The sequence below is a fragment of the Sander lucioperca genome, chromosome 1 (genome assembly GCF_008315115.2).
Source record: "Sander lucioperca isolate FBNREF2018 chromosome 1, SLUC_FBN_1.2, whole genome shotgun sequence".
NCBI classification, from domain to species: Eukaryota; Metazoa; Chordata; class Actinopteri; order Perciformes; family Percidae; genus Sander; species Sander lucioperca.
In genome coordinates, this window is record NC_050173.1 from 43,172,772 (window position 1) to 43,316,950 (window position 144,179).

A 144,179-nucleotide genomic window follows, 5' to 3' on the forward strand; every position below is an offset into this window, starting at 1 on the left:
ACGAACCTTCAAATCAACATCCTTTCATGTTTTGATTGATGTTTCATCATCTTCAGTTTTAATTAGCCTATGTATTATTCTGCAACATGTTCATGTAAATATATGGCAATATGTGTCACTATCCAATTATGCCCAGCTGGTCGAAGGCACAGCAGTGACCACTTTGGCATAAAAACATTTGTGAAAATAAACAAAATACATAATTTGCTAATTAGGCTAATTCTTCTTATGACACATTCAACATGTCATTGTTGACTCACTGATTGCAAAATGAATAATAAACAGTTCATAATATTAATAATCTCTGTGCTCATGGCATAACATATTTGCATTACTATTTTGGAGGGGTTTATGAAGAGAAGAGGCAGAGAACAGGTCATTCCCCTCTGGACTCTAATGCAAATACTTGGTTGTTTTTTTTCCAGCTTTCCATCAGCATGATTCTGCTTTAAACAGGCCCTTGTCCTGAGGTATAAACAGTTTTGTGGGAAAAAAATGAATTAAAAAAATTACATTCTTTACTGTTACTGTGGAGTTAAAATGAGTTTTGTAATTATACAACAGTGACACCTGTGGTTCAGCGGGGGTACTGCATGTAGAGTGGCCTGCATTTACTCCAATGTTTTACAACATCTTTCTTTCACTCCCTAATTATTAAATGACATTTTTCAAAAATAAACCCAGTCTTTCAAAAGAAAGTCTGCCTCCACTCAAAAATTGTGCGTCGCAATATAGTTACTTCACTTGGATGTTTGACCTGCACTGTGCAGAATGATGGATGTGCAGAGTTTGTCACTAGAGGGCTGTTTGTTTTCACATCCATCTGTTGAGGAGGAAAGTTTCTTTTCCCTTAAATCTGAGTTTAAGACATGACAAGCAGGATTTTGTGACATTGCAACTAGTTTGGAAGTCAATAATGGTCCCGTTTGCAACATCCACAAGTGTGAAAATTTGAAACACTGAGAATGGACTTTACAGTGAAGTAGGAGCCATCTTGTGTCCAGTAGTTGAACTTTCAAAATAAAAAAACTAATCAGCATATTCATAGATTCTGGATGTTTCAATGAGGGAGTGGGAGTTAATGTAATTTTAAAACTTTTTTTTGCGTGCAAAACCATATCAGACAAAAATATTCAAATAATGTTTTTATATGTCTTAAAACCAATCCAGTCTCATGGCAGTTTGTGAAATGGTCACGTTATTTAATCTATTGATTCATGTACACGGACACGTTTATCTCGTTTATTTCGTGGTGGCCAGCACGTTTTTTAAACTAATGTATTTCAATGGGAAGCATCTTTCGTGATCACAGCACGACTACGCAGCCCAGTCTCACGACAGTTCGTGAAATGGTCACATTATTGAATCTATTGATTTGTGTACTGAACACGTTAATGTCTATCCGAGCAGCAGCGGACCGAACCAATTAGCGTCAACTACAGGCAGAGTTTAGGTGTGTATGACAGCCGTGACTGTTCATTTAAAACAACAATGGCAAACGTGATAGACAGATCAGTTCATCCATTTACCTGCCAGGTATTTTTTTTAAAGTGCCTTCCCTTTCCCAAACAGTTTACAATGACGGCTTCTCAGAAGGTTCTGTGTTACCAACCATCTGGTACGTCAGATTAGAACATATTTACCTGCACTGTAAAAGATCACGCAGGTGAGAAATTTGTGCAAACAAGAGAAAAGGAGTGGTGGCAGAAATGCTAGTTCCTAGCTTACAGTAGTTTCTCTGGTTGCTAGAATAGATCCTGGAACTATTTGGTCGAAAACAGGTATTATTGAGTTTGGCTGCTGATGTCAGGCAGTAAGTCCTGGCTCATAGTCGGCATTTCGTTCATCGTTCGTAAGGTGTTGGATAGGGTTGAAGTCAGGGCTCAGTCAAGTTGACCCACACTAAACTAGGAAAACCAGACATGCAACAGACAGGGGTGTTCACAGACCTTTGGCCATAGTCATCTGCCTCAACTGTCAGATGTTAGATCAGCTTCATTAGTGAGTTAGCTGTGGCTCTAAAGTGCCAGGATGGGTTAACCATTCCATCTCATGTCATCATCGCGCCCTTTTCCCTTCTGACTCACTCCAGTGAGAAAATACTGAAATACCTCCTGTCTTTTCGTCAAAAGATTTGTATTCTGTAATTCTACATTTCAACATGGCTGCAATATTTGGCCCTCCACCCCAAAATGAATGACTGTTTGGCATATGCTGGTGCAAACGATATCTCATACAACGCCTATGTAACGTACCCAAGAGTAAGTTTATTGATTGATATTTATTTCCTTGCGCTGAGATTTTCTCAGCGTGAGCAGATGAGGGAGATGGAAACTGGGAGAAGGCGAGCACGCTAGGAAACAGCAGGTCCTCACATTAGACTCTGCAACAAGGGGTCGCTGGGAAAACTGCTGCAGAAAACTAGGACGACAATTTAAAACCCAGAAGCACGTTAAACAAATACAGACATGCAATAGACCCACTGTCAGCATTAATGCTTGGCCGTTCACACACTTGTTATTAGAAAAGAAGGCAGTGTTGTTTTGCTGGCTCTCACTTCCCCAAGGCATACAATAACCTTTTTGTAGCTCTATTCAACTAAACTACCGTTGCCTGGGACTGAAACCACAGACTTGCTTGTAAAAAAAAAAATAAAAAAAATAAAGACCAATTTACCCTCCTCTTCCACGACCCTTGAGGGATGAGACAGGACTGACCCTGAAAGCTGCATGCCACAAAATGAAAAGACGATTAGCATCTCATTATCTGTCCTCATATTTAATTTAACTCAAGTTTAAACCTGATTGTCCTTTGCATCAGTTCATTCAGGTTAGAGCCCATTTCCGTGCACTTCACAGAAGACAGAGCATGGTGCATGAATGGCTGCTTTGGATTACTGCAGCCCTTCATCTTCTCATTGACTCCTGCATTTGATCTTTATGGCCGAGCTTTGACTTTACAATATGCTGATAGATGTTATGAGAGTAGGCACTGTATACTTGCGCTGAGCTTTTTTAGAGTGGAGGAAACAGCCTTTGATGGTCTGAACTAATCTTATTGAGGGGATTTCAAATTTCTATCTGCCATCTGTCTGCCTGGTCCACGTTCGGTTATCATCTGAGCCAGGGATACTTTCATTTCACTTTTATTGTAACATCTTCATGAACTTGTTTTTAATGCAGCTTTCTGCACAGCCTCAGAAAAGTAATTTCCCAGACTCAAATAACTCACAACAAAACTACCCAGTTGGTGCATGATTGATTTACAAGCACCGACTCTAAACTGAAAGCACCATTATTTTTATGTAAATATCCAACGATTTTGCCTTTATTTATAGGACAGATTAAGTCAGGAAATTGGGAGAGAGAGGGGGATGACATGCAGCAAAGGGCCGCAGGTCGGAACTGAACCTGCGGCCGCTGCGACAAGGACTGAGCCTCTGTACATGGGGCGCACGCTCAACCAGGTGAGCTAACCATGCCCCATTTATTGAAGAATTGATAGTTTGATCCTTGGCTGTTCTTGAACCCCCAAAATTGCTCCTTATGTGTATGGAAGCATGGCATGTGCCAAAAGAAGGTAGAGGTAAGATACAAACTGTGTCCTTAACAGCAGTAACATTTTGTCTAAAAAGAGGTTGACTCATCAATCTCAGATCTGTCTCTTTGGTTTCCTTAAATTTGATGATATACACCAAAAAAAAGTGTTCCGTGAATGCACTTAATGAGCTAATTTATTTAAAAAAAAGGTGAGATCAATTGGATGTGCAGAACAACATTTATTGTGGTTAGCAACAGAGAAAGACTTTGGAAATTAGATAGGCGATAGGGCATTCTGTGTGCATAGTTGACATGTCAGCCATAAGGTGGCATAAAGGGAAAGCTCACAGAGTGCGCAGAAGAGAAATGGTACTCTACATCCTCGGAAGAGCATGAATCTGCTCAGTAAACCTCGCTATAATCTTTCCATTCTATTTTGTTATACCACCACCACATATTGTCACAATGTCTGCCTCCATTGTATGTATTCCTGCTCATTCTGCCTCTCCGTCCCTCTCTTCAGCCATTTCCACTTTCCCAGGCCCCTTTAGTGTTATCCTTTACCTGTCCACCAGATGCCTTCAGACCTTTCTCCTTTGATTCCAGATCCTGCCACTCCCATCTGCCGTGCAACACCTAATTACCCTCACCCGAGCTCCAGCACCCATCGCTGCACCTCATTCCCTCATCAGCCACTCACTACCAGCCCAGATGCATTGTGCCTCTGCCAGATTGTCTAGTGTGTTCCGTCTAGCTTTCCAGCCTGCTGTCTCTTTCTGCCAGTTTGACCTTCTGCCTGATTGTTTGGACTTTGCATTCCTGTTTTGGACTGCCTCGCTGGTTGTAACCCTTGCCTGCCTCATAGTTCTGTAAGCCTTTGCACCTTACATATTAGGAACTAACTAGTCTCGCATTGCCAGACCTATCTCCACAGCGCTGCAGAGGAGGGTCTGGCTAGTCCTCACACCATTCCTGGATTGGAGTAAAATGTTCTCTGGTTTATTGGCATTGACATTAACCCTCTCTTCCCTTCAACCTTGAAACCAAACCTTTTTTTTCGAAGTTTTTGACGCCTTTATTTCACAGTTTGTTTTTGCTTTTTCCAATGTTTTAAATTTTTTAATTTTTTCTTCTACACATTTTCAGCGCTTATTTCTACGTCCCATATTTTCTGATTTTCTGAAACTAAAATTTAAAACGAGTCAATGTGACCTGAAGTCAACACAAGGGTTAAAGCAATCACAAATGTCTTGGGTGGCGTTAAGCGCCAGATGCAGCAACGGTGCCTCTGCAAAATAGCCTCGGGAAGGAACTTGTTTTGGTGGAACGTGTGCATGTAGGAAGGTGAGCTCTGGAATTAAAATGGCTGTCGAGTGTGTGATGAGAATTTTACTCAAAAAAAAGATAGATAGATAAGATAAGAGATAGAATTTGATTGCCGGTTCTAGCTCAGAGGGTGTTTCCCAAATCGACCGGAGTTTGGAATGCCAACACAAAGAAAGCGGAAGGTGAGAAACATCCGGCGGGAAATGAGGGACATCCGGCAGAACCTCCGGACGGGCACAGGAACTATCCCGTAAATGAAACATGGTCGATATAGACTAGGAAATAAATAATTGAACTGCAGTATCTCCGCCTCTGACATTTTGAACTGACTATGATGCCAGCCGAACGGTCACAAGTGTCACCAAATGTATTAAGTCTTTTGTCCTCTGAGAACTATGAATATAATTAATACCAGACTTAATAGCAATCTGGCCAGTAGTTGTCCAGATGTTGTGCTCTGGACCAAAATGTTAATGGATGACAGACTGACCCACCCCATTTCACTACTGTATCTTTAAGTCTGTGCTCAAACAGGGAAGAGAGCTTACGGTTCTAAAAAAGATATAAAATGTATGTCACAAAGTGGCAACAGATTAGAATGGTGACACAAAGGAAAATGAGAGAGAAATAGCACTTTTATGAATCCTTCTTGACAGGTATTTGATGCTTAGCAGACAAGGCTAAGATCAATGCCAATCCAAACAATCTGAGTAAAAGCTAATTTTACTCAGAAGTTAAGTTGTCTTAACTTTCATTTTGCTACTGTATTTGCATGTGTTTTCAATGGCGGTGCAGGCCATCGGATCAACATCTCTTCCATGTCAAATGAGTGCTTGGATCAATGTCAGCAAGTGGAACCATCAGTCAGCAAAAGGGAATTAACTCAAACATAACAACTTGGTATTTATATCAAAAGCATCCTGAGAGCTCCTGGCTTAGCCGGTGTAATCAGGTTAGCGAAACGTCTCCTGCAGGGGAAGTAATCTACTTTGATGCTCTGTCTGCTACCAAACATTGAATCTGTGTCAGGCTGAGCAGCTACCAACCAGTCCAGCCTACTCTGTAATTCAATTACATGAGTTGACTCATGTCCTCAACGTCCAGGCAGCCAACAGCCTGATTACGGAAGCCACAAATTGTCAAATACCAAACCTGAATAAACATGTATGTCTCTCAAAACCAGGAGGGTTGTAATTATGCTCCCTAATACTATTTCACAGGACAGCAGTTCACTTCCCAGATCCTCTATGTAGACATTCAAACAGTTCTTCCTACTGCAATTAGACTTTTCAATGAACTCATTTGACCTGGACCAAACCTTATCCCACAAGACATTTATCATAAATATGTTTCTAGAAATGATCAATGCAATTCCACATGATTATGTCTTTTCCCACATTGTGGTCAATGAACGTGTAGTACAATTAATGCTCACATGCAAGCACTTAATTCAGACCTGTGTATTTAGTCTTTTGTGGGAAAGTAATTAAATATAGTACTACGGCAGGATTATTATGTGCTTTAGTTCTACATCCTTATGGCTTTCTTTTTATTCTTTATGAAAGTTAAACTGTGATTTGAACACTGCTAGACAAGTTTGAAAGACTAAATATGAATCCATATTTTTAATGTGTAAAATAATAAAAACCAATGTTCTTCCAGCAGAAATAGATAATACAAAAATGTTTTTTTTACTAAAATATTTACATAATGGATAGACAGATTTGCATGACTAGACACATTTTAAAAAGTGACTGTTTTAGTGTCACTTCACACAGCTCAATAAAGTTCAAATAGTTAAAAACATGTATACATTGCATTTAGAATGGACGGTGAGGGGGAAGGTGCAACAAGCTGTCACCAGAATGTCCAACTTTCCAGTTACAGTAATACAAAATGAAAATAAAGTAGGCTAAGTTAAATTTTGTGACCATTAATTTGTCCAAATACTGTATTTGACCAATATATCATTTTGTATTTGTTATTGTTATTATACCATCCCAACCCTGAATGTTGCATGCGTATAACTGTGTCATATTTTAAATTGTATACTTAAGGTTGTGCCAAAGAAAGTTGGATGAATAAGCTTTTATATTTTGAATTTTGTTGAACATTTAATCACTGGTTTTCATGGAAAAGTACATTTACACGAAAACGGCTGTCATTTCATGTCTGCCTGCAATGTTCAAGTTGAGAATATGATGCCTGTGCAGAAAAAACAATGATACTCCCCTTCCATTTTATAATTTGCAGAGTGATACTCTGTGTTGTACTTACCAAACAAGATTGTTCGTGTTGATGTGTGTGTTGCAAAATTATGATTGGATAGATTGGTGACATGGTTCATCTCACCTTTCAGCAGGAAGAACTAATACATTGATGAGTATAATTTTACATAAAAAAAAATTCTACCAGAATGATCATACTCTTAATCAGTACACAGTTTACATACACGGTTGAAAAGTGCCTAAAGACAAAAAAAAACTACTACTAGAATTACTACACACAGCACCAAAGTTATGTTTCCTGCTCTTTTGAAAGCTTTACTGAAATATATTTTAGTTGGAGGTACCATCATTTGGCCACTAGATGGAGCTACTTACCCACACATATGAAGTTTCCTGCAACTTCCATTATATGCAAACATCTCACTGGCTATTATGACTTGGAGTGACTGGAGCTGAGCTAAGCTTAATTGGACACCTAATTATAATTGAGAAATATATATTCTACCAGAATTTGGCTCCAAAATGACAATCTACAATGGACATTATATGAATCAGCCAAGAAAGTGAGACAATTATATCTAAATAAAGGGTTGTTTCCACAGAAAATTATAGCACAAATAATTATGCTCATCGACATACTCATATTTGTACGGCATTTTAAGGGTATCATTATTAAAGCCTACTCCTAATAACATGCCAAACAAAACTTTGTGGTACTCGAATGTGATTTTAAAGCAACTTTTCATAAGCGTAGTATTTTACCCCTACTGTTTTAAAATATTTATTCAGAGCATGAATTCTAACATTGGATCTGTATGTTTTCTGATAACTTTCGTATTCTGGGCTCATTAGGACCGTTTTAACGCACATTAATCGGTTAGTGGCGTAGTTCAGAGCGCTCGGGGCATCGTTACCTGTCTTATTTGATTGACATCCTCTTCCCCAAGCGGAGACAACGGGCTGCGCTGCACAATGGTGGGGGAACGGCGGTGGGAGGGCGGGCAGGAGCACCGCTATCCAATGGGATCAGTGATGGGAGGGAGTTTTGTCGAACTCCAGCTTTGTCCTAACTTACTGGGACTCCTGAGCACAATATGACTGAAGCGCCTGCACCGTTATTCCACGGGACGGTGCGTAGGCTCAGCCGCCTGCTCGCACTTCAACACCGCTCACTTGCGCTCTAACTTTGGATAAACTTTTTCCCCCCCCCCACACCTCTCCAAGGAGCCAGGCAGTTTTGTTTTGTGTTTGTCTTTCTCAAGGGATTGTCAGATTCCGTTTTGAAATGTTTTTTTTATTTTATGCGGAGTTGAATTGAAACTTCCCCTGATCTGTAGGAATCATTCTCTCCATTCAAGAGGATTGGGTTTGCATTGATACGCAGCGCTGCGCATGATAAAAAAAAAAAAAAACACTTCTGGAGTACTTTTGGGACACTGAATAACTGTTGAAACTGGAAAGAGTTGCTGCTGGGGTTTTCTCTGCACATTTTGCTGGAATACAATGCTTTAAGTGACTCGAGCGACCTCAGTAAAGTTGATGCATCATAGGCATGGACTCTGTCTGAGAAAGGTGGACTGGCTAACTGACCATGGCGCTCACAGGTAGGGGCTTAGGCCGGTTTAATTTGATTTTACTCATGTTGTGGACTCTGTCCCCGTACTCAGCATCCAGCCAAGTCCGTCAAGAGTTCCAGGTCCTGGAAGAGCAGCCCATCGGCACCTACGTGGGCACGATAGAGACCAAGCCCAGCTTCACGTACCGCTTCAGCGAGAACCACAAACTTTTTGCAATTAACGGCACCACTGGAGTCATTTACACCTCCACGGTGATTGACAGAGAAGTTTTGCAAAGCGATGTCATCAACGTCGTGGTGCTATCCAGCCAACCCACCTACCCCACTGAGGTCAGGATAGTAGTTTTGGATATTAACGATAACTCCCCGGTGTTTCCAGACACGTCAATTGTCGTGTCTTTTAAGGAGGATGCCAGCAGCGGCAGGCAAGTGATCCTGGACACTGCTACAGACTCGGACATTGGAAGTAACGGAGTTGATCACACCACGTACAGAATAGTGAAAGGCAACGAGCAGAGAAAATTCCGCTTGGATATTACAGTCAATCCTAGTGGAGAGGGGGCATTCTTGCACCTCGTTTCAACTGGAGGCTTGGACAGGGAAGTTACTCCCTTCTACCAGCTCCTGGTTGAAGTGGAGGACAAAGGAGAGCCGAAAAAGTTTGGCTACCTGCAAGTAAACGTCACTATCCAAGACATAAATGACAACCCCCCTGTTTTTGATCAAGATCAATATCAAACCAGTGTGTTTGAGGATGCAGCAGTAGGTTCTAGTATTCTGCAGATTACAGCGTCAGATCAGGATGAGGGAGCCAATGCTGAAATCAGGTACTTCTTAGATGAAGGAACACCTTTCCAAATTGACCCCAAAGCAGGTACTATTATTATAAAAGAGGGTTTGGATTACGAGAGTAAGAAAGAGTACTCCCTGACTATTCATGCAGTAGACAACGGGGTGCCCTCTCTGTCAGGCAGAACAGAAGCCACAATCAAACTTTTAGATGTGAATGATAATGACCCAGTAGTGAAGTTTAGGTATTTTCCCACAACTTCTAAATTTGCGTCTGTCGATGAAAATGCACAGATTGGCACAGTTGTGGCTTTACTCACCGTTTCAGATTCAGACTCCCCCACAGCTAATGGTAACATATCTGTTTCAATCTTAGGAGGCAACGAGCAGAGACACTTTGAAGTGCACACGTCTCCTGTGCCTAATTTAAGTCTGATCAAAGTGGCCAGTGTGTTGGACAGAGAGAGAATTTCCTCTTACAACCTGACTGTGTCTGTGTCAGACAATGGCAAGCCTATGGCTAGGTCCTCCTTTGCCAGTCTGGTTATTTTTGTGAATGATATCAATGATCACCCGCCCATATTCCAGGAAACTCTGTACAGAGTAGATATCAGTGAAGACATACCAAAAGGCAGCTACATTAAAGGGGTTTCTGCAACAGATGGGGACTCTGGGCAGAATGCCAACCTGCGCTACTCCCTGGTGTCTGGAAACGCTTTGGGCTGGTTCTCCATCAGTGAAAACAGTGGTCTGGTTACCAGCGCCGCTTTGCTGGATAGGGAAATAGCATCTGAAATAGTGCTTAACATTAGTGCCAAAGACCAGGGGCTGCAGCCCAAGATTTCTTACACTAAACTGATAGTCAACATCACTGATGTGAATGACCAAGTGCCCACATTTACACAGAGCACATACCATGTGTCCCTGGTGGAGCATGCTCCTGCCGGCACTGAGCTGGTGGTGCTGTCTGCCTCAGATGACGACGTCGGGGCCAATGGAACTATCAGGTTCTCATTTGATGCAGAGACTCCAGACAGTGTCCAGGAGCTGTTTCGCCTGGATGCCGTGTCAGGGCGATTAAGCACAGCCGTGGAGCTAGACAGGGAGGATCAGGCCTCATACTTACTCCACATCCAAGCAGCAGATGCAGGCATCCCTCCTTTGCACTCTGTAGGAAAAGTCAACATCACTCTGAGGGATATCAATGACAATAGGCCAGTTTTCTACCCTGTGCAGTATTTTGCCAATGTGAAAGAGAACGAGCCCTCGGGTGCTTATGTAACCACCGTTTCAGCCACAGACCCCGATTTGGGTCGAAATGGCACGCTCAAATATATAATTACAGCTGGAGATGCTTCCAAATTCCTCATTAATAGCATCACAGGGAAAGTAACCACGATTGTGCCCCTGGATAGAGAAGAGAAAACTGCTTACCAGCTGCAGGTGACAGCAGCAGATGGTAGCGGCCTGCGCTCACACACCCAGGCCATAGTGACTGTAACTGTCATAGACACACAGGATAACCCACCAGTCTTTAGCCAGAAAGTGTACAGTTTTGTCATGTTTGAAAATGTGGGCATTGGGACAGTTATAGGGACTGTGTCAGCCACCACTGTAGATTTGAACACAAACATTTCATATCTAATCACCTCAGGAGACCAGAGGGGGCTTTTTGCTGTGAACAGTGCAGGTCAGATCACAGCATCGAGCCAGATAGACAGAGAGGAGCAGGGTTTCTATCAGCTGAAAGTTGTAGCCAGAGCTGGGGAGATCACAGGAGAGGCCTTTGTTAACATCACTGTGAAGGACTTAAATGATAATGCCCCTAATTTTATTCACGCTGTGGAGCATGTGAGTGCAGTGGAAAACTGGAGCACAGGCCATGTCATATTCCAAGCCAAAGCTTCAGATCCTGATGAAGGCACAAATGGCATGGTGGTTTACAGCCTCAAACAAAACCCCAAAGGCCTATTTCATATTCATGAAAAGCACGGCCTCATCACGCTGACCGGGCCGCTGGAGGTCACCACAAGCTCTTACGACATCGAGGTCATCGCATCAGACATGGGGGTCCCCCAGCACACCTCCAGCCTCATCCTCATCGTCAGTGTTTATGACGTCAATGACAACTCGCCAGTGTTTGACCAGCTTTCGTATGAGGTCATCATCCTGGAGTCTGAGCCTGTCAACAGTCGCTTTTTCAAAGTGGAGGCCACCGACAAAGACTCTGGTCTTAATGGGGAGATTATGTATGACATCGCTGGTGGCAACACAGGTGATGTGTTTGGCATTTTTCCAGACGGGCAGTTGTACATCAAAGCAGAGCTGGACCGGGAGATACAGGACAGATATAACTTAGTGGTTATAGCCAAAGACCGTGCTGTGGAGCCGCTTAGTGCCACTGTCAATGTCAGTGTGATTCTAGATGACGTAAACGATAACCGTCCCCTCTTTAACAGCACCAATTATGTGTTTCATTTTGAGGAAGAGCAGAAGAGGGGGTCGCTAGTTGGGCATGTTTTTGCCGAGGATAAGGACTTCGGTCCAAACAGTGAGGTCAGATATACATTTGAGACTCCACACTCCAACTTTGAGCTAAACGCCATCACAGGGGAGTTGACCAGCACGCTGCAGTTTGATCGCGAGTCTCTCATGAGACAAAGAGGCGCCGCCGTGTTCAGCTTTGTGGTCGTCTCGTCGGACCAGGGTCTCCCCAAGCCCCTCAGAGACCAGGCCAAAGTGCAAGTTTACATTCAAGACATCAACGACAACCTGCCTAAGTTCACCAAAGACATTTACCAGGCCTCCATCTCAGAGTCCGCTCAAAACATGACACAACTGCTGCGGGTCTCCGCCTCCGATGTGGATGAGAACAAAAACGGACTGGTTCATTATCACATCTCTGAGGGTAACGAGGAAGGACAGTTCACTATTGATAGCAGCTCTGGACAGGTTACTTTAGTAGGAAAGCTGGACTATGAATCTACATCCTCCTATTCATTGAAAATCATAGCTGTTGATGCTGGAACTGTGCCCCTGTCCTCCTCCTGTATGCTTAGTATTAGCATCCTGGATGAGAATGACAACTCCCCCTCCTTCCCTAAATCCTCACTGTCTGTGGACGTCCTGGAGAACATGAGGGTAGGGGAGCTGGTGGCCTCAGTGACCGCCACTGATGCAGATTCTGGTCAGAACGCAGACATAACGTATAGCATCACAGCCACAAACAACCACGGCACGTTCAGCATCAGCCCTAACACCGGCAGCATCTTTTTGGTTAAAAAGATGGACTTTGAAACTCAGTCATTTTACAAGCTCAACATCACCGCAAAGGACAATGGCAAACCACCCCGCTCTTCATCCATACCTGTGGTCATTCATGTCAGGGATTTTAATGACAATCCTCCAATATTTACGCCTGGTGATATTTTCAAATCCATTCCAGAAAATCTCCCTCTCTCAGCTTCAGTCATGACAATCACAGCTCATGACACAGATGCAGACATAAATGGGGAGCTGGAGTACTCCATTGTTCAACAGATTCCCCGGGGAGGCCACTTCAGCATTGACTCAAGCACCGGGCTCATATACACCAACAAGGAAATTGACAGGGAGTTTTCAAATCTGTTCGAGCTGACTATCAAAGCCACTGACCAGGCAGTTCCAGTTGAATCCCGCCGCTTTGCCCTGAAAAATGTCACAATATGGGTCACAGACCTGAATGATAATGTTCCCACTTTTATGTCCCAGAATGCCCTTGTGGCTGAGCCCAACATTGTCATCGGCTCCATCCTGACAACAGTGTTGGCCTTTGACCCCGATGAGGGGGCAAATGGAGAAGTAGAGTACGAGCTTGTAGAAGGGGACTCTGACACTTTCATCATGGACAGGTACAGCGGAGACATTCGTCTGGCCTCCCAGCTGGTACAGTCCCGACTCATGTACACCCTTACAGTTTCAGCCACGGACCATGGCACCAGCCGCAAGACCTCCAGAACTGAGCTGACTATCATCCTCCAAGGGATGGATGGGCCTGTTTTCTCCCAGCCGAAATACATCACTATCCTCAAAGAGGGCCAGCCGCCAGGCACCAACGTCATCTCCCTGGATGCCTCAAGCCCGCGGGGCTCAGCGACCAAAGTGGAGTATTTCATCGTGGCAGTTCGCAGTGGTGGAAAAGCAGTAGGACGCCTTTTCACCATCGGCCGCTACACTGGAGTGATACAGACGGCCGCGGAGCTGGACCGAGAACAAGGCTCTGACCTCTACCTGGTGGATGTGTATGCCATCGAGACAGACGCCAGCCAGCCCAGAACACAGCGTGCTGAGGTTAGTACACTGCTGACGTTTCTATTCTCTACAGGTACTGGAAAGCCACTGTATATGCCTTATATTGCTATATTGGTCTATTTGATCTTTTTGGCAGGGAGAGAGCATGAACTCAGCCACTGGCATTTGTTATAGACATTTGGATGGAATAAGTGTAATGAGATCAAGTTTTGAACTGGAAAAAAATGGGGAGTGGGACTGTCCAAGTCGCACATAAAACAGAGCCACCTATTGCATTTGTGTGCTCATTAATTAAATTCCTTTTTTACGCATGGCTCTGCATTATATTAAATCATAATTTTCTTGGACATAAGTAAGAAGGCCTTGTTCTTTGGCACGATAACTTTATTGTTCCTTTTTTCCAAAATCATACTGGCCATAACAATTCATCTTGAATGTGTCTCCTCTAATATGTGAGCAGTCTTGGAAAGGGAAATTAACGTTGCATGTCTTCTGCACAAGCTCCTCTCCTGCTCTCATGGACTGAAATATTCTTATCAGCGGATATGAACTGCACAAATCAAAAAACTTTTTAATTTCCCCACTGTAGACATAAATCATTCAGGCCTGCTGTTTCAGGTTCAAGGCCCATGATGGTTTCCCCAGTGTCTAAAGTAGACAGGTAAAGGAGAGTAATTCATAAGGTCTTCCAGTGCAGGTATGCATCATCAGAGCCAGTATTACTTTGAGCCCTTGAGCCTGCGGCTGTTATGGCACTGAGGTGGTCTTGGTGTACCTTTTTATACCACCAGGAACTGCTCCACAGGCAATAAGCGACCATTAAAATTGGGTGACCTCTTAAGACTCTGTGAAAAGACGCTGAGGGCAGAGAGAGTGAAACTTAAGCTGTCCACTGAGTTTGCATTATGCGATGCACCTTTTTTAGGCTTTCCCTAAAGAAATAGAGAGTTAAATTCTCTTAAGTGTAATGCGGGAACTCTAAACCTAGTTTTGGGTGGCTAAGTCCTCCCCGCTAGTCAAATGAAAAACAAATGTGACTATATATGTTTTGGAAATTTAAACCAGGGCTTGAAATGCCATGTTATTACAGGCTTGATGACACACACAATGCATATCCATTTGACTTGTCAGAGCAAAAACAAAAAGGTGTAAGCTTTTTCTCCTCTTAGAAGTGGGTTTTGTGTTACCGCATTTCAAAAAATGCCTGATGTGAGATGATTGAAGAGTTTAAGATTAGCGGGATGTCTTTGACAGTTGTTATTGATGCCTCTTCAACCACTGCAAATATTGAGAGTGAAATCTAATACAGCAATCAGTTATTTGGAGACAAACTCGCACGTTATTGAAATCAAGGATTACTTGGCAAAATCGTGTTTAAGTTAACTTAAAGGTTTGCTCGGGCCAAATGGGAATATCAAATGTTCTCTCACTTTGCCTGCAGCGAAGATGGCAATCTGCTTTCCTGCACACTCTACTGTCGGCCTAATGAGAGAATTTAGTACTCCATTCCCAAACCTTAAACTCTAGATTGGTTTCATGCTAAGCTTGAACTTTCTCACCCCTTGGAAAGATGACTTTACCATACCACCTGGCTGAGTAGTCCGTCTCTCCAGTTTGAGAAGCGTGAGATCTAATAACTTGGAGGAATTCAAATGACCTTGCACATTTGGAAATGTGGACCAGTTTTGTGCTGAAAGTCAACAGGCAGTCGTCTTCATGACTATATTTTAAATAACACAAATGGTCATATTCATAGTACTTGTACGTCCTCTGTCAATGGGGATCTCAAAGGATTGTGTGGTACAATAGTGTAAACCTTCAGCCTTAGAATAATGTTTTTCCAATGCAGTGTTTATACACCAAATACCCGGTAGCAACTGGGGGATTATTTTCCACCCCTGGGGTTGTGACCCTTTCACATTCTCCATTTCCCATTCTCCCCATTGATTGGATGCATGAGGGAAAGTTGGCATTTTTTTTTCTTCTTCTATGCACCATGTGTGATGTTTTGGATACACGCGAACAAAGAGAATTTGGCTGGACATGTGTTATCGACGGTTGTGATCTTAAACAGCTCAGGACCCTGCTGGGCCTGCAGTGAAAAGAGGGGAGAGAGGGGATTGTGTTTTTTTTTTTTTTTTTACCTGACCTTCTTGGCATCTTAGAATGTTTCATTGTCAGTGAGTGTTGATTATATCTGTCATTACAGGACTGTGTGTGGCTTTTATCTCACATCTGGGTCATCTATGATGTGCAATGGGCATTTCTTTTAGCCAATTAGCGGTCGTGCAATGCTTTTCCAGAAATGTAGATGATCATATTTGGTTATTCTACTTCAGCAGCCTCTGTGGTGTCAGTTTGGAATGTCATACAAATGACCTCATTTCCTAGAAATCTTTGTGTTTCTTCCTCTTAATAGCTGATGCAGATAAATATGCTGCTGAAAAAAAAACAATCTCTTGGCAGCAGATTCATCTATTGTTGGGGAATCCAAATTCCATTCACAGTATTCAGGAGGATGTTTTTTTTTTTTTAAATATATTTCACTCCAAGTTTTGATTCATCGCATCCTGTGATGTCCTCGTTTAGAGGTGAAGAGAAGCATTTCCCCCCATAACTCATACGGAGTAAATCCACACTGAATCACCTTAGGCACACTTCCGTCCATGAGCTGAAACTTCTAAGTATCGGTTCCACTTTTGGCCACAACTTAATCAGTGATGTGACAGTAGGTGTTTACTATCAGATGTTGAGGACAAAACACCTGCACGTCATTGACTGGGGTCTGAGCAGAAGTGCGATGTGCTTGAAAGCTATTAGCCAATTAGAGAGGTTCATATGTTGAATATTCCAAGAAGAATGATCTTTAGTTGCAGATGATACTAGAAAAGCAAGGGAACAATGCAAAGGTTAAAGCCAAAAGGCATAGCAGCAAGTCTTAAAAGAATACACCACAACAACAAAAAACTAGGGCTGTCAATCGATTAAAAAATGTAATGTAATTAATTACATACTCTGTGATTAATTAATTGAAATTAATCGCATACATAATTAACAGTACCTGAACCGATACTTTTTAAGAAAGTAAAAAAGAAAAGAAAAAAAAGGGTACTAAACAACAGTTGGTGACATTAAAGAACGGCTTGTTTATTGCTAAGGCCATATGGTCAAAATTAAATGATTTAATAATAATGTATAACAATAACAATAACTTATTTCACTAGAAATACCAGATTGTTACATGCCGGTGTTGAATCCTCTACAGTAAAACACAGTCAAACTTTACACCGTTTAGCGTTAGCTGTCAGCATTTTAACCGTGTTTAATCCAGCTACTAGCTAGAGGTAGGCTAACGTTAGCTGCTGTCGAGTATAGTGTTAACTAGCTAGCGGTAGGCTAACGTTAGCTGCTGTTGAGTATAGTGTTAACTTGCGTCACGTGCAGCGGTGTTTGTGTTGCCTGTACCGTCTGTTTCAGAGCACCAGAGAGAAGTGCAGACATATCAGTGGCACCAGATTTCGGTAGCCAGGGTTGGCAGGAAGAAGATTTTTACAAGTAAATGTTCCAATTAATGATCCAGGCAGCACATTCTCGTCTCCCTCCTTCATTTTACAGTCCAATGGTGGCTAGAACGGCTCCGGGTCAAACGTCAATATGGAATGCATTAATCGGCGTTATTTTTTTTAACGCGTTATTTTTTCTCAGATTAATTAATCGAAATGAACTCGTTATTTTGACAGCCCTACAAAAAAACAATTCATTCATTTAACACAACACTTCACCACCAACCTGTAGGCTTAAAATATGACTCTGAAAAGTTTGTGGCTTGGCAGATGATGGGTAGTTAAATGGTGATTCTGTTTTCATGGCAAACAAAAAGAACCAATATGCCCTTTATCTTCTCAAAAGTAGGCTCAGTTTGTTTTCCAAAATATCTAGTTGTGACTTTTATTTTACTAGTCTGGTCTTTTGGGATCTGAATAGCAGCATAGGTTTCTGGTGTTTTCAGCTGTTTACATTTGTCATTTGTGACCAACAAACGTGAATGTAATTGCTGCAAATCTTTTAGAGCCACCTTTCAAAACCTGTTTCCTACTCAAAAAGATAGGTTTTTGGTGGAGTATTCCTTTTAAAAAGAAATACAACCATGGTATAAAAAAAGAGATTAGTTTTTTTTTGCATTGCCACCACGACTATCTCTGTTTCTTTACCTCTGTACTCTTCCCTTCAGCTGCCACCTCACATTCAATCCCTCCAGCTCCTATAGACCCCGTCTACTACAACTGTTTTCTTAAACTCACTGTTATTCAAAATGAAGTGCTGTTTTTTAGGAGAGGCCCTCAAGTGCCACATCAGTCCTTACCCCCTCCTCTTAAAGTCATTGTTCCCCCTTGAAAGTAAACACAGTCGGAGTGTTCAACAGGCCTTCCTTTGTTTTGCCTTCGCAGATAAAGTGTTGCACAGCCCCGGCTGCAGATCGGGAGGCTTTTGTTATTTTTTTGTCTGTGCCAGCGTCTTGCCATGGCAGATTTAGGAGTGTGTATGGATGCCCCTGTCAGCCAGCTTTCCTCCCCTCTCCTCAACAGTGAGGGACGCACGGTAGAGCTGTTTGGAGTTGTGAGATTGAAGAAAGAAAAGGGCTTGGGAGGGTTCTGGACATGTCAGACGGTGTTATTGGGAGTTGTGGGAATGAAGGAAAAGGAGGGGTGGAGGGAAAACCTTTTAAGGAAGGGTCCTGGAAGGGCCAGACACAGGCACCGTTGCAAGGAATCATGGGAAGAAAGAGGCAAGGTTAATGCTGCTGATCATGTCCTAAGCATGTGGGAGCAAGAGATCTCCCTGTCCAGAGCTTTTGGACATCACAGTCAGGGAATGATCGTTACAATGGCAGATACAGACTTGAGTGTTGCTGTGTGTTGCTATGAAAGCTCTGTTATATTCATCCTTCTCTTTGTTAAGTTGTATATCTTTGTGTCTTTGCAACTCTTTTGTGTCGGCCTGCCTGCTTTGTGTCTCCGGGAACCTGTTTGGGTCTCTCTCTGTGTTGTGGATCAGTCTGATTCATAAATCCCACTGGCAACCAACTTGAAAGTTTGCTATTCTTTCTGTCTCTCTTTCATTCCCTCTTTTGCTTTCTCTGTGTTTTGGTGATCCCGAACCTCCTCCAACATGAAGTGAAATATGATTAGGACATCGGAGGCGGTATTAAGGTTGTAGAGAAGATGGAGGATGAGATAAAACCTGTGAAGCCAGCCAGGTAAACGAGGCAGGGAGGTTAAGGTCATGTACTGTACAGCTGGACAAGATGATATGGATGCTGCTTTTTGTGTGTGTATTTGTATCTCTGCGTGAGAGTATTATTAAAAACTGAAATATTGATGACTACAGTTTCCGGAGAAAGGTCGAACAGTGATACTGATAGCCCCCCCTAAGCGGAGCATTTAGTGTTCTTTGTCGAAGCAAACCGAACAGAAAAAAATACAGTTTTGATTACATTCAAATCATACACAAGCTTAGCATTAAAATTTCATGATCCTCAGAAGGGACATTTTACAACAACTGGAAGACGAATGATGCAGAACAAACTGCCTCCTTGTGTATTGTAATTCATGGTCTAATTGTGAATTTTCGAGTGTGTCTCAGTGGGTGTGCACATGTGCTTGAGAAAGGGTGGATACAGTCCAGTCCGGCTGTAACCAAGGTAATAATTCATGCATTAATCCGTCTGGACACGCCTTTTTGAAATGGTCATTGTGGAGGTGAGCATCTGCTCAGCCCTCCTGGTAGGTGGTCGCTCCGGGTGAACCTGTGGGTGAGCCGGTGCCGAGGAGTGCACGTTGTCCCAGAGTGCCTGTCTGTTTTTTACGAGACAATCGCCATAAAAGTTGGATAAACATTCGCTCATGCATAGATGTGTGCAAGCAAATGCTGCCAAAAACACACACACACACACACACACACACACACACACACACACACACACACACACACACACACACACTCTCACACACACACACACACACACACACACACACACACACACACACACACACACACACTCACACACTCACACACACACACACACACACACACACACACACACACTCACACACACACACACACACACACACACACACACACACACACACACACACACTGACCACAACTTCAGACTCTTTCTCAAGTGCAGGAAAACGTTAAATGGTAGCCACAGTCAAAATAATTCACTTTCATTTAGATTATTATGATTATGTTATTGTCAAATTAGATCATTGGGATACTTTGTGACTGCTATTCTGCAGATTCAAACTGAGCCCCATGATGCCAGCGGTTTATGTCCTCCTTTTATTACATGAGACTGTTTGTTAGTGTTTGTCTTGTTCCATTTATTTTGTGGCACAGTGTAACTTTGTTTGGAAAAGTGTAAAGCAGTTACGGCTGCTCTCCAGCACATTTGACCACTTCAGATGAACATTAAAGTGACTGTGCTTTTTTGTTTTTCTACAGAGCTCTTATAACTTTAAGTCTCTAAAGTTTTAACTGTAGTTGTATAACAAGCCGTCTCACATTTCACCATGTCTTGACTTTTTTTTTTTTTCTTCTCATCAGAAAGCAGCGACTGGCACAGCTCACTACACATTTGTCAAACTCGGGGCTGAGAGGTCAGGAGCAGGGTCATATTGTTCTTCTGTGCCATGTTCTTTAAAGTTAAGCCAAGTGTCAGGTTCGTAATGAAAGAGCAAAACTAACTTTTTTTTGGCCACAAGCCACAAAGGCTGTTAAATCCCACAATTCGCCAGTCAGTTTCGGTACATTGACGAACCAGGCAGGTTTTCGGAAGAGATTCAGATCTTTGTACATGGCTGGTTACCTGCTCAAGTGACTGAGGAGTGAAATTCATTATCCATGGCAAAGTCTCTCGCCAACATGAAGTCACATTATTGTGTTGCTTGCTTGTTTGTCATGTTGAGCATTTGTTTTAACCTGCTTAAGATTCAAAATGTTCAAGTTTAAGACTGTATCGTGCGTGATTAGAAATATGGTATACACATACATGATGCCTTTAATAAACCGGTAGAGAAGGAAGAGGAGTCTCTCATGACCTAGGTCGGGCTGGATATTGTTAGAAATGTGTCAATACTACTGCCAGTTTGATGCCTGCTTTTCGATACGGATACTAAAATGTTTTATATTTATAAATACTTTTTTTATGATATTATTTAAAAATTAAACTTTTTTCAGATACCTTAGATCGGTGACGCCCAACCTTTTTGTCTTCTGACCCTTTTAAAATTAAGAAAGGTCTGCTTGTGACCAGTTGAACTTCAAAGCAATTGACAATAATCTAAAAAAAGAAAAAGATTAGATGAAAATCTGAAACATTAAACATAATTCGGGGTAACAGAAATAGGGTTTCTTTCTTGTTCAAACTCATCTAGTGACCACTCAAATTTGCCTTGTGACATCTTGTCGGGAGACCAAAAGTAAATGCTGCCTATAAACAAGTAGTTATAGGACGTTGCTTTATGAAATATTTTAAAAATGTTAAAATTTGGTTTAAATCAGGAACTAAAAAATCTAACCCTAACCCACAATTCTGTATCTGACCAGGCACTGAATCCCAGCTGTTGGTACTTGGCATTTTGATGCTGCTATGGACACATTTCTGTCCATGTTCAATACACAGGCCTAGATCAGGGGTCATTAAAAATCTAAATATTGTTAAGTCTAGTAAAAGTAAACTCAAGTGAAAGTATACAAAATTACCTTTGAGATTTCAATCACATTGTCTTGACTTTGTAGCACTCATTGTCTTCTGTGGCAAACTGAATTGTCCTGGAGTGGTAACTCCACCCTGCTGCTACTCTAAACAGGTTAAAACAAAAATTATTTACACTCTCTATTTTTAAACTCGGTTTGCCGCTAAATTATGTTTATAAAGGGAATGTGCATGTATATTAAAAGAAATGTCTTTCAGCTCTGCGGTTGACTGTCCACAGACGGTTTTTTATTTTTTTTTGCCCCTTTTCTGCCTCATGCAAAGTCAATGCCTTGGGTTAGAATAATAAATGAATGTGGCCAGAGCTGGGCATGCTCCGCAGAGTTTTGCATCATCAGGTTTATTTTCACATCAGAGATACATTTCTCTTGTTCTGTGACTTTGATTGTCATGCCTCATTTGGGAAGGGTCATTCCTCTGTCTTAGGCACACATGCTCGGACCAAATGTGCGACTGAAATAGTATTAATCTCCGCTTGGAATGCCTTTCTCCTTTGGTACGCAGAATCAGGCGTGATCAAAAGGGAACCGATAACCGTTTTGTACAGAGAGGGAGGGAGTTCAGACAGGTCCATCAGAAGCTGTGATCTAAAGTTTCCGAGCTTTGTAGTCACTCAACTGCAGCAAGGTTGATTGGGAGTAGTTGAAGTGGGAATGATCAGGTATAGCTATGATTTGGGTTGTACATTTTCCCTGAGCAAGAGCTACACAGGGAAATTAATATTTGCCTGAGTATGACTACATCTCAGAGATTTCTTCATCACTTTCTCTGCACTGCTTTGACTATGAAGGGACCATAAAATATGCCCAAGTCTTTCCAGCTTTGAAAAAAAAAAAAAGAAACTAATGTTCCACTACTTTCACTTGTAAAACGAAGGGAGGTAGAGAGAACGAGGGAGAGTGGAGGGTTGATTTTGGCAGATACTCTCTGCGGTAATAATGGATCCCAGCTACAGAATGATTTGTTCTTACACGTGACTTACCGAGCTCGCTAGCATCAACAAACACTCAAACACATCCACATGCAGAAACGCACACAGCAAATTTCCATTGTTTTCAGAGCTCGAACTTCACTGTGCTGCCTCGTTGACCTGTCTCTCTCTCTCTCTCTCTCTCTCTCTCTCTCTCTCTCTCTCTCTCTCTCTCTCTCTCTCTCTGCTTTCTGTCTTATAAAAAGATAAAAAAAGAGCACGCTCCTGCTCTTTTGCACATCTCACTTCCCGCTGGCCGTCCATCAACGGCACCTCCAAAGTGACATTTAGTGCGGTCACCTCCTTCACAGATCGTCCCACCTCCAGGGACATCAAACGAGAAGGCACATAGGATGTGCGCTTCTGCATTGGATGCACTCTTCTAATGTGCACACGCACGCACACACACACACACATATATACACACACACACACACACACACACACACACACACACACACACACACGCGCACACACACCTCATCTCCACAGCTTGCGGTAAGACAAGCGACCACAGGCAGGAAGGGGTATCTCCCACAGCCCGGACGGATAATTTAGGACCTAGATGGGAGATGGAGAGAGGAAAAAGGGGGAGAGAAGGTGGGGGAAGCAAGGGAGGGAGGGCTGGAGTAGGGCTTTAGTGTCAGAGGCGGGAGACAAGCAAAGATAGATTGGCACCAGAGAGCGAGAGCCCGTGTTATTGTTATCTCCCCTCTTATTTTATGAGTTTTCCATCAGGAGATCCACCGTAGCTCCTGCTCTGTGTGCAGCACACACTCTTACTTTATTAAGAGGTTATGACCATACTGTGATTTAGCATTTGTACAGCGCCTTAAGTTTGATGTTTTCTTGTTGTGTTGTTGTGATTGCAACTTTTCAAGCTTTCCAAATCTTTTTTCCTCACTTGCTCTGCTGTGCAGGTCTTAACTCAAAAAAATAAGCCAAGCCACAGTCGATTTGCAGCTGTTTTCAATTTTGGAATTGCAATATTTCAGCTTTCAAACTATCCCCTGTGTGACTTATACAGCACTCAATTTCTATGCAAGTTGTTAGATTTTGTGAATCATTTAAGAGTGTCAGTCGTAATTCTGTGCACGCCCTTCATTTGAAAGCTTGTTGGCCTTGGCTCGGACAATGAAAATCCATTGACCTATCTAATGTGATCCAATGGAGTTTTCCCCTCATTAAAGCTGTTCTGTTCCTTTTTGAAAACAAAATCAAATCTGTTATACCCTTCTTTTGTAAAGAGGTAGGTATAGTAAATGTGTAGTGTTATTTAACTCTAAAGCCCCATCAACCCAGCGGTGGGCAATTAATTCCAAAGTCATGCTGGGCCACTGAACATTGTTCAAAACCACAGAACTTTATTTTAAATTCCAGTGAAGGTTTTAGTTTCCAAAAAATGCCAAATACACAAGGCTAATCACCTTGGACATTCTCATGTATTGCAATAATGCAGCCATAAAAAGTGTTGGGTTTAAAGAAGTTTTACAGAGTATACGTGATGCTGTCTAAAAGCTACTTAAGGGGGAAAATGAAAAAGAAAACATCAGGTTAAAGGGTCAGTTCACCTAAATAAAAAAAACCCTCTTGTGGTATCTATACATGCAGTTGGTTTTGGCGTTATATGCCCAGGTTTTGAAACATCCGCCTCTGAGACTTCTGTATCCAATTCTACTTTAAGGGAGGCAGATATTTCCAAAACTGGCCAAATGCCAAATCTGCATTATAAGATATTATAAGTGGAAAGTTTGTGGGGTTTTTTGTCCTTTGGTTGAACTGACCCATTATATTTTTATTGAACTGACAGGTGTGTCTGTGCAGCGTTGTTGATTTACAAAACCTCCTCAACACACAGACTTCCCTGCTCGTTGAATTGCGTGTACACATCATCCTCCCATGGGTCCTTTTGCAGAAAGCCTGTGGTTGTTGGAGCACGTAGCCCAGTGGAACGTCTCGGGAAAATAGCTTGTGGTGACCAAGACAATAACTGCAGAGCATGAGCCTCACTCTGGAGGATTATTATCTCATTCAAAGAGATTCTTGGATCAGAGTTGGCTAGATGCTGGCGCGGCTGCTCTGTATTTCCAAAGCAATAATCCTAAAGCATCTTCTTTTTTTTCACTGAAATATCATAGAGCACACTGGATGCAAGCTTTGCATTCAAAGATTTCCATCTTGCATGGTATACTGTCAGACTCTGCATGGCAGGGAGCAAGGGTTGGCCCTGGATAGCAAACAAAACACTGTGTTTACACAAATTTCGAACAACTGATCTGCTGTCAGAAACAGAGAGCAGAAACAACTCCTGGCTTGAAATAGCTAGCCATTTTGGTGAATGTGGCCTTCCTCTCCCCTCTCCAGTTGGGCCTGTTTAATTGAAAGCAGCTGGTAAGGGTTCTGGGCAGCGATGTGCGCATCCAGTCAACATGTCTCAGGCTCTCACTCACAATTGGGGTACCTGAGCTGCCCTCCCTGGCTCTGTTTTTATTAAAGTTGGTGATATCTCAAGCTGCAAACGAAAGGAAAGTGTGACTCTTTTGAGCTCTGAGCTGGAGCTCTGGTTTAGATTACATTCGTTGACAGTGTGCTATTTTTACTCTTTTTATGTCTTCTCTTTTTTGCCCACTCTGTGATTTTCCTATGCAAATGGATGAAGTGGCCTTATTTCACCAGGCTCTATTGTGTGTGGATGTTGAGGTGTAATTTAACAAAGTGCTGTTCTGAAAGTTGACTTTATGGTCTTTTCTTTCACTGGGCTATTCTTTGTGTGCATTGCTTGCTGTGTGTGTGTGTGTGTGTGTGTGTGTGTGTGTGTGTGTGTGTGTGTGTGTGTGTGTGTGTGTGTGTGTGTGTGTGTGTGTGTGTGTGCGTGCGTGCGTGTGTGTGTGTGTGTGTGTGTGCGTGTGTACGTGTGTGTACATGTGTATCTGTTTGCTCACATGCATATTTTCGTATAACAGTACATGCTTTCAGCCTTAAACCGTACTGTTCTTGCATACTTTTATGCACAATCTACCAAATCTTGGCGCCCTCTCCTCATTTTTCTGCAGTTATCATGCTTGGCGTCTCTGGCACTGACACGTATAGCTCCCCGAGATGAAGAAGAAGAAAAAACAGCCCACCGAAAAAAAGAATCATCCAAACTTTGTCTAAACTTTGCTGGCCTGCTGTTGATGGACAGATTGTAATGAAGTCTCCCTCCCAGGACATTGTGTTCTTATGGTATTACATGGAGGGTGATCAGATATTACATTGTGTCTCTATCTCCTGCTGCTATTGGGCCTTCACTTGCACTGAGGTCCACAGACTTGAGTAAAGAATCCTGTGGGTATATGAGAGAGAGAGAGAGAGAGAGAGGGGTGTACAACAACACAACACATGCAAGTTATACGGAGCTCCCTCAAAATCTGCAAAATCTGCATCAACATGCTCTTTCCACTGCAAAAATCTGTAAATTACAAGTCATTTCTCTCTATAATTGATAATCCTCCTGTGCAGTAAGAATATTAAAACTAATTAAACTAATTTCTAATAAATTTAAAAACAATAATAATAATGTCTATCTATGAAACAAGAAAGATTAAATAGCTGCATAGAATCAAGAAAAATAAATCTTGGTTTTACGAAATACTGAAAGCCGATGATTTGTTTTGGAAACTTTTTATTTTTTATATTTTCTCTGCACTGGCAGCTTTTTTATTTTTAAGAAAATGAGATTTTTAAGGGAAACCCCACTGACTGTACACATCAATATTACGTTACCCATCATGGGGCAGGCTCATCCTATGAAAACAATTATCTTTGATGACATTATTATGTCTCCGTGGCTCTGGACTCCGGAGAAGCTTTGTCAAGTCTAAAAATAACCCTAGTGATGTCACCAGGGTTATCACTTGGGCTTAGAGACATCAACATTTTTAACAGAAAGATTGCAGAAAGTGGCAGAAGAGAAATCCCAGACGTGTATAAATATGGAGAAAGCAGGCATGTGTCTTTGCAGCCATCCAGCACGCCAGCTGCCTCGGTGCTAATCCCTCCTCTTGCAGATTTACACATGATCTTGCAGAGGCTTCGTGCCATTTGATGCCGTTATTTGATAATGAGCGAGTGATCCAATGGAAAGCAACACTCTCAGAGCCTTCCCAGTGACCTTTGCCCCGTCTTGGCAGAACTTGAGCGGAAACGGTGCCTCTCGTCTTGGCAGCTAAACAACCAGCTATGTGTGTCTCTTAAGTGTGTCTTTGTGTGAATATACTCTTCTAGGAAGTGCGATTGTGTTTCATCGGGCCGATAAATGTTTGTGTATACGTACATGTGAGCAAATGTGTGACAGGGTCCGACAGCGCGGTAGACTGGCAGCTCGAGTGTGAACTCTGCATGCTTCCTTTATTCCACTGACGTCTAACAAGGCTGAGGCGCTGTTGGTAATGATGTGGTTATTACTTCCCATCATGCCTCGCTGCAGGCCGAGCCGTAAAACAGTGCGGTATATTCTCTTTGTCCCTCGTCGGCTGCCTATGGAGACCAGCAATTTGGTGCTCTTTTATGAAGCGTTTTCACTCTGTTGAGAAACGTGCCTACACACTCATGGAACCTCATTCACAAAACTGTTCTCCAGCCTGATGTGTGATTTCATCATATTATGCTGTCAAAGATGGAAAATATAACTCTGTTTATCTCTTTAATGTCGTGGGACAGTGATATTGTTTTTGAACAAAATTCTCCACATAGTAGCTTTGTCTGTAGGAGGTTTTCTTTACAGTAAGAAGTTTTTCCCTTTTGAATTCCGAGTACCCTCTTTGGGAATGAAACTCTCCTCATGGAAATCAACTGGTAATAGGGCATGGGCATCAGATTTCGAATCGTCTTTGAAACTCAAGATTTATTCTCAGGCTTTATACGCGCCCCCCGAAGTTGAGTTTGCACGAGACCTCTGCTCGGGCTGTAAGGAAGCCGTAGTTGCCCCAGGCCTGAAGTAATGCCAGCTGTGGTCATATGGAACCAGTTTGATCCCCTGACTGTCAAAATGCCCCGTCTGCCCCCGGTGTTCGACTCCATATGGAGGCTGCGCGGACGTGGTGCTGTTTGGTATTAACACGACGACGACTCCAGTCTCTCACAAGAGTTGGGATTGAATATCCCCCCTTCTCTTTCCCCACAGGGGGGTTCGATTACTACGACGGAGAATGTTGAAGTATAAAGTGGATATGACATTGACGCCAAGTATATATTCTGATTTTAAATTTCTGGAATTTACTGTAGATGCCTGGTGTTGTCGTAGTCAAACGACAGAATTTTAATACAAATATATTAAAATGTTGGTATTCTCTGTCCTTTATTGATGTAATTTAAAAGCAGTTTGACCTAAAGACAGTTCAATTGCTGTGTGTTGTGTTGTTGAACAAGTCATCTCTGGTAGGGTTTAACAACACTGCTAAGGGCTAAGTATTTACAATTTTGTACATTTTACAATCCTGTCATAATTGTGGCACATATATAATAAATATTTTCCCCTAGGACAGTGATATTGGTTTTGCATCTTTAAGCTTATTACTTACATACAGCTCATTACATTATTAGCTCAAATCATTACACATCATAGCTCATCATTTTTGCAAACCATTTCAGGCAGCCATTCTCTAATCTAATTCCACTTTATACTGTACAGAAATGAATGGAAACCAATGGCTACCTGGAATACAAGGAAAAATACACATGTACATGTATAGTTACAGAGTTAAGATTTGCGTATACACAGTCAAAATGGTGATATTGGTTGGCAGCTTTTCTTACTAGAAGTGTTGCAGCTCATAGAGCCAAAATCTTTCATTCCTGCACGTATTGCACAATGGTGAGTGCAGATTATTCAGGATTTAGCTTAAAAGAAGAAAAGAGTACCATCATCCCTTCCACTCTCATTTGAAAACCTCTCATCTTCAAAAAAGAAAAAAAAAAGAAAGCGTTTTTGTTTCCCTCATTAATCCGGCTCGGTTCACAAAATCAAATTCATATCATTATGACACAAATTAGCCCCTTGCAATCAACAGCCCATTATTGGGGTTGTTTACATTGTTGTTTTTCCCGTTGCTCTGTCTGCATCCATCTCTTCGCTCTCGTGTTAATTAATTCTTGCACTGAAATTAACTTGGGAGAAGTCCCGGGATGATTCATTTAGGTTGTATATGATTAGGACCAGCCTGGAAGATCAGAGGCTCTTTTTAATATGTAGCACCGATGCTAATTCATCTACCCACCCCCCCCCCCCCCAAACTCCCCTCCTTTTCTCAATTCCCTTCCTGTCTTGTTGCGGTTTTATTCTTTCCAATCATAAGACCCCCCCCACCCCCAACCCTTTCACACAGTTGGCGTCGGATGGAAATGAGGTCTACCCATTTCTTTAGGGATGGGACGGATAGATCAATGGATAGATGGATGGAGGGATGGAGGGGATAGAGACCCCCGTGCGGAGGCTCTCTCTCTCCAGGTTTCCATTGAGCGGCGATTACATCGTCGGTTGGTGGCTGTAAAATGCAGCTCTCTCCTTGCAGACACCAAACAGGACTCACAGGAGTCTTTTCAAACCTCACCATTGTTAGCGAGGGATTATTCTTTGGGTTGTTATCCCATTACGCTGTAATGGTAGCAATTTTCTGCTTAGGAATTTGTCTTTTTCTGGGGGGGGAATACATGCCAGAAAGTTTTTGAATCATCGGTAATTTGTAAAAAAAAAATAAGTGTAAGATTACATTTCCACGGCTCGTGACTTTTTCGATGGCTTTCTCAATTGTCGTCTGGATCCAAAAATACTTGTTTTCATTGAGGCTCTGATATCCTGTATTTAAATGTAAAGGCATATCCTGCTTAATGTGGACAAAAACTGTACTAAATTGTTATAAAATTACAAAATGATACAAGAGGCAGGTATTTAGGAATTGTTATTATAACTTTTATGGCCTGACATCAGAATTCCTCAGCACAATGCTTAAGTCGAATTCTTGGAATATTTTGGGTATTAATTTTTTTCCTGATGTGAGCAATGGTCCTTTCTTTATTATGGAATGGGACATCAACAAGGCTTTTCAAAGTAATGCTCTTAACAGGTCATTATGTTTTTTTTTTTAGTTTTTCTGTAAGTTTGCCCAAACACTAAAACCTTGTGTCTTTCACGTCTGATTAGTGACACTTTAATAAAGTCGTTTAAAGTTCAACGGACTGAATTTTCCACCTTTTCTTGTGTTTCTATGGTCACGGGGAAACGACCCGCATTCAGGCCTGTACGCAATCTTTTAAATGCAAATCCTTTAAAAGTAACTGTGTAATTCTGTCTATGGGGACTCTCCCGACTTGGCTGCGAGAGAAAGTGTTTTTTATATAAGGCAACCACGGCTGTTTTCCTTTCTGTCTTCTTGATCTGACAGCAATTGACTAAGCCAGTCCTTAAGGCGTGACAAAAGCTTGGCAAAATCCTTACATTTCTTTTCCTCCTTTCTCCCCCCTCCCCTGGCTAACTTTTCTTGGATGGGCCAAGGTGGACAAAGCCTGTCTTCTCTTCCACTTGATTGGGTCAGAAGGCTGAAGTTAAATGTTTGGTTCAAAATTGTCTTAGCATTCCCAGCATCATGTTTTCTCTTTCCTTTTTTTAATGGCGCTCAGGGAAGCTCGGAAAACTATGTCGAATTGGCCACAATCAAATCATTTACGGTGAGCTCACAGCGAAGGAATTAATGCATTTTATATGAGGATGCCGAGTCTGAGGCAAAGTACCCTCAGCAACATGTGAGAAAACTCCCCCTCTCTCTCTCTCTCTCCATTACTCTTTACTTGCTCTCTCTCTGTCTTTCTCCCTCTGTTTTACTTATTGAAATTATAGCTGTCACCCACTTCACAAGGAGGAGAGCCAGGGGAAGCAGGTCATTGACTTGATTTTCATGGGAAGGCTGATTCGGCCATTCAGGGTCTGATAGGTCCAGTATTGACAGCCCTTTGCGGGAGGGGAGGGGAGCACGCCGCCTTCATTGTACCCACGGTTTGCTGAGGAAAAACAAGGGAGCGCCTGGAAGACAAAGACCTCAATGGGAACAGTAGCCCCTGTGTCCCCTTGCCTCTGACTGCTGCTGCTGGGAGGCTTGTGTCTTCCATTCTGGCCTCAAGTGCTACTCCCACCCTCTCTCAAACACCCCGCCGCCCCCGTCTCCCGCTCTTTTTTCATCCTGTCAAGTGGCTGCAGAGGTGTTGCCGTTTCATTCTCTGACCCCTGACACCCTCCCTCTGAGTCCCATCGCCTGTGAGTGCAGAGGTTGTTTGTCATCTTCATTTGCAGAAGAGTGCTCTTCACTTGTATCTGTCGTGGGCCAAACAGGGAGCCTCACCGGAATTCTCAAGTAGGGGTTACACTCGTACTTTTGGCCTTTTACTGTAATAATCAGTGTCATTTCTTAATCACAAAGAATACACTTTTCTCTTTCGATACAGTTTCTCAAGTGCTCCCATTTAAGTAGAGTTTTGTGGTACTTGTACTTCAATTGCATATCTCCATTTGTGCTACTTTATACCTTGAAATACTAGGGGAATAAAATATAGTCTAGATTCTAAACAATGGCAGAATATATTAACATATTGGCTGCTGTTATTGCAAAAACATCTTCAAGTTCAGTACTGGTCAAGTCCTGCTCTCAAGCACTTGCTCTTGTTTTTACAAGTTCATGTTAGCCAACGAGCCCTGGCCACTCATCAGAGTGTGTAGTACACTCGTCTAGGTTGTAGGTTATCGGGTCACTCTTATCAAGGCTTCTCTTTGAAGAAAGCCCTGGCTCTGTTTCCCTCCTGATAAATACTGTATGTGGGCTTAGTCTGGGCAGACGTCCAGCATGCGTGAAGGATGGAATCATTTCTGGTAGTGTGTTTTCCAGTGTGTTTCAAAACATCAACTAATATATTGTCAAGGATTGCCAAAAATAGTTTGGAACCTGATTTGATTCTGAAGAATGCAGCGCAGCGCTGTTCGGTGCAAACTCGGTCCGGATCTTGACCTTCAAACGTCATCGCTTTGTTATTTCTACATACGAACAGATAGAGAACTTTAGGCAAAAATGACCCATTTTAATTTGTCATCCACCTGACATAATCCTGGGGTCTGAAATTGCACGGCATGCTTATTTTATTACGGCTAAATGTGTAATCTTGCACATAGATGAAAAGAACACGCTAAACCAAAGGAATTAGAGAAGATGATGTGGGACGTAAAGTGATCCCGCTAGTTTTTGCTGTTAGTGATTTTAACAGAAGGGGGGGTGACCCTGTGGGTTTATGAGCAGGAAAAAGAAATACAACTGCGGAGGCTGAACTCTAACTCCTCCTGACTTGGCTTCCAACCTTTCTGAGCACTTTTTGACCTTTAACCTTCAGTCTCTTAGGCTAACCCAGGAAATTGGCCTGGCCCCCTTTGACAGCCAGTCAACACTACCTCCAGTACCATATTTCCGACGTTTTGGTGAAAGCGCCCTAATGAGAACACAATGGAGAGTCTTAGACTCAGAAATCATGCAGTGCTGACAGTAGGAGATCACAGTCCATTCATTTTAGTTTCAAGACATCAAAATGATGATAAGCCAACTGGTAACCATTAGGCTATTTGAAACTCAGAGCCTGTATCCTTCAAAGAATTTTTGTGAACACACACATTAATATCTTGGTTCCCTTCAGTTTTTTTTTCTTTCTTTTCTCTTGGTGACCACAATGGATTGGCATGGCAGACTTTGTAGAGGGACTCTATCCTCCTTACATCCCACACACCCAATCCCCCACCCCACCTCCCCCCAAATCTAATACTGGCTTCTTTTGAAGTGTGGATTTTCTGGAGAAGTGCTTCGCAAGCCCCTCCCCGCCACCCCACACCCAAATCTGTCTATTGATGTATCAGGGCCCCTGCTTTCATATGGGGATATGGTCCCTCGATTTTTAGTCGTGAGCTCTTTATCGTAATTTACTGTATCAGGGAGTGCTTCTCTCCTGGTATGTGGGGATTGAAAGGAATGGTCATGTGCTGAACTGATTAAGAAGTTGGTGGTGACCCGGGGTTAAACCCTTTGGCGAGCAGGGGAGGGGGGTAAAAATGCAAACGCAGTCGGAGCGAACGTAGTGGACTGATAGAGGTGGTAAAAATGGGTCACACAAAATGTGGAAAAAACATCTTGTCTCCCTCGAGGAGAAGTGTCACCCACTTCTGCCAAGGCCTCAAAGAAGTTGAGATAACTCCATTAAAACAAACCTTTAAATTGTCCTCTTGACTTGTTTTGGTAAAGACACTTTTTTTCCTTATCATATTCCATTCACTTGAGATTACCTCACTCCTGTCTCTCCCCTCCTCTGTACCCTCACTCTTTCTCGTGATTCAAGGCACCAGCAGACTGTTTTCGTAGCTGGCTTGTCTCTTTGGAGGACTGGAGTAAACTGAATGGTGACAGCTTTGCCTGCCAGGCGAGTTGTGTGGTGCAGTGTCTGTATTGAGTCTAGGCTTGAGTTTTTTTCCCCCCTCGGGCTCTCCACCTCTCTGTGTTTGATGAGAATCAGACAGATTTAGCCGAGGTTTGTGCAAGCGTAGAGGCCGGCCGGCTGCTGCCATGCTAATAGTGGCACAGCCTGGGACCGCTGAGATTACGTGTTACCAAGCCGAGATGTCACAAGCCTGGTGTTGCCTTCAAAGGGATGCCTGGTCTGTTCCACCATTACTTATCACACTGACTCCGATGGAACAATACACGGCAGAATTAGAGGAAAGGAGTAATGAACTGTGACAGAATGAATCAGCTCAGCCCAAAAGTTGCGTCTTTATTTTTCCATCTCATTTTACAGCTTATTGACCGCACTGTCCTAGAAACTCCTATTGCAGGATTTCCGTTTTCCCTTTGACAATTAATTGAGCGCTGCTGTCCTTCCTGGCAACACAGTCACATTAAAAAGCACTGAACCGTTTGGATGGTTAACTTAACCCAGCTGAGCAAAGCCCACTCCAGCAATCAGATGTAATGGCATATTGCTTTTAATTTGGAAAAAGTGTGTTAAAGAGTCTTTTTCTTCGAGCCTTGGTTGTCGTAAGGGGAGGCGGATCGGAATCTTACTCCCTGCCAAATTGGTGGTCAAAGTGGCAGTTTCTCTGCTCCAGCAGCGTGACAGTAGGCTTATCAAACTTTAACGATTTTCGCCACAGAAGTGAAGATGTCTCAATGATGTCTTTGTGGGAAACTCTGTCCGTCAGTGCTCGGTGAAAACCATGCAAAATTGAGCTAAGTGGAATTAATGAGCGGATTTTGCCCTGGAGACCTAAGCTGCCTCTGTCTTTGTTTGTTAAAGTGAGTGTTTTCACTGCAGCCCTTTTGCACTGGCATGGGGCTTGCAAAGATCTCTTGGGTCCAACAGGTAATTCCCAGGCATTTCCCCTTGTTTGGCTAAGGGGAAAAAAAGTAGCGTCTACCCATTCTACCCATCCGTGTATGTTAAAGTCATCAGCCAGTTGGAAAAAAAAAAAAACGCACAAAAAAACACTGAAAAAATTGAGGTCGATGTGTGCACGGGCGTCCTTAATGTTCATGACTTCATTCAGAAAAGATGTGTCCCATCCTGGGAAATGTTTTAAAACTGAGACATGGAGACAAAGGCTTGAGAGAAGAGGCTTGTCATTTAAATGGTAGATTATTTATTTATACATCTGTCACGATACATTTAGCTTTTGGTAATGGGAATAAAGTTTACTCAAGGAGGAGACGTGTATGTATTAATTGCAAACGTTTCCATTCGGTTCTGTGTACATCTGAAGAATAAACAGCACTTTTGATTCGGCTCAGATCTAGTTCAGCTAAAAGATGACCTCTCTTAAAATTAAATTGTCCCATTAATTTTAGCTGTCTTCTCCAAAAACGGATCCATGTTTTGTTTGTATGAAGCTTCGGCGGTTTGGCTCGTTAGAAGGTTCTGGATGTCTTTTGCAATTGTGTTCCTAACTAAACAGCCCTATCCCATTGCAGATTCAGAGAAAAGACAGAGGGTTGCATCTTCTATACTGCGTAGAATAAAATTAAGATATACTGTGTAATAGTTAGTACTATGAACAGATTTTCATAGCATTTTCTGACATTTTACGTACGTACGTAACTTTGTCTCCTTTCAATGAAATGAATGAGTATTGAATTGTGTTCATTATCGTTTTATATGCCAATTATTTGTTCAGTTACTTAATTAACTGCTTGGTATAATAGAACTAAGAACAAAAAAAAAACCCATCACAGTTTCCTAAAGCCCAATGTCATAACCATCATGCCACCTATTCAGTTCCACCATCACGAGACAAATTTATATTCTGTAAGTTGAAAATGTTTTACGTTTTTTGCTTGAAAAATGACTCGAGCAATTCATTGATAATCAAAATAGTTGCCAATTAGTTTTTCTTTTGACAATCGACTTGCCAATGAATCGACCTATCATTTTTTAGCTTTATTTGAAATTAAATGCAATATGGAGATGGGACACAGCTTGAGAAAGTGATCGCTGCCTTTGTTTCCTGTTATACAGCAACCATCGCACCTCGTATATGGATTCTTATACGTACGTGTGCGGGGTACGGGCGAACAAAGTCCATATGTGTGTATCTGTGTGTGCGAGGTTGGTGTGGTGCTTTGTGGGACTTAGTGGGGATCCTCCCAGGCCCCAGTGGGACAACGATAAAAGCCTTGTGTGACACTGAATCACTGGCCTTTAGAGGATTTCCATGGCCCTGAAAGGCAACTGTGATAATTCAGGGACAAGCCTACCCCGGTGGTCTCCCCATTGGCATCCCTTAATAACTGTATTAGCAATTAAGAGACGAGGCCGAGCCGCAATCGGAGCCTGCAGCCGCCCCCTCGCAAATTGTACCGTCTTCCCCCATCTCGTCCGCTTGCGGCTGGGTTTAATGGGCTGTGAGAAAACCATAATACCATCCATATACTCCATAACCCGGATTCATTATGGTCACACCATAATAGATAACAGACTCAAGATAATGTCACTTGACGAAATAGCACCATACGCAGTGTTTATTTTCAGTCGCCGTCCCTCGACGGTTGTGTAAGATAATAACTGAGCAGATCGTGGAACAGCTGAGGCTGAGTGAAATTTAGAGGTTGAGGGTTACAGATATGGGAATCTAACCCCCAATTTCAACACCTTCAGGCACGGTGAGTGATGTGGGGCCCAGGCAGGAGCTGAAGGATTCTGGGTAACATTCTTTCAAATAGGCATTAACGCAGTTCAGTTTTGAATAATTCACCAAGAGGATAACCCAGCTTTCAATCCATAATCATAGTAAACCTCACATGCAGGTCTCTTTAGGCTACATTACAAGCCTCCCCTCATGGCTGTGATGATCTGTCTGCTTATGTCCTTGTGAGGCTTCCCTGGGGGTTCTTAACATGTACGCATGAAGCTGTTGTTGGACGAAACCCACATGTGCAGCATATTATAATAGGGCACTATCATTGCACAGTGTATATTCAGTACAGAGAGTTTTAAAAAGAAGTGATGTCTACTTGTGAACACTAATTGCGTCTTGTGTCTTGGAGTTGTGAGCTGTTCCAACAGTGACTGATATTCCTTCATAACCTTATTAGACTTCATTTGTCATTTAAATAATTTTTTTTGTCTATGGATCAGCTCCCCCTGTTTCCTGTGTGAGAAAAACTCACGGTGGGAAAATCTAGTTTAGTTAAGTAGTATTTTTAAGATACGTAAGAGATGTGTATATATTTTCTACCTATACACTATTCTACCTCACTCATGATATGTTAAATATTGTCAGAGAGACTAATGTTACTTTGTAAACTGGCAGCCGTAAAGTATTGTATTGTATGGTGGTGACATGTTCTGTTTTGTTTGTGTGTTGTCATTCTACATTCCTGACTTTAATTAGAGCCCAGTTGTGAATCTGTCTGTCAAAGAAACAGGTCTCTTGAGCTCCTATAAATCTCCGTAACATGCTTTATTTTTTACTTTAGATTGTGATTTATAACTTTGGCAATAACAAACATCACAGACACAATCATTTCACAATTTTAGCTTCATCTTTAAGAACTTGAATGTAGGATACAGCATCCAGGATTATTGATTTGCATTGTATTCTAAGACTAGAAGAGAGATTACAGAAAGTGAATATACTTTTGCGTGACAAAACTATGTTGTTTTTTGTCTGTGAAGGTTCTCAGTCATCCAGGTCATGGTAGTTCTTTGTGATAAGCAAAGGCAACTGGCTAACCATTCTTAAAGACGGTTCGCCTTTTATCCAAAAGGCATCTTCAGTTCTGACTGACTAATGGGGAGTTCCACATATGTTATTTTTTCATTTTTCCTATTCTGTCAATTTGTGATCACTCTGAATTAAATAGCTCAGGCTCATGAGTCTCTGAACGTATTAACATCTTTAAATTTAAGTAATAAAAAGTTCAGTATAGTCATTTTTTTTTCTAGGCAGATGAATGCCTTTGGGACATAATCAGCTCTATCTGTGGATAATTTTTTAAATAAGCTTGTGCTGGTGCATTTTTCACAGACTGTCAATTTCTTTTGAACAGAGCTCTGGTTGTTTCATTGCTCCTGGACGAGAACACACTCCGTGAATCATTTACCCACAAAAGCATAGCAAAATACTCCACAAAAGTTTGGATGATTTGGTCTACTTTTCTTTTCTTTCTTTTTTTGGCACTTGCCACCTCGACTCTCCTCCTCCTCCTCCTCCTCCTTTCACAGCGTCTCACAAACCCTGTGGTCAGCAAACGCTAAGAAGTTATGGATGAGCATACTGATTCCTCTGATGAGCAGACCCCCCCGCCCCCCTTCCTCTATTCTGTCCTAATAGGAAACAGGGGAGATTCATCCTCCAATCCACCGTCCACCCCCGGAGGCCCATGATTGGGGATGTGTATGGCGGGGAGAAACCAGGGATGACAAATAAAGGCTGAACTCTTGAATGGCAAGGTTCTACTTCCCGTGGCTCTGTTTGCAGCGTGGACCCCGGAGGCCATAGCCCCTCCGCCCGGGGGGTTGTCAGTTACTGATGGCACTGTTGTTGGTTTCAGTGTGAAGGGGGCCGAAGAAGCCCCACCACAATCCGGCTTGTTAAATAGCATGAATTAATGAAGTGGCGAAGCTGGGAACTTCCTACCCCTGAGCAACTTGGGGGAAAAAAAAGAGGGCCACTTCCTTAGCATTTCTATGGGGCCCCAACTCCTTTTCATCCTGTCGGCTTCCCCCCCCCCCCCAAACCCCCACTTTTTTCCCCCGCCCTTCTACACCCTCAAAAACTTTTGAAGTCCTTTTAATCCCCGGGATTTATGCCGGGTTGGGAACAGCAACTGATAAGCAGCCTCAATAAGCAAAAAAATTAGATAGCTTTTGCAGAGTTGTATATGTAAATGCAAATGTGAACAGTGGTCATGGCTAACGGCACGGAAAGTTGAGATGAAAGAAAGTTGCAGATGTGAATGTTTGTGTTTCTTTTCTTTTTTGTGTTGCTCCCTCACTGAAACACATCCTGCAAACTATTTTATTCCGATTGCTCATTTTACAGTTCGTGTTGCGACTTTGTTTTAAACTTTGTCTCTTCTCAAACCAGCTACAAGACAAACCTCTATGCTTCTGAATCTAACTGAAATCTTTAAATAAACCTTTCATAAGAATACAAAATTCCCTCAGCAGCAGGACATCATTCCCATGGTGCACCAGTCTCCATTTTTATTGCCACCTTACCTTCTTAATATACATTATTTATGAAACTGTTTCAGATTTAGTTGCTGCTTTACTAGTCTTAAGCTACTGATGATGTCAGTCTTCTACATACCTGATTTACAGATAGGCACATAGACATAAGACACAGCAACACTTTTATAGAACTGTAAACTGCTGATGGATGGCAGCAGCAGTACAGTACCTCTAGTGTTGCACATGCATACAGGGAGGGGTCGATTTAAAATCCCCTTCGGCACCAAACCCAGGACAATATTTATCAACTCTTAAGTGAAACAGCTCTAAGCCAAATGCCACCAGAGGGAAATTCAGTCTTTTTAGGTATGTGTCTTGCTGTTTCATGAGAATGCTGCACTCTTAATGGTCCGTGAGGCTCATACTTATTGATTTAATGCACACTTAAAACGCAAAGTTCACACATAGCAAGTTTAAAATTGCTTTGAGAGAAGATACACATGGATCCAAGCATGCTGACACTGATTGTTCTTTCATTTCGGGCGAAGAAGTCAACTTTATGGAGACAGATTGGCCTTTACGCCACGGCTGCACCTAGACCTGGCTCATCTCAAAGTCTTCTGCATTGGTCCCTGCAGTGAATCACTCAGACCCAGACCGAGGCCGCTTTGCAGATAACACAGATCCCTTTGAGGTAAAGGCTGGTTGGCCGCCAGTTCCCTAATGGGAGCATGTTTATACTTTGAGTTTTTATCTGCTGTGAAGGGCCCTCCACCGTACAAAGGCTGGAATTCCTCTCGTAAAAGCTCAATTCTGCAGTGCAAAATCACATAAATAAATAAATGAAAAGAATAATCGGTCAAGGTGGGTGGAAAGCAGCAGTACGCTCGTCGCATGCAACAAAATGGGGCTTCGATGGTATCTCCTACCTGGACCAGACCAGTGCATGCAGGGTCTACTTTGCCGTGGAGGGGGAGATTAAACACGGCCTCAGAGCCTCAGCTCGCTTGCTCATTTTACGGGCAAAACACTTTCAGGACTCTGATCCCGAGCTATGATAGGGTGGTTTCCAAAATGCCTTTCTTCCAAAAGAGCACCACTTGCTTGGGTACTCCAGGGGCAGAGTAACTGATGTAGACGTTTCAATGTCTGGCTGCACCAATTTCGAAGGCGGCCATATAATGCGGTTATTATTATGTGATTATAGTTGGATGTTTTGGTAATGCACAATTATGTTTCATTCATTGAATGTTATTTCAAGCATATCAAAACTATTTTCAGCCTCATATAGAAAAAACAACTTCCCGGGTGAATCAACATTCACACTTTTGAGCATGAAGCCAAATGACTCCCTTGCATGACAAGAATGAAGTTGGGTCAAAATTAAAATCTGAGTCACTTCAGATACCAAGTGAATGGACAGAATATACATTTTTTATGGTGACAATAGTCTCGCATTGCCAGACCTTCCTCCACAGCGCTGCCGAGGAAGGTCTGGCTAGTCCACACAGTATCCGGGATGGGAGAGAAACTTGCTCTGGTTTATTGCCATTTCTTTAAACCAATCACAATCATCTCGGGCATCGCTAAGCGCCGCACAGAGCCCTGGTGCCTCTGCAAAATAGCCTCGGGAAGGAACTTGTTTTGGTAGAACGTGTGTACATTTAAAAGTTGTTTTAGTCGTGCAACAGAAAACTCAGATTGGACAGATAGTCTAGCTAGCTGTCTGGATTTACCCTGCAGAGATCTGAGGAGCAGTTAACCATAGTCCTCATAAATCCACCGGAGTTTAAAATGCCAACACAAAGAAAGTGGAAGGTGACAGACATCCGGCCTAAAAAGAGGGACATACTGCGGAATTTCCGGCGTCACCGGAGCAATCCCGGAAGTGGAAGGTCGTTGAAATAGACTATGGTGACAGTGGTGTAAGGACACAGAGTCATAGTCATGTATGTGGTGCAACCCATTTTAATTCAGTGATGTGTAACTAATATTTACAACATAACGAGGCCAAGTTTGAACATTTCGCAACCGGCTCCTGCACTTTTGTATGAGTGACTTGAGTATGCATGAAACTAAATATATTTCCAAACAGTCAGTGTGGTGTCCAAAAGCACCTCACAAGGCACCACATCTGATCCTCAATTCCCCGACTAGCTTGTTAGCCGTGGCATCACAGCAGCACCCCAGAATGAAATAATGAGCAGGTCACGGACTCTTCCGATGGACAAAACACTGGGAAGTGACCAGCTTCATGCCGTGCGCAGAGCTCTAGCTTGACTGCCCCGAGCGGCGTGCCCATTATCTCCCTGCTGTATTTCTGTGAAGGGACCCCCGCGGTCGCCGTCTGACTCTCATCCCCCTCTGCAACAAAGAACAGAGGAGCTGCAGGTAGTGATGCTAAACCGGGTCCTGTTTTTTTTCAATTAAAGGAAGGGAGGGCCTCAGTGAGCGCCCCTTTGAAAAGTTTATGAAATTAACCAATTAGGACCTGCGGGGTTGTGAGATAGAGACGGGGAAAGAAAGACCCGTCTCTTTTTTTCTCTCTTTCTTTCACCAAACACACACACACACACACACACACACACACACATTGCCCACTCTCCCAATGCCCAGCATGGATTAATCACTCTGTCTGGGCGTATGAATGGTCGTTCACATCGCTGAGGCCTGTTATTTACAATTAAGTAGTTGGACAATTAAACTCACGCCGTGGAGTCTGCTGAGTCCTCCACGGCCGGTTCTCACTGCACTACTTTGTCCTGGTTTTATTTTGTCCTCGTCTTTCGTTCTGTCTTTTCTCAGCATTCTTACTTATTTACTTCTTCATGTAATCTCTTTCTATTCCGTTTCCTTTCTCCTGCTTTCTCTTCCTTTTGCACGTTGTTTGTTTTTTCTTTTGCATTTTAATATTTTCTCCACTTTTTCTTTCGTTTTTCTCCTTTTTATTTTGTCCTTACCACTTTTCTCCTTTGCAATCTCTCTCTTTTTTCTTTTTTTTTTTACTCTGTCGTCTCTCTCACTGCCTCTTTCTCTTTCTCAATTTACCATTCTTTTTCCACTTTCTCTCTTGTTTTGCTGAGAAGGAGCAGAACCAGATCATGAGGCGAGGAAAGGTCCTGGCCCATTAGCCTCCGATGGAGGAGAGCAGCAGACTTGTATGACTCTCTTTCACACTGTTGAGTCAGTTAAGTCAAATCACTCTCTGGTAAATATAGTGATATACTGACTCATACAGCCACATAAACAAGAGCAGTGGAGGTTGCAGTCTCTTTTGCTTCTCTTTATGCCTTGTTTACTTATTACCAGCTATTCTGCGGCGCATGCTGTAGGCGTTTATAATGTTAGACTATGTTTCACATTCTTGTGTTCTGAATACACTCTCTCAATACTGAGGTTTAATTGATTGCGTGGCAAGAAACCACGTTTACTCTGGTTTTTAGTAAATGCCGCTAAATAGCTTCTTCGGAAAGGGAATGAAGCATGAGCTTATGTCTGCAACTGTGCTGTCTGTGTTACAACAGCAACAAGGAAGAAAAGGAAGGAAGACGGGGCTTTAAATGAAAGGCATCAAATAAAAAGACGTTGGTGTCATACATTAATAAGAATATTGACAATACCACATTAACCTCTTCAGTGTCTTTGTGTACAAAGTGGAGTCTGGAGAACACATTCAGTAACATGTTCAAACCATTTTAAATTCAGTACTAACTTGAGTCTTTATTAATTGTATCTAATAGGGCTGCACAGTATATCATTTTTCTTTTTTTTGTCATCGTGATATCAACAATCAACAATAAACACATTGCGAAAGGCTACGACAGACCACGAAAGAAACTCAGAGATGTTTTGTGTTAGTTGAAAGAAAATAGGCAATAGAAAATTGCACTTTAAAATTGAACTGCCATTCTGTTTTTAGTGGTTTATATTCAACTCAATGTGCAAATGATTTCCTTTCATTTGTTCCAAATTCAGCAAGCAATTAGTTGTATTTTAGCAGAATACTGAAAGCAGCAGAAATGCAGAACTGAGTTAACGTTATTGCATTTTGCATATTTTCCTCATATCGTGCAGCCCTAGTATCTAAGCTGACCTTAATTGTGAAAAACAGCACAAACAAACCCAGCTCAGACATATAGACACGTCCACAGTTAACTCACACACACCCATGGTCACACTCACTCACACATCAAGCCATTCAGACAACGGCGGTCAGAGGACAGACCGCGACTTGTGTCCAGCAGCACGGTCACTCATATCCCCCTGAGAGTCAGCATTTACTACAAAACAAATAACAGGAAGCTGTGCTGGCTGCGCTGTGAGAATTCCAACAATCCCCACCCTTGTGTTTCGTTCCTTCCCTTCATCTGCTGACTTAACTTTACGACCTGCTTCAGCCTCGTGTCGCCTCGGTCAGGTCTGCCCTGAAGTGGTTCGACACGAAGCGTTGCCACTGGGCATTGTTTCGATCACATTGTGACTCAGGAATGTTTGTTTGTACAGGGTTTTTTTTGCCTTATTTAGAAGCAAAGACAAAAGGAGGAATTGTGGAGGAATATTGAAGGGGGTCAGTTTACACGTCCACAAGTTCCTAATGCAAAAGGCAAAGGAATAGAAATAAAACAGGGTTGCAGTCTTATTGGTTTATTTTGCAGTGTTTCAGCCTCAGCTGCTCGTCAGGTTTTTTTCTTTTTTTTTTTTCTTCTACGTGCTTTTTATTCCTATGGCAGAAGTACTGTAGAGTTTGGAAACTCTTGATTCCATCTCAGATCTTCCTTACTTGGGGTTTTTCCATGTTGAGTTCTTCCAAGTCATTTGTAAAAGTAGTCTGCTGAAAGCTTTTCGTCCTTTGAAGCATCTTGTTCTGAAATGGAGAAAAACTGTCACATTTCCCCTGACTAAATTACCCTTGACATCAAGGTAAACGGATGGGTTAGTAGCTTATTTTTCTCCATTTTAAACATTCGGCTGTTTGATAATCAAGCCAGCTGTTGTGTCCAAACTTGCCATGAATTTCAAATAATATTTTCTTAAAAGTCACGTGTGGAATTGGAGCATTACACCTTTTATTCTCTCCTGTTAATTTTCACACATATAGCTTATATGAGCATATAGCATCCAGTGGTGAGTAGCATCGGTTAGGTAATAAATTCCACATACTGGTTGTAAAGCTGATTTACAGACACAATGGCCACAGTCGATTACAGTTTGAACTAAGTCTGGCTCAGCTCTGTTTACCTTCTAAATCTGGATGCTGGAGAACGTTTAATTAGTGTCAATAGTGGTTTAATTATCCCATTCGTTTTTATGTCATAGGTTATGGGCAGCGTGCTGCGCAGCACAAATACACTTGTGTTACACTTGGGGAATGCGTGGAAAATGATGAAGATGTAGTACCCTTAAATTTGACATCTCCATACTCGGCGAATAGATCTTGATCATGCTGGGAGAGAAAGTATCATTTTTTATACTCTGTATTCATGCTGCTTTAGATTTAATTTGAACAAAAAGCAGGACTGTTTTGAGAGCAGCATGGATTTGGAAGCCCTGATGTTTCATACTTAAGTATGAACCAACTTTGGACAGTGTCATCAAGATAGAAATGAACAGCCTGGCCAAGCGAAGGCGTAGAGGTTTGGAAAACTGATTACAGGCCTTCGATTTCTAGCCCACACTTGACCAAAGAATCAACATATTTACTGTATAACATTTCAGGAATAGATGAGAAGAGAGACCAAACAAAAAAAAAAAAAAAAAAGAAAAAAAAAAAAAGAAAGAAAGAGGAGAGTGTTTAACAGAAAATAGCATCACTCTTTTCATTTGCCAGCTCCAGGGCGTTTGCCAATAACAACATCGAGGGGAGCCTGTTGCAAAGAGAAGTGCACTCCTTTTTGGATGGATTACATTTACAATCTTAGTTGAACTCTGCCCAAGAAAAAGAAGGGGAAAAAAGATCACTGTCACTCTCTTGGAAGCCATGGCATCACGGTGCAAATACTATCTCATCTCTCTCAGTATCCCCTAAAAGCAGACTGAACCACATTTAGGGTAAAGGTTTTATCATCTGTGCATGTACCATACCCTGCCCTCAGTTTGACTTATAGAGGATAAATGACGTCTGTAATCGGTGTTTGTTTTCATACGTGTGTGAGTGTGTGTGCATGTTGGCGTGTGAGTGTAGGTGAGATAATGCAGAATACGTCAGCCAGGGCTTAGATTAGGTTCAGACCATGTTGAGTGATTCACTTCTGGGTTATCTTAATTCTTTAAGATAAGGTGGACAGTTCTCAGACTTCCACACTATTTCACCGTAATCACTGTCTTGGATCCTACCTGCAGTGTGAATGTGAATTAACATCATCGATGTGGACTTGGTATCAATGCAGATAATTGGGCTCCCAAGTGTTGTAAGCGGCCACACACACAGTACCATGACTCATTCAGTGACTTGAATTCTCCAAAGTGAGCCTGAATGCACACAAAGTACACAGTATTCATCAGGCCCACATTACGTTCACGTTTTGGTTTGATTGCCTTGCATACGTTACAATGGCCTCAAATAGCTCATAGTCAAGGCTTCAGCCAGTGATCTATTCTCCAAAGACAAATGACAAAACTGTAATACCACTTATTTTCTTAAGCCCTAGCCAAAGTATAATGAACATCTGCAAAAATTACACGTCTTAATAAGATTTTCCAAACGGCTCTCCACAGTTTGTGTGACGTTGCTCCAGCCCTCTCCCTTGTCTTTTTTTGTCCCAAAATTCACATTGTGCACTCAAAGACTTTCCCCGGCTCCCACGCAGGCGTCCCCACTAACAGTGACAGACACCATTCATTAGTGTGCTGTATTTGTCCATGCTGTTCAGCCTTCTTTAAACAAAAGAGATGAAGCAAACACCCAGGAGTGTCTAATGGTCTCCCCAGCTGTTGATGCACTAATTTCAGAGTCCTCCGAGCGCTGCGTATCTGTCTTTGAGGCCGTGATGGATCTCTGAAAACAGTTGCAGATGAGACGAGTCGCAGATGAGACGTCACACGCAGAGTCGGGGTTAGCGCAGAGTGACTAGCATATATCACTACCCATTTTTGATAAATAGTTTCCTTTCCCAAACACAGCTGCCTAGTCAAATTTGGTCCCCCCCCCCTCCCCCCACCTCAACTCCCCTGCCCCAAGAAAAACGAAGACATTGTGAATAAATGATAGAGTCCAGTCCCACCTGAAATCACTCAACGGTGTGTGGAGAAGTGCTGTATGGGATAAAGTGTGGGATGCATTATCCATGTCCACCTCTGGAACACCATTTGACCATCCTCAGCTGTAAATTATCAAGCAATAGTCCCATCTGTTGACATGCCGTAAAGCCATCAAATTATTTTCAGAAAGAGATGTAAAAAAAGAAGAGATCAGTCCTATGAATAAATAATTTTGCAAATGGTTATAGCTTTTAGTTCAAGACTTAAGTTGATTGTGATATGGACCAGCACCACAAAGTACCATTTTAATTGAACTACAATAGTACAAAACTATAAACTTACATTTCAAGGCCTGGGTTTGTCTCTCTACATTACTGTAATACATGTACTTGCTCTAAATACTTTACATTCTGTGGTTATTACTGCATACCGGGAGGGTATAATTAATAAACCAAGTTTATTAATTAATAACACGAACATTAAAATTATCCTTGATCAGTCATAATTTATCAGTTTTTGTCAAACTACTATTTCCAAGGTCAAGAATGAACTTTCATGCTAAAGTCAAGTTTATTTGTATATTTGTAGGCTATAGCACATACTATTTATTACTGGGCTTAATAGGTTCACAACAGCAACAGTTCCTGAAGCAGTACAAGGTCTCTAAGAAAACAACAAAAACATAATACTGTAAAAAAAAAAAAAAAAAAAACAAGAAAAAAAACATACAGTTTGGATTTGTGAATTGCATTACATGTGTGAAGGATGTGTTTTATCCATTGTAAGTGAAAAATGTCCCACTGCCAGTGTCTCAATTGGTCTTCCATCATTACATTGAAAATACTAATCCAGGGCTGGAGACTGGGACCATTTTGAATATTCAGCAAATGGGAAGTTTCCTTCCAAAATAAGCAGGGAATCTAGTTATCATTGATTCATGATTATTGTGAAACACTTTTTATTACATGCCCCTTTTTAGCAATCATTAATAATAATGTAGTTGTGTGCAGATTTAAGTGTTAATGTAGTTGTCAACAACTAAAACCTCCTGTGGACATCAATGACCAGATGCTGGTGTATTTAATAGACATCAATGATGATGTAGTAAATCTCTTCATAAAAAAAAGTTATGATTGTTGACAAATACTGTTCATTGATAAACACTTAATTTCCCTATAGCTGCATACAACTAGTGAGTTAGAAATGCTAGAACTGATTATAAATGCTAAATAGGGATATAAATGCTTTAGGGACCTAAAGTAAAGTGTTACCAATTATTGATCTACACCGTATTCACATTTTGTGAATTAGTTTTGTTTTTTGAAGCCGATACTTCCCCTTTGAGTGTATAAGCTGTATTAATGCATTCACTTTTTTATACTTTTCACACACTTTGTTGGTATTCATTGAGCACTGTGTGAGCCCAAAGAAATGCCCCGCTGTTGCATTGATATGGTGAACAGAATTGACTTAATCTTGCAATTTTCTCTGAGAATGGGACTGTCACCAGAGCGACGGAGAACTATTTACAAATTTTGCCTGTCAACACAGCGTTCATAAAGATATGTCATTGGTCCGGTTATTCCTTTAATGAGAGAAGATAAGAGGGACAGTGAAAGAGAGATGCTGAAATGCAGATAAGGTCTGGATGTGTGTTTGTGAGAGAGAGTACCGAGTGAGAAAGTGTGTTAGCCTATGTGCAAAAGATAAGAGAGTGAAAGCAATGCCAATCTCATCTGCTTATGCTATCAAATATCCTTCCGTCTGCTCGGACCCCTTACAACTCTTGTTAAAATTCCACTCATGGATCAGTCCAGTCAGACATTTCTCATACTGATCTCTTTTCTGATTTGGATCCTTAGTTTAGCAGAAAACAAACAAACAAACAAACAAGGCAGTCATTGGTGTAAGATTATGTCAAAATCTTCTCACGGCGCGACAAAACCCCTGCAGTCCATTCGGTGTTTGTTTCACGTGAGCATGTTTGGCTTTCTAGTAATGAGCCCGATTTTTAAAGGTGCCCAGCAGGCCAGGGAGTGCTTTTGACAATTCCATTCCCCGTCTGGTTGACCTTAATCTGGATTAGTCGATTTTCTTTCCTTGGATTAACAGCTTGTTGCTCAATTAAATTTCACGCAGCCCAATGAGTTTGAATCATGGAATTACACAATGCTGCATGGAGCTTGGAGCAAAACTGGAAAAAGCTCTAACTTCAGTTAGACAGCCACTGCTGTCCGGCCAAACCATCTAGGCTGGAGAGATTTTTTTGGCCTACCGAGTTTTAGGGCTACCGTAGATGCAAAGGCATTCCTAGACAATGTGGAGACACAGAGAGGCGGTAGCTAAAGAGTTAGAGAGACTGAAAGGCAGTTTGAAGTCTTAACTATGAAAACATTCCTCAGAAGTATACTTTTTTCCTTGAGTTAAAGCTATATGGATAGAGACAAAGATCCATTTTACACTGGATAAGTAAAGCCCCAAAGTGGAGACAGGAGAGCTAGCAGTCTTTTTAGCTAGTTAAGCTAGCTCCATAACCGTCCAATGTTCAAACAAGCCATTTTAGCCTCCAGCTGTCAAGGTAAAGAATGTACTTAGTTAGCTTTTATTCCAAAATCATCAATACTACTACTATAAATGAGTTACAAAATGCCTTTATGTTCCATTTCTTTTTGACTACTGTTCTGTCATATGCGATTAAGATCCCAGTTAGCTACTTGCGGTGGAGAAAATGGTTCTTTAGCTTCACAGTGTAGTTTTAGGGGTTCCTTTTCTTCGCTAATACATAAAAATAACATTAAATGTAGAGTGAAGAGACAGGAAACAACTCAATAAGTCCCTCTTCATCAACTTTTTTATTATCTTAGAAAAACTGACCGTTTAGCTAATCCAATGACATTGTTAATGCTATCAGAAAAAAAAAAAAATGCTCATAAGACTAACATCCAGAAAGTCCACAGTTCTCCGGACAGGCTGGAAGAACATGGGGAGAAGAACTTGAATGAGAAACACCTCCTCAATAAATAACATGTAGGTGCCCTTGAGAAAGGCACTTACCCACTCATTCAAGCCGCAACTGCTCGAACAGAGCGTCTCGTTTGCCAACAGTAGGACTATGGCTGCGCTTGCCCTGAGCAGCAGGTGTGAATGTGTGTAACTGTGTGAATGTGAAGCAGTCTACTTGAATGTCTACTCAGCAAAACCCTTCCCTGGGTAGAAAGATGAGAATTCAATGGTTCACTGACGAACCAAGCTTCATGTCAGATGGAAATTATATCACCGTAACAGAAAATAAACTTCTCGCTGTGTGACAGTCTGGTGTGCTATATTTCACAGAATGAAGATATACAGGAGCATTTATTTTGTTAAAAATATCTCATTATTTTTCTTAACTCTTGAGCTATTGTTTAAACAGTTAGGAATAAACAGTGATGGCCCAGAGCTGGATTTACTTGAAATCTGAGCTACATGTCAAATGAAAGAGGAGCGCTGGCGTGCAGTGGAAAAATAGAAACAGGAATTAAGACCCACAGAGAGAGAGACATGGGGGATGTTCATGTGAGGGTAGTGACTGGCTTGGAGAAGGACTTTAGTTTGACAGACAGTGGATATTGAAGGCTGGTATTGCTGATACTAGCAGACATTTTTTCATTATCATGCTCTATTTATGGATCCATCTAGAATTGAATTGTTTTCATGCATCTCAAACAGCAAATTGTATTACGTCCTTAATGTGATGTAGTTCCTGTTTAGACAGGATGTACAGGCAGGACATAATACAATGAGGGATCAATCTAATGAATAAACAAGTCTGATCCAATGCTGGAAAGTGGGATTGTTTAAAAGGAGTTTTATTGGTTGGGTTTTTGGCTGCGGACATGGCATTGTTGGTCATTGGGTCGGTTAGTCCACCACTTTGGTCCAGACGGAAATACCTCACCAAGTATTTGATGGAGTGCCATGAAATTTTGTACCAGACATTCATCCCATGAGTCCCCAGGGTATAAATCTTAATGACTTTGGTCATCCAACAACTTTTTTGTGGCTTTGTTTGAGAAAAGGATATCCGTCATATCAGCCAATATCGGCCCGACATTTTGGGAACAAAACCAGCAGGACAGCTGAGACAAGGACTCAAAGAGAGCGTGGAGGTGGGGGATTCACGAGAAAAAGAAAGGGAGGATAAGAGGAGGGGAGAGTATGGAGAGAAAAGAATCAGAGAGGAGAGACAAGAGGCCCAATTGACTTTAGGGCCTCACTTGTCTTTTTTCTGGTCTCTCAATTGCTGCCCTCATTCCCCTTTCCCACTCTCTCACACCCCCTTCTCTCTTTGTCCCGCAATGCCAAGTGGTTGGTTTCGTCCATGCATACCGGGCCTGGCGATGGGTGGGTGGTGTGAGGTGTGTGTGTGTGTGTGTGTGGGGGGTGGTATATGTTGGACGAGTTGAGGTGGTGACTGTTCCTGTCTGTGACTAGATCATATGTGACACTGTAATCCTTTTTACCCCAGCGCAGCCCTACTTAAATCCTCTTCTCTGCACTGACTGACAGCGACCAGACGTCCTCCAGCTCAGACATTAGAAGCTTTTGTTTTCCCTCTTGCCCTGGATGACGTGCAACCGTCAAACCAATGTTTTGATTTTTTGACATGGCGTCCATACCAGCTGTATGGTAGGGATACTGGCACAGTTTGTGGTCATACGGATGTTTTCCCTGAATCAACAAAAAGTCATGAAACTGGTTCTGACTGTTTATGGGCAAATATTGTTTTCATTACAAGGACTCATCGTTGGCATCCTGTTAAAACTGTCCCATATACTGACGGTAAAATAAAAGCAGATCTGATTTTATAACATTGTACGTGCTCAGGTTGAGATGTTGCCCCTTTGCTTGTTATCCTACAAGAAATGTGTGTATTTTTGTTATACGAAGCTGTTCAGTCTAAACATATCTCATAAAGATCATGGTTCCGAACACAATCCGCTTTTTCCTGGATGCATTGTTTAAAATGTTGTGTAAATGTTGAATTAATATGCCACTTGTCAGAGTTCTGTTTGTGTGCTTGCCTGGGTGTGGAGTGAGTTTGGGATATACTGTATATCTTATGTTTCATCCCCACATTGCTTGCCACAGATACTGATAATGACTTTAGATTTTTTTTTTTTTTTTTTTTGCTTTTGTTACTAGACTAAACAATTTCCTTGCTAGTAAACACCAACTTTGTCAGACTTTGGTGTTCACCGTTTTAAGAAGCCCTTTGTTTGAGTGATTGCTGATTGCTGGTTTCACTTCCAAAGTCAGGACAGCATTGCTCTTTTGTTGTCTGAGTATTTATTTCTGTCAAATTCCCAAATGCCCACAAGTCTTGTTGTCTGGGCCGCTTGTCTCTTTCTTTTTTTGGTAAAAGGATGGATTTATTTAAACTAGAAGTGATAAAAATGAAGTAGAAGCCGTCCCTTCTTCTGATTTTCTTCTACTGATCCACAAAATACATGTCAGGGCTACAGGAGAGGTCAATAACAAATGACAAAGTTGTGCTAAACTGGGGTTTTGACCCCAGAGTAACCAAGGGCTCCCACAATGCAACTGCTCAGAGGAATTAATCATCACCTTCTGACCTTGTGCGCTGACCCTCTAAACCCTGGGGAAAACCTAAAGGTGTTATGGATGGTAGTAGAGACCGAGAGAAAGGAGGAGTATGAGAAAAAAAAGTCTTCCTCTCTCATGGGGTGTCTATGGAGCCTTTTTGAGTTGACAATTAATAGTCTCTGTAGGTTTCCTGAATGGAGAATTGAGACGAATTGTCTCTTGGCTATTCAGCTGCGTTCAAGCGTGCCACCAGACAAAAAGAAAAAAAGAAAAGAAAAAAGAGATGGCTGTGAAGGCGAATTACCCATAAGGCTGTTTTTGAAACATTTCCTTTTTGTTTTGCAGGCACAGGCCCCATGGGAAGACCCCCATACACTTGTGTCCGCTCACTCTGACACTCACACTCACACACCACTCATTGAAGTGACCATTTTGAAAGCCAGAAATCTGCCAAAACTGAGCCACTTTAAAATAGTGATCTTTCCACAGCTCTTCTTATTGTGAGCCATTTAGCCACGGGACTGGTGAGGGAAAATATTGAGGCTGACATTTGTTTGTTCGTGCTTGACGTTTGAAGGCAGAAATTATATTCACTCATTTCAGTAGCCACAGAAGGACATGCTATACGTCAGTCGCTTTTGCTTTACAGACAGCGAGGCACTGATGTAACGGTCGGGCCGTAAATCATGAAGAGAGTGCCTCAAATTATGTGGAACTCTAAAGGAATGGGCTCTCGCTCCATGGAGAAAGTTTTGGATCGCATCCGCAAAACGCAAAGGACGAAGCTGGGAATTGCCGTGAACAGTGGGAGATAATGAAATGTGCAGGCAACATGGGAAGGCCGTTGAAGTTTATTTTAATCCGCTAATGATGTCTTAGAGCCCTAGAATTCGTCTTTGGCCACAGGATTTCTTCCCATGCTATTTTGTCTTGGGAGGCTGATGTGCATACAAATGGCTTGTTAATTAAGATGGATGGTACTTCTTAAAAGCCCATCTTCATGGTAATAAGCGAGAATTAAACATGTGAAGCCTTGTAAGACCTCCTTGTAGTACGGAAGTGCGTGTGGAGGTATGTGTGCGGTATGACAGGGGGAGGGGTGGTCTTACAATCACACATGTATGAATGAGCATCTCGTGGCTTCCGTGTGATTGGTGCACAGTTTGCACTTTCATCCATTTGTATCTGTGGGTGAGAAAGAGAAAAGAGAGGCAGGGCTATCTCAGGGCCCTCCAGTCTGTTTCCATGAATGGCCTCAGCAGGGGGAAACTGTCCCTCATTGTCAAGTCATTTGGCAGAAGTCTTTTTAATGCCACCGCATGTTAAATTCATCAACATTTCTCCGACGTTTTTTTCTTTCTTTTGCCCCTCAGAATGTCTTCAGATCAGGATTTCTTGCCAAGCTGGTTCCTGCTGAGGCATAAATGGCCGCGGCAGATGTATTGTGCGCCAAAAAGAGCAATAGCTTTCTTGACGATGAAGCAAAAAAAAAAAGAGAAGGGTATTTGGATCACGAATAACCAGGTTGACTATTTATAAGAGCTTGATTAGGCTAGCCACTGTATACAAAATATAGGACTGCATTAATCAATTTGGCCACTAGGAGCAGAAGTAATCAGAAGCAGGCTGAGAGACTGTTGCCCTATGAAATTGTTACGCTAACTTCTCTCCTCTCGCTCTATACGTAACAGACATGAGATGGGTATCTATCGTATCTAAGTCTCAGTAAGAACTCGATCAAGGATATTTGCCAAAATGGCAAACTATTACTTCAAGTGCATTCAGAATTGCCCGTCATCAAAATGCGACAAACTGCAGTTGTAAAATCTAAACTTCTGTCCATTGTTCCAAGTTAGCCTGATCAGCAGGAGCTTTGGGTGGCAGTCGGCTTCCTTCTGGAGCGCAGGTCAGCAACGAGGTCGACTACTGCATCACCCCTTGTTCCCACACACATACACCCTACCCACCCCCACCATGTTTCTCCTCCCAACATTAATGTTTTCAGGGGGTTTTCACATTAACAGGGGCTACTAGGGGTGCCTGGAGCTTTTCACACAACAATCCGACTCCTGTTTTGGATTAAAGCTGGTTTCACCTCCCTTCATATATACACGCATACACATATGCACTTACATTCCTTACTCGCTGTCCTCCACTCCTCCACTCATGCTTGTTTAAATAAAGTAAACAGCAGTTGAGTATCATCTTTTTTCAATTCTCACCTCAGCACTTTTTTTTCACAAAGAACTCTGCCAGCCAGTGATGATGTGTTCAGTTCAACTTTAGTTCAACAGTTAAATGTAAAACTGAACTTTATGATCTGGATGAAAACTGGCATTCTTTAGTGACTTGCAGAGCATTCTTACTTAATAATGTGCCACTATAGTGACCATGGATACCCTAAAAAGACAGGTCTTTGTGTTTGACCTGACCTGCTAGAACTAAATTAAATAAACTACATTTAAAACCTGAAACCCTGTCAGCAACTAGCAAGTAGACAGGAAAAAGTCTGGGAACAACATTTCCTCTGATGCTTTCTGAACTCCCAACCATAATGGAAACCAGATCTAATGAACTGATAATCAAATCAGTGCCAAACATCATTACAGTAGGCTAATTATTTAACTTAGATTTCTAGGTTAAGGAATTAGCTCACTGCAGGAAAGAGGATGTCATCACTGACATGACTTGTTAAAAATAAGGTTGAATCCAGACTGAGATGCTTCGCTAATGCGTCTTTCGTCCCCCCCCCCAGCTCCTGTAAATCTCATGCATTTATCATTGGTTGACAGCAACTATGAAATAGATGCCATAATAGTCTTTTAAAGCCTTTCACAACCCTTCCAGAAGTCTTGGAAAGAAACATTGGCTTTAGAGGAAGATGCCTGATATCACTTAGATCTAGCATTTATCGGTTAAAATTCCACTCATGCAAAGCCTGAGACTACATATTGGGCCATTTGAAACAATCTCCCCGTCTTATATATATTTGTGATGGCTTCAGACAAATCACATTAAATTTGCATCAAAAGTATACAATAATACTTTTTTATAGCTTGAAGAAATACTCAGATCTCTTTTTTAAGTACATAGTTAATGCATTAGGGAAAGTACTCCATTACAAATATGATCCAACAGTGAAATACAACTACTTCCTCTCAGTGTGATAAATATTGATGTATTAACATGTAAACTATATTTTTTATGTTGTAAGTGGTCCAGGTGGTGCTGAGTCTGACTACTTCATTATACTCTTGGAAAGTTTAAACTGTAGCAGTGTGTTATATTGCAGCTGTCGGATGAAAGCTTAAGCTTGTATCTCCAATTTTGGGGCTATTCCTTCCTTTCATATCAGTTGAAGGATTACATGCTGGAAAACATCCTCTTACAGTACCTCTTGTCCTTTGTAAAAATGCGTTGACTTCAAGTTTAACACAAGCTCTTGAAAAGATATTGTTATCTGAAAACTGCAAATGAGCTTATTTTATGTTAAATGCAAAATGTTTTTTTTTAGCAAAGTAAGTGGTAAATACAGCCATCAGAAGTAGGACAAAAATAAAAGTATAATATTTTGGTTTGAAATGTAGAGGAGCAACAGTGTGAAGTCTCAAAAAAATGGCAATACCGATCAAATCTGTAGGTTTTCAGTACCAGAAATGGTTTAAAATCTATTTTGAGTGTTTTTATGAGCAATTACAACGTGTTGCGTTTCTCAGTTTCTCTCCTTTCCATGGTCTGCATGGTTTGAATGCCGTAATTGGAGGTAATTGTGGAGAGAGCGCAGTGATAAGGCTGTAGACTCACACAGAGTCAGTGGCACCAACATGGATACGGACAGACGACTGACTCCAGTTTTGGTCTCCTTCCATTTTTTAAAGAAGTCCTTAAAAAAGACAGATAACTGATAAAAAAGAAAAAACATTTCTTTCCTTACATCTTCAAAGCATACTTTTCACAAATAGGCTAATTATTTTGTTTTTTATCTTTCATCTCACAAGGACAAAATGCTTGTTTTGATGTTCTTCTAACCTCCTAATCCAGGGATACAGAACACGCAGCATTTAATAGGCTATGGTAATTTCGGTGATGGCTTTGAATTGTACTCGGGCTTCAAGGCGAGCTAAATCTTGTCTCGCCTCCATTAGCTTTACTCTGATCTTGCACAAGGTCTAATTAAACTTTCCATCTAACTCTCTCAGGTACGAATGAAGGGGAAAGAGTTATGGCTGTTTATAGTGAAGAAGAACCCCAGTTTGCACCGCTCATGGCCGGATACGGGACTATTATAAATGGCAATCCATCATGATTTATTTCCACTGTTCTATGTGCAGAGATGTCGGCAAACCCAGAACCTCTGTGAAACAATAGACTGGTCCAGATGACCTGGTGGGTTATTCGTTCTGTTGGATTATATGTCTCACCAGAAATGCTCAGAGGGAATCTTGCTTGGCAAGAGTTTGCAGGGGGCTTGAAGGGTCCTGCTGTAGACAAACAATCTTTTAACAGTTGGTGAAGTGGTCCGCCGAGAGGACCGTGATCCCCTTTATTAAAACCACTTGTCCGACATTGTCTCTCCTCTCTCTCCCCTTGGTTGGTTATATAAGGCCAAGGTGCTTTGTGATGGTTTGCAGACTGCCCTGTTTTGTTTTGTCTGTCTCTTTCTCTTACTCACTTGAGCTCTGTTTTTTTCTTTCCATGGGACTGCAGAATATTTTGGGGGAACTTGAGGGGGATATGATCGTATCCTGACTTCTCTCCTGCACAGTGCGTTGAGGTTTGGCTGACGTCCAGCTTTGTCTGCTTTTTCCCGGGCACAGTCCCATCTCCGGCACGCTCAAATTCCAGTCTCCAGAGCGCGCTTGCACTTTGCAGAGCCTGATGACTGTGGTTGGAAGATGAATGACTTTGCAGGCATTTATTTGACAGATCGAGCCCGTTGTGATTGTACACGTGTTAAAGAAACCGTACGGTTTGACCTTGTCTTCATTCTTTTAGTTGTGTTTCTTTTGTTGTTAAAAGACAGAGCTGAGGTGGCACTTTTACCAGTGTCTTTGACCCACAGAACCCATACGTTCTTTAACTTCCCATAAATCTGGAGCCAAGAGTTTATGACATCTAAACAGTTGAAACAACCACAAGGAGAGGTAGAGAAGTAAGTGAAGATGAAGTGAAATAATGATGGTCTTTGTCTGCATATCTCCAGAGTTACAGGGAATAATTTATGTTGAATGTGGCGTTTTATCATGCACTTTACAATTCCTCTTACATAGCAGAGCATTCATCAGATGTGCTTGGATCATGCCAGACGGTTTTCAGCTTAAGCAAGGCAAACACAGACCTAGGCCTGGACTTTTTCTACGTCGGTCGGTAATCCCTTTTCAAAGTTGAGAGAATGACAGATTCCTCTGTACAATATGGTGGCTCTTAAATAGAGCAGGAACTTTGGGCATAGTATGATTTCCCAATGTGCAGGGAGTTGGTTAGAAACATCTTGGAGTTAAATACTTTGTTAAAGCAGTTGTGGGAATTATGCGACGTTCTTACTGATCTGCTTGGGAGTGGTTCTTCAAAGGTTTCACAGTCAGTGGTTGGAAGGGATATAACCTCTCTGTCTGCATATGAGAAGGCTCAGAGATGACATTAATTCTCCTTTGGAGAAGCACGCCAATTGGAGTATTTGTATTTTTTTGCTTCTGTCGGAATACTCTGCTAACCAGCCCAAGCTGTACCAGCCTTTGACTCGGTCACAGTCCTCACATTACAAAAGGCCCCAGCTGAGGCATTAGACCAATGTAACCTTAGATAACCATCATGTCATTGTAAACAATAATATACCTCAGATTGGATTAGATTTGGTTATTTATTTATCATACGTAGTGGAATCAGCACGTTTCAAAGACTGTCTTTTATGGCATTGCAAAAATTCCTTTGCGCCATTTAGCTGTTTATACTGCGCCAAAGCCTGACTAATTTCTTTTAACAGCACATGATTCTGGCTCTGACTCCATGATGAAGTGTTATATTTGGAATTGCTTTGTGATCCCAGGTTTTTTGACAAACTAGGTCCAACTCGGACTCTGATGTGCACATCAGTGAAAAATGGATGATGCAAAGTGGAATCTTTTAAATCTCAGAGGCCAATTATAACGAGCGCTGAAAGTCGGTGCTTCTCCCAACCCTTGACCCAGAGTCGTCAACAGCATATAAGGAGACATTTAAACATTTTGAAATGATTGTTTCCTGCAGGAGGCGCACCCTGCTCCAATTTTTATGATCAGATGAGCTCAACATTTACAGGCCAACTGTTGCATCAGTTGCACTAGAGTTCACTATTTTTCTGCTTTGGAAGAAATGTAGCCTATGTGCTAATGATGTGAATTTCAACCTTTTGACTCAGATGTTCAGGGTGTTCAATGGAGCAAGCATGCACTGTATTACTCATCTGTAATACAAACCATTCTTCACTTAATTAATCAGACCCTCTACTGGTTATTGGAAATAACTGAGTAGGTAACTGACAAAATATGTGCAGCCTACATGGGATTGTGCTCAAATAATAGATTGTTTGCTCCTGCAGTGACTTCTCCCCCTGTCTGTCTGTCTGCAGAGGTCTTGGCATAACTGCAAGTATGAGCCGTTTTAAGGTGGAAACATATGAAAACCTGTGCTACTTCCACTTTTTAGATGTGGGGAAAAATGGCGAAGGTTGTTTGCTCTCAGGGACGCAGGTGATGCTTTTACCTTCAGCTGTAACCAGAACTGTTTCTTCTCACTTCGGAAATTACAGTGTGGTGGGATGGAAGAAGTATTTTTGGTGTATTCTGTTACTCTTGAGGTAAATGTCTGTACTTTGATGTCTGCTTTGCTTCCACAAGCAAGTCATTTTAAAGATGGTTAGATGTGGGCTGTCAGTAATACAAAATGTGAATGAATGATGCAGCAACACTTTGATGCTTTCTAATGGTTAGTTCACCCAAATGACAAAAACATACACAGTCATTTCTCAACTAGCCCTAGCCACACAGAAAGTTTAATAAGAAAGAAATACTCTTTTTGAAACTTCTGCCTCCACCCCAGTACATTGGAGATTAATGGGATTTCATTTGTGCTCCTCATGGCATTAAAAATGACATTTGAAAAAACTCAACAGCACATTGTCTTTCCAGAATCAATGTTTACAAGGTTACTCTTTGGTCATAATCCACAGATCTCTCCCTCAACAGCTTTCATATGGACAATTTCTTTGGTTGGAAGTTCCAGTGAGGTCAGTGAATTATTCAAAATAATTGGGACATTTTTATTGGAAAGACAAGTTGCTGTTGAATTTTTCAGATGTATTTTCTCCTGCTTTGAGCACATTAAAAATCCATTCTTCCCATTTATATTGGGGTCACCACAGAAATTGCAGATATCTCAAAACCTCGGCACATAAAAACAAAACTATCTACATGGCTAGATATTACTAGTGGTTAGTGGGAAAATGTGTATTTCTGCAATATGGATGAACTGAGCCTTTAAATTTAAACTCTATGAGTGATAAAGGAGACTAGATTACATAACATAAGCTCAGACATCTAAATTTTCCCACCTGTCAGTTCGGCATATATCATAAAAGCTCTGGGAATTTTGTGACAAGATTAATGTATCACTGCTGAGTATGAGCTCCAGTCTCAACCTCTTGGACAAATACCTTCCATCACTTTAGGTCTCATAATCGACAGCGCTCAGGAACCACTTGACGCGTGAATCATTCATACCTCCCCATAAATAATAAAACCCTGGCAGCCAGTTAGCAGCACCTGCAACTTGAAACAGTAGTTCGTGAAACACAATCTTTTACCTTGTAAACTAATGTGTTTCACCTGCCTCGGCCGGGGCGTCTGGGTCCACCACAGCCAGGTAGAGGGAACAAAACCACTCTTCCTGCTTCTCTCATCCTCCCCCCTCTTGACCTTGCTTCCTCTTCCTCCAATCCATTTTTCACCAAAGCTCTTTGATATATTCCTGTCCCGTGGGAGCCTGGGTAATGCAAACTGGAAGCGTGAGGCATAATTATTTCTCAAAACTGCACTTCTACCCTAATTAGTTCACTCCTCAGAAGTGGGCCTTGCATTATTTACACATCAAGGGGACACACAGGGCGGGAGATAAATATTCATTGCTTGTTGACTTTGCCCCAGTCCCTTGGCTCAGGCGCAAGTTGAGTCGAGAGCCGCTGTCATTGTGGCTTGTTTAATACGACTTTTGCATAGCTGGTGGCCAGTACATAACCTGTCTTGTTTTTCTGTAGTTATCTCCACTCATGCAGACACCAACTCAGAGTCGGTTCAATAAGTGGACAGCATACTCATCCTGGCACAAGCAGATCAGATGAATGGGTGTTAATTGATGAGATTTGCAGACTTGCCCTGCTGCAGTCAGTGTCATAGCAGTAAACAGCAAGGAGCATGTTTTATTCAGCCATACTCTGACACCATTTTAGCTATGTCTCCCTCAAGCTTTTTGTTCTGGGTCATCTTTAATGAACTGAGCTTTTTCCAAAAGGAATCTGTGGCAGCTGTTATGAAGAGTTTCCTGCTACTGTTGGTTGCAAAGCAGATTTGTGGGACATGAAGTCTGCTTTTCCTGTCAATAGCTGGGTATGAATAGGCTGCTGTATCTGACCCCCCACCTTTGTGGTTGTACGGCCTTGAGGCCTATTGTCTGCTCTATAAATGCCTGCTGGGAAACTCTTGTTGCCTCAAAAAGCTGCACCCATTGTGGATTTTTGACAACTGTTCTTTTCCCATTTCTTATTTCATTTCATCTCTGTGTGTTTCAGCGGGTTGTGAAAGAGAGGTTGGGGTATCTTGTGATGCATGGCACAAGAATTACCATAATCACTGTCAACATTAATGGAGATCCTATCACTGGAGAATTTAAACACGGCTTTTCCATATTTATAGAGTCAATAAACAGAGAATGTGCAGCAAAATGTCTGTTATGATTCAAAAGCGAACCGTGTTTACTGGCTTTGAAATGCATATTTGGGTTAGTGGATGAGGCGGAGGGGATTGCAGTTTAGGTTGTGGGATTGAGTGAAATTGTAATATCGCCACACTAGACACAAAACATCTGAAACCATAAATGTCTCACTCTCACTGTCTCCAGGGTTTCCACTTACCCACATTTGCATTGCTGAGCTTGTGTAACGGCTTCTCTGTCCTGCTATAGGTGACTAGGTGTCCACATACTTTGGCCTTGTTGTATATTAACAGCAAACCAGGATGGTGATGAAGGGTTCTCCAAGTGTGGTGAAAGAACCATTGGGGATCCTTAAGTGGGCTCACAGGATCTTTTTTGTAAAATGAGGAAAAGTTAAATGTCAATTTGATTTACTTGAAATCACATAATTTATGTAAACTGATCTAATCATAGGTTTCACTCCTGCCACTGCGGTGTCTGCAATACATTTAGGTTATCAGAACAAGTCTCACTATATGGGACAAGGTTTATGCACATGGGGGGTCTGTGGTCTACAGTAATGTGTGTTTATTTTGGTTTCTAAGACATGAAAGTTAAAATCCCTGAGCCGCAGTTAGTTTGCTCTACAGTTACACTCACTGTAAGTCTCTATGGGAAAGAGCCTCAAGTCAATTTGTAGATTGTACAATTTCCATGAGCTCCATTGACAGTGGGGTATGATTTCTACCCACAGTGCAGTTCTCTAGATATGTTAGTTTGTGTTAGTTCAACATGTGGGTATTGTATCTGGAGCAGTACTCCTTTTTGTACTACAGTACTACTAATGTCAACAAACAAATGTTCTTGTTTCTTCTTCGACTTTCTTCTATAATGAGCTAGTTTAATAAACAAATCTGTAATTAAATAAGTTTAGACATGTGATTTAAAGACAGCTTAACCACCGTTAATCACATGAATTCAATTGAGTTGAGACAGAGATGGCAGTGACTGTTACTCCGCTAAGTTAGGCTAGTTCCCTACCTTTTAGTTTTTCTAATGTTACTTTTCCATTATGATTACATTTAGCTACTGCCTGATTCTGATTAATTCTGATTCGGTTTAACAAACTCAAGTTGGAGCATCAAAATGTGGAAGCAGGTAGGAAAAAGTGGGTTTATTAGATTTAGCTAAGGCTATCTCACCAGCTCATGGATGTATAATCACCAGCTAGCCTTAACTAGCCGTAGTGCAGACAGAGGCTACAATGATTAACATCACAGTTAGCATTGCTGCTACTCTGCTAAGCTAGGCCAGGTAGTAGGACTTATTTATCTGGTATTACTTCATTTTTCTTTCCATTATAATTACATTTAGTCACTGCTTTGTTAATGTGGTTTAACAAACTTAATTACTAAGGTGTTGGAGAATCAACATTGATTATTCAATTAAAGGTAAAAGTTGGTAAATTTGCTATCTCATTAGCTAGCTGTAACTAGACAGAGTCTAACCCCTTCTGTTTGGGTTTGACCTCTCTTCTGCTGTTTTCCCAAAAAAATTCAAATGTTGTAATATTTGTATATAGCAGAACAGATGTTAAAGGTTTCTGGTCTTAATGCAATGTTGACCGGATATGTAGTTGCTAGGTTTGGCTTTGAAGGGCAGACTTTTTCTATTATTAAATCTAAATAGCCTACATGATATTTGGAAAAACAATAATTCAGTCTGCTTAGTTTTTGACCTTTCAAGTCAATATACTACACTTCATCACATCATTTCACAGCTTTTCCTCTCCAGTCTCTCTGGAGTCAGAGAATAACTTTCCCCTTCTTGTGCAGCTTTTTCATCATCTGAAATCCAAGAAGATGGACGCTTTTTTCTTCTTCTTCTTTTTTTGCAGCAATCTTAATAGCTGTAGCAAGCAGAATTTGGCAAAGCTTTAACAGAAACTGTGGTGTTTATTCTTCCTCTGCAGGTGGAGATTACGCTGCAGGACATCAATGACAACCCGCCTGTTTTCCCTAATGATATTCTTGATGTGACCATTGAGGAGAACGTTGGAGATGGCTTCAAGATAATGCAGCTAACAGCCACGGATGCAGACAAGGTAATGGCTCCCCCAGTTTCTATTCAGTCTGACAATGTTTTTGTACTTTTCTGTGCCCGTTTTCCATTCCACTGCTTTCAAAATAGATATCCTGGGAGTAATTTGAATTGAAAATATGCTCTAAATTGTTGTTCCTACAGTGTAGAAACAACTATAGATTCAAATGAGATTTTGAGGCCAATGCAGCTGTCAATAATGAAATGAAGCTAAGTCGACATTTAGTATCTTCACGTTGGACCATTTTCATCACAAAAAACATTGGAAATATTCAGGGCAGAATAGCCATTAAAACTATATTAAGACCATGGTAGTAAATATGTGCGTATGAGCAATAGATAGAACAATAATAAGTTGTCCATTGAGGGTATTTCATAAAGAAGGTGAGGCACAGGAGGAGTTTTAGAGGTGATAGTTATTAGTTGGATAGTCTCACATTGCCAGACCTTCCTCCACAGCGCTGCAGAGGAGGGTCTGGCTAGTCCACACAGCATTCTGGGATGGGAGAAAAACTCTGGTTTATTGGCATTTCTTTAAACCAATCACAATCGTCTTGGGCAGCGTTCAGCCCCAGACACAATGACGGTGCCTCTGAAAAATAGCTTCAGGACTTTTTTTTTTTTTTTGGGTGGAACGTGTATGTTCAAAAGTTGTTTTAGTCGTGCAACAGAAAACTCAGATTGGACAGATAGTCTATGGATTTACCCTGCAGAGATCTGAGGAGCAGTTAACCATAGTCCTCATAAATCGACGGGAGTATAGAATGTCGACACAAAGAAAGCAGACGCTGATGGACATCCAGCCTAAAAAGAGGGCCATCTGGCGGATATTGCGGCACCTAAACAATCCCAGAAGTGGACCGTTGTCAATATGGACTATTTGGTGGACAACAAAATATGGTGATATCAAGAAAGATTGTGCTTCCTTCACCCACACACAGCAACACAAACACATAGACCACTTTGAATAATTCTGTCTTCATACATTTTCTTTTCTAGACACACACATACACAGAATTTTCCTCTCTGTCTCATGTGTTGACGTTATCTGAGACGCGTTGAGGCCACTAGTGTCACAGAGCCTGTAAGAGAACGGCCAGCGATAGATTTTTCGGCCTGTCGCTCTGATAGTCCCTCTGCGGCCCCCATAGTTCACATTACATCACCAAGATCACTCTCAATTAGTTAAAAGCTCCATCTTTAGCTGCTTTAGGCAGGATATGGATATTAAATCCTGCAGTGAGCAAAACGTAGGCCCTGCCGGCATCTCCAAGGTCTGCGGTCCCCCAGCCAAGCCAAAGGACACAGTTGAAGTGAATGGAAAAAGTCAGGCCATAGAGAGAAGAGAGATTAAAAGGAGAGAATATGGACTCAAATTTAATGCTAACTTATGAGGCCACACGTTTTTTATTGCACAGCTGTTGCCTCAGCCCCCTCGTCTTCGCTCCGAATGTGAGAAAAGTCGTACAAAATCTCACTTCTGGCCATTCCTTTTGTCAGAATACTATAGTGACTGTAAATCTCAGACCTGGAGGCAGGTCAGTCTTTTCAGTAGGGGGATTTTAAGGACTTTATTTGATTATTTTCTTTTTTTTAGCGCCAAAGTAGTCACAGCTTTGATCTTGTAAGCATATGGTATTGAAATCAAACTGTGCAGTTGTTCACTTTTTCCTCACATCTCAGTATTAGCCTGAGCTGTAAGGTAAAACTTGGAGATAATTAAGCATTCATTTTTGCATACAGACGTGTACATATAAGTCTTCCCAAATGATCAATTAAAAGAACTTTCATTCAAGAGAAGCCTCATTTTGCTTCCAGGCAGGGATTCAAATGAAAAGGAAAACATAGAGACACTGGAAGAGAATGTAGAGAAGCCTTTTTTTGGAATTACAGATTCTAGAGATGTTTACTCCAAACTTCATTGCTGCCATGAATAGGTTGCTTAAATAAAAGCCTGTGCTTGATTCCAGCAGTCACTTGGAGCCAGATATAAGGCCAGCCAAGTCTTTGCCCACATCCTTACGCAGGAAACTTAAGTTACGCGTACGGAACGCATTGGAGCCCTTGTTGAGAAAGCCACATGTGTGAGCCAGTGCAGAGTAGCCAAGAGTGCAAGCTGTTGGCCAGCTGACATGCTGAATTCAGACATCGTAATGATCCCATCCAATTTAACAGTGCTACATGTGGGATTCATGTGTGAGGGTATTAAAATGCTGTTTCTACGCATCCGTTTTTCGCTACACCCATTTCCACCCCAAAAAGAAGGAAGAGGTTGCAGTAGGGTTGAAAGAAAATCAATATAGAACTTTGCTCTTTTTTTCTAATTGCAGGCTTGCCCTCTCTGAAAATGTTTCTCACCTCATTTGAACGAAAAATGCTGCCTTTTGTGCTTTTGGAAAGACTGTGAATGTTTTATAGTATTCTGACCTTATGTGGAAAATATGTTACAGGTAAAAAACATAACAATGGCTGTTTTAGGAGAGGTCTCTGAAAGTAAGCATAGCCTCAAAATTATCAGTAATGTGTTCCAGAGGCTTACACACCCACCGCACGTATATTTCTAGACACTTTTTTGCAGTTATGAATGTGTTGAAAACAGATTCACAAAGTAAAGTAAAGTAAGTGCAGCCGGTTAGTCCATCTCTACCTTTTTAAGGGCTTTTGTCTGAGCTCTCAGTGACAACATATAGCTTGTTTTTCATGAGTCTGTATTATGATTGGCTTGCGTGCACATTGCTGTTACGTACAGGAAGCTCACTATCCCTGCCGGCGCTGTCTTGCTTCACACCTCTCACTTCTCATAGAAACAGCTTGCTCCCAAAAACCACTCATCTGCTAAATGAGTTTCCTTCTGCTCCAGTCTGGTACGCTCTGGTACACTTTCCCCTCCCCAACAACAAAAGCTGTTAACTAGTCAAACTCTTGAGTTAAGGTCAAGAGGGCAACCAGTGTGTAAGTGTATGAATGTGTTTACAATCTTAATTACTTGCTAGTTTATAGTAAAGAAAGAGAGAGGAATTAGCGCATTACACATGAGAGTGTAGATATGTTTATGTGTATAAATGCATGCCTGTGTTCATAATTTGTATAGATGTGTGAGTGTTGGACTGTGGCCTAGATGGACCCCGTGCTCGGCCTCTCCCACCTCCCTCGCTCTGCCTTTTGAACCCTATCAGAAAATTAATTGGTGAACCGCGGGTGTTGGGTTCCGGACTGCAGCCCAGGTGGCTGATGGGATTGCCAGATCTGGAGCTACTGATTGATGACAGCAGGGTCCTTAAATGATTGGAGCCTCGCTCCGTCCTTCTCGTCTCCCTCGTTTTTTTTTTTGTTTTTTTTTATTGGGCCTGGATCGCTGACCAGGTCTCTGGTAATGCAATGAGAGACAGGGTCAAGAAGTCTGAGGTTTTATCCGTCATAAAACAGGCCACGGGAAAGAGATAAGAGCAAGTCATGAACTTGGCCTTACAATATTGACTCTCGTCTAAATCTTTTGGCAAACAACCACATTGTCTAGACTTTTTGGAGCATTAACATTTATGCACAAAGTCTTATGCACTTAAAGATAAAAGGGAAAGAAAATATGTAATTTGTCTTTGTGACAGACAACATATTTTCATTCTGTTCTCTTCAATCACCAAAATGTGTAAAATAATGAAATATATACTCCTTAAATACTTGTTTTTTTAACTTATTATCACTTTTTATCTAGCAGTGTGCTACATTTTTACTTATTGCTTATAAATTAGACCTTTGCCATTTCATACAGTGTGGTTTTTTTTCAAAAAGAACGCTTTTTAGGCAAAACAATCTAAGTTCAATTCACAGCAGTGGACAACGAAACCATAAAAAATTGGTGCCTCAAGAAGCAGAGAAATGTCTGTCATTTTCATCAGAAACCTTTTACACAGGGAGGCACTAGCATCAGAGAGGCAAAGATGCTAAGCAGCGACGAGCAACGCAACAACAGGGAGTTGTCAAAAGTGTAACTTTATGCTAATGCCAAAAAATAGCGGCACTTGTGTTCCCAAAGCAAAGTGCTCAATTGTTCAGGAGGGGTTGAAGATGTAACTTGCGTGCTCAGCAAATGCATGCCTGAAAGCTACAGATTAAGTGAGAAGTGAGACACAGAGTGCTAATGTTACCCTTCAGCATTACTGCATGCACACCGTTTATGTAAAATATAGTTTGTTATGTGAGCACCATTGTCCACCAAGGCAGTAAATGTGTCGCCATGCAGATAGAGCAACCGCTTAATGCAACGCCTCTCTATATAAGCCTTTCCATTGTCCCAGCAGGATCAAAAAGAAGCACACAAACATCAGACATAGCTGAAAGAGTCTCTTTTAGCTTAGCTCTTAACGGGCTGTAACCAGAGCTTCATCTCACTGAATAGCTGTAACTTTTTGATGTTGCTTTTTCTTTTTGGCAGAAGACACAAAGTGATACAGTTGTCTGATCTCTTATTGTCCCCGGCACAAATATAAATGTCAGGCTCTGTCGTCAGGCTCATTCAGTTGTCATATTACATTCAGTCCTCCTCTCCTATTCCAAAAACTCTTGCTATAGCTATCACGTGCGTCATGGCGCTTGTACTTGTCCAAGGTAACAGAGGATCTATTAGTTGCATTTATAGAGGAACACTATAGCCCCCAAAAGTTCAAAGACTGAGAGGGAGTCTCACTAGAACATTGCCATTCAGCTTCTGCTTCTTTTTCTCTGTCTATTGTGACCTGTCCTTTTCATGATAAGCCATACGAATGATACATTTTATTATAGATTATGTGATTTAATATGTGTAAAAGTAGTATGTGTTTTTGACAGATGTCAGAGGTTAAAGTGGCCTAGGTGTTTTGAGTTGCTGCACTGCTAAAATCATTTTTCAAAACTAGCAAAGAAATCAAACAATTTTAGTGGCATAATCTTAACCCCTGCCCCAAACAAGTCCAATTATGTGAAGAATTTTGTTGAATCAAGAACTTTTTTCATTATACTTGTGCAGCAATTCACCTTAAACTGTCTTCATTCGAGATACTGACACTTTCAATAGCTTAAAATTCTGCAAACACGTTGATTTTTATTTGGAAACAGGGTAAAATAATGTTACTGCACTGAGATATGTGTTCTCTTTTTTAAAGAAAACAAGACTTTTAGGACTTGATCATTGACAAATGATTTGGTAAGATGGAGATTTATTATATTTCTAATGACATCAATAAAGTTTCCTCTCTTTTTTTCCTTTCAGTTTGTAATTTCAGAGTTGATGTTTCTCCAGTGAATCTTCAACATTCTCTTGTTAACGCAGGGTGCTTGTGCAGGGTGTTTTCTTTTTCATCAAAGACATGCATGAAGTTTGGAGTTTGTCTCATGTTTGTGCAGGTCAGCTGGGTATAATAACTCTACATCCGTTTTCTGTTCTTCTGTTGATGTCTCTGTCTTGATTTGCGATCTGTAGCATGGCCTCTTTGAAACCACAAGCATTTTCCTTTATGGATGGTCTACGTGAAGAATGGTTTCATTCATGCTAGACAAGTCGGTAGTTTGATGTGGAGACGTGACACGCTAACGTGTGGTAAAGTGATTTCCTACCAGATAGAGTTGCTTTGATACTTGTAATCACGATGCTCTTCCCCTTCTTTGAGTTCAGCAAAGTACATCTAACTTACTGGCCCCTGTTTTGCTCTGAACCCTGAGAAAGAGTTGGAACAATGCTCTAGAAATGTAGCCAGCAAATATTGACTTCAAATTTGGCATTTGGTTTGTTGCCTGCAATGAGCTTAAATTCTTTTGAAACAATGAAGATGTAAACACAAATGTTGATTCCACAGTTCTGCTTAAGTTTATGCTTTCGTGCCATAAACATGCCGATTTAATTATGCAAGTTCAGTCGAGTTCAGGTTACTATATAGCTGCGATCAGTTACAAGCTATAATATTACATTTTTCTTTCTTCACCTCAGGGTCCCAATGCTCTTGTGACGTACACCATCATCAGCGGGGCAGATGACAGCTTTCGGATTGACCCTGAGTCTGGTGATCTGATCGCCACCAAGAAGCTGGATCGGGAGCGGCGTTCAAAATATTCCCTTCTGGTGCGCGCAGACGATGGAAAACAGTCGTCTGACATGAGGCTGAACATCACCGTCAAAGACGTCAACGACCACACGCCCAAGTTCTCCCGGGCAACGTATTCGTTTGATATCCCCGAAGACATGGCACCAGGTAAGGTTTCCGTGTCACCTTATGAAGCATCCAATTTCAACCTAATACACACTAACATGCAAAGAATGTAGACATTGTAAACTCAGACAGGCAATGTTTTGTCTTCTGCAAAAGCCCTTAGACCGAACTCTGTTAAGGTCATCAAGATCCTCAAATTATTCGGAGCAGCTTCTTTGTAGCAATTTATAAGAGCATTTTTTATAAGAACATTTTTATATGACTGTTGTAGCTCTCCCAAATCCTCTGTATCTTCCTTAAGGGGAAAATTAAGAGTTTAATAGGTCAAAGGGACAGTAACTGATATCTGATTTATATGGAAATCTATCAGCGACCAGCAGGATTTAAAATAATACTGACAACTGTCTGGCACAGCTCCTTTTTTACTCTCACTGCTTTATTCACAAAAAAGATAAAAAATAAGTTTGGAAATGAAAGAAGAATGCCAAGTGAAGATGTAATTAAGATATGATTATGTAAAGTACTAATAAAAACACTTTATTATCAGCTGGTATAGCATTATCTTAATCACTACGTCTTCAGTTTAATACCAATGATTGGAAGAATGATTGGAGTTTTGGTTCCAAAACAGTAACTGGCCAAGTGAGAATAAAAAAGCAAAGCTGGCAGAGTGATCACTGAGTCACTGGTATTAATAAACAGGCCTAATAACCCCCTGTAGATATATTAAAGTCATTTTTTTTCTATAGGGCAGTAAAGTCTAACTTCTCGCCTCTGTGTTCTGACTCTCGCAGGCTCCATTGTGGCGGCGATCCTGGCCAGCGACTCTGACTCAGGGGTAAACGGGGAGGTCACCTACTCGCTGGAGGAGGACGACGAGGATGAGACCTTCCTCCTGAACCCAGTGACGGGAGTTTTCAACGTGACGCGTCCTCTGGACTATGAGACTCAGCAGTACTATATTCTGACAGCAAAGGCCCGGGACGGCGGGGGGCAGGCCAGCTTAGTCAGAGTGTATTTCAACGTCCTGGATGTGAATGACAACCCGCCCATCTTTAACACCAGCGTGTACAGCACATCTGTCTCGGAGAGTCTGCCACCTGGATCCAGTATTATCACTGTTGGGGCCAGTGATGCTGATGATGGTATGTACATGTGGGACATTTATATGGGAGATGGAATTAAAAGGAAGATAAATATTAGAGCCAACAATACTATTAATACTACCAGAGCTAATGAATGAAATGGGCCATATTTGCTTTGAACATAATTAACATAACCCAAACAAATATTTTTGGCAGTGATCCGTCAAACATTTGTATTATTTGGCTGGGTATTTTTTGAGAAATGACATGAAGCATAATTCAAGATAACAGATGTTGAAAACTGAACTTAACTGAAAACCAAGAAAGAAGTTAGAATAAAAACATATTTAAAATTTTGAAACTTAAAAGATGTAAAATGTGTCAAATGTAAGTGCAGCCTGTAAAACATTAACTGCGGTTTCTTTTTGGTGCTCACACATATGCTAATACTGATATGTAGGTATACGTAAAAAACTGATATGTAGATCCAGCTCTTAGAAATATACAGTCAATACATATATACAAGGTACAATATTCCACTGTTGAATTGCTCATAGCTTATTTCCTTTTTTTATCATTTGTGTAACAAAAAAATTTCAGAAAAGTACCTGCTGTTAGTCATGTACTTATTAATCTTTTTGCAACTTGATGTTTTAATATTGTAGATATATGTTTATTTAATTGTAACATTAGTTGACAAATTGACAATCATTAAACATCACTATCACTAAAATCAGAAACAAAACAACAAATCCTGACACTGATTTGACTCTATACAAGGTTTCAGATGAGATTTTTATTTTTATTTTATCAGCATGCTATATTTAGAAACATTTGGCAACACTGCCAAATCAGGATACATTGTATCGGTATTAGTGAATGAAAAATATATATTTGTTTTTTTTTTTAGTTAAATCAAGTTAAACTCTGGTCAGGATATTTAAAGAAATCAGTTCTTTGATGATGTTTTTAGCAGTATTGTACTCTCCTACTGTGTAAATCAAGTGTGAGTTAGCCATATAAGATTAATTTAATGTAGGCCTGTCATTTTGTTATGACAGTTGGTTACACAGAAGCTCTCAAACCTACATTTTATTTTTCGTTTTTATTTTGCGTTGTGCATAAATGACTTGATGAAATACGTCTTCACCGTATGATTAAGTGGCCTGAGTTATTTCTGCGTTTCAGGTGGTGGGTTTCGTGTATGTGAAGTGCCGTGTGGTATTTGAACAGTCACCGCTACTCTCCTCCGCTGTAATTACCGCTTCACCCAGACCTAATGTGGTTATTGTGACCTACATTCCTGGGAAATACGCTGCCTAGTTCTCAACCAGAGTCTGGCTTCTTTCTCCACTGTCCACATAATCTGACCGCGTCGTCCTCCTCAGATATACCGTATAGTTGCAGCTTTCCACTGTCAAAATAAAACGCCATTGTTAGCACTTCCTAAGCCCCTGACCCCCGACCCTGAGACTTTGTCTTTAGATGGCGTAGCCTAAACTCAGATGGAAGTAGCACTCAAGCTTTTGATAAGGGATTACTTGTGTACTGTAAATACACTCTGGAGTGTGGGAAGGTGCCGGCGCTTTCTACATGAATACCCCGTTGAGTTGAATTACAGACGCTCAATTTAAGATCATTTTAACCCCTAGTTCCAGTGCTGCGGATTAGGCCTGATTTCAAGGATAGATAGTTTACTGCTTCCAACCACTCAGTCACACAGTAGTTATCTCATTTAAATAAATGTTTCAATTGTGAGGGATTTTCAAAAATGGCACAACCTCACTATCAGTTTCGGAAGTTTGCAGTGGTGTTTCTTTTTTGATAGCAGTCCGTCATGCTACATGAATGGATTGTCTACTTGGAGGACAAGATTAGCAGTCAGAGAGCTCCAGCTGCTGCACATGAAGAATTTGTGGAAATTGATGTAGATAACTCCTATAAGTGCCTAATTCACACACACACATACAGCATATTTAACAATGTCATCGGGAACAATGGATGCTAGTCAAAAATACCAACATTCAGCCTCTACTGTCTGTTTGTTATCTGGCTATTTTTTAATTCAGGGTCATACTGCAGTAAATTGTTTCTTGTAGATTACAGACAAGGTTTGTAGTTAAAATACACACAAACTCTGCCTGATTGTACAAAATAGGAGATTTAACAGGAAAGACCATCCCACTTAATTCCTGCCCTACCACAGATTCCTCCTATTAGCCCAAATTAAATTTTCATTTAGGGATATTAACACATTTAACCTTGGGAGCAAAATACAAATGTTATTTAAAATCTTAGAGAGTACATCTGCTGTGTCTTTGTTATAGTACATTTTGGTCTGAAGCACTTTAGCCGACTGCATGTGTTTCTCATCTGAAGATGCTGCGTTCAGTTAACTAGAGCTGCAAAATTAGTTGATTGACAGAAAATTACTAAACTATTTTTATAATCAAATAATCGTTTTATGCTTTTATTTGTCATGCATGATTGTAAATGGACATTGTCTTTGGACTGCTAGTCAGACAGAGCAAGATATTTGAAGATGTCACCGTGGGCTGTGAGAAATTCTAACAGACATCTTTTGCTATGTTCTGATGCTTTATAGACAAAACTATTGAAAGAATAATTGACAAAATGATTGGCAAATTAGTCCAAAATGAAAATAATCAGTTGCAGCCCAATAGTTTACTAAACAGAAAGTATGGCTGCTGAAGATCAAAATGCTTTGTAGTTACCCAGTGTACAGCTTTAAAACGTCACTGTAAAAGAAATCTAACATTGAATTATTATTGCCTTCTGATTCCCTCTTGGCATGTTTTCCAGGCCAAAATGCTCAGCTCCTCTACAGAATTGCATCTGGCGATCCCCAGGGCCACTTTGTCATCAGCAAGGAAGGAGTCCTCCAAAGCAAGAAGGCCTTGGACAGAGAAATCCAATCCTTCTACAACCTGGTGATCACAGTCAACGACCTGGCTCCTCCTCCCATGACCCGCTTCACCAGTGCTGCCCAGGTGTCCATCATTCTTCTGGACGTAAACGACTGCCCGCCGGCCTTCACCTCTCAGAGGATGACCTACATCCAGGAGAACACGCCGGTGGACACGGTCGTGTTCACTGCCCAAGCCACAGACGCTGACAGTGGACCCAACAGCTACGTCGAGTACTCCCTCAAAGGACCTTTCGGTAACAAGTTCAGCATCGGTACAATCGACGGAGACGTCAGGTTGGTTGGGGAACTGGACCGCGAGGAGCTTTCCAACTACACCCTCACAGTCGTAGCTACAGATAAAGGGGAACCCCGTCTGTCTTCAACGATGGATGTGACTATGATGGTACTGGACGTCAACGACAACACGCCGAGCTTCTCGCAGAATATCTACGACATTGAGATCGAGGAGAACACCTTGACTGGGACTGATGTCATCCAGGTGTTTGCCAGCGATGCAGATGAAGGCACCAATGGGCAGATCCGATTTTCTATCTCAGGAGGCAACACCAACTCTGATTTCAGGATTGATTCAGTTACAGGGGCGATTTCGGTGGCCAAGCAGCTGGACCGTGAGGCGTGTTCATCCTATTCACTGGTGGTCCAAGCAGCTGACCGAGGCAGCAGCCCCAGGGTGGACCGCGCAACCGTTAACATTGTGTTGTTGGACGTCAATGACTGTTCACCTGTGTTTGAGCTCTCTCCCTACACTGTCAATGTTCAGGAGAACTTAGAGAACCTACCAAAAAACATCCTGCAGGTCAGTATGTTGTTTTTTTTCTTCTTTTTGTCAACACATTCATTTAAATATGAGCAGTTAGGACATCATTAACATTCAGAGACAGGACGTCCTCAGTTTAAAGAAGGCAGTGTTCTGAATGACAGTTCTAAGACCTTAAATAAGCTAATGCCTTTAGCAAATTTGGAGTAATACTAACTTAATAAGTGCAGGTATGTGAGCTGTATCATGGCACTAAACCACTTACCATGGTGGTCTTATTTTGCTAAATATCATGGCAAATATGTGACTGAAATGATATAGAAGTGATATATGACTGCAATTTGCTCCGCACAATTAGGGCTTGATTGGATTTCACCGAAATATGAAACTGGGCTAAATGGCATGACAAGGCAATTAACATCCCAACCACCCTGATGACTAAATGAGCCATTTATAAAAAATGGAGGGGAAGGACTGATTTCCAGTGACGGCACAATTCCATTTTCTCTCGCTTGTGTACCTTGTGAGGAAATGAGGGTACAGTTATGTGGTGGGAAGGGGTCCAGACATAGTGGGTTTTTGACACACAAGAACACACATCTGTGCGCTAACCTGGCTGTGCCTGTCTGCGGCATGCACGGCAGGGAGGGCCCACAATGCATTTGGGCACACCGGTGAAATGTGGTAGTTTAATGCTGCAGCACGAGGGGAAAAGTCAGACTGACTAATAGTTTCATTCTCACTGTTTTTGTCGATTACCTGGGAAAGTCTGATTAGACAAAGTGAATAAGTAATGATCTTCCTTCCCTCAACAATTACCTCCAAGGTGCCGCCTAGCACCGTGATGTTAATTAACCCCTTAGCTGCTTCAGTGGAAAGTCTCAGCATGGTTACTGCCAGCTATGTTTGGTTGTGTACATTAAGCAAGAATGCTCCACTAAAAAACATCCAGAGAGAGAAAATGAACAGTGAAACTGCTAGAAAACTGAAAGAATTAGATTTTTTTGGTTTGGTGAGTATGGCACTTATAGGCCATTGCGCTTGTGTTTCTGCACTACTCTTTTCAGAGATCACTTGTCAACTAATCCACTGAAATGTCAAGTTAAGTCAATTTATACAACCCAAAGGCACATTTTTGTCTCCAGTGATATATTGACTCAAGAGGACCTGTACCTACAGAATTTTGAGGTACTTTACTTAAAGTGAGAATATGGAACCTTTGCTGAATAACGCTCACATTTCCCAAGTAGAGAACAATGATACAGTCACCAACCTGACTCAGTAATGTCCATTTAACAGCAATATGTAGTTTGCCAGTATTAGCCAACGTTAGCCAACATAAACTACTGGTCATAACAGACCAAATACAGTAAGGCTGCAGCAACAAAACACAGTGTTGTTGAAGTGAGCAAGAGTATGTTTTATTGCGGAAGGATTTAGTATTTGATATGTAAGAAGAAGAATGTTTGTCTTCTTTCAAAGGTTACATAGTCTTGTTGGATTTTTTATTTATTTTTTGACATTTTTTAATTGAAACACAGAAGTAAAAGTACCTCAAAATTGTAAAGTACATGTTACTTTCCACCATTGCTGCCATGCTATTACAGCTCCCCAGTTCTTCTATTTATTCCAGACAAACTGTTCTGTTCTGCTGTTGGAAATGAAAAACACATTTCTTGTACAAGAAGTTAAAGACGTTTGATTTTCTGAATCTCAAAAGAAGCTTGTTTCTGTGTTTTCCAGGTTGTTGCCAGAGACGATGACCAGGGTGCCAACGGCCAGCTAAGCTACATGCTCAGTGGTGGGAATGACGAGGGCGCGTTTAGCCTGTCCTCCAGCGGTCAGCTGAGCCTGACCCAAACTCTGGACCGCGAAGCTCAGGGGAAATACATCCTGCTGGTCACAGCCACCGACTCAGGTAAGACCGCAGTGGAAGTTTTGAGTTGTGGGTGCGGCTGATAGCATCTTGAAATGTTTGACCGTTTTGTAGTAAAAGATGATTTTATGCTGGCCTTGCAGTATTGCGTTTCAGTTTATAGTGTTCCAAAAACCAGTTGTTTATGTCTGAACTCGCACCACATTATACTTGTTCTACTTTTCATGATGATCTGGTGAGGATTGATTGAGCACCGTGTAATATGGCCTTACATGGACATTGTTGAATTTTAGCAAAGCAAGAAATTTTGTAATCAGCCTGCCAAAACCGAGCTGAAAAAGAATATTTTCATAAACTAACAGCAATGTCAACAAACAGCATTTTGATTTCACAGTGTGCACAGTGCTCCTTTTGTGTGGCACAAAAACCTAAACATTCGGGAGTTTTTAGCTTGCAAAATAGTGGGTGTTTTTTTACTTATTCCCCTAAGAAGTCCTTTCAGCGGGTTCGATTGAACAGCATCCTCTGTTTATTTAGATACAGCGGTTGAGCTTGTTATAGCCAGATAAAAGGTTAACTTGTTATTGCATAGAGGCCAGTTAATGTGTAGTTAACGGAGTACATGCGTATCCCCTTTGCAGCCAAATCACATGGTATCCCAGTTAAGTATATGTTTCCCTGAGCTGCTCTGGCACGGCCGTCATGGTCTGAGGGTGGTTCTGTTTCATTCCTGGACTGACCATGTGAGCATTCATAACGCTGTGTATTTTTGACTGTGCACAGGCTTTGGTGAGAATTGAGACAATGTTGCGTGTCTTGTTTATAAAAAAAAATGTTAGATACTACATAAACACACATTTAAGCTTTATATCCATTATCTACTGTAGTCAGTGACTCATTTGCATATTTGTGGGGGGGAATGTTACATTTTAGGTTACTTAGAGTACATTAATAAAAAACTGTGCAACAGCATCACGTTTTCAGAAGCCGAACTAACAAAAGAAGTGTATTTTTTCTTCATGCTTTGTAAGATTTTCTTACTCTACATACTCCTCAGAGGTTTGTGCCACATGGACAAAGTTGCCCAACAAGCGAACATACTAATTAGGATTCGATTCCTTTTCGTACGCTTCACAAGGAGTCCATATTTAGTATCCTGACAACAATTCCAAAATATTTAGACAGGACTTTTCAGTACAATGTTGGTAAGAGGCAGAAAGAGGGATTTGGGGTAGAATATCAAAATATAAAAAAAAAAAAACATAATCATAGTACAGGCCAAATTACCCAGCAGCATTTTCTCACATTTTTGAGGCCTCGGCTGAGACAGTGGGGGGAAATGGTTCTCCCAGGCACTATCTGGCAGGAAATGTTGAAGGTGGATGGTGCAGACATGTCTCCAAGTCTGCTGTCTACCATGACCCATTTTCAACCACAGACATTCATCTTAACAAGTTAACGTCTGTCTTTATCTTCCTGCACTGCCATATTTGACTAGATCTACTCCGAAACACTGTGTAACAGAGAGAGAAAAAACTCAGGAGGATTTATCACCACAGCAAGACTTCAGTATGAAAGTATTATTCTGTCAGACAAGGACTTAAGCTACATCTTGTATTCTGTCATATTTGGTAGTACTGCAGCAGCCACTGTGCAAACAATTTATCATGAGCAGAATAGGATTGTGTTTTTTAAAGTGCAACATGACTTACGATCAGACAAATGTGCTCTAAGTTCTCAGCTGTTGTAAAACTTATTTTGTGAATGAATCAAAGACGGACTTCCCCATGTTTGGGCAGGGCTATGTGCCTGTTTATTGTGCCATAGTTGTCCATCCTACTGTGACATTTTTCAGTTATTTCAGTGAAGGTAAACTCATTAATCGTAGCCTAAACAGAGCTTCAGGACTCTCTCTGCCTGCTGTGCTGACTGAAATCTGTCATAAAATGGATGGAAACAAAAGCGTGGGTTCACATAATGTATTCTGGCCCGGGAGAGCAGCAGAATTTGGCAGACGTTATTATTTGAAAATCCGTGCATAGCCACCTAAAATGTGGCATCCTTACAAGCTGCTTAAAGGTGTTTTACAAGGCATCTTGTTGAGAGGAAACTTTAAGATCAGAACTGCGATATTTCTGTTTCCTCTCTCTCTCTCTCTCTCTCTCTCTCTCTCTCTCTCTCTCTCTCTAATTTCCATGTTTATGGAAAGTTGTTTGCAGCATTTCTGAGTTAAGAAGTTGTGCAGAAAGTGGGAGACATAAGGGGCTGCAGGGTCTGTGGCTGATCTTAACGCCAGGCCAACATCTGGGATCAGCTGCAGGCAGATCAGATTTGTAAGCCGCTGCTTAGCAACACAAAAGTTATGCCCCCATGGAAGCATGTGAAACAATAAGATTTCCAGCAGAGCCAAACAGTAACATACTTTTGCCATTCAGTGTTTATGGAGTAGCTTTAAGTGGGCATCTGTGGTTGAAGAAAATATATTTTTATTTATCTGGCAGCTGGTGTTGTGTGTGTTTTTGCAGCCGAGTGCCAAAATCACCACAGTTTGATAGCATTCTTTCTTTCCTTTTTCTAAACAGTTGTCTTCTTTTCAGTGTACATAAATTGAAGTACTTTACATCATATAAGGATACTGGCTGGGTTCACCTGTTTCTGTGTAAACTATTTTCTCAATAAGCGAATACTTTTGCCAGAAGCTTTTTTTATGTCTTGGAAAGCAAGAGGGACTTTTAGGGGTCAGGGTTTATCTACAGTGCAAAGTTATTAAGGACTCATCACCAAGAAAAGTTTCCCGAGGCATCAGTTAGATGTTTGTTATTGTTGTGTTTAGGTTTTTTTTTTATATGGATAATTATCTATTCTATTTATGGGTTAGTTTGTAATGATTTTATTTGGGTTTTAAGGATTTTATTATTTATTTTCACACTTCCTGTTCTGTGCCTCTCTTGAATTTTAACATCAAAGATCATGTTGGAAGTAAGTGCTCTCAGCTCAACATCCCTTGGTTGAAAAAGCCTGAGATCTTATATATGAGAAATTGAGATAAAAGTGACCAAAATCTATTGGAAAATTTAGATTAAATTGAAACTAGTTTGTATGTTCAGGCACGGTTGTATGCACATGCTTGTGTCTGCACATTTTTTGCACTTGCATGTATTCTTTGCTTTTTATGTGCGTTTATACATTTGTATTTGTGTGAGTGTGTGCATTTGTATTTGTGTATTATGGCTGTTGCCTTTGAGTTTGTGTGAATCTGTCTGCGTGTGGTGGTGAGAGCGTCCTCGGGGTGCATTTACATGCACCATGTTTGGTCACATTTATTAAAGGGAAGGCACAGTAAATCCCTTGGCCCATGCCTATTATGGAGGATACGGTCACATAGAAATCCCATGTCTTTCACATCCCTCCAGCACATCGCTCCATAGTGCCACGCTATTTGTATATGGCCTTTTGGCTGGTGGGTGAGGGGAAGTTTTGGGGCGCTAAACGACCGCTTAGCAGATAAAGAATTTTAATGACCATCCCTACATAAAAGAAGGATCCTTTATTCTCTTAAATGGCTCCCATGAATCTGGTGTATAAACCCTCTAGTCTTTGGGGTTTTTTTCCCCTTGACTTGACTAATTGAGTAATGACCTGTCAATCTCTTGTCATCAAGTTTTGAACAAGAACAAGAAATAAAATGTAACCTGAGGATAAATCTATAAGTCTCTGGCATATAAGTTAAATGGAAATTTAGAGCAAATTAAGTCCTGTACGAACACTGATAAGGCAGTGTTAAAACGTGGCCAGGGCATTGCTAGATCACTGTCCAACGCTTGCCACAGTAAATCTTTAACAGGGTCCAATGCTGAAGGTTTCAGCCAGTCTGCAGTCTAGTGGCAACACAGGACATAGCCAAATAAAATATCAGGTTCCTCAAATGAACTTTTAACAGAGCAGTAACATTCTGGATTAGCTCTTAAAAAACTGTGCAGCAACAATGTGGTCTTGCAGAGTTTTTTCCTATCGCCTGTTTTCTCTTTTCCACTCCCTGGTACACTTTAACAATAACTCGATCTCAATGTTTAATGGCTTTGGTAAGTAATGTTTTTTTTAAAAAAGGTGGTTTGGGTTGGATGATTATCCTGGCACGATGCATTTTTTAATGATGTTTATTTGCTGTGTTTCTCTGAGGACTCTGACTAGCACATCAAGTTCTCGCAAAGCCAATTTTATCATAACTCGTTGTGTCTGTTGCTTTTCTATTTAAATAACTTGCAGTATGAAATCTGTGTGTAAAAAGGTTTTCACGCTTCCCCTCATATTTCAGATTTATATGGCCGACGTATGAACATTATAGAGTTGTATTATGAGCGAGTTATACTGCCAGTGAATGTTCTTCACCTCTCACACTGGTTATGATCTGCTGGTATTGCTGTGTCCCCATAAAATGGAAAAACAGTTACAGAACGTTCCACAGATGCACTGCTTAATAGGGATTTCCAAATATTCAACAACACAGCAAATAAAAGCACCATTGTATTAAAAACACAAAAGGCACATCACTTCATTAAATTTCACCACAGGCCCTAAAATATGAGAAAAAGCAGCACTTTGTGTCTGTCGATATCCTTTCCTTGCCTGCCATGCAAACCGCCAAACCCTATCCGTAACATATGGGGAAGAAATTATGCAAAAGCAGTGTGACGCGGCACTCCATAAATAACTGCCGAGCTGTATAACATTCGATTTAATTTGACGAATGCCTCTCAGATTGCCGTCTCATTAGAAATATTATTTTCCCTTTTACCAGGTACCAGCTTTGAGTGTTTTACTCAGATATCCCTTTCACTCTCTTGCTTGTTAAGTGTGAGAAAACCTCTGTTTACTTTGTTATGTTTGGCAAACTGTGCATTGGGACAGCTCGCACCCTGCACTCAGCTCCGCCGAGGCCATTCATGGGTGCTGGACGGGGTCGCATTAAAAGAAGCTTTGTTGCAAAGCAACAGGTTCTCAGAGGCAGAAAAATGTCAATTTTGCCTTGATGGCGGCCAATTCTCTCCCCCTTGAGTAATGATGTGTTTTATTTACGCTGTCCCTTCAGAGCACAATCTAGCCGCAGTCCATAAACCGTAATTAACCGTTTAGCCTTAAGCTTCAGGCTACAGATGGGCTGTCTAATAAATTTACACATTCATCCGTCTTCCCTAAGTCAACCTGCCCTGGACTTCCCACTTAAATGAATCCGGTCGTTTGGTCATCCCAGCTTTATTCATGTTTGTCTGTTTTTTTGATAAAACATCAGTCAATCACATATTGAAGGAAGAGATTATCTCTTGTGCCAGCAGAGACGCTCAAACCTGCTTCTTAGCACGGCTTAGACTGAGCAACTCGGGGCAACCCGCAGCCTTTCCCAGGAGGTGGGTGCTGCTGTTTCCTTCAAATCAACCCCCTGTGAGGTTCTCACAGCAGTGTGCGCCCTCATAGCAGCTGCAGCGTTCAAAAAACAGGTCGCTTAATCGTCATTAACACATGCATTTGTACCCCCTCCGGTTCAGAAAGTATGGCCACGGCACCTTCTTGGAGGTTAATGTGATTTGTCCGGTGGTAATGTACACTAATAAGGTGCTTAGACCCTGCCATATGTTTGTGCTAGACAATACTTTCTGGGTTGAGAGGCTTACAGAGGAAACTGTCTGTGGATCTTCAGGATGGACGAGGAGGCAACAGATGGTCAGCTGGTCTAGTTTAGTCTCCGGGTCCTGAAAGCTTGTTATTTTGGATGCCAATTACATTTGGGTTGTTCGGGGTTCTCCAATATTCTCCATACGATATCCACGCTGAAACCAACCTCTTAGATCTGAGCTCAGATTAAGCGATAAAATATTAGCACACAGAATTGAATGCCATTCCCACCGCCAGTTTAACAAGCACTTTAAGGTCTTATTATTGTGAAATATCAAACAGAGGACTCTGTTTTGGTTGTCACTGCCCCAACTGTGTCATTCCCAGATCTGAAGGGAATGTGCTGCGTTTAATTAAATGGAAATGGTGTTTCAAGATTCAATTAAAGCCGGGAGGAATCCTCGTGTGGCTCGAGCGTTTTGAGCTCCCCGGCGGATTCAGTTGCTTTGTGTGAAATGAGGTGCACTGACGCCAGCGACTGTCTACTTTATCCCATAGTGTAATGGCTGCTCGTAGGATGAAAAACAGTTATCTGAATACCATCAGTCTGATGTGTTCCCATGGAGAATACCCTCAGTCTTGGAGACAGGCTTATCACCTAGACTTAGCTCGGACTTATCCTTTATAGTATCCATACCATTTCAGAGCTCAGTGACTCCAGCATAGCTCTAGAGGGCAAAACCGACTCATGGAAACACGGTACCACAAGGTCCACTATTTTCTTTACTGATTGAAGGAGCATGCTTCTCTGGATCCAAAACCCATTTCCTTGTGTGCAATAATAACCAAGATGAATTTGGATCAAACATACACACATGCACTCGTCTGGACTGTAAGCGATGAGTGGCATTTGCTTCCAAAACAATTTTCTAGCCACAGCAAAATTGCTTGTGTAAAAGTACACAGCTTGTGCTGATTTTTGAGCGATAATGTTGATAACTCCTCGGCGTGAGGTAAATAGAGATGATGTGAGGCTGTAATCATCAGGAGAGGAGTGTTGGGTCATGGCAGTTTGCTTTCCTAAGTAACCTAAGATTAACCCCTGAAATAAGATTATGCTCATGGCACAGATCTGAGGTGAGGTAGTGCATTGATTGACTTATCTGTTTTGGCCAGCAAGTGATCTACAAATTAGAGGTATGGTAATAAGAATGCAAACACTAGTTCTTTGCTGTCGAACATGCACAAACAGTGACCGGGATATGTTTTTGTATCTCATTCAGTGATCTCTTCAATTATCTGTGTATGTTTTGATTAACATTCACCTGCATGGCTTTGTTTCATGGAGTCTAATAACATGAATGCTGTACCTTCAAATGCCAGCCGACACAACAGGCAAATACAACAGGATAGATTTCTATGCAACCTTATAAAAAATGTCAAATTTAGAAAACTACTGTAGAAATGTAGAAAGAAAAAGAATCAAGGGTCTGGGGACAGGATTTGCCAATGGAAAAAATACTTTTCTAACCACAGTGCATGGCAGCCACCGGTAGGCAGCTGACTTCCCGCTGCAAATTTCCACCAGCTCTCTTTCCATGGCAAAATGATGTCATTTGTCGCATAGCGGTGGGCCAGATTGTACGCTGCCAGATTTAGGCATATTTCCTCACCATATCCCCACCGGCGCCCCCACTTACTCTGCTTGAGCCATGGCGCACGAGTTGACACCCGCCCCGGCTGCAGTCGTCTAAATCATTGACCCTGACACTCTTCCCTGGGCTTTGCCAGATTTCAGCAAAGACTGTTTGGAGGAGATGCTGGCATTTCTCCGCACTCTTGCAGAGCATTCCTCTCCTGTTGAGTCATTCCCTCCTAAAAAAGAAGAAGGGGATGGGAGGTTATTTTCTACATAATAAAAAAAGTGTGCTGGGTTTGTTTTTCTTACTATTACAGGTTTGGTATTCGGTGGAAATTTAAGAATCGGAAACAGACGACATACTCAGCTGCGATGTTGACCCTGTTATTTAGCAGCCGCCGTCGTCTGAATCTTAAGAATGTCTCACCATCACCATAACTATTTGAAACAACTGTCATTTACATACATTTGCATACCTGCCATAGTGTTGGCCTAATATAGTGTTCCTTGATGGCTAAATCTGTCAGCCCACACGATGTAACAAGATACATCTGAACTATTTACACATTGGACAGCAGGTTTTGGGGGGAAACAGCTGCCAGGGGTTATGTGATATCAGTGAGCCCCAGGACGCTAAGAAGGCACGTCCTGAGGCTGCACAGAGGCGCATGATGCTACAAGAAGTGATACACCAAGAAAAATGCCCCGTTTCAACCAAGGCCTGTCGACGACGGCGGGGTCGGAACAGGTTCAGTGTCACAGAGAGGAGCATCAGGGGGCTCTGGAAGTATTTGAGCGTGATTTAGGTCTTCACAATGGGGGTTGGGTTCTCTTTGCTCCATGCTTACTAAGGATTAGCTGGAGTAACAGTGTCCTGTGCCTTAGAGTCCCTGATGCGCTTGGTGACAGACGCAATGCAGGTCAAAGGTCACACAAGTGGCGGTGGAGGAGGAGGTTGTTCATTCTCCTGAGGCAGTAAACAGGTTGTGACATCACATCCTGTGTAGCAGTGAAACGCCTGGAAGGAGGGCAGTGTGCTACACAAACACACACACACACACACACACACACACACACAGGGCTAGCCTTGTAGCTTGGCCTGCTTCCGCTCTTAGTAGGGAAACAATGCTTTTGACGTGCAACAACCACACTCACTGTGTAACAGAAGGCATTCTGTTCAGAAAAATATAGTAGCTGGCACGATGTTCAAAACCAAATATTTTCTGCATTTATTCAGTCTCGGTACGAGCTAATGGATTTTGTAGACAAAGCCACTTAGCTCCCAGAGCCATTTATGAGCCCGACAGCTCCAGCCTGCACAGAACATCTTTGATCAACAACAGTCTTAGTGAGTTGCTGACTGTCAACACACACTTTGCCTGGCAGCAGCAGCAGCTCCGCACCGGTTAACTTAAAGTGTTACAGACACCTTGCTGACTTGGATTGCTCCTCAATTAAGAGGATCAGCTGAGGAGGAGCTGGAGCTGTGCTAATCTGTTGCCATGACAACCTCCTGAATGATGACTCATGTCAATCCAATCACGTTGCGCACTTGAACGTGTGACACCGCAGGCTCAGGCGTAGGCGGATTAGCCAGCCGCAACCAAGTATGATGTTGATTAAGTAATCCTGCTGACTGCATTTGTTTGGGCACTTAGCCACATATTGTGGTCGTTTGATCACATAATAGACCTGTGAAGATGCATACCACGATTTATATTTTATGCTTGAATTGGGTTTCCGCTTGCATTTGACACCAAAGTGTCCTCTGTATGAATCGCCAATGATTTTGGAGTATTTTGTTTATGAGCAGAATCCTCTTCATCACAAATATTTGTAAAGGTGGAAATACATAATCACCTCAAAATTAAACATTGCCTATATTTGGTTATAAATGTTTTTTTAAAAAAAAAAAGTCAGTTAAGTCTTAGTTGGAACGGCAGAGGACATGACTCATTTTGGTAATGACTCACTAAAGATTAGTGTTGTATGGTTTCTGGTGTTCTTTTGGGATAAACAATTGTTTATTTATTTTGCTTCTAGAATTCAGCTCTGTTTATTCTAAATGTGCATGTTAGCCACTTCTGTTCTGACCAGAAAACCTGGATCCATGAAAAGCTTAAGGTTGAATGCCTGTTTATTATCATCAAGCCAGGCAGTGAAGTAATGTTACAGTAAACTATCTCAAAGCTCATTTTGGGAGGAATCCCCTGCCCTCCTGTAAGAAGCTGCGGTGGTCTCCGAACCCCACAATAATGTTCAAATTTGTTGATCTTCTAAAGAAAATCCTCTTTCTCCTCTATGCCCACAGGGAGGTCACAGTTTAGTGTCAGCAATTTACCAGCAGCCGCAGAGCTTGTAGGGAATTTCATTTCTTTCTCAACGACATTGGTTGGTTGGACACTGTTTGTCCTACCCTGCTGGCACATACGCTTTGTCAAATGTGGATATATCTGTATGCCTCCATACTTTTTTGGTACCAACCAAAATGTGTCCCTAGCACTGATTTTGAAAATTGACCAGCAAGTCAGGGGGATTCATCCTCTGGGAACCATGATTATTCATACCAAAGTTTACAGCAATTCATCCAATAGTTGTTGAGATATTTTAGACTGGCTGTCATTGCCATCCATAGAGCCATGCCGCTTGCTTTGCTAAAATACCTAATATCGAAAACCTACTACCTGGACAATAAGTCTCAATGTGTCTAAAAGCAAAGTTCTCGACAGTGCTCATTTTTCTTTTTCCCGTTTACTATCTTAGTGACTTACAGTATGACAGAAAGCAGTCATAATTCATCTGACTTCCAAATGAAGACTTGGCACAAAATATAATAAGTGTGTTGCCCTGATTTGATCATATTTATAACCCAATCCACGCTGGCTGAGCAACAGAGCCATAGTGTCCCTGAAGCTTTCTTTTCTGACCCTCCACCCCTCAACACCCTCTTTTCTCAGATTCCTTATGTTTTGATTTTGTACAGCTCCGCATTAAGAGAGAATATTTCGTGGCCACCGTCCAAGTGTTTTTATTATCTCTTATTAATCCAGGCCCCCACGGTACGCAAGTTCAAGCATTTGATGTTTTCAACAGCTGAGTACACAGGCACAGAGGACACAAGCTTAGGGATTGTGTATGTTTTTATTTGGGTGTATTATAGTTGACACATTCACATAGATTCCTGAAGAGAGCTGCAGGGGGAACAACTACAAGTTAGAGGTGGGAAAAGTGCCTCATACAGCTTGCAGATCTCATCTTTTCTTAATCCTCAGGTGTTCTCTGTCCCGATAAGCAATGTAAACATATGCAAATCATGAAGCGTTTCAAAATAACTTCAAGTCTTTAAAGATGTCCCCAAATCCCATATTGTGACTTTCAGAAACAACTGAACACTGAACTTGTGTTTATGTTTGAAATATATATCAGGCTGTGCAGCGTGCCATTTAAGGATGGATTATAAAGGCCAGCTCAAGCAAGGCAGATGTCTGAATCTTTTTTTCTCTTCAGGTTTTTCTGCATTGCGGCTCATTTTCATCTGCTATTGATTTAAATCCGTCCCCCAGGGCCCAGCAAGCCCCGTTTCGTCACCCGCTCTGGGAGAAAAATACGGTTGGATTTTTGCTGAAAATAGCACTTCTCCTCACTCAAATTCCACAGACTAACTCACTCAGTGGCGTGCACCTTAAAATAGATACCTCGCTGTGGAAATTAAATCTATGAGTGTCCAAGACCCCCAGGAAGGACGCCTGAAAGATTTGGTTTCAGAGACATTGAGCCCTTTTGATGTGTTCTGCACTGTGTTGATGTGGCAGTAAGACCGATGGAAACCCAAACCGGTGGCCAGAGAAATTTGCTTGCATTAAATGCAGCAGGAATATTGTGGCTGATCCCTCACATGAGTATGAATTGATTCAGTGTGGATCTCGCTGCAAATAACAAGTCATATACAATAAGTGTCTTAAAGTCAAAATGGGAGTCTTAATGCCACTCACATGTTACTGTCTCCCCTTTACTAGCGCGCTGTGGCACAAAAAGGAGTTCCTAATTCAGTCAGTTAGAAAATTCTCCGTGTTGAGGTCTGTCATGTGACTGGAAAGTGTAATGACTTGCTTCTGTGCTGGCCATTGAGGCCATTTCTCCTTCACTTCTTTATAGTGTGCTTACTGAAGGAAAAGTAAACCACTATTGTCACTGATAGTTTTTTTCCTTTTCTCCCTTAACCTCCAGGTTCTCCGTCTCTGAGTGGAACGGGGACGGTAACAGTTCTGGTGGACGACGTGAATGATAATGTCCCAATTTTCACCTCCTCCGCCTTCCACACCACCATCATGGAGAATGCCCCGACAGGGACGGATGTCCTATTGGTCAACAGCTCTGATGCAGATGTTGGCGTAAATGGTGTTATAAGGTACTCCTTTGGCCTTTGCACGTCTCTGGTTCCTTTACACTTATTTTCTTCATAATCATTTTTATTTTTAGTTCTATACTTTTGAAAACTAACAGTCTAACTGCCATCATTATGAAGGATTTTACCTCCTTATTCTTTTGAAAACATTTGACCTACATAAAAGACATGCTTCATGTCTTACAGGGGTGTTATGCAGTTTTGGCCATTTCTTCACTATTTTCTCGCTTTTTGCTCGCAGGTTTCTCTATAGAGCTCCCCCTACAGCTTCGGAATAGTTATTTGGCAGCTCTTATGTTTACTTGTGTCTGACTCCTCGCTCAGTCAGTCTGCCGTTTCGTCTTTCTCTGTTCCTCCGACAATGCTTTCCTAGCTTTGGCTCGCCGGCCCAAATTTGCAAGGGTGGTTTTTCAGCTCGCAGGCACTAGGGGGGAGCGAGGCGACCACCATTCAACCGAAAAAAGTCATATAACCGTTCCAATGACTCCAAAGCTTTTCAGTTAAAGTAAATTAAGCAAAAAAAAACTGCATAGTTCCCCTTTAAAATGTCTGTTTGTTTTCTCTTTCTTTTGACCTGGTTACTTTGTCTTTGGAATGTTTTGTTTTTATGCTTTATTAGATAGTTGGAACAGAAAATGTGTAACAACATGCAACAAATGTTCACGACCGAAGTCGAACTGGGGACATTTCAGTTCATGACCCCCTAGGCTTCTGCTGCTCTGGAAGTCTTTTAATCCGATTTATACATACAAATAGGTTTGACTGATCTAGTTATTCTAATCATTCAAGGTGCATACGCAGTGTTTGCAAGGGACTAGTTTAAAAGGGGGCCTCGTAATAAAATAAAATGATCAACAAAAATATTTACACAAATGATATTGTCCTAAAATACCGAAAAATACAATCTTAATCTTAGATTTTGTCATTTCCTAAAGAGACAAAGCAAAAGTGAATATTTTACTGAAATTGCATTCAAATCCCCTCTTTAGATTTCATTAAGAAAAAGAAGAAACATCATACACCTATAACAGATGACAGAAATTACCTCATTTTGATAAATTATTTTCCTGGGACTTCTAAAGGAAACAGTAGATAATTTGCGGTTTATATCAAATTGTACTTTATTAGACAGATTAACGCAGGAATACAATCTTTTGTGTGCATAGGACTAGGAGGAGATCTATGTAGTTCCAGTAACTACTGTGACTAATCAGGTCAGCCTTACTTTGCTTTGATTCCCTGGTGTGAAAATATCCTTTCAGGGCCAAACAGGACTGGGTTTTGGCTTTCCTCACGCCGTCAGTGAACCGTTTTACCTCATCACCAGCTTTATAAAATTCCAGGCCGATGTTGCAGTTGTTGACAGGCGTTTAGGAGCAGAGTGTAGAGTTTTAGTCAACACCCTAACATATTGTTTGGGATGCGATTCTCAAGCTGGACGACAGCTTTTTCTCACACACAGCCCGCTCCATGGGGGAGCTTGTAAGAGCCTCTGGCCGGTCTCTCTCAAGCCGGACACTGACTCAAGTCCGACCCCTCCTCTCTCCTCAGTAACCCCACTGGTTGCACATTGGGGGGGGTACCACAGTGCGCTCCAGTTTCCCAAAACATGGTAATGAGGATATTAATTGTCTATGACAGTATGAGTTGTGCCCATTGGGGGTTCCAGGGGGTTCTAGGCCCTTAATGGAGACCAGAACTGGTTACCTTCAGTTATTAGTTTAGATTCTCACAGCCCATTAAATGTAAGTCCCAAACCTGAACTTGTCTCTGGATTGTGTTCAGATCTGTGGACAGTTTATGTTGGTGATGATGTCCAAATAAGCTTTGCATCCACTCTGCTTTCACAGTTGTTCTGTAATTTGTCGTCCCATCTCTGGAGAGGTATGCTTTTTTAAGAAGCCTTTTCAAAATATGCACTGGTGTGTACATGTATGTGTCAGTTTACATTTGTGTCTGGGTCCTGCTTGTGAAACATGATATTAGTTTGGAAGCCAAAGACTGTGGCCCCTCAGTCCTGAAGAGTTGTACTTGTAGTTGTGTTTTTTATTTGTGTTGTATGTGATGTATTTTTTTTTTTTTTTATAGCTATTGAATTTTCGTATCTTTTTGTTTCTTTTATAAATACCATGTTTCCCAATAACATAAATTAAATTCAATAAAAATAAATCCAATAGAGAATTCTGGAGTTATCCAGCCTGAACCACAGTGGCTCTCTGTGAGTGTGTGAAGTGAAGCAGAAAACAGTGGCTGCATTTGATAAATTATAAAACTGGATACTTTATTCAGTTAACTAACTGATCTGATGTCAAGCCAGTACAATGTGGTGACCATTATTGGGCATATTGTTCTATTAAATGTGCTTTTGTGACGCTTGAAACAGTGCCCTCTATAGACCACATTGTGACAGTACTTAACAATAACCTTCAGTCACTGACAGTGCAGCAGCCAAATTTAGAAACTGTTTTAGGAGAATGGCTGATGTACCACCTACCAACGGTTAGTATTTACATTAGAAACACCTGTAATAACACAATGAGCTCACTGTAACATAAGATGTGCTCATAATGCAGAAATTGAAGTAGCTCCACTGAGAAGAAGTAATTATGAGAATTTGATGGACCGAAAGAGTGATTATGTGTAATTTCATACTTTTTGGTGTCCTTTCACAATGTAATCACTTATTTGAAACACCAAAAACATAAATATATGCAGGTGCATTAAAGAAAAATCCCTTTATTTGCATTTTCTCTATTTTCATTTTCTTGAAGCCGTTATTGAAGGGTTTTTGACTAATACAAATTTAACTTTTCATTGGCACAGACAGAGAAGATTGATTTGCATTTTTACAGACAGGACTAATGGTAGTGAGGAGTAAAAGCGATGAATGAAAAGTGAAAATTACGATATCTAATCGCCACAGTTTTCTAGGTTCAGGATATTCATGAGAAATGACCTTACAGACAGAATTGACAGAATTGATGACAGAATTCACAAAGCTTTCACTGAAACCTGCCCTACTTTATCTTTCCCCACAGCTACAGCCTGACCGGCGGACACGGCCAGTTCTCCATCAACCCGGCTACGGGACAGATTATCACCAGCTCCCTGCTGGATCGAGAGGACAGGGCCAATTACCAGCTGCTGGTTGTGGCAACAGATGGAGGGCAGCCCCAGGGCTTGTCCAGCTCCGCCACTGTGTCCGTGACGGTGGCCGACATCAACGATAACCCTCCCCGCTTCCATCACCACCCCTACGTCACCCATATACCCGCCTCTACTGCAGCAGGTCTGTACATGCCTTTCAAAGGTGGTGAAAGTATTTGTTCTCACTGTTACTGTGCTCGTAGACCAGGTTCACTTCATTGTCAGTAAATTGCATAATAAAGAAAACTTCTGCTTTTGTTCACAAAGGCCATCCACAGTTTAAAAAAACATACATATCTTAAACTTTATTCTCAAATTGATTTAGGAAGAAGAACATAACATATTGAAATAAGCTTTATAATTACAAGAAATAACTTGTTTTATTTAATAATAAATATGTGTATATGCAGCAGGTTTGTGCATTGTCAGCATCTTAAAAAAGAAAAAATGATCACAAAAACTCATTTATCTCTTTAGGGTCCCTGGTCTTTGCTGTTACTGTCACTGATGAGGACTCAGGTTCCAACGCCCAGCTGCACTACTCCCTGATAGGGCGCAACTCTGAGAGGTTCAAGATCGACCCCGTCAGAGGTGCCATCACTGCCATTGAGAAGCTAACTGGAAGTTCAGAAGTCACCCTTACAGTACGAGTAAAAGACGGCGGAGCTAACCCGAAAACGGACACGACCACTGTGACAGTCCGCTTTGTTACTGGAGGAAACTTCCCTGTCATCAAACTGAAGGAGCATGCATACACGTTCCCTGAGAGCCAGCCCATCAACCACGTTGTTACAACGGTGACTGGGTCTTCTATGAGGGGTGGAGCGTTGTCATATTACATCGCCAGCGGCAACCTGGATAATGCCTTTCATATTGACCAGCTATCAGGCGAGTTGTCTATCAGACATCCACTAGATTATGAACACATTCAGAAATATGTTCTCTGGATTGAAGCCAGAGATCAGGGCTTCCCACCTTATTCCTCATATGAGAAAGTGGAAATAACAGTGCTGGATGTGAATGACAATCACCCAGTGTTTGATAAGGACCCCTTCCATGCTGAGATACTGGAGAACCTTTCACCTCAGCGGGTGCTGATGGTCTCCGCTGTAGATCTGGACAGCGGGCCAAATGGACAGCTCGAATACGCTATTATTGATGGCAACAAGGAGAACAGTTTCAGCATTAATAGAGCAACTGGTGAAATAAGAACCACCAGGCCACTGGACCGGGAGAAGGTGGCTCAGTACACTTTGAAAGTCAAAGCCACTGACCGGGGGTTGCCACCCAAAAACACAGCGGTCAAAGTGCTAATCAACATACTGGATGTGAATGACAATGCTCCTAGGTTTTCCAAGATCTTTAGTGCTACAGTGGCTGAAAATGCCCCAGTGGGTTACACTGTCACCAGAGTCACCACCACAGACGAAGACGCTGGCTCAAATGCCATTAGCCGATATTCAATTACAGATAGCAGCCTTCCATTTAATATAAATCCAAACACAGGAGACATAACAATAAGTAGGCCACTCAATAGAGAAGACACTGATCATTATATTGTCAAAGTGTCTGCCCATGACTCCGGATGGACAGTAAGCACAGATGTCACTATATTTGTAACGGATATTAACGATAATGCCCCCAGATTTAGTCGTCCCTCTTACTATCTGGACTACCCTGAGCTCACTGAGGTGGGCTCCCTGGTCACACAGGTGTCTGCCACAGATCCTGACGAAGGATCCAACGGCAAAATCTTCTATTTCATTCGGTCCCAGGCTGAGTTTTTCCGAATTAACGCCAGCTCTGGAGAGATATTTGTGAAGCAGCAGTTAAAATATCAGAACTCCACAGGCGCTAGTAGTATAAATATAAATCGCCACAGCTTCATTGTCACAGCCTCAGACCGGGCAGTCAAGCCTCTGATGAGTGAAACAACAGTAATTGTAAATATCGTAGACAGCAATGATAATCCCCCTGAGTTTGATTCGCCTAGCTACTTTACGCCTGTCACTAAAAGTGTCAAGGTTGGCACTAGACTGATCAGGGTTGTAGCTCATGACAAAAAAGACTTTGGCCTTAATTCTGAGGTTGAGTACTTAATAACAGGAGGAAACAGCTCAAGTAAATTCAAATTAGATAAAACAAGTGGATGGATTACTGTCGCCTCCTCCCTCACATCTGAAATGAATAAATTTTTCCTCATTGACATCACAGCCAATGACAGAGGAAATCCTCCTTTGTCGACGCGAACGTCCGTGCGAATTGCAGTCACAGAGGAAAACCACCACACACCTGAGTTCTCACAAAGCCAAATCTCAGCTACTGTACCTGAAAGCCTTGTTGTAGGAACAGCAATAAGGACCCTGTCTGCCAGAGACAAAGACAAAGAAATGAATGGCCTTATCGCTTACAATATAACTTCAGGCAACGAAAAGGGTCTGTTTTCACTTAACAGTAAAACTGGAGTGTTATCCCTAGCTCACCCTCTGGACTTTGAAGAGATGCAACAACATGAGCTTAGAGTTTCAGCCACTGATGGTGGTTGGATTGCAAAAACAAGCTATGTCTCCGTTACAGTACATGTGACTGATGTGAATGACAACCCTCCGGTGTTTGATCCTGATGAGTACTTCCCCATTGTGCAGGAGAACGTTCCCAGTGGCACCACTGTGATAAAAATGAACGCCACAGACCGTGATTCGGGAGCTAACGCAGTAATGGCTTATGTGATACAGTCATCAGACAGTGACCTCTTTGTTATTGACCCGAACACGGGCACCATCACCACCCAGGGCTTCTTGGATTACGAGGCTAAGCAGGTCTACCATTTAACAGTAAAGGCCTTCAATGTCCCAGACGAGGAGCGCTGCAGCTTCGCCAATGTCAACATTCAGCTGAAGGGAGCCAATGAATACGTACCCCGCTTTGTCTCAAAACAGTACTACTTTGAAATTTCTGAAGCTGCTCCAAAAGGCACAGTGGTCGGGGAAGTGTTCGCCAGTGATCGAGACCAAGGGGATGATGGAGTGGTTTACTACCTCATTTTCGGGAAGAGCAGAAGGAAAGGGTTTGGCATCAACAAGAAAACAGGCCAAATTTATGTCACAGGTACTCTAGATCGTGAGAAAGAGGAAAAGATTTCACTGAGGGTGTTGGCAAAGAACGCAGGAAGCATCCGTGGGGCAGATATTGACGAAGTGTTTGTTAACATCACAATTCTTGATGCCAACGATCCTCCTGTTTTTACCCAAGAACTGTATGATGTGCAAGTAAGTGAAGGACTCTCACCTGGCGGTCTGGTTACCTTTGTGAGTGCTGAGGACTCAGACTCTGTCCCAAGCTGGAGCAGATTTTCATACTCCATTGCTCCTGAGTTTGATAAGAATGTTTTCACGATCAACTCAAAAACTGGCCAAGTATCTGTGGCTGCAGAGCTAGACAGAGAAACAACTCCTGTGTACAATCTAACAGTTCTTGCTGTGGATACTGGCACACCTCCTGCAACCGGAAGCACCACCGTGATTGTGAACCTGGAAGATATCAATGATAACGGTCCAACTTTGACAACCACCTATGCTGAGGTAATGGAGAATCAGAAAGCTGGCATTGCAGTTACAACACTAACAGCGTCTGACACAGATCTACCACCAAACCAAGGCCCTTTCCTATACAGCATTCTCAGTTCTGGCTCTGCCAACAGCTACTTCAGCCTGAGTCAAGATGGAGTGTTAACCACCAGTCGGGAGATCGACAGGGAACAGATTAGCGACTTCTACCTCTCTGTTGTGATCAAGGACTCTGGTGTGCCTCAAATGTCCTCCACAGGAACAATTCACGTCAAAATAAACGATCAGAATGACAATCCTTCAGAGCCAAGGTCTATGGAAATCTTTGTCCACTACTTTGGGAAAATGTTTCCTGGAGGTTCTTTGGGAGATGTCAAACCCCAAGACCCTGACATTCAGGACAGGTTTCACTGCTCCCTTATTCCCCCATCCTCTGGTCTGTTTAATATCCCAACTGGAACATGTAACCTCAACTCTAAGTCCCGCTCAACAGATGGAACTTTTGAACTAACCGTCCGTAGCAGTGATGGTGTCCACGGTTCAGTCAGCAATACAGCCCGAGTCCTCTTCATGGGTTTCACAAATGCCACAGTGGACAACAGCATACTAATTCGACTTCAATCTGAAGGAGTCAAAAGCTTCCTTACCAACCACTACCTCAGCTTCCTACGTATTGCCAACTCTCAGCTAGCAGGACTAGGCACAGGGGTGCTCCTTTATGGAGCATTTGAACTCAACAATCAGACTTTCCTAATGGCAGCTGTGAAACGAGGCCACGGACAATATGTCAACCCCAGTGGTGTGGCCACATTCTTCCAGAGTATCAAAGAAATTTTATATAGACAGAGCGGGGTGCAAATAGATGCGGTGGACCATGATCCATGCACACGTAACCCATGCCAGAATGGAGGCAGCTGCAAGAGGCGTCTCAGTGTCGGGCCTGATATGAAGACAGAAGAAAGTGTCCCAGTGATCCTTGTTTCCAACCACCCCCTGCAGCCCTATGCTTGCAGCTGCAGGCCAGGATACACAGGAGCTCTGTGTGAGACAGACATCAACGAGTGCCAGCCATCGCCCTGCCACAACGGCGGCACCTGCCACAATCTGGTGGGGGGTTTCTCCTGCACCTGTCCTGAAGGTTTCACCGGGATGGCCTGTGAGAGGGATGTCAACGAATGTCTTTCCAATCCCTGCAAGAATGGCGCGCTGTGCCAGAACTTCCCCGGTGGCTTCAACTGCCTCTGCAAATCCGGCTTTGCAGGTACTGTACTATACACGTAGGAGTCACATTTTATGTCTGACCACACAGTTATTCATGATTGGTGAAAAAACACGTGGTGACACACACATACACACACTGACACTCACACAATAATGTGCTCACACACATGACTTTAGGTCCAAGGAAAATATTTGCTTCTGAATGTTTCCAAGAGGTGTTGTAGCCATCGCATACAAGCATGGCTGCCAAAAACAGTTTGTCTTTTGCATTACTAGCTGGGGGGTATTAGCTGTATATCAGCCTGCCATGTTTGCTTTAATAAAGAAGATGATGCAAAGCTGACCCTAGTTAGGACTTGAGTGTAAACTCCATACACAGTTCAACAATATCACATTTCATTATGTGCCTTCATGTGTTGCAGCTATGACCACACACAGATACACTTAGAGATTATATATATATTATATATATATATATATATATATATATATATATATATATATATATATATATACATAGATTTCTTAACTAAGGAGTTCTCATTTGACTCTGTTTTGAGTTGTTTGACTAATGAGCAGCTTTATAAAAGATCCAATCAGGCCTTTTCGTTTGGAAATGTAATGAATACACTGCATTGTTACCTTTGATAAAAAGGGAGTGGATTTTAGTGGAACTACTTAGAACAGTCATTTGAATCCAGCATGTTGTCCAGGGGCTGACTGCAGCATCTGAAAGACATTTTCAAACCAGGTGATTTGCCTCAAGTCAAGTCATTACTGTCCCTTTTTATTATGACAATAAAAAATGTCCACAAATCTTTTAGGTTTCATCAAGATAAATGACTCTTGTGGAGAAATGCACCTATTGACTTACAGTAGTTTGCATGCCCTCGCAGTGAACTCTCAACTTCCTGTTTTCCCTGCCTGGTTTTTTGGCAGCAGAATCAATCTCTATTAAGCAACTTGTCTCAGGATTTACAACCTAAAATATATTTGCAGAAGTTCATTGTCAGTCTTTTTGTATTGTGACATGCCTGGATCATTTATTGTCTTGCCCCAAGCCATTTTTGTTTTTATTATCGGTGTCACATTCCTTATCATGATGTTAAACCTTTCAACTCATGTAGATGTTTGCCTGTATATGTGACAGAAATTCATAAACATTGCAACTGTTTGTCTTTCTGCACTGCAAAAAAAACAGCCTTATCCAAATATAATTTGATCTTGCAACGTGTTTGAAAATCTGATTATTCTTAGTGAGTAGAATCTGCCAATTGAGTGAGATCATTTCTTTTTTCCCGAGTTTCAAGATGTTTGAATCAAATGATGTCATCTTGGACAAGTGATTTATATTCCAAAATAGCATCACTTGTGTCAAGACAGTTTTTAGAATAAGTGAAACTGCACTAAAACAGATGAAATTACATTTTCCTATTATATATTTTATGGCTGTTTCAACAAAACAATCTGATTTTCAAGCTCACTACAGCTTTAAAGGGTTTGTTAGAGCCCAGATCTTTGTATTTTTTGCAGTGCATTTCTCAGCTGTGAGGTGATGAAAGGCCTGCAAGACTTGGCCTGTGGGGAAAGTGAACTGTGTTCCCCTCAAGGTTTTCCTGTGTTGTCTGCCACCCCATCCATTTTAATTTGTGTTGTTCTGTGAACCCAGGCAAAACGTGTGATTCCATCATCAATCACTGTGAGTGTAACCCTTGTTTTAATGGCGGGTCCTGTCAGAATCGGGTGGATGGATATTACTGTCATTGTCCATTTGGTAAGTAATAGTAGGAAACTTTTTAGTGTATTAGTGAGCCCTGGTGAATTGAAAAGCAATATGTTTCAGACATGCAATCCCCCCTAAAGAAAAGAAAATTATGCCATTATTAATGTATGATTTCAGTGGATTTTCTATGGATTTCAGTCATTTCATTTTGTGTTTCCATTTTTCATTTTTCATATTGCTGCTATCAAATAAGCAAAAAGAAGAACTTTTCAAAAATGCAAGACCTGACAGTAGAGATTTCTGCTTTGTTACTACTAAATACAGAACTTATAATATCGCTCATTAAAGATTCTGTTTTATCTGTAGATATTTTTATCACAGCAGCACTGTGAATCATTCATTGGCTTCCTTTAATTCCTATTTTCGTCTGTTTTTGTCCTCAGGGGTTTTCGGTAAGCACTGTGAGCTTAACAGCTATGGCTTTGAGGAGCTCTCCTACATGGAGTTTCCGTCCCTGGATCCCAACAATAACTACATATATATCAAGTTTGCTACCCTGAAGAGCAACGCACTGCTTATGTACAACCATGATAACCAGACCGGAGACAAGGCGGAGTTCCTGGCTCTGGAGATCTTCGAGGGACGGATGCGCTTCTCCTTCAACTTGGGAAGTGGAACTTATAAACTGATGACCATGATAAAAGTTTCGGATGGGACATTCCACACTGTCATCGCCAGGAGAGCTGGGATGGTAAGAACGTCTATTGTTATGGTAGAAATTAGCTCACACGTTAAACATTTTTCATCATGCATCCTTGAAAACTTTTCATTGAGTGGCTTAATAGTTCTTACGGGTTGAATAGCAAAAGCATTGCAGAATATCTGAGAAATGCCACATGGTATGGACTTACGTGTGCTACACTATCAATAGCATTTATGTCTTGTGCTTTTATAGCTTGAACCTGCATACAAATTTTGCCTTATATTCTTTTTTGCACCATCAGATGATAATTAAACTCCCCCAAACCACGGGTAGCTCAGCTTATGGTTTTCATGGTTTGTAATTATATTTTATTGCTCGTTGTGATTTACAATACGAGGATCCAAAATGGCCCTGAAGGTTGAAACTCTGTCTCCTGTGCTCTGAATGAGAGGCTTCTCTCTGCCAGCAATGCAGTGGCAAGGAAAGAGGGAAAAAAATCCAACCAGGCCTTGTCAAAGCTTCTATAATGTAGCTCTCCTGCTGGACTTCAAATCTGTCATTTCCCACCGTGCGCTGAGAGTTTCAAAGGAAGCTGGTAAAATCGTTAAATTGTCAGTTTTGAGTTGGTGCAGAGTGAAGGGATGGAAAGGAATACAGCACACGTTGAGAACTGTGATTCTGTCTGCATATAGTGCCCTGTGAATATTATGCAGAGGTGGTCATGTAAGGGCTCTTGAAGAATGAAACAGAAATGTGTGTATGTCGTGCCTCAAGTGCCAACTCCCTCAGGCGGTGTAAAGTGAACCTGATCACTATGTTTGCAAAGGGTGCTGCGGGTCATTTCGGTGGTCAGGCTTGAGGTCTGCTCTCAGTTCCTGCCCCCTGAATTCTGAGCCAATTGCTAAAGCAGACAGAAACCACGGATACGGTCATGCACTGCTTCCTCATGAAGGCTCCAAGTAATCAGAGGGAGCAGAAAGTTCACAGATACTGTTCCAATCGTGACTATAATTAACGTTCAAATCTGTTCAATTGTCAAATGCAATAAAAGACAGACAGTTTTTTTCACAGTACAACAGGAGCTGTGTTAGGCCGGCTTCACACTGGGTGTGTGGCGTTTCGGCTCCCATGTTTAACAGGTTAGAGCTTGCACACTGCCTGCGTGACACGCACGTCTCAGGCGCGTTCATGCTAGAAATAGAACCGACGGCTATTTTTTACGCGACACGCAAGCGTGTTGGAAGCGTTTCCAGGCAAAATAGAATAGGAAAATATGTTTATATGTCATTTTGACACAAATACATATTAATAAATTACATCTTGATGTTTGAAAGTCTCTAGGTTTTGACATAAATGCAGATATAAATGTAAATTAAAAAATAATAATAAATAATTATCGATTTTCAAATATTGCACCTGTCAATACAGAACAAAATATTCTGTAGCCTATTTTGCCGTCAATACTGCCGACGTTGTCTTTGCTGTAATCAAATCAGTATATATTTGTTTAACATGAAGTTTACTACTGCTTGAGTGCAATGGGAAACATACATGTGTACAGACAAGGCTAGCAGCAGCAGCACCACGTCAGACACGTTTCTGGTGTGCAAAGACATAGAAAACGTCACGCAGCCGCCACGCAACTGACACGCAACAGAAACGCCATGCTCACGCCATGCAGCCAGTGTGTGGCTGGCCTTAGGGTCAGACTGATATAGCAGTTAGCCAATGTACTGTATCTAATAATAAATGGGTTGAATCTGTAGACTGACATTATCATTAAAATTGTGACATTTTTGTGTCAATTTTGCTGTTTAAACCTGTACTCATTAAATTAATGTTTTTGGCCATGTGCTTGGGAGTATTGCAACAAGCTGTAAACACAACATGGATTTATTATCACCTTACATACATTGATATAATGACTGTATTAGCAAACAGTTGCATACTTACACATCCAGCAGACAGAGCATCATTTGCATTTATTTGAAGTCCACCTGGTGAATATAAGTCCAATGTTTACTCTCCTTTTAGCTCTGTTTTGGTCTCCACCACCTCCTGAGGGAAATATCTGTCTTCTTACCTAATAAATGCTCCAATGTATTCACCAGCTAGTCACCAACTTTGTCTGTTTGACGTTTGGAACTTTTCCCCTAAAACAACAGCACATTTGATGGTCAATAGTTCCCAATTAAAACTACTTAACACACTACACACTACATCTATGGATTATCCTGCGTAACTGGACAAGAACCTTTATGTATTGTCATCCTAAACCTCCCTTTACTTTTTTTCCATGAGCTTCCAAGTTGGATTCAGCGAACCTACCTACCTTACCTGCACAAACTTTCCATAAACCCTTGATTCAACTTGATTCAGAAATCTCAAAATCTGTGCAAAAAAAACAAATCTATTTGCACGGCTGTATACCACAGGGGAGAGTAGGAGAAAATGTAATTAAATTTAGAGAAAATTTGGTGAAATTACATTTATAACAATTAGTGTGACAGTAACAACAATCGTGACAGTAAATGTGAAGATCACAGCTAAAAACATCTAAGCAAGAGCACAACTGGTTTATTTGAAATCAGGGTTTTAAGTACAAACAACCAAATCTTCTATGAATGAGGTTTGCAAATGTAGTTTGACAGCTCAGGACTTGCGGTAGATGATTAGCATCAGCAGCTAATCAAGCTTTTGATTAGCCAAATTATTTGTCCTGGAAACAAGCAGAAAACAAATGCGTAAAAGAAGTTCCTCAGTGCCTGCACCACAACAAAGAGCAATCCTCCATTATATTAGTCATGGGGAAAACAATGATCTCCACTGGTGCTTTCTTCACATTTCCTCACATTCCATGTTAGCCAAGCACAAAAACACGCTCCTCATCTTTTCGTCTTACATTCGGTATTAATTTCCAAGAGGGTCTTCTTGAGATACATATTTTCTCCACCACAGTGTGAGACACTTGACAGTGAGTGCAGTGTATTGAAGTCATGGCTGTAGTAGCCTTTGATCACAGGAAAAGACCGGAGATTAATAAAATGTTGATGTGGTTCTGACGTTTTTTTATGGCGCTTCAGAGACTCACGAATGTGTTTGAGAAAAATTGCTCATGTTGTTCCTCGCCTCGTTGTTGTCACCGTGTGTGTGCTTTACTCTGACTTGGTTCTGTGTACGTGTCCATGTGTCTGACTTGCGTGTGACTCAAGTTTACTGTGAGTGTGTGTGTGTGTGTGTGTGTGTGCTTGGGTCATGCTCTCCTGGATGATTTGTGTCGGAGATCCGGGCCAGTGTGGTCCGTGTTTACTTAAGATCCAGGAGAGGTGGAGCATGATTGCCCTGGTTTTTCAACACTTTCACACACTTTTCCGGACATTTTCCTCACCAGCCCATTTCTTTTCTTCCTAGAAGGGTCGTTCCCTCTCAGAGCACAGAGAGAGCAACAGAATAATCCACATCTGGACAAAAGCTTTAGTACTATTAACGGGAAATAGGAAATGTTTTGCAGTAATGTATGGCATTTTTTATGCCACTCTCCCATCAACTCCCACACATCTCCACTGTGATGAATTGATGAAAATGAATTGGCCTATATACCATGTGGTGGATAAAGCTCACACTAACAACCGGACTTAGTTACACAAATACTCAGGGAGAAGTAATTGTAGCGGTTGAAATACCCTTAATGGGTTGAACCAGAACCCTGGAGTGAAAGTTATGCTGCAGTGCACAAGAATATATTTAGTCTGGCAGAAACATGGGTTTTTTTAATCCAAAAGATGTGCACACAATAAAAAGACACGGAATAATTTTGCAAAACAAGATGCTTTGAGGATTTTTAAATCTAGTCCTCCTTTGCTGTCGAAACATCAAAAAATAAGCATTAACATGCATATGTGGTCACATTCTCTGACCGTCATTCATTGTGACACAGGCATTGTAGTCTTCACTAGATCTTTCACACTGTATTAAGGAATATGTCAACATTTTGGGAAATACGTTTTTGCTTACTGGCAGAGCCTTACATAAGAAGATTGATACCACTCTTATGTCTATGCTAAATATGAAGCTACTGTACCACCACCAGCTAACGTAGCTTAGCACAAAGACTGGAAACGGGGAAACAGCTATTCTGGCTCTGTACCAAAATCCATATACTAGCACTGTTACCTAATGTTTGTTGTTCTTTGCTTTGATAAATGAGCATGCATCTATGTTCTACATAATTCCTAAAAATATTGACTTTTCTAACACATAAAAAAAGAAGAGAAAATGTGTTGAGATCAGATAAAATTGTAAGTTGTTGTTACACAGTTGTCAGGACTCCAAGTTCAAACAATGGGTTTTCTCTCATATTCAAAATAAACGGAAAACGACCCAAAATAAAATGATCGTATATCTGTTTTGATCAATATTTGGCTATTTAACTAGATTAACTAGATTGTTAGTTCTACAGTATAGAGTAGCCCAGCTAGGCTGCAAGCCTGCATTTCCTCAGTTAGTAGCAAGAGAGCAACTCCAGCATAAGTCTACTTTTCCCAATAAACTGATCTTATTTGGCTCTACCTACTGACTTTGACTGAAACTGAAACTAAAACTAAAACTCAAGTTAACTGAGCGACATCTGAAAGAGAACAGTGAACTGTGACAGTGTTTGCACTGAACCAGTACAAGTGACACTCATTCCCACATGACGCTGATTACAAAGAGGGAGAAACAGAGTGACTGCAACCAACTATGTCAACCACAGTCTACCAGATATGGTTTTAAAAAATGAAGTCTAAAATGAGCAATCATTGACTGAGGTAGTGCAACTTCACAGCTGTTAGTCTTAAAGACAATCACATGTGACATGCATGTGTGTGTGTGTGTGTGTGTGTGTGTGTGTGTGTGTGTGTGTGTGTGTGTGTGTGTGTGTGTTTCTATCATCATGTAGGCTGCATCCCTGACTGTGGACCTGTGTGGAGATGACCATGAACCAGGCTACTGTGCTGTGAGCAATGTGGCAGTACACACTGACTGGTAAGTAAATCACACACACACACACACACACACACACACACACACACCTAGTACACAGATGTTCTGCTTCTATGATCCAACTGTATACATTAAAATAGTGTTGAAAGTTTCAGGTCCAAGGCTTGGAAAACTCAATGCATAATAAAATTTCCCATGTCTGGCAAAATAATGGAAAGTATTACAGAACCAATAGTTTTTCTGCACCTGGTTTGAACACATCAGCTGAATTATGTTTAGTTTTTGTTTGAATATAGCACTCTGACACTATGAATTGACAATTTTAATTTGTCTTATGACCTATGACTGTCTACTATTATTTTGTAGCAGAGGTGTTTTTTCTCCTGAACTATCCTGTTTATCAGATTGATCTTATGATCCACTGAGGTGGTGACCACTGAGTTTGGCTCTGTCAAAGAGGTTCAATACTGCTCCTGAAGCTGAGCTCAACAATACCAAGTCTTGAACCCTAAAACGTTCATTCAAGGTCTCCCTTGTTTCTTTCCATCTGACTCAGCACAGAGCGAGAATAGAATGTTTCATTTTTTCGTTTTTGCTCATTTTATTACTGCCTGACTGTCAAAGTATCTGAATGGAAGCAGATTGCTTAACAAGTAAGATGCAATTATCATACATTTTTGTGCAATGACAATGCAAATGTGAAGTCATCTGTTGTAAATATGCAATATATGATGTAAAACTTCATTAAATTACTGGATGGTCATTGCCTCACACAGCTCTGAGCCAGGCCTTGTGGGGTGAACACTTGACACTCTACATGTGTTTTTGTGTGTGTGTGTGTGTGTGTGTGTGTGTGTGTGTGTGTGTGTGTGAGAGAGAGATTGATTTGGCAGATAAAAAAGGGCCACAGAGGTCTGCAGAAGGTTTATTTTGTAAGGGTCTTGGGACGATGTAGTTGCGTAAAACTCGCTGACCTGCAGTGTCATTCTATGTGTGTGTGTGTGTGTGTGTGTGTGTGTGTGTGTGTGTGTGTGTGTGTGTGTGTGTGTGTGTGTGCGTGCATGCGTGCACACATGCATGCGTGCACACGTGCACGTGTGCATGCACATGCGCATACTTGAATGCATTTGTAAGCTTTTGGATTTCTGTGCATATGTACTTTGGTGCCTGTGTGCATTTAAGTCTTTGTGTGCTTCGGTTCATGTGTGTGTGTGTGTGTGTGTGTGTGTGTGTGTATGTGTGTGTCCAGGATCCTGGACGTGCAGCCCAACAGGCTCTCGGTCGGAGGCGTCAGGTCAATAGAACCCGTCCTTCATCGGCGCGGTCAGGTCGCCACCCACGACTTTGTCGGCTGCATCATGGAATTCGCCGTCAACGGCCGCCCGCTGGAGCCCAGTCAGGCGCTGGCATCGCGTGGCATTCTTGACAGGTCTGCATATCCCCACCCTCCACTCCCGCTTTCACCCTCTCTCTCCATCATCTCCCTCTTCTTCCCATCTGTCCGTCTTCTCTAACCTCCTCGACTCTCGCTGTGGGACATCTGTTCACACTCCCAAAACCCTCGAGACAGTTTTTAAAGATTTTTTTTCTTCTTTTTTTTTTATACAAATGGCAGATTTTTGACGGAGGAAACCAATTGCAGAACTCCAGACATTTTTTCTTCTTCTTTTCTGTCCTGCTGGTGAATAGTGAGGCGAGAACAGATCTTTTAATATGCTAATTCTCTTGGGGTTCTTTATGGGTTGTTTGTATTGCAGTACGGGGAGAGAAATCACGGCTCATCTGCCCCTTCCTTTTTTTTTTTGAAGTTTCTTTTTCGGCGGACCCCCCGGCTGTGCGGCTGACTTGTCAAACTGACGTTGTGTTTATCGTTGTGTCTGTAGATGTCCGAGACTGGAAGGAGCCTGCACCGCCAGCCCCTGCAGACATGGGGGCACCTGCTTGGACCACTGGTCTTGGCAGCAGTGCCAGTGCGTAGATGGTTTCACTGGCAAATTCTGTGAGAAATGTAAGACTATGCCTTTGAAGTTTTATTGCTGAGGCTGCACTTACTAAGTAATATTCTGTCATGATTATTTATGATTCCTCTCCCTCATGAGTCATCAAACTGCACCATGTAGCTTAATATAGGCCACATCGCTGCGTTCTGAGCATCATTTTAAAGCATTTGTGTGTTTCATTATATCAATAATCGACATCAGAGTCTGAAACAGTCTGAGAAACCTTTGAGGTTCACGAAATCTGCCAGAAACATGTAGCGACTGTAAGGTGCTGTGCTGTACTAACAGTATGTTAAGCAATGTTACCAATAATCATTAGCACATTTATTTTGAAACTTTCATATTGTAAGTGAGAACAAGATTGTTGCTCAAGAAGTCTGGGAACATCTGCCATTTGGTTTGATCTTGTGGGAAATCTGCTGCTTTGCTTTATGGCATGAAACAGGATCACAGCACTTTCCCTTTAATACAAATGGAGCGTAGTCTCTCAGTCATGTGTTTCATCTTCAGGAAAGAAAGAGAAAATGAACGTGATGCCAGAAGTACAAGGAATGACACAGGGAATGAACATCCTCTTCTCAGAAGGAAGCAATAAGGTTTATAAGAAATGTCAACATTTTGAGCCATAATACCAGTGGTGTGACTTAGACGCTGCCAGTCATCTTGATTATGGTCTTGTGGTTACAGTAAATTTAGTCAATTTTACCCATCCCAAAGCCCCGGTGGCTTAGCGAATTTTATCCTTGCGTTCTAGCAAAACAGGGAGTGCTAGAAGCTTGGTGACTACAGTGACTTATGCAGGGCTGGCTGGTGAAGTACTAGCCAGTTTATCAAAAAGATGGATCTGTACCTGTTAGAAAATTATGACTACTCTTTTCTTTTCTGTTAATATTAAACTGTTTGCATGGTAACAACTAAGACAAAATACCGTTTGCACTCTCACGAGATAATCCTGACCTTGTGAAAAGAACAGAATGCTCCTGAGGGCAGAGATAAGACACAACATTGATTTTTGTATTATGACTGCATTTTACTCCTAAGAAAGGCTGCTGTCATCATTTATGTACTTTGCTGTAAGTGCTGTAACTGACTAGCCTGACAAGCCAGACCCACATCAAGATGTTGGGTCTGGGAACTCACCATTGGCAGGGCTCAATCCGAGGGGCGGGATAAACGGTTGTCTTTCAAATCCCCTCTGCACTCATAGCCAACCAGAGCAACGCTAGTTGGTAGATTAAACTTTTGCCGTATCCGGTCGGCAAAATTCCGAACACATCTTCCTTTTTTTAAGAATGACTTCAGTGCTTAACTCCAAGTCTTGCAGAGTCACGGCTAAAGCCGATTCGAAAGACCGCTGTTCGCCAGCAGCAGCAGCAGCCATCTTCTTTGTTTTCAAGTAGCAGGGAATTCACGCTGAATCGTCGCAACTCTGCCGTCCTTAAGTTAAGTAACTCTATAAGCGATGTGATTGGCCTGACCAGAATTTGTTTTTTCCAGCTCGCAAGCCAACGGAGAGTTTCTAGACTGACCCTGGCTACAAATTACATTTGCTGCCGCTAGGGTGCGTCTAGATTTCTAGGCTAGTAACTGACTCCTTGCTTGCACAAGTAAAAATGAACTTTGAGAAGAACTTCAGTGATTCTGTCTATTCTTTGATAAATAATTATCCTAACAGTACCATCACATGTCTTTTGTGAAAAACAGTGTATACTATACTATATATAAGTCTTAGTCCAACGCAGCAATTAAGCTACGATAGCTTTGCCTGTTTTCGACTCTCTGGCTTTAGGTTTCCGCTCAAGTCAGCAATCATTTTTTTAAAGATATTTTTCTATTCATCATTACAGATTTGCATGTCAACGTTCACCAAAGTTGAATTTTATGCAAAATGTTTTCACAGATGTACAAATCCACTGATCGCTGATTCAATGAACTGCTTTCCCACAACATTTTGACACTTTAATGCGTTGCTTCACTTTAAATCCAGTCGCAAATTCCATGACCATACAATTTTGCTCTGTACTGCACTGTGCAGTCTGTTCAAGAGCGTTTTAGGTGAGGGAGAAGAACAATGGCACAAACACAAAACATAGTTTTAATGGAAATCATTATAAACAAAAAACACTTAAATTCCATGGATCATTTTACAATGTACAACAAAAAAAACTCATATCAAGCTCAATGGCACACAGGCTGTTCTGTGCCACTGGTGATAATGAAAGGACCAATTTGTGGTTATGGCAGTCGGATTAGGAAAATCATTTGGGCCTGAGGGCCCGCCAGCACCGGAGTGGAAATATAAGTTTTACAACTGCCTGTGAAATGTCTGTGAAGTCAGACAGGATTGAGGATATTCTCTATCTTACTCCCACAGACATGACAGCAGACACTGCCCTGTCCCTGGATGGAACCGGCCGTCTGGACTACTCCCTGAAGCAGGGCCCTAAACGTGACGTCCTTCTCAGACAATCACTGCAGGGCGGGACCTCTGACCCTGCCAGTCCCAGCAGCTTGGAGGTCAAGTTCAGGACGCGCAGCAAGAGCGGCACTCTGCTGCATGTGCAGGAGAGCAGCAACTACACTACTGTGAAGGTGAGAGAGAGGAAGTGAGAGTGGGGTGACATGTGGCAGCGCTCCGAGAAACATAAGATACATTTTCAAATAATTGCTGTCTGTATGAACATTATAAGATAAGATAAGATAGACTCGATTGACCCCACAATAGGAAAATTCACTCGTCACAGCAGCTCAATTCAACACAACAAAAAAGAAAAAATACACATTAAATATATAAAGGAGAGAAAAATACACAAAAAATAGAACAGAATAGAAAAATAAGAATAGATGGAAAATATGTACACTATAAACCATTCTTTTATATACAGGTGGGGATAACATATACAGATATACAGATGAATATGATACAGATAAATAGGGAATGGCATAATGCACAGTAGGAGGTGACACTGATAAATAAAAAATAACTATACATAGTGCAGAATATTGTTAAGAGTATTGTTATCGTTGTTATCCAGACTGTACTGCACTGGCTCACATGATAAATTCATCATAATGTTCATTCCAATACTCATATACATACCTGTACACTTTCTATTTTTAACAGAAACACTGCTCTCTCTCTCTCTCTCTCTCTCTCTCTCTCTCTCTCTCTCTCTCTCTCTCTCTCTCTCTCTCTCTCTCTCTCTCTCTCTCTCTCTCTCTCTCATGCACTGTTGTGCAATTAAACTCAGACCACCTCTAAATAATGAAACGCAGCACCTCAGGTAGTGGTTTCATTCATCAGCACACAACAGCAAAAACAAATTAATACAACCAACAGGAGCAGATGAAAGAATAGGATGGCTTCCTACTAAAATATATTAAAATACACTTGTCAACCTATAAATACCGGCCTCTTTCAGTTGAGGTAAGTGAAGGTCCTGCCCAGTACTTACTGTGTTCCTGCTGTTTGTCCCCATCAGTATTATAGTGTTTTTAATGTTGTGTGAAGCCAAAGACAATTTTCCTCAAAGTGGAAGACAAAGCTCCTAACATACAATAATAGAATAGTAATAGAAACTAACGCGAACAGACGCTCATCAGCCACAATTCTCCCTTAAACCACATTCATCACTGAGGTCCCACGGAGATTCAGCTCAACGCAAAATAATGCGCCGTGAACTTTCTGTTAAGGTACATTTGTATTCAAATGTTGGATACTGTGGCACAGGAAATGTCCCCTTGTACACATAGTGGCATTTCCCCAAATTAAAAGCACTACAAGTTGTAGGAGAAGATTCAGCTTAGTTTGGCATTGTGACTCTGCTAATTCGCCAGCTAACTTTGCAGAGCAGCCGCTGTTAATATTAAGCATCAGCCACGAGCCATACTTGCAGACTTAGAAGGCTCATTAGGGAACGTGCAAATCATAATTAGATCATGATTACTTTCTAGTCAGTGCCAAGACACAAATCAGCTTTGGCTCATCCATTCATACAGAGCTGAGGTTCTGTAATATGGCTGCCACATGATTTGTTGCATCACCAAAAGCATTTGCAGTCATGAGCGTGTGTTGGTTTGTGTGTGTGCAAACATACAGTAAGCTGACACTGAAAGGTGGCCTGAATGTTTGTATATAAGCTTAGAACAGGATGGTGTACACACATAAGTGTCTGTACATGTTCTCAGCTCTCCTTACTTTGATTCACCCCTTACAACACCAGTCACCACCCCACACACTCTCTCCTACTAAAGGCAAACTCTATGGGTCTTTCTCAGCCACCTCCCTTTAGTCTAATTCCTTTTTTTCTCCTCTCATCCTGTTCAGCACCCCCTCCCTCTGACTGATCCTGGGCAGCTGCCCAAAGAGGCCCGAGCGCTCATTCATCCTCTTCAATTTTCCTTTTGGGCCCCCCCTTCACCCTCACCACCACCGACCCCTTCCCACTTTAGTATCAGACTTTCTCTCTTATGATTTTGTTTTCCGGCTCGGAGCAGCTTCTGGTGCTCATCGAGTCACCATCACAGCTTCCTGAACAGTCCAGAGAAGTGTTATAAGTACCATGACACCTAAAAAAGAAGAGCAGCATGGGAATACATACTGTATGTATGTACATATGTTGAGAGTCTGAACTATATATACTGAGATATAAAACAAACAAAAAAAACTTGTTTAAAGATGTTTAATAGATAAACTTCATGATTGGTTTTCCAGACTTGGAGCACTTAGTTTTCTTTGGCTTGGGGAGCTTTCCGCTTTTCCCATTTTAAATCAATTCTTCCGGAAGCTACTTATCATTGCTGATTTTTCAGGGGGTTTTGAAAAGAGAGCAGAACGGGATTACTTTTCCATCGAAAGTGGGGAGTACGCATATGAGATTACCATACACAGTGTGAGCTGCGCATTTGTCGTTCATGCCAAAGTGAGCTTGATTCATTTCTTTTAAAGACGCACTGTGTCCTCTCTTTTCTGGAAAGAGGGGTTCACCAGTGGGCGTTTGAATGAGCATGTTTTCTCAGAATTAGTTGTAAGCAAGCTTCTGGTCATCATCTGGCTGAATATCATTAGCTGAACACGTCGTGTCGTGAGAACATGATTAACTGCAGCATGTCCCCGCCGGGAGGAAGATTTACGAGAGTCAGCCTGCATTTCTGTTTTCGATCTCTGACCTCAACATCAGATTTGGAAAGCAGTGTGGTGGTAGTTTTGGGGAGACTGAGAGAAGACTTCCTCTCATCGCCCATGATTGATGCTGACATAAGTCATTGCATTAATCTGAAACACTTCCTTTTTAAACCCTAGTTTATGCGACTCTCATCGGGGAACATTATTTATCTTACGCAAGAAATTAAGAATTATAAGAGTATGCAGATTCATGGATTTATCCAGCCTGTCTACTCATCTCTAATTTATGATATGATGTCTAATGTGGAATTCAACATCGAGACATATAGCTATACTTTACTCTCTGTTCCTTCTCTCAGCTGAGGAACGGCAACATCCACTACGTCTCAGATGCGGGCGTCGGGGGGAAGGTGGAGCGGACCGTGGGAGAGGCGGTGCTGTCAGACGGCCAGTGGCACACACTCCAGCTGATCAAGAACGGCTCCGCCACGGTGCTCCAGGTAGACGGCAGCCACCCCAGGGTCATCCAGCATGCCACCCAGGACTTTGGAGGACTCAGCGTTTTAATCTTTTCCCTGGGCGGGATCCCACCCGGACCTGCTCAGCAGAAAACTGCAGCAGGTGAGGCTCAATGGTGTATTTATCATGTGTTTGGGTTGGGGAGGATTAGGAAAGTAGGTCATCAGATCAGGTAATTTCTTAAAGTCTATAATTGAGTGCTAAAAAACCTTATTTTCTGGCTTGTGATTGCCAGTGTGATCCCTGAGCGTCAGCGTCTCCCTCATTACCAGGGCCACACAGAATCTGTGGACGGAAAAATCCGCAACATTTTTCGTAGATTATTGTGCGGATTTTCCGCAGATTCTACGCAGATACATTTTTTTTTTCAATGTTAACAAAACAAGTCCACTAAATTGCCCAGATTTTCATTTTGGATCACCTGGAAAACTGTAAAAAAAAAAAAAAAAAAAAATAATAATAATAATCTGCAGATTCCCTTCTCATTACTACAACTGAGGTAGCCTGGAAATCCAGACCCAAATCCGAAAGATTAAGGGTCTGGCATTGAGTAATGAAAATGGCCCAACTCGAGGGGCGGCACCAAGCATGCATTTGAAAATCTCACTGCACGTAATTGGATAACACTACGACCAATCACAACAATACACGTGGTGACGTATCCAGAGCCCCGTACGCTTAGCTACCAGCGGAGCTAACTAGTAGATTAAACTGTCGTCATCTGTTTAGCTCGCCTCTGGCCCGCCTATATCAGATACACCGATGTGATTGGTGCAGCACGGCTACAAGGGCATAGTTAATGAGCATCATTAATCAATGCCAGAGTGACTCGCTGAGCAAATTCAAATTGTGCTCTCGCGAGAACTCTGGATTTCCAGGGTACAACTGGTGCCTTTGAGCAAGCCAGTCAACCCCCCAACTGCTCCTTACACAAGGAGTTGATAAGAGAGATTGTTGCAGTGCCCAAGGAAATCATATATTTTGTACACATAATGGACATGATGTCATTTTTCAATTCAGTGTAAATTCAGCGTATCTGATAATATATGTGGTGAGTGGGTCGTGTTCCTTTAAAGGCGCTGCTAGCTTCTAGCCTACCATAAAGAATTTCTGAATTACAGTTTGAGTTTCCGATGATAATCTAAACATTGACTCAGAGGCTTTTCTACCCTTTCAAGAAAATATTTTTGTAGTTTTGACAAGAAATGTGTCATATTTAAAGTTTAAACATCTCAGTTTGGATATTGCTCTCTCCAAAACTAACTATGACAGTCAAACCCTTGATGAATGCACACTCTATGAATGTACAGTACGTGTGTATTTACGTGCTGTGTCAAACACAAATGCTGAAGCTTTCAAAAACTGGCGTTTGACCAAAACACTCTTCACCTACTGTAAATTACTAATGCAGCAGTGTTTTCACATGTTATGGAAACCTCTTCTACATGTGTGCACATGCACATACTGTAGTTATCTGTGACAGAGAACTAGGGGTGGAACGGTAAATGTATTCGTATTGAACCGAAACGGTACGGGCGTCTCGGTTCAGTACATGAATTTACACGGAGAATACACGGTATAAAAATAAATAAAACTTGCGTGCAAATGAATTAATGTAATGTGGAACTACTGTTACATACGCCTTTCTTAGGGACACATAATCTGTAGCCCCGCCTTAGCTCTGAAGCTCCTCAAGCTCCGCCAAATGTCGAGTCGATCCAGTGAGTCCACGCAAAGCAAACTAGTCCCTTCCATATACAACCAAACACGGATGTACTGTAGCTGTATCCCTTCTTGCCTCGACCACAAATGGCTTCCAGGCCCAATTGCTTCGCTGTTTGCTCCGCTGTTAGCTCCGCCGTTAGCTGTTAGCTCCGCCGTTAGCTTCGCTGTTTGCTGCTGGCTCCACTGTTAGCATGTGAAGCTAACTGCTCTGTGTAAGAAGCTGCTCTTTTAACACCCCTGCTCTGTGCATTCACATATGAGAGTCTCCCATATCACACTGCTAGCTGATTGTCTTATTTTGTTTACAAGTTCCAGATGGAGTCTGGAGATGATGTGGGGTAGCCTACTTATTGTTTACTGTTTACATCTTACTTTATACGCTTCAGGCTGTTGCAGCTAGCTCAGGGGAGAGACTGGATGACACTAGGTGGTACAGCCTGAGACATGCACAATAAAAAAAATTGCCTTCTGCATTTTTGTTAAGCTTTTCCCTCCGTTGTACCGAACCGAACCGTGATGTCTGAACCGAGGTATGAACCGAAGCGTGACTTCAGTGTACCGGTCCACCCCTACAGAGAACTCATGCTTGTGTGAGCCTTTATAAACCCAGTACAAACCTTCTTTTTTTCCCCAAATGAATTGATAGTCTGCTGCTCAAAGTGCTGACCATATTTGGTGGCCGTCCAACAAGACTCTGTGAAACTGGCCTGAGATCTGTTTCTATCTGAAGCTGCTGAGATTTAGCTGCTATGAGTTCACATTAGTTGAATACATGTTTCAGAGTATCATTTATGGACAAAATAACTAATATTAATTTAATTTGACTTTATCTTGGAACGCCCGTCTTTGAGAACTTTTGGTGTTTTGGTCCTATTTCCATGGACTCTCATCTGAGTTTAGACTTAAATCAAAGATCAGATTTCCTCGAACATGAGCTGGGAAAGAGTTTGGAAAAGGTGAAAGAGGGGGTTTCCAGAGGGAGGTAATGCAACACAGTAAATTTTAGAAGTTCAGGGGAGGGAAAAACTAACCTAATACTCTGCACTAATATGGTAAAAAAAAAAAATGAGCCATTTGAATTATTTGTTGACCTTTCTTACATAACGACCAGAGCATACATAAAACAAACATATTCTGAGCATGCAGATCTGTTGCAGACTGCCTGTTAATCAACCCTTACCTCAATGTGTCTGAACAGTTGGGTTCTTTTGTGTACTCACTTTGTTTTAGGAATAATGAAAAGGCACAAATGGATTTAATCTGCACTGGGATAAATTCAATAAAAATCTATTTACATCGGTGAGGCAGTGCTGTCAGGCAACACACGAAGCAAAAGATTAAATTAGACACAGAGACATTCATCCAACCCAGATGTATGTCTTGAAGCTATAATGGCTCTGATGATGGATTCTCTGTTAGAAAATATTTCATATTTCTTTCAAAATGGCAAGCGATTGATTTTAAAATCATGCATTTGTTTTGAGGAGCTGCTTTCCATAATAAATGTCTCTTTTTTTTTTCTAAGCTTGAACCAATTATCAGTCTAAACAAAATTGCTTTAGCTCTGATTATAGCTCCCAGTTCCTGTTATTTACAAGGAAGCGATCATGGGTTGGCAGACATTTTGAAAAACCAATCAGTCTGGTGGCAATCGGAAAACATTCCCCTCCAGGCCACTGTTATGTCCTTGTTAGCTGCTGATGGCTGCTTCTTGTTATCTGAACTGGTTTCCTCTCTTATTCATTTACAGGTTTCGACGGCTGCTTGGCTTATGTGAAGTACAATGGGGAGAACCTGCCATTTACTGGAGAACACAGCCTTGTCACCTTAACTCAGACCAGTTCGTCTGTCAAGATCGGCTGCAGAGGTCCCAACCTGTGTGAGAGCAGCCCATGCTGGGACGGCTTGATGTGCGTCAACCAGTGGTACACGTACCAGTGTGTTCCACCCGGAGACTGCAGCTCTAATCCCTGCCAGAACCATGGCAGCTGTGTGCCGGACCCCCGCTCAGGTTTCACCTGCATCTGCTCTGAGTTCTACACAGGCAAGACTTGTGAGACCTTGGTGGCCTGTCTGGGTGTCCTATGCCCTCAGGGTAATGTCTGCAAGTCAGCCAACAACGGCGGGTTTGTCTGCAGCCCAAGCCCAACAGCGGAGACGATGGTCCTCCCCATCTGGGCAGTGCCTGCTATTGTTGGCAGCTGTGCCACCGTCCTTGCCTTGGTGGTGCTCAGCCTGATCCTGTGCAACCACTGCAAGGGCCGCAACAAGACCAAAGTGCCAAAGGAAGCCAAGGAGAAGAAACCCAAGGAGAAGAAGAAGAAGAAAAAGAAAAAGGGTAGCGAGAACGTAGCATTCGATGACCCAGATAACATCCCGCCATACGGAGATGACATGACGGTACGGAAGCAACCAGAAGGGAACCCCAAACCGGACATCATTGAGAGGGAGAACCCTTATCTGATCTATGATGAAACAGACATTCCCCACAACAATGAGACCGTCCCCAGTGCTCCCTGCGTCCCCTGTAACGGCCCAGAGGCAGACATTGAACACTATGACATAGACAATGCCAGCAGTATCGCCCCTTCAGATGCAGACATCATCCAACACTATAAGCAGTTCCGCAGCCACACGCCCAAGTTCTCCATCCAGAGACACAGCCCGCTGGGCTTCGCCCGACAGTCTCCCTTACCCCTCGGAGCAACAAGCTACACCTACCAGCCTCAGTACACCCAAGCACTGAGGTCCACCCCGCTCAGCCACTCCCACTCAGCGTGCCCCACCCCAAACCCTCTCTCCAGACACTCTCCAGCCCCGTTCACCAAGCCCTCCTCTTTTTACCGAAACACTCCAACCAGAGAACTCAACCTAGCTCGCCGTGAGGGCAGCCCGCTGGACCTGCACAACGACATGTGCCAGCCACCGCCCATGTTCAACTACGCCACCCGGCTGGGGAGGCGCAGCAAGAGTCCGCAGACCATGGCCAGCCACGGCCACACATCCAGGCCCGGCAGTCGGCTCAAGCAGCCGATCGAGCAGATCCCCCTGGAGACGGGGCCTCCCGTGGGGCTGTCTATAGAGGAAGTGGAGCGGCTGAACACTCCGCGCCCACGCAACCCCAGCATCTGCAGCGCTGACCACGGGCGCTCCAGCTCAGAGGAGGACTGCCGCAGGCCGCTGTCAAGGGTCCGCAACCCCGCTGATGGCATCCCTGCCCCAGAGTCCTCTTCAGAAAGTGACTCACATGACTCCTTCACCTGCTCGGAGATGGAGTACGACCGGGACAAGCCGGTGTCTTACAGCTCCCGAGTTCCCAAGCTCTCGCAAGTCAACGAGTCAGACGCTGACGACGAGGACTACGGTGGGAGGCTCAAGCAGAGGCGGTACTCGAGCCGGAGGGCAGAAGGAGGGCCTGGCATTCCCCAGATGCCTCCTACTGAGCAGCACTATACCCTGCCCCACAAACTGGGCCAGCAAGCTGGGGGCTTCAACTGGGACAATCTGTTGAACTGGGGCCCCGGCTTTGGACATTATGTAGATGTGTTCAAGGACTTAGCCTTGCTTCCCGAGAACGCGGCAGCAAGAGACATTGAAATGAACAGTGGGGATGGCTCAGTTACCATTCTAAACGAAGGAGAAGCTGAGCAATATGTATGAGACTATTTATTACAATGTTGTAGAATATGGTGATGTTCTCTAAAAAAAAAGCTGTATATTTCAAGAGAACATCGGACTACACGTTTTTTTTCATGTTATAAAAAATTATAAGACGACTTTCAATGCAGTAAGGCAGAAACATGGCACCTGTAACATGACAGATTTTGTCATTAGCCACCTTGGAATAGTTTACCAGTCTTTTCTAGGTCCAGAGTCAACTGTACAATCGAGCATTCATGCCTTTGAGGCCTCATTACAAAGTATCCATTGACACTGAAAGGCTCAAAAAAAGACAAAAAAAGAAATCCATGTCTGAATTCAATTTAGTGACTGCAAAGCTCCATTCACATTATCTTGATCAAACATTTCTGTTTTGTATTACCAGTATTGCCTCTCCGTTCCTAAAACGTCTGTCACATTTACAGCTGAGAGATAAGAGGGTAGATAATATTAACACTCACAGGAAGAGAATTCCAATGGGCCGTGGAGCAAAAGAAAATTCCCGGTCTCCGTCTTTTTAGGGGTCAATTTTTAATCGACTTAAAAGGAAGCATGTGTGTTTGATCTGACTGCACCTGTAGGTGACAGTCCGCAGCCCTCGGTGTGAAAGTACGTACGCCGTTTTGCTCGCACGGTATGGCAGACCCCCCACCATTTTCTCTCTGTCTTTGCCCTGGTGTGTTTTCTCACAGAAGACTGGCTAAACGCTCCAAGAGTGAGGATTAATCAAGTCCCCTGCCTTACAGACATTTGAGGATTTCAGTACAGGGGAGCACATCTCCTCTTCTGTTTTTCTGGCCTTCAGTAGGAGAGGTTTTGGGGGGGGGTAGTGTTGTTTGTCACAGATTTGCTCTTTTTGACCAGCCAAGCGTTTCATAATGATGATGATGATGATGATGATGATGATGATGATGATGATGATGTATGGATCCTATAAACATGACCCCAACTAAAACACTATGAACATGTGTACATTTTTTTTAATTCATGAGAAATCATGGAGTCATTTGTTGTTGGTGTCCTTGTCCAATTATTTTGACACGTATGGTTTCTACATTTTTGTACTGTTTATTAACTTAAATTACTTAAGTTGTGTTTTTATGGATATTTTCATATGCTGAAATGTTTGTTCTTACTTTCGGGGAAAGTAAGATTGAAGACTTATTTTTTACATTTGTTACATATGTAACATCAATATTTTCCACTTTTGATAAAACTATAACATGTCGTATGCTTTGTACCTGTAAAAAGCCAATAACAGAATAAAAAAAAGTATTTATTTAAAAGCTGCTTTCGAAACGTTTTCTTTCCTGCAGTGTTAAGCAACTGATTTAGATGCATGTAAGCGGCAGTTTTTTAAAATGGTGACCTTCAAGCTCAGATTACCTCCCATCCCAAATCATTTGGGGGGTAAGATATTTTATATTCAAGGCTCACTCTGTGCAGTCTTTAAATAATACTGGGCCTGAACAACACATTTGAAAAGGCATTTCAGGACTGAATGAAACTGAGCCACCTCGCACACAGCCAAGCAAAACATCAAGCGGACTCCGCAACGCAGGGCCCTATATTGCTTTCAACAATTATTTACATCTGGCTTATTGAGCAGAACCCCTTTTTTTGTCATAGCTCAGTGATGCGGTATGTAACATGCTTATCTTCTCCGTCATCGAGAGGAGAGAGGCCACGAGAGAAAACGCAGGGAGCCGCGAACCCGGCGTAGAGTGACAGCCCAAATCCGGCTAAATTACTAGGAGCTCTCGGAGGGGCTCGGTCCTGCAGAGAGCTCTGTTGACCGGAGCCTCTTTGGGAAGGCTGTAACATGCTGATGCTGAGATAATAATAACACTCGCAATGATAATGAGAGCGTGGGTGGGTGGTGGGGCGAGTAAATAGGAGATGAATTCAAATAAACCTCACAGCATCTCCTCTGCTGTGACATGGCAGAATCTGAAAGATATCAGGCAGAGGCAACTCTAGGAGCAACCCCCCCCCCCCCCCACCCCCACCCCCTCCTCTCCCTATAGGTAAGCAGGAGAGGCTTGTATACACAAAGGGCACATTGTTCTACAGTATGGTAGGATGTAAAACACTCATGAGGACCGACATGAATCTGTCTTTCTGACTTTTTTGGGGGGCAGAGTAGGGTGGGAGTGCTGTTTTTGGATATTATCCAGATGGCTGCTGGACTTGCAGCGAATGGCAGAGGAGCTTATGATGTGTTTAAGGATTAATTGCAGTATTTATCTTAAGTGCGAACATTGCATGTTACATTGTAGGACATGGCCCTTAGAAAAATACAACGTGTGTTATTCCTGTCGACTCAAATGGCGCGATTTCAGTGAGCAATAAACTATTTGTGTTATTAATGACACAAGAAACATGCTACAGCGCACAACCACACGTGATTACGGTTCTCATTTTGGAGAATGGTGCAGCAAAGTAATCATGTCTGTGCTTTATAAAATCACGAAGATGGAGAGTTCAGCTTGGAACAAAGTGATTTCAAAAAGTGTGGTGCCAACAAGTCGGCCGTAATGTGTTCTGCAGATCTCCACACTAAACATATTTGTCTTGAATGAAGGTGCGAAAAAGCCGGTGTTCAATATCCCATGGAGCTCCTAAGGAGTGCTGACTTTTTTCCCCCCCTCTGAGTCCACAAATGTCATCAAAACACAATTCCCATTAAGATGATTTCCATGTTGACTTAAGAGTTTCCCCAGTATTTATAAAAGGATGTGGCATTGAGCTGCGAGTGACTTCCTTGAAACAGAAAGTTCCTCCCCAAAAATCCTCCCGAAAGCTTGTTTATAAAGATTGATTATTCTAAGCCCCAGTGTCCTCATACAGCTACAGCGCCTGCCTGAGTTTCACTTAAATGACTTATAATTAAAAGCACACTCATTGCTGGAACAAAGAACATGTTTCGCTCTCTCATTTGTTGCCGTTAAGCGACTTTTGATTTGACTGTGAATGTGCACAAACAAGCAGTGAGAGTGAACTTCATCTTAATTCAATTCATTTTCCTTTACTCTAGCTGATTTCCTTTGCAGATTTGTCATTTTACCGTTGAATGGTAAAGTTATCATTCCTGATCCCCAAAAAGATTTTCCTCACTATTACAGCTGTAATTTGTTACATTAGAATCAGCCAGTGCACCTTAAAAAATGAAAAAGGTCAACAAGTATCATCCAAGCCTATTGCAACTGTCAAGTTGGACCTGTGAAGTTCAGCAAAGCCTTCATTAAGGTAGTCTCGCTTTGCCAGACATTCCTCCACAGCGCTGCGGAGGAGGGTCTGGCTAGTCCACACAGCATCCGGGATGGGAGAAAAACGTGCTCTGGTTTATTGGCATTTCTTTAAACCAATCACAATCTTGTTTTGGTAGAACATGTGTACGTTCAAAAGTTGTTTTAGTCGTGCAACAGATTGGACAGCTAGCTGTCTGGATTTACCCTGCAGAGATCTGAGGAGCAGTTAACCATAGTCCTCAGAAATCCACCGGAGTTTAAAATTCCAACACAAAGAAAGTGGAAGGTAACAGGACATCTGGGCGAAAAGAGCATGATCTGGCGGAATGTCCTGCGGCACTGGAGCAATACCGGAAGTGGAATGTCGTGGATATAGACTATCATTAAGGTAATAGGTAATGTCCCTACATGCATAGTAAGCCTTGCAGCATTCTGGCCAAGCATAAAAACAAAATGGCCTATGTCCTATGTCCTATTTTTCAATGTCAGGGGTTAGAGTATTCACATCTCTTTCCCCTGTACAGTATACTCCCACATCCTCAGCTCCCAGCAGACCACTCAGTATGTCTCCCCTCATTAGCAGAGTTGTCACATGGCTCTGCAGCTTGATGGACAAATCACCGCTGCATCCTCTGAGGGCTTACATGTGAAACAACATTACTGTAACGCTCCACAAATTATCACCCGATCTTGGGGGCGCTCTACATTTTCACATGTGCATCAAAGCTGCGAGGCTCGTCTTCGATAAGTGTTCCATAATGCTGTGTGTACTGCAGCCAGCCGGTGCCTTTCAACACAGATGAAAGCTCCAGCGAGTCAGAGCTGTTGGGAAATGAAAGAAAAAGATAGATGTGTGTGTGTGTGTGTGTGTGTGTGTGTGTGTGTGTGTGTGTGTGTGTGTGTGTGTGAGGAGGACAATGGCTCTCCCATCTTTGAAGACGCGCCTTTCTTCCTCTCCGACTGTGAAACTCTGCGGTTTTTACCCCAGCATCGAGTGGCTGGGATTAAGCAGGGCTCTGGTTGCCACCAGCTTGAGAACATTTATAGAAGTGTATGATGGATGCTAAACAGACAACATCGTCATCATGAGACCTCTGGCACGAGTGTCACTGTGCTGTCGGGGAGTCGCTCTGTCAGGCTCCGCAGAGGCAAACCCATCTGTTTCTCATCCCATGTGTGACATTCTGCTGCCTCAGTGAATTTCAGAGTTTTGTTTTGTTTTCTAATTCGGGGGGATGCTGCTGACTTAAGCGCTGGTTATCTCACTTTGTGTTTGGCAACCAGCAGAGCGGCCTCTCCGTTGGGAAAGAGAGGATTCTCCCAGTTGGTCCCACAGATTTCTTTTGCTTTGGCCAGGCAGATGTTGGTATTGTTTACAATGACTTGTGGGATGGATTTGATGACCACCACACAGAAGTCTACCCTGTAGGTGGGTTGAACCAGCCAGGATCAACTTGAAGTTTGGATTGAATCATGTTTTATTTTACAATTTCGTTAAACTTAAAATTTAAAAGCTGGACTAATAATATTTTATATCAACAACAGGTCAAATGACGTTTGTAGTGACAAACCCACAGAGATGTTGATGAGATCATCCGACTCTGCATTTCCTCTCATATCTATGGAGCATTGTAGCATCTTTAAACTCATTGTTTTGGTTTAATGGCCCTTTACTGATCTGGTTCAGTCTTATCGCTCTCAACGACCCTGTTTTCAGCCCAAAAAGCTCTAAAAACCCTCTGTACACTATCTGCCCTGCGTCAATCTGCAGACAGACAAAGTTAGCAATCAGTTGCGAAGGAGGTATCAGCTAAAGATCCTGATGCTTCCCTCAGGGTTTGTCGAGACCAACTCAGAGCGACAGTGAAGGAAATATAATATCACAACACATCTCCAAATGAATGCAAATGTTGCTCAATGTCTGTTGAATGTGTAAACACGCTAATTCCCAATTTCAACTCAATACAGTGACAATGGATCAATGCTGTGTTTACAGCTTGTTCCACTACATCTAAGTGTCCCCAAAACGATAATTGATGCTTTAAACCCATTTCTAAACTTAGTAGGTTTCATTTTTATAACCTAACTTAGTTTCTATTTATACTATGGGACACAAATGGGATTAAAACTACCTCTGGTTTTAATATTTTAAAAATAAATCAGCTAAATTAAACCCTCTTGGTCCAACCCACCTAATCCCAGTTTCCTTAGATTTCTCCTCATCTGATATAAGTCCCCTGATCTCTCACTCTATGTAATGTAGCACTAACCTCTCCTGTCATGTTAGACCTTGCTATTCCTCACCTGGCCACCAGTTGTCCTCAGTGTACTGTGGACTCACCTGTCTACACACCTGCTCCACATTTGTCAGCCTCTGTACATATACTCCCCAGCCAGCACTCACACCTTTGCTAGGTTGTCACCAGGCTTTTTTTTCTTTGTTCATTATGATGGCTTGCCTGTTTTTTTATTTTGTTTTTGACCAAGTGAAAAATTGTTTTTGCCCCTCAACCACTGACTCATGAGTCTGTGTTCATACTTGGGCTTTACTTGAGTATTTGCATTTTTATTTGTTATTTTTTAAGATTTTTTTTGTTTGGCATTTTTAGGCCTTTATTTTTGACAGGACAGCCTAGACTTGACAGGGGAGAGAGAGGGGAATGACATGCAGCAAAGGGCCGCTGCGTCGAGGACTGAGCCTCAGTTTATAAGCGCGCGCTCTACCAGGTGATCTACCCAGGTGCCTGGAGTATTTGTAATTTATGTTACTAGTTACTTTACAGATTAAGATTTTAACTTAAAACACATGATGAGCTCATTAAACACAATGCATTGCTAAATATTAAACCAGTGGCTCCCAACCTTTATGGCTTGTGACCACTTCCAAAAAAGCAGTGTCTAGATGTTCAGCAGTTCCACCAAAGAGACATTTCCTCTCTAGATTTTTTAGATGGTTTCATTGGAATAGCTGTTCCTAAAGAGGTCACAATATCCATTATTTCACAGGAGAAGTGTACGTGAATTTAACCATTTTCCATGAGTTTCCACAGCGGGCGCAGACTCTACCAGACCAGACTCAGTTAGACACTTGTACTGTATTTGTGTATATATGTTTTATTAAATTATTTCATTTTTTATCTTTTGTTTTCTTGAAGCACGCTTGATCCCCTCTTCGCCCAGCTCCCTTGCAGACTTGACAAGAAGACGGTGAGCACTTCAGGCACATCACAGCAAGTATGTGTTGTCCGCGTGGGTCCCAGTTCACAAATCTGAGAGGGTGGACATTTGGGTTGAGCCCTTATCAAGGCTTTAAACTCTGTGGCTACGGTTCTTTAATCATACTGGAGTTCAGTTTGGACCACAACTCCAGCCAACCAGTTTCAAGAAGGGTTCTGCTACGAATCATTCATGATCCTTGGCTTACATGTACACAAAAACATTGCATAAATAATGATCAACAAGCAAATCACACAGGCAGGGCCAAAACCCCAAGACCAGAATATAACATCACACACACACACACACACACACATCTTCATGTGGCCAAATATGCCTGGTGTGGGTGGACTGGCTATCTAAATGTTTACTGTTCCTCTAGCCGCTGCTTCGTTGGAACAGCCACTTTGAAGGCCTCAGCTGCAGTTTGATAGGTTTTAGGTAGGATAGAGGTTTTTTTTACAATGTATGAATCTTAAATTGAAAACTAGTAGGGTAGCAATTATGTATAAAGCTTTAAATGTCATGATCATGGCTTATAATCATGATTACAGCTCAGTATGAAAAGTAATCAAAATGAGTTACCGTTGGTCTTTGATTGAAGTGGAAAATTGAATTGCACTTCTGCAACTTCTGCATCAACATCTTGATTATTTTCAACCGCAGTGGTTACTCAGGAAATGAAATAAAATGCTTGAATATTTCAATCCCTTAACTTTTAATGACAACCAATAACATTAGCGCCATATGATCCTCCATGGTTAACTGCGCTTCTCTACATTAGAGGTGAGTTGTGTGTTTCTACCTTGGACACGGCACATTTCCTGTGGATTTCTGCGGCTTATTGTGGACTCGCGCGCCACATTTCTGGTCAGGACAGTAGCATTCCTTTTATTGTGCTGAGTTAGGGAGACGATTACTGAGAACTGAAAACAATGCCGGTTCTGCTGCCAAGATCTTACTTCAGACTTCAGCATAACAAACATCCGTGATGAACCGAGGGAGGTTCTTGCTGTTCAATCCAAACCGCAATCAGAAAACCATCAGCAGAAGAAGAAAAAAGTGTTGTAGCGCAGGGATACCTCACCTCAGATTTAGATCATATCAAAACAACTCAACTGTCATGACACACACATTTTAAATAGAAACTTGTAGTTATCTTGCACATGTGCAAGGCTTTATTTAATCTGTTCATAGGCAGAAATCACTGGAGGGTCGGGGGGGTCAGGACCCACCCCATCTGAGGGTTGTCCCCCCCCCCCTAAAAAATTATTCAAAAACATGCTGTGTATTGTAAATAATGTAATATATGTAAAACAATACAAACGTAGCTTAAAAAAGCCATGTCAGCCTACTTACTGGAGTTCCACAACTACACATATCCTCTACAACTGTATAATTTTGGCTGTATTGTTTGATTCCCCTTCGAAAATTGCTCTTGAGAAATTTTATGTTTATTGTCCCCCCTCAACAGTTAGATGAGATTTACGCTCATGAATCTTGTTACCTCGCTCAGACGAGTTTGACATTTGCTTGATTATTTTCATTACAAGGTAGTTAGAAGGACATTGTTAATACTTTTTAGATCTGAATGCTGCTGTATGGATGATGAACACAGGGATTTATGGCTGTTGAGTCTTGCATTACGCCTTGTTTTTGTGTTATATGCGTTTATGCATCTGGCTACAAGGAGAATTTCCCCGCAGGGACAATAAAGATGAATTGAAATTGAGAGGATCAGAGCACAGACACAAGCAGCAGCAGCAGAGAGCAGGGACTCAGCTTCTTGTTAAAGGTACCCGGTGGAGTTTTGACTGCAAGCAAACAACTTCCAATGTTTCTCACAAAACCACAGTGTGTGTATCCTTCAGGTTGAATGAGACTTTGAATGCATTTCATTAGCACATTTGCAAAGCCTTTTTTATGATTTTGAATAACCCTGCATTGTTGACACAGGCTTGCAGCTACTTTTTCAACATTATTTCTTATTTGATTGCTGCCCTCATACTGTAGTGCAGTACCTTCTACTGTTGGCTGAAATGTGTACGCATTAAAGTATTATTAGGGCTGGATATGCACGTCACATTAGCCTTAAACCCAGTGTGTTCCGGAGAAAAATAAATATTGGCAGCTGAAACATTAACAACTTTATATTGCTGCCGTTGGTTTTATTCCTTGAGACCAATACACAGGATTTATAATGGTAAATACCATGCAAAGCCAGTTATTATTGTTCATATAATGAACGTTTAGCTATGGTTTTAGGATGACTATGTCAGCCTGACATTTGAGTGAAATGTCTTGACAACTGGAAGGATTGACATAAAATCACAGGTACAGACATTCGTGTACCCGTGTAAGATGAATTTAAAATAACTTTGGTGATCCTCTGACTTTTCATTTAGCGCCATCATCAGGTCATTCTTTTATCCTTTTCCAGTACTTTGGTTAATGATGCAATTCCTGCATAACTCAGGGGTCTTTTAGGGGATGTTTTTTTAGGCTGAGGACCCCTTGACTGAAAGAGAGACGGAGCAGGAACCCCTTACTAATATTGTATAAAATTGAGTTGCATATTAAAAAAAGCTAAAAATCCAACATGGCTGCTCCGTGCATCAACAGTTGTGAAAGCTGTAGTAACATACAGTTATAAGCACTTCTGTGTTATGTGTGTCTCACTAAATCATTCGTACACGCAGCGCTGTCCATAGTCTACCTGTGAACAATGTTGTCACGCTGTTTGTATGCACAAAAACAGCGTAATGCGTTGTTATAAACTGGCATCGCTAACAATGGCTAACCTGGCTAGAGCTAACTGGAATGCATCCAACTCGGGTGTGACGTCATTCCCAGCTTCGGCTTCCGAGTTCCAAGGTAAGTGGAACGCACTATAACATGTTGGATTCATGTTAATGTATATCTTCAGACATTTTTGAAAAAAGAAGAAAAAAAATTATCAGAATTATTAAACAATAATTTGGTGGCCCCCTGCAGTAACTGTGAGGACCCTCCTAGGGGTCCCTGACCCCCTGTTGAAGATCTTTGGCATATAACTGATGACAGTGCCATCAGCTTCAGCTGTACTTTAACATTTAAGCATTTACCTCAAAGCACTGCTGCGCCTTGGCTGTCCACTAATCCATTGAGGTTTAATATGCACTCAGATCCAAGTAAAGCTGTATTTGTTGTGCTTGATGTCAGCTCAGTGTATACATTGTGGACTTACCTGGTGGTAAGGAATCCCACAAGGGGTCAGAACGATGAACTTGAAGGTGACAAGATAAACCAACGTACGTGGTTAGGAAATGAGTTTCAACAATATTCTGCTGCACACAATCACTTTTACTTTTCAGACTTTTCGCTAATGTTACCTTTGTTGTGAAATACTGTACAGTTTCACCCCTTCAGTCCTCCAAGAGTTGTTTTTCATGAAGGTGTCTCAAGCAACACCAAAGAAACTGAGAAACCATTGCTGTGGAAACATTTAAAGCTTTAGCGCGTAACTATTTTATATTAATGAACGTCCGTTACATTCAAGCCATTGCCAAATGAGTTGATATAAAACTAATTCTATCAGCTCCACTCAACTCTCTCTGTATTTCTCAGTATGGCTATGTTCAGAAGATTGTGTCATCCGCCGACTTTTGCGTGCAGAAACTCAAGTGAAGATAATCACCTCTTCTGAAGAGTCCATCATGTGTCCTCCGTGTCCTCCTTGGCTACTAGCAACCGCATGAGGGAGGGTGGGGGCTGTGCGTGATCACGGAAGACTGTATCATGTGGACGCGCCGACAGTTTCGTTGTCATTACTTAGAATTCTTCATGGGGGCGACAGAAACTACGCACTATAGCTTTAATAAAAAAAAAAAAGAAATAAAAGAAAGAAAACATGATGATAGGGGACACAAAATAACCTAACCTGCAACTTTTTGGTCATTCAATGACCTCTTTGCAAACCAGCTCAGCCTAAAGTCAAAGTGAGATCAAACTCAAATATCTTGTTCCATGATTTTCTAGTTGAAAACTGATATATATGATTCAGAAACAAATCAGTACAGTCCAAACAAAAAGTCCACCTCTTTCTGAAGAGCCCAGACAGAGCTTCACATTGTGTAATTGTTAAGCACACTTTGTCTTTTTCCAGTTACAGGCCGGGCACAACAAGCCAAACTAATGTAATGCCGATGTCTTCTCTCAGTGACAGCATATTATGAAACACATAAACAGCTGCTCTACACTGTATGTAATTACCACATATTTCTCTGCAGCCTGCCTGTTGTGATGTTTATGAAACTGTTTCTGCCTGCGTGCTGGTGCGAGAGTGTGAATGTGTGTAAAGCACGTACATAAAGTCTCTCACCAACACACACACACACACACGTGGACACAGCTCACATACTGTATACAAAAACAGCTGTAACTGCTCCTTTTGACCCTTCTGCTGCTTCTCATGTGCACATGTGCAGGCTATAGCCTTGGATGGTTATTAGTTATGATGCCTGTAGGAAATGGCAAAGGCTAAATGTCACAATCTGCAGCGTAGATAATCTGTTTCCTAAATTTTAAATTGGCTGTGCCGGTTGGCTTGGGAGTTGGCAGCATTTTGATGGAGCTGTGCCCGTTATTATACTACAGAACTATACAGATTGAATGTATCTGCCCCACCAAACTGGAATTCCTGGAGTAAAAAACAACACAGCAACTTCTGAAAGGACAGCTCAATAAAACCATTAACATAATACAGGCTTCTTATTGGCACATGACAGCCATTAAGCATGCAATCCCATAACAGATCCCTGGTTTTGCAAACACCTGGTGGAATTTTGTAGTTGAATAGTTTGCAATAGCCTCCACTTTGCACGTCTTTTACCCTCCTGACAGCCTCCCGTGTATATTCTGTGGGAAACAAAAGTCACATACAAAGTAATGGCACTTTTTAGGTATGGAGGAATGCGTGCACACTTGGCAGCTAATAGGAGCACATTAATTTTCACAAGAAAAAGGAAGAAAAAAAACGCTCATTGCCTCATTGTCCCTCCTTTGCTCATTGGCTACTTCAGTCGCCGGATTCCCTTTGGATTTTCCCATGCCCTGCTATCTTTTCTCAAGTCTTAATCTTTTCATTCTGTCAGGCCCGCTCTCGGCAGCCTCTGCGCTATTTCCAAAGGTCTGGGCTTCATGCTAATTGTCTCTCAAAGGCACGGTTACCTCCCACCTACATAATGCACCTTGTTTCCTCCGCTTAGTCTGGGCTGCACCATTTTGACTCATTCAAATTGAGGAGGGAGAAGGACTGTAAAAGCAATGCCTGAGGCTGCAGCCATGCAAAGCAACTACCTAAAAAGAAGGGGGGAAAAAAATGATTTGCTTCCCTGTTTATGGTGGAACATTTCTGTGGGTGGGCTGACCAGTGGGACATTTTGAAGGATGAGTTGCATGTGATTGCTGTTGTGTTAGACAAGACGTCATTTCTCAGCTACAAGTTCTCCACGCCAACATTTATCACACAGTTCATCATGTCACGCAGCGGCGCTACCGAATCATACACGTTATTTTTTGAATTAGCTTCACTTTCAATTCAAGTGCTTCTTCTACGGCTGCCAACAGTTTGATCTATAGTTCTCTATAGCCAGATGCAGTAAAAAGGCAAAGGGAGGTAAAGGTTATGAAAATCATAGTTACGACATGAATGCCGAGCCCATCTCGCAGGTTAAACGGGAGTGCAGTCGTGAAAGGAACACATAAATTGTGCTAATTGTGTCCACGTAGACCCCAAATTGGCTGTTTTTCTTTTGCTGGAGAGATCTCAACCACTCAGGACTAAGACGACAGCCATGCACCATTAACATCTATTCAAGTGCACACGCTTTGATCTTCCCTGAGAGAGGGAGCAATGGGGGAACACAGGGGGAGAAAAATAAGGAGAAAAAAACATCATCAACAATTCAAATGCGCCCAATTATTGGACCATAAATAAAAAGCCTAATTAGCATAAATTGCTTCCACATTGTTGCTATTTTTACATCATTTTTTCTTCACATTTTGTGGACTTTTTTGTGCATTGTGTGTTCAGGCTTCTGCATTAGAGTGCTTGAGTGATGATGATGATGATGATGATGATGGAGATGCTTAATTTCATAGTGAAATTGCTGCGCTAATTAAAACTGCTGGATAAATATTTGCTTTGTGCACAGAATCCACATGTGTTTTTGTTTGGAAACACACACACACACACACAAAAAAAAGAAGCCTTTTCATGTTATCTCAGAAACGAGCTGATCCTAATGTCATCACGGCAACATTTTCGTATCACAAAACTGTCGACGCAGCCTCTGCGACGTTTCAAACTCAAGCCTTCAGTTCACCTCTGATGTCATAGTCGCCGACGTCAGCATTTATTTAGCCACGTTTGTTTTTGACTTGTAGTTGCCAATTCAATTAAAGCTCAATTGATTTAGCTTTGTGTCCAAATTAGGAACAGAGCGAGGGAAAGCACTGAAAGGCAGCAGACAGAATTAGTTTCAGCCTGAAAGTTTTTTTTTGTTTTCTGGTCGTCCTCCGCGATGATGCTCCTAGCGGCCAGCCTGTCTGCTCTGTCTGGTTTGGGTTATGAAGTCACTTTTGAATACAGAAACAAGACGGCGAGGATCAGGTTGGATCACGGTTCGTTTCCCAGCGTCTTCTGAAACATTGTTTTTGATCAGACAAACCGGGATCTCCAGACATGGGAAAAAAAGTATCTCACCACTCCCTTTTATTAAACTTTAACCCTTGTGTTGTCTTACTGTCTACTATGCAACTTGTCAAAATAGAAAATAAACACTATTTTGACATTTTGTTGCCTTTTTCCAAGTTTTTGATCCTTTTTGTGTCGCTTCTTTCAACGTTTTTGGCACTTTTTCCCCCACTACCACCAGTATATATACCACTAACACCAACTTATGACCACTAGTCTTACACTTATTTTTGAAATTCACGGTCAATAAACCTCATTTATATACTGTAATATTATGTCTAAATTTTGAGTTAAAAAAAGCTGAAATTATGACAACAAACAGTTAATATCAGAGGATGCCGAGTGGATAATCACCATATGTCAATGTTTAGTCAAGATATACTGTTTTGAAACCATTTCAGTCTTTTTTTTCAAATGCTATATCAAATTAAATAAAACTCCCAAAATTTAATAAAAGTGATCATTAATTCTACCTGCGTAAGAGCATTGTATGGAACCATCCATGTTATTTTTGGGTAATTTGGTTAAAATAAACCTATATTTCTGATATAGAAACTTTGAAAACGGGTCAAATTTGACCCGAGGACAACAGGAAAGTTAATAGACATTTAGACAGCATCTATGTGTCTGTATGTCTGGGAATTTAGTGCACTGTCTGCTGGGAATTCATCCTGCACTGATTGATTATAGGTTCCATCACTCTGACCAGTAGACCATGATTATAATGAGGTTTAAAGATGGCAATCCCACGCAACATAAAAAAAAAACGTTCCTTCTTTACCGCCTCAGGGTTTAAAACCTCAACACCCGGTGATTCTCCACTGTCTTCTCCCACACACTTTCAACACGTCGGGCTCGAGATTGGGCCTGCCATTTGACTTTAAGTCATCTTTTGTTCTCTTGAGGTTTTTAGTTTAGTTTTCATGACACGCTCTGATTCATCTAATTCCAATTTGTTATTTCTATACCCAATTGCCCGTTCAAGGCGCAGAAGGTTACAATAATAAACCATCACGTTATTTTCAAGTTTGAATGTTTTCCCTGGTCACTGTTGATGTCATTCGGCCATTAAAATGCCAAAAAAAATGACTTAATTGTAATTTCCATCCAAGTTGCGGAGGGAAAGCCCACTGATTTCCAATAAGTGTCCCTATAGATTAGTGCAAGGACTTGTTTTGGGTGGTGTAGGTTTTCTTGAACTTTTCTCATTTTTCATTTAGGATCAATTTGAATCAGAACTTTTGACAAAAAGTATGCAATCGTTCCCCAACCCTTAACCAATGATGACGTTATTAGAGAACCCTTCTTCTTCATAGTGTGTGATGAAGAAGAAAAAAAAAAGATGGCAGAGAGTTTGTCTTTGTCTGCTTCCCGACACTGAAGTCAGTGCGAGTGAGAGTTTGTCTGCAGGTCAATTGTGTCTGCGTCTAGGACTCTCAATCCAGACCACCTCTCCATGTTGATCAATCAAAGAAAACCAAACATTGCTCTCCCTTCTCATCAACCACCATGAAATCATGCAAAGAGGGGAAAGGATTCTCCGCTCTCGACAGATGCTGAGGTTCAGCCTGCTTTTCAAAAGCTCCTATCGTGGCTGACCTGCCTCTGAACCTCTCTGCTCTGTCTCGCAGTCACTGCCAATGTAAGCAGATGCCGCTTCGGGGTTCGCTTTCAGTCTCTTATTTATGCATGGGATGATAATGCTATCCTGCATGCGATACTTCAAGAGAGGTAAGAGTCAATAACTAATGGAATTCATGCTAAACAAGCACTCCTCTTCCCTCTTAGTGTACCACCCAGGTTTTCCGCTGATACACTCACCTCTGCTGAGCATCGACTCCGAGCCCACACAGTTTGCCACAACAGCTTTAGCTCAATTACTGCAGGTCCTGCTGGATTGAGCCCTTTATATCTCCAGCTGGGAAAGCTCACTCCCCTAAACTCCTAGGGAAAGCTTTTGGAAAGAGCTATAAAATGACATACAGAATAAAAACCTCCCTTCCTGCCTCTCTCTCTCTCTCTCTCTCCCTCTCTCTCTCTCTCTCTCTCTCTCTCTCTCTCTCTCTCTCTTTCTCTCTCTCTCCATAATGGCTCCATAATACACCGTTTTACAGTTTGAAAGAAGGTATCAGTCTCCTGTAAGTCCTGCAACTGGATACCTTTCATCCGCAAAAGTTCAGCAAACTGTAAATCAAAAGTTGTACTTCAGGAGTAATGTTATAATCAAAGGATATGGCCACAGTTTGAGAGTCCCCCAGCTGAGTTGTAAACAAAATCAGGATACAGTATGTGATACTGCGCTGTAATCAGAGTTTAACATGTGAAATTATTTGATGAACTCTGAAATGTTTTCTTACAAACCTGCTGTCCGACATCTCACATCAGGCTCTGTTGGCAGGTAAGGGAGATGTAGGTACAGTATAAGTACAACCTATAGATATACTATATATACTATATTATCCTATGTCATCAAAGTAACAGTTAGTTATAGTAATTGGTTGTATGTGGTTGTCATGTGCATAGAAAATGTGTCCTGCAGTAATAGAAATTGAAAAAAGGCTGCATTTTATTTAGAAATAATACTGTTTTTACCGTTTGTTTTAATGTTACATTATTATTTGACAGTGCCTTGCTTGTTAGTGGAACTCTGGCTTGTTTATGAGCAGTTACACCATGTGTTACATCTGCTTACAGTAGCAATATACTGCAGCTGTACCTGACCATTGAGCCGTTCAAAAACTTCCTCATTGAAATGATAAAAAAAGGTTAAGTTAGCTTACAGGTTTGACTTCTGACAGTCCCGATAGAGGAAGGTGTGCTACAACGATGGTAATAAATCAAAACATTTTGAGAATTGAAAATGGCATAATGGCCTATTGGCCTGAATACTGCAAATGCACTTTACATGTGTCCAGAGCTAAAAACAATTTCCAGCTGCAGTTCCTATGATGGGCAGTTATTAACTTCTAAAAACAAGACGCAGCACATTGTTTCTTTAACAGCAGCTGAACGTGTTCAGTGATTGATTTTAAATTACGTGCACAAATATGCAGCCATAGTAATAGTATAATTATATCCTACTGTACAAAATGTAAGTCAAATAGGCTCGTAAGTGCTCCGAGAGTAGAAAGTAAGAGGCGGCATCTGAGAGTTGAGCAGGTCAGCTAAAAAGGCTTTGCCTGAATATTTCAAGGCGATTAAATTCAGTGGTGAGAGTCTTGTGAAGGCACTCCAAACTCTGCACCTGGTTTGTATTCCATCCTCACAATCTGCTTTCTTTGGACACTGCATCTTCCTCTTATTTGATTTCAGCTCTTTAAACTCTAAAATACACGCTGATACTTAAAGACTGTCTTCGGGGATGGCGAGGTGAGTTGGAGAGACGGGCTTCTGAGCCATTTGGAAAATAGATTTATTGAGATTTGGCGGCAGGGTGTGGACTGTCAAAAGAGTTCTGAATGAGACAGAAAGCCATGCAGTCTATAAAGCAACAATTATGAGATCTATTAATGTTTGTTTTTGTATCCACCACTTGAACAAGTCGATTCTTGGATGCTGTTCAGGTATTTTTATGAGATGGTTCAAAGGACTCACATGGTTCTTGTCTTTGCTGTGTCAGCAAACACATTATCTGATCAGATGGATGCCTTAGATGCAGAAACCCACACAGGCCAGGTCAGGATGGTCTACATTTAGGTTTTTTACGACTTAGCAAATGGAGGTGGCTCCGAGGTCATTAGATAGCAGTAAATTCCTGTGCTTCGTGCCATTATCTTAAGTAAGGGCATATATTGTGGATCCTGATAGGTTTACTGGCCCTCCAAAGTCCTCTCTGGCTATAAGTATGGAAAGCTACTTCTGCTGGCAAAAACAAAATAATTCATCAGAGACATGAAGATATTCAAGTAATCAAAGTTGGAGACAGTAGATGCCAGTGTCAGCATTAATGCAGAACAAGGAGCTGAATAAACCATTTCCTTTTCAAGCCATAATCTTCATTGAGCCAATGAGGATTTTGTTTAGCATGCATGAGCTTTACTCACCACGACGTCTGACTTCATCCATTTCCAACCTGGACCCTGTTTCATTGTTTTCCATCAAACCAACTTTGGTAAACTTTACCGTCTATTAAAGAACAGGAATAACAGTGGATATGAAATCATTCAATACACTTTCCATGGTTGACCTCAGGGGCAAATCCCGTTTTCACGTCACAGAAAAACTCACGGGCCTGCTGTCTCTCTGTGGGTAAAGTTAGGTACACAAAAGCAGTCATGTGTGGAAACCCCAGTGCAGTCAGCAAAGGTGACAGGCTCTGTCTATCCACAGCAGCCATTCCGTGGCTCTCAAGTCATCTTCTAGGAACTCAGCAGCAGAACAAAATATGTTTGTAATAGATGAAACACAAGCAGAGGTTAAATAGTTATGGAATTTTAGCCCTTTAAATTAACAGTCCCCAATTTTAGGTGACCAAAAGTAATTTGACACCATAAGATAAACTTTAAAGTGCTCATATTATGCTTTTTGGCTTTTTCCCTTTCCTTTATTGTGTTATACTGCACATCTTTTTTGTGCATGTAATCGGTTTAGTGAAGTGAAAAAGCCCAAAGTCCACCCCAAAGGGACTTACCATCTCCAACAGAAAACACTGTTCACAAACTGCTCCAAACAGCTCTGTTGTAGTCCAGTCTTTACTTCCGTGATGAACGTGCGTCACTTTGTAACACGTTATAATGCTCGCCTAGCTGCTAGCGTGGCACTCCCTCATACTCTTCTTCTGACTGGCTTGTAGTCCTTACCTAGGTACTGAGCAATTTTCCAGTATTACTATACCTTTTTTTTTTTATTATTAAAGAGCTGCAAGTCCTGTACTGTAGGCTACATACATAATATGCTGATGTTTACAGCATGGGTAAAAAGAACAAAATATAAAAAAGCCTCAAGATATATTTTCTTAATAACATATGATGTTTAGATATAGTTTGTGTTAGTCTGTTTTTACTGTTTGTCAACAGGATTAGCCTACGTAAAAGGCTACTGGCCCAATTTTCATGAAACTTGGTTGAAGGGTGTAGCATCGGCCAAGGAAGAACCCATTCAATTGTGGTGCGGATCCGAATCACGGGGAGGATACACAAATTATTTTTTCACTTTTGTTAACATTGTGAGATAGGGCATTAGGCCATAGTGGAGATCTGCGCTGTCCCAATGTACTTCCAGTTTATTACTGTATCCATTACTATCTATCCATTAAAACAAAAGTTGTTTAATTTAGCTTTCCTCTGTGCCTGTCAGCTTACTGTTTTTCTATTTTTCTTAAAGCAGCCATATTATGCTCATTTTCAGGTTCATAATTGTATTTTAAGGTTGTACCAGAATAGGTTTACATGGTTTAATTTTCAAAAAACACCATATTTGTGTTGTACTGCACCGCTCTCTCTCACTGCTGCAGCTCCTCTTTTCAGCTGGTCTCTGTTTTAGCTACAGAGTGAGACCTCTTTTCTTCTTCTTCTTCTGTACTATCTTTGATTGCACTGCACATGCCCAGTAGCTCAGATGTAGATCATGTCAGCTAGCTAGCTCCATAGACAGTAAAAGAAAGGCTGACTTCGGTCAGTTACAAGGCAGGATTAGCTGGGAGACTTCTCATGTAAGTAGTTCTTTTGTAGATTATGGTGAACTTGTGTGTGTTGTAGCAGTGCTTTGCTACTGAGAACGAGGTAGCATGCTAGCGTTAGCATGCTAGCGTTAGCATTAGCGTTAGCATGCTAACGCTACGAGCTAATGGTTGCGGTTAGCCTGCTCGTTTCGGCTTGTGACGTCACAAGCCGTGCCGATTTTGAACAGCTCACCCAGAGACTGAAGGCAGGACACATTCAGAAACCGTATCTCACTCTAAACAGCATGGATGGATTTTTTTCAAAGTTTGTATGTGTGTGGAAGCACCAGAGACACAACATAACACCCCAAATCCCAGAAAAAGTGATTTTTTTCATAATATGGGCACTTTAAAAGCAATGGACTGAAGACGTCAGTCAGGAAACTTGAGTTGGCTGCTCCACCCACACATGACAGACTGCAACATAAATCCAATGCACCTTTTCCCAGTAAGGATTATTTAAACAACCCTGCGAGTCTATGATATGAGTTGTTAACTGTTCTCTTTGTGGAATATTTCCAGAAACAATGGTTCACCTGTTCTGGCAATGTCCCTACACAACCACTTTCTGGAAAGATCTCTACCGATACATTGCTGATAAACTTGTCTCTGATTTTTCTTTGTTGTGGAAAGATGTACTGTTTGGTTTCCATGACAACAAAAGTAAAAAACAGAAAGAAATATAGGCTACCTAATTAATTTATTGATCATTTTAGGGAAATATCATATTCACAAAGCCAAATTTAGTAACTCTAAACCTTCTTTTATTGCTTTTGGTAAGGCAACGGAATAGTACATCAAAACCATCTATGATTCAAAAAATAAGAAAGCTGCTAAAACCATTCAGTTATGCTCTATTTTTAATGTATATATTTGAAACTCCCCCTGGCTCTGCTCTTGACTTGTGTTTTTTTCTGTATTAATGACGTTGATGTATTAATAATGATGTTTGCTTGTTCTTACTGTTTGTATCGTAAAGATTTAATAAAGATTTATATATATATATATATATATATATATATATATATATATATATATATATATATATATATATATAAAGTCTATGATATGAGTCGTGATATCGCGAGAATACCGCTGTACCAGCTGCGGTAAATTCAAATTATCATACCCTATGTTTTGGTTTTGGCCTGCTGTCATGCTGAACTGCTCATTTGCTAACGGGGTATTAAGGTAGCCCAGCTACTTGTGCTGTGTGTAACGTTAGCTTGAGGACACTTTGAGAAAGAATTCAAGCATACTGTTTTAACGTTACTAGTATCACCTGCTGTCTTCAAACATACCCAAAAGACAGTTTCCGGGGCGGCCATGTTGGCATATCTGGCTACATTTTTTCTTCCTAAAGGAATTAATCAGAGGTTGAAATGATACTGCTTCACTTCATCAAGGTAAGGTAAGTTAACGTTAGCTATTTAATGCCAACAGGCATGTTGGCAGAACTTTGTTCTAACTGTTGGTGTTTGTGTGCTTGGCTGGCTGTACTAATGAGGCTGCTGAAGCTTAGCTAGCTAATTAGTCTCTATTAAATAGGCTTGTTGGCTGTTCGTTTTAGCTCTTATGCTACTGCCCTCGAACATTACCCGTGTGCATTATTAGCATTGATATATTACCTGTGTGCTGTGTTTTGTCTTGATGTGGTTGAGCTCATTTCCTCATGCTTGTTGCTTGGGACCTGCTTTGAGATACATTTATCATATTGATTAGTGATGGTGAAATATAATAGGCCTACTCATGTTTAGATGTTGCATGTGTTATGGGTTGACTTGGTTATGAAGAACATTACGTTGTTGTTGCTGTTGTTTTGGAGCATTTCTACTGGCTAAATGCATACAAGGTCTCTGGCAGAGGTTAATATTGTAGGCTACAGTGTTGTGGCTTTGGGGATGTTAGCATTTGCCAATTTACATAATTATTGGCTTTTTGGGAAACAACATAGCTATTGACACATTAGCTAACCATTTTCTCCGCACAATTCACATTCAGTAAAGCATTAGAGACATAGGCTATGTGTCACTTCGCTTAGGCTAACTGTCATTGCATCTAAACTGTTCTGCATGTTATGCTGCTGCACTCATTGTTAGTTTAATGTATATCAATGTACTGATGGTCTTCTGCCATATCAATGATAAACATAATTTTTCATAAAAGATATTTATCTGCTCCGAACCATGACCTTTTGTAAGTTTAATATTCTTAAGATTATACTGCAATTGTTGGAGGTGTTCTGTTGAGGGCTGACCACATGGCAGCTTAACTCTCACATTATAGTACTGTATGCTCTTTGTGGTCTGGGATGCCTACCAGGGGAATGGTCATGCTGTGGTTGGTGCTGCCGTCCCACACAGTTTATTCTACATAATCGTTGGCATCTCACTTTGTGGGTTTTGGAGAGACTTTATTCTAATGTTCCCCAATCTCTGCTGTACTGAGCTTGTTATACTTGAGATGCAAAAAAATAACTTTGTAAATATCTATTCACGTACTGTAATTATGTGTTGTACATGAGTTGGCTGACTGGAATAACTGAAAGCTTTGCTTTGTTTTAGAGCCTGACCGATAAAGGATTTTTAAGGCAGATATCGATACATTGGGTGATTTAAAAATCCGATATTCTGATATATCGGCCAGTATTAAAAAAAAACAAACAAACAGATTTCCCTAACATTTGTTATTTGTAGTTATTTATGAGTCCTCACTAAAATAATATAACGCAGTTTAAAAATAAACTTGTTTGTTTTATTGTCACAAAAGAACAGAGGAATTTCACACTGTTCCTTAAAGTCTCCTAATAGGGTATGTAGCATTGGTTGGCTGAAAATGGCCCAGGTGCTGTTCTATGGGCCCTAATGCAATACTGTAAAATAGGCCTGATTGAAATGACTGGTTTTCTGGCTTATATGGTATGCTCATGAATATTTAGATGAGCTGCACGCTGATTGGTTGAGCGAAACACACACACACACACACACACACACACACACACACACACACACACACACACACACACACACACACACAGCACAGAAATTTTATACATTGTTCTTCTGCTATTTCATTACTAAATTCACTTCTGAGACTTTTTTTATGCGAGAAATCAACTATGTAGAGGTCAAATATGGGCCGTTTTACAAAAATTGATGGCTAATTGCAAATTTTGTCCGACTGTGTGTCGGAGTTCAGGAGCTCCGCAGGCTAACGTGACAGCGGCCGGTGCTGCCTGGGTTGCTGCCTGGGTTGCTGCCTGGACAAGAGGCGTTTATTTCCCTGATCGTTTGTTTAAATAACTCAACACACATATCCATTATAAGATTAACTGGAACCTGTGGTTTTTCGAAGTTATAATGCTCCACAAGAGATTGCGGGCGTAACAAGCTCTCACTCACACACACCGGCCATTTAGCAGGAAGAGAGGAGGGAGAGCAGTGAGCTGCAGGCCCTGGAGCTTTGTCAGGGCAGCGGCATTTGGTAGTCCAGTAACCCAGAAACGGTGACTTTGACTACGCTGCGGGCTGCCGGCCGTGACGGAGCTCCATCTAGCTCACAGCGGGCCGGGGTCTGTGAAGGAGGACAGGCCGGACGGCGAGGCAGCAACCCAGGCAGCACCGGCCGCTGTCACTTTAGCCTGCGGACGTCCTGAACTCCGACATACAGTCGGACAAAATTTGCAATTAGCCATCAATTTTTGTAAAACGGCACATATTTGACCTCTACATAGTTGATTTCTCGCATAAAAAAGTCTCAGAAGTGCATTTAGTGATGAAATAGCAGACGAACAAAGGATACAATTTCTGAGATCTGCGCGACCTAGATTCACAAGACAAACTGGTCCCAGATCAGTAGCCTATGTAAATGTTGGGGCTTGACAAAGGTACAGGCTAGAGCCAAATAAGGTACAGCCACCGAGTTGACGTCAACTTTTAGCTTTGTTGATATTCGCCCGTTTTCAGAGGCAGTTTCAAATTGTGAGATTTGCAGAGGAAAGAGGTGTCAATGGGACTTTGAGGTTCTCTGTATGACCTTTTTACCCACCAAACTGTCGTAATTCAACTATGACAAGGTAACCTCGGTTTTGCATTCTATCACCTCTTTAAAACACAAGTGTTGTCAACAGGGACATTGTAGAGCGCCCTCTGGTGGACAAACTATGCAACGGCAACACTCATAACATGGTTGAAGGGTGTTTCGTCCGTTTTTTTATTTTTAAATATTCATTTATTGGCCATTATAAATGCTGATACCGATAGTTTGGAAAATGCCTAATATTGGCCCGCCGATATATCGGTCGGGTTCTACTTAGTTTGACCTCTTAAACAAAAACAACAAAAACATTTTGCAATTTTCTGATAATTTTTTAGTCTAACACTGACTTTAAGTATTCCTTGATACATTTTATGCATTTATTAAAGTGGACTCTGATGATTTTGAATTGAGAGAAACTAAATTGCTGGCCATACTTAGCATTCCTGCGTTCTGTGGCTTTGTCATACCATAGTAAAGATGTTTTGCTGCATTATCAAGTCTCATCGGTGTTCCTGAAATGTATCTGAAAAGACACTACAGAGTTTGTTGTAAAGCTGAGCTAATTAATCAAATAGTTCATTGGCTGAAAATTAATTAGCAAATTGATTAATAATTTCACAAATATTTCAAGCAAAAGTGCAGAACTTTCACCCGTTTCAGCCTGTCAAATGTGAGGATCTGCTGCTTTTCGTAAATTAACTGAATATCTTTAGGTTTTGGACTAATGGTGTGACAAAACAAGCAATGTGACTGCCACCTTATCTCTGAAAAGTACAAGAAATTATAACGGGCATTATTTTCCGACATTTCATAGATAAAACGAGTCATAAATTCATCAAGACCATAATTAGCGCATTCATGGATAATTAAAACAATCGTTAGTTGCAGCTTCAGCTGGAGTTATGGTTAGGTGCCTTGCTCAAAGGTTGTTGAATGAAGACCGACATTTCATCATCTCTATGGCTGCAATTGAATATTTTCATTATCGATTAATTTACGCTGTTAAGTTGTTGAAGCAATTTAATCGTTTGGTCAATAAAATTTTGATAATAAGATCGTGTGAGACATACAAGAAACAAATCCTCACAACTGAGAAGCTACTACCAGGGAGGCCGAATGTTTGGCATTTTTGCTTTAATAATGACTACAATTAGGCTACTAAAAATAGTTGCAGATTATTTGTCTGTTGCAAACTAATGACTTAATAGACTGCTATTTAAGATGTACTTTCCTCGCCTCTTAGATTAGGAGCTAATTTTCGAGCGACGGCAACAAACTCTCTCCCTCATCTCAGCCGCTGTGGCTCATCACTCGGCAGTCTGTATCAGCTGTCTGAGAAAGTAATTAGATCATCTCCAAAAACACATTTTCAAGCTAAGAGGCCCGTCAACCTTCCACTTAGAGATGAGAGAGAAGTTAAAAGACAAGGACAGTTAGGTCGACCACAACTGTGATCCGCAGAGATGTGGTCAAGTAATTGAGGATGCTTTGGCTGACACTCAGCCCCTGAAATGATTTACAGTGTCCTGATGGTTTTCCCAACTCCAGGACCTTGGCGTCCGAGACAAAAGGAGCCTGTGCTGCCATTCGCTCAGATGGGTTAGACGTGAATGAAGCTGAAAGGGAGTGAAGCCTGGAGTCTAAATCTGTAATCTGCACTCTGGGCAGCTCATTGATGAGGTGCAGCAATGAAATGCTTCCTCCATAGTGTGTTCGACAGCGCTGCCTGTTTTGTAATATCCAGAGCCAAGAGTTTCTTCCCAATTGAAAAAAACTTTCCAATTCCAAATTATAGTCTTAAGTGCTTTTGAGGATCCAGAACCTCTCCTGGTCGAAGGACTTCTGGCCACTGGGTTGATTTTAAGTAATTCAACATCAGTTTTTATCAACTTGAGAAAACACGATGTTAGCTGTGTTAATCTGGTTAGTGGTAGGTGGCACTCTACCAAGAGAGCTCAATGTGTTGGTCTGTATGTGTGTGATTTCTCTACATCTGTGTGGAGTTTCAGGCTGGATAAGAGAGGCAGGACATTAGAGAGCAGCCAAGAGGGCCTTGGTTTTCCTGGCACACAATAGCAGGAAGTGCTGCCACACTATAAATGGAAGCTGAAATAGTGGCAAAACTCAGTCAGCAAGGTCTTTCTGCCACCAGCCAATAGGCTTTATGTTCTCACTTTACTCTCTTTTTTTCCACCTTCCAAACTGTGATAAAGAAACTAACTAGAAAAGAGTACCAGGAAAGTTGTACATTCAGGCCAGGCTGAGTAATTATTTAACCCATGGCTTTTGAAAGCCAATACTGACAGTTGATAGTTTTAGATTGAACCTGCCAAATCTTTCTGTGCCCAAATTCTGTGTAATTTCTGCCATAAACTTTCAAAAAGGTTCTGGGAATTCGTTGTTTCCTCCAGAATTTCATTCTGCATAGGATGGAAAAGTCATTAAAACTCTGAAAACCAAAGAAATTAAATTGTTCTTGGTAGGCAGGGCTTCATTGTACGTTTTACAAACTGGCAACAAAGAACTATTAAAATAAACACTCAGAAAGAAAAATGTCATCTGTACATCCATCATATTGGTGGTTGCAGTGTATTTTCTGATATCTACTTTTTTTTTTTTTTTTTTTTTTTTTTTCAATTTTGGCACACAACTCCATAGTTGCGTCTAATCCAGACTAACCATTTACCATTTCCATGTAAAAATCACATTTTCTACTCTGTTCTTGTTGCATTAATGACCAAGTCACTCAGCCAGTCCCGAGTAGATGCATAAAAGGGAACAGATAGGGAGCCCTTTACTTAGTTGTTGGCTGGGACAACTAGCCAAAGTGGTGGAAACCTGCAGTGTAGATCAGATCCCTCCTCTCTGAAGAATTGACTTTTGAATGGTAGCAGACATCGTTATTCGTTAGACATCAGCAGCCTATCAAAAAAATAATTGACTCCATTCAGGTTTGATTCACAGAAAAGGCACAATTTTTTTCTTTCTGAAATAAATGAAATGAAGCAACCTAGTTCAGGCAGCTAGGGGCCGCTGCTGTATTGACTTTATTGACAATATTGAAATTTCCTACTAAGGGACCGTTTGGTATTTATGGAATGGACCACCGGAGGAAAATAGGGGAGGGTCATGTCTTTTTATTCTTCGTTGAGGGGAGGGTCATCCAACATTTTTCAGTCCAGAGGGGGGGGGGGGGTGTGTCACCCAACTTTTGTATTCATGAAACAGCAACATTTCAAAGTGGCTTGTTTGGTGCATATTTTTCCATGTAGCTCTCAGTCTCGGCCCTCCTTCGCTACCAGATGGGTCTGACCCATGAGTTTTCTGGGGGCAGGTGGAGCTGCTCCCCTGGTGGCTGAAACGGGTAATTGCGTTGTTTAAAAAATGAGTGGAATAATTAATTATATCTAGCATGACCCGATATTTTATAAATATCTTAAACTAACTAACTTAACTAAATGGTGGTAGGTAATACATCTGATTTCATATACTGCTTTAGTAAAAAAAATATTACCTGGCTGACGATGGGAGCAGCAGGACGTAAAAAATGAAAGTTACTGTTAGTCTGGACATCTTACCGTGCCAAGGGTGCAATAAAGGTTTCCTAAATGCCACATGTGATGTCAGCTTACTAATTGATTGCAGGTTTTGGGTAGATTTGGACTTACGTTTATTCCACTTTGTTTAAACGGCGAAGTGGAGGAAGCCTAGTGATGAGTCCATAGCAACCAGTTTGTGTGTTAAATGTTACCCAGAGTGCCTTGCTGACTGGTCTCAATATTTTATTGTTTTATTTCATGTGAATACTAGTTTACTAGATTAGTAACTTAGTATTTGAAGTAATGCAGTAATGCAGGAAGTGTGCATTTAGTTTTCATGCTTATTGTGTTTCCACAACAATGTTAGTGAGTAAATCTACTGAAATGGCCACCACACCATAACAGAGGAGTGTGATGCGTCAGATGAGAATGCAGAGGTTTAGTCATGTATGTCATGGCTGTAAAAAAAACAATGGGAATCTGTCTTTGCCAAGTGCAAACCAGTACAGAAGGTATTGGTAAATTGTTGGGGAGGGTCATGCCTTTTTTCCAAATTGTTTTGGAGGGTCATAGAAATTTTTTTACTGGGGAGGGTCAGGTCTATTTTGGCTAAAGGTCCCAAAACTCCTCCGGTGGTCCCTTAAATAAATAACAAACAGTCCCTAATGCCAGACCAAAAAAAGGAGCTAGTTGTGGGCTGTGAGTCTACATCCCTCTAGTAGGGACATTACTGTCGGCAATCCCCATTCCTTGCTGTGCTGAGCATGGTGCTTCTTTGTGGGGCGCATGACAAGGTTAGAGCCTGAAAGCCAAACATCAATGCTATACATATTCTACATTCACAAAATATTTTCCTTGTGAGTTAGCTGTACTTAATCTGGACTCACTTACTCACTTTTTTTAAAGATTTTTTTTGGCCATTTGTCAGATAGGACATCTTTAGACATGAAAGGGGAGAGAGAGGGGGAACGGCATGCAGCAAAGGGCCACTGGTCTGAATCGAACTCGCGACCACTGCGTCGAGGACTGAGCCTCTGTATATGGGCACACGCTCTACCAGGTGAGCTACCCAGGTGCCCGACTTTTAAACTGTAATTGCATGTTTAGAAGATGTTTTTTTATTTGGGAGTTTTGAAAAGCAGCAAGTTCGGTCCAAATGCACTGCTTAGAGTGGACAACAGCGACCAATCTGATGGCTGTGTGAGTTTGGCATAATGCTGCATAAAACCGCTTCCTCAACTGGGGTTTGACTAAGGTTTATTACAGGACTTAACAATAAAAAATGTTGTGCGTTTACTCTCCAACAGCTGAAGAAATCCTCGGCACACCAGACCTTTTTAGAAGTTATAGAAAATGCTCCTGGGGAAAAAAAAATAAAAAAATCCTCTTTTAAAAATGAAAATGATCCCTTTGCCAGACTTTCAAATTTGTAAACGTACTACAACTGGATACAAACGTTATTAATGTATTTCAGTATTAGAAACGCAGCAAATGTCTGTAAAAGTATCAACAAGCCCCAAAACAGTTGGAGGAGTGCTGGCTTGAAAAGACACTAAAAGAAATATGCAGCATTATTTCATCCAGATCTGCAGATAAGTTCAGTCTCAACAAAACTTTAATGATCTCTGAGGGAGAACTGGGTCACTGCAAAGATTAGACTATAAGTAAGGAAATCAGAAATGCATCACAGTAAAGATCAAAGACAGTACAGATGCAATGTCACTGCAAAGCTGCAGATAACAAAAGAAACTGTAGAAAGTTAGGTTTCTTTATTTACTTTGCTGAGGCTCCTTTCTTACGCATGTCAGCATTTCTGTTTTACAGTTTAAAGTCCATCACTTCTGGAAAACGCATCACATCCCTCACCTTGGAGAAGCCCTCCCTGTCTTATGCTGTGTGGCGCCTTCCCTGGAGTCTATGAAAAACTTCACAACCTCCCCCAAAATGTCAAGGGTAACCTTAGTGAGAAGAGCAGGCAGGAGGAAGGGGGAGAGGGAACCTAGCGAAAACATTTTGACTCCTAAGATCTGTTCAAATATGTTTAGTCATCAGTTTGAGAAACCAATAGAGGTTCACCCTCACTTATGTGCCCTGACATACAAAACGTTGTAGCACATACTGTACATCTTTTGCAACGCTTAACGTTTTATGTTTAGCCGCAGAGTTTCTGAGAGGCAACAAGTGTGTGGACAGAGATACCTGGAGATACAAAGCAAAACAGTTTTGGAGTACAATGTTTGGACAGCAATCTTTAAAACTCCATCCTGATTAACCTCCTGCCCTCTGTGAACCTGATGGCAGCGATTAACGGAGCATTCACAGCCCAATCTCTGGCTTCGCACTCGGACATGACACATCGAGCTCAGTGATTCTTTCACATTCCTCAACCATGGCTCCGCTTCAGTCTTTGCCACAATAAATCATAGTTACTTCCTCGATTTCACGCATTTTAAAATTCACTTCTCTCCCTCGTGAAGTTAAATACCACGTTTGTGATACCAAATTATCGTAGCTTGCCAGAAGAGTTCTCACAATGTGAAAGTGCTCCTTTTTGCATTCCTCTGCTGCAGAAGCCTGTTTTGTGAAGTTGCTATATGACAACCAAGTAATTGTGCATTAAGACCTAACCCTTAAGTCCGTTTTTCTCACTTCAGATGAGAAAGTGATACTCGGCTAGATCTCCAGGGAATCTGTCTAGTATCATGCAGTAAAAACAGCTTCACCTGCTGTGCAGAAGTGAATTAAGATGTTGGCATGGCAGATACGGTCAAAAGTAAACAGAAGGACACATGGCAGCATTCTTCTGCTCCCAGTATC

The 144,179-nt window shown here is 41.6% G+C and overlaps 1 protein-coding gene and 1 long non-coding RNA gene across 3 annotated transcripts; one reads left to right on the top strand and one right to left on the bottom strand.

Moving 5' to 3' along the window:
- Positions 1-8,175: 8,175 nt before the first annotated feature.
- LOC116062471 (protocadherin Fat 4) lies at positions 8,176-115,206 on the top strand. Of its 2 annotated transcripts, XM_031317153.2 has the most exons (17): positions 8,176-13,787; positions 61,923-62,054; positions 68,010-68,271; positions 69,024-69,374; positions 72,138-73,060; positions 74,765-74,939; positions 86,374-86,554; positions 89,590-89,840; positions 90,176-94,525; positions 96,155-96,259; positions 96,652-96,959; positions 101,851-101,936; positions 103,144-103,323; positions 103,778-103,902; positions 106,269-106,486; positions 109,379-109,640; positions 113,014-115,206. In XM_031317153.2, exons 1-17 carry the CDS (start codon positions 8,685-8,687, stop codon positions 114,921-114,923), a joined length of 14,922 nt encoding a protein of 4,973 aa, XP_031173013.2. In that variant the 5' UTR covers positions 8,176-8,684; the 3' UTR covers positions 114,924-115,206. The 2 variants fall into 2 exon arrangements, with proteins under 2 accessions (XP_031173013.2, XP_035860521.1); XM_036004628.1 differs by lacking the exon at positions 96,155-96,259.
- LOC116062472 lies at positions 86,958-105,042 on the bottom strand. The gene is made up of 3 exons (XR_004108007.1): positions 105,031-105,042; positions 104,962-104,965; positions 86,958-87,100 (listed from the first exon to the last, which is right to left on the bottom strand). It is a non-coding gene; the product is annotated as an uncharacterized LOC116062472 (long non-coding RNA).
- Positions 115,207-144,179: the final 28,973 nt, after the last annotated feature.

Coding starts and splice junctions, on each gene's coding strand:
- LOC116062471 (XM_031317153.2), top strand. CDS start 8,685: ATGGCGCTCACAGGTAGGGGCTTAGGCCGGTTTAATTTGATTTTACTC. Junction 73,061..74,764: donor TACCAAAAAACATCCTGCAG/GTCAGTATGTTG, acceptor TGTGTTTTCCAG/GTTGTTGCCAGAGACGATGA. Junction 103,903..106,268: donor TGGCAAATTCTGTGAGAAAT/GTAAGACTATGC, acceptor TTACTCCCACAG/ACATGACAGCAGACACTGCC.